Source organism: Lissotriton vulgaris, chromosome 1_1 (assembly GCF_964263255.1).
Source record: "Lissotriton vulgaris chromosome 1_1, aLisVul1.2, whole genome shotgun sequence".
Lineage (NCBI taxonomy): Eukaryota > Metazoa > Chordata > Amphibia > Caudata > Salamandridae > Lissotriton > Lissotriton vulgaris.
The window spans coordinates 564,026,373-564,170,551 of NC_141685.1; positions in this window are offsets into that span (position 1 = coordinate 564,026,373).

Here is a 144,179-nt window from a genome sequence, read left to right on the forward strand (position 1 = left end):
CGTGGAGGCAGTGAGGGACTCATGCTGCATCCTCACATGCAAGCTTGTTCCTTGCAACAGCCTTACACCTGCTCTTCCTAACTGCGGATAATTGTTATTTTCTTACATAACCATAACCAATTACAAAGGTAACAAAAATTGTCCTAAAGTTGTTTTTTAAGCGCTACACCAAATACGATCTTTGACATCCATCTAAACAACTACATAACCAATACAAGCAACTCTTATTGACATACATTTTCCATATTTATGAACGCAATCTTAATTGCAATATATTCAACCTAAACAACACTTCTATAAATTTAAAGCTTAAGAAACACATATTCAAATAAAATAATGTAAAAACACACATCATATATCAACTTCTTATTATTCAGGATCAGAATAAAAGAGGAAGAGTGTTCTATGAGGGGCCAATATTTAAGGATTATGGTGTTCTATTAAATGATTAATGCATAATGGTAGACTCCAGTCTTGAAATTAATTTTGTTTTCTTTTATGTTTCTTGTTTTGACATTCCATGTTTTATTTTGACGTGACGAGATGTTTAACATACAAGTAAACACCTTCGACTAACCAGCTAGAGTGCTTAACTTTGTAAAGAAATAATGTGTTACATTTCACACAAATACTGCACAATGAAAATAAAGCACACAAAAAAGTAGACGTTTCTATCAGTCAATCACTGTTCTTGAGTTATGCCCCATTTCAGACATAGAAAGCCTTCATGCCCTCAGTATCCACACCGCAGTGCCTACTTTGATGCCCCACAGGCCATCCTAACCATAGAACTGTGATCAGTACACCTATCCACAGTGCATGTGGCCACACCCAACCATAATCACCTACCCAATGTACCGTGTTTGACTTCACAGACGAAATTACAGATGACATCATGAAACACATGAGACAACTGTTCTAGTAGGAATTTATTCACCGTAGACCCAAGAGACCAGTGTTGTAAGGTTCACATTTCAAGTCTTTTCCTATATAAAGGCATATTGGGGTGACCTATTAAATGTCCAACCCAATGTTAAAACTGAGCTCATGTACCCTTATCAAATATGCTGGTGAATTTCACCCTGGACTTGTTGCTCACACCACATTTGTTGAGGACTGATTCAAATATATAGCATAGTCATATTCAGAAATAACGTCCCCAATGTTAGCCTTGATGGATTTTTTTGCACATGACATTCCTAAGGAATGGTTACTTTAGAGTGAACTAAATCTCACAGGCACTCATAAGTTACTCTGAGGAGTATGGCATTAGTAACATTTTTAGGAGAAAAAAGTCCAGTTTTTGAAAAACTGTTGGAATTCTTCTATCACATTTACCAATTGTGCATCATTGAAGACAAAATGTCTTTGTAACACCATGCATCAAATACTTGCATTGCAACCAAATATTTTCAGTACAAACCTGTCATTTGGAAAGTAAAAGGCAAGCATATGGGACTAAGTGCTGATAATACTTCCTTTATATAATGGTTGTGATGCGAGGTGATGCGAGGTGAGGTTTGGCCATCCCAGTAGATCTCTAATTGCCACAGTCTCACACAGATAGCCTATGATTATGCGTAGTGTAGAAAACAAGCAGGAGACTCAGGGATCAAACTATGGCTTCTTCACAGAGATGGTCAGTATGGAGACTGCACAGACCTGCTTGATATCCTAGCAGTGTTATGTTAGGTGAGCCCCCAACCTTATTACTGCGAATTCAAGTAAAACAACAATATAGGAGCTATAAATGTTTTGGTTCGCTACTGTGGTGAAAGTGTTAAGCAGTTATTACAATGTTCAAAAGAGAATTAGCACAAGCAAATAATAGCAATGAAATTGGAAAGAAAATACTGAAGATTATATAAAGATAGCCAAACACTTATTTGTGAGCAAAGCTCAAACATTTTTCCCCAAGTTAGGCAGAGGAATCATATCACCACGCAACCCCCTTGGTTGGGCCACCACTGCGTACATTTCCACGTGGACAAACCCACACAATCCAAACCTGCACCGAGCCCTCAATGAAGGACCATCACCTCGACTGACGCCAACCTGGCAGCCAAAGAACTCCACAGGTGGATCTCTAATTGCGCAGAAGAGCTCACACCCCTTAGCAGCCCAGACAGAGAGTGCTCCAGGAAGGCCACCTAGTTCACCGTGGACCTCCAAGAATCCAGACTCACCTGCAGATGTCTCGGGAAGAACTGAGGAAACAGCAAAACATCAGAAGATCGCATCACCTACAACAATGCCATGACAGAATACCAATCCAAAACAAGACCCTCGCCAACTCCAGAAACTCCAAGCAACTCTTCAGATTCATCCAGGAATTCACCAAGCCCCCCAGCGAGACCAGTGAAATCCCCCTTTCCCAGGACCTGTGCCACAAGCTCGGATCTTTCTTCCATTTGAAAATCAAGGGCCTCTATGATAATTTCAGCAACCAGACACCCGACTCCAAAACCACTTGCCTCTCCAGCCACGCCAGCCAGCCCACCATCTCCTCCTGGACCCCAGTCACCACCGAAGACACCACGTCGACCATGAAAGGCACCACTCATGAGCCCCCATGGACCCATGCTCCCTGCACATCTTGCACAGAGCCGCCATCGCTCCCGAACTGCGACACACCATCAATGCCACCTTCAAGACCATAATCTTTCCAGATGACTGGAAACACGTAGAAGTCAAACCCCTGCTCAAGAAGCCCTCAAAAGATCCCACAGACCTCAAGAACTACCAAACCATCTCCCTCCTCCCTTTCGTAGCCAAAGTCAATACACAACTAACTAAATTAACCGAAGTAAATTCCATCCTTGACCCCTCCCAAACCAGTTTTCGCAGCAACCACTGCTCAGAGACCACTCTACTTGCCGCCATAGACAACATCAGCACTACAGGAAAGGAGAGTGAGCCGGTGATCGTGCAGGACGACGCCCGCTTACCGGGAAGGCATCCAAAAAGCGGGGCACAGGGTGACAGCGAGTTTCCCCCTCCACCCACTGGGGAATGAATTTCAATTGACATTTGCATCTGCTTCCTCACCCACTCGGGTGAAGTAATATGGCGCACTACAACATCCAGGATGCACTATGATCCAGCCATGCCCGTGATAGGCAGGCATTACTTCAATTGTGCGCAGGAATATTACGTGCTAGCAGTTGCTTTCATCACACGCCGCAGATGAAGGGAGAAGGTCCCGAAACGCGTCCGGCGTTCACATCTTGGGAGAGGTGCTGCTGTTTCACCGTGTGCTTGCAGGCTGCCAATAAATCCTTGAACGAAGTTCTCCTTGTGGTCTCCCTCAATTAGAGTGCCTGCATTGACTGAATTTTTGCGGCCAGCTTCGGTCGCGAGGAGAGGCCCGCCACAGAAAAATGGATCCTGTCCTGGTGCCGGTTGGTGTCTGGAACTACAGGAAAGGAGAGTGAGCCGGTGATCGTGCAGGACGACGCCCGCTTACCGGGAAGGCATCCAAAAAGCGGGGCACAGGGTGACAGCGAGTTTCCCCCTCCACCCACTGGGGAATGAATTTCAATTGACATTTGCATCTGCTTCCTCACCCACTCGGGTGAAGTAATATGGCGCACTACAACATCCAGGATGCACTATGATCCAGCCATGCCCGTGATAGGCAGGCATTACTTCAATTGTGCGCAGGAATATTACGTGCTAGCAGTTGCTTTCATCACAACCCGCAGATGAAGGGAGAAGGTCCCGAAACGCGTCCGGCGTTCACATCTTGGGAGAGGTGCTGCTGTTTCACCGTGTGCTTGCAGGCTGCCAATAAATCCTTGAACGAAGTTCTCCTTGTGGTCTCCCTCAATTAGAGTGCCTGCATTGACTGAATTTTTGCGGCCAGCTTCGGTCGCGAGGAGAGGCCCGCCACAGAAAAATGGATCCTGTCCTGGTGCCGGTTGGTGTCTGGAACTACAGGAAAGGAGAGTGAGCCGGTGATCGTGCAGGACGACGCCCGCTTACCGGGAAGGCATCCAAAAAGCGGGGCACAGGGTGACAGCGAGTTTCCCCCTCCACCCACTGGGGAATGAATTTCAATTGACATTTGCATCTGCTTTCTCACCCACTCGGGTGAAGTAATATGGCGCACTACAACATCCAGGATGCACTATGATCCAGCCATGCCCGTGATAGGCAGGCATTACTTCAATTGTGCGCAGGAATATTACGTGTTAGCAGTTGCTTTCATCACACGCCGCAGATGAAGGGAGAAGGTCCCGAAACGCGTCCGGCGTTCACATCTTGGGAGAGGTGCTGCTGTTTCACCGTGTGCTTGCAGGCTGCCAATAAATCCTTGAACGAAGTTCTCCTTGTGGTCTCCCTCAATTAGAGTGCCTGCATTGACTGAATTTTTGCGTCCAGCTTCGGTCGCGAGGAGAGGCCCGCCACAGAAAAATGGATCCTGTCCTGGTGCCGGTTGGTGTCTGGAACTACAGGAAAGGAGAGTGAGCCGGTGATCGTGCAGGACGACGCCCGCTTACCGGGAAGGCATCCAAAAAGCGGGGCACAGGGTGACAGCGAGTTTCCCCCTCCACCCACTGGGGAATGAATTTCAATTGACATTTGCATCTGCTTCCTCACCCACTCGGGTGAAGTAATATGGTGCACTACAACATCCAGGATGCACTATGATCCAGCCATGCCCGTGATAGGCAGGCATTACTTCAATTGTGCGCAGGAATATTACGTGCTAGCAGTTGCTTTCATCACACGCCGCAGATGAAGGGAGAAGGTCCCGAAACGCGTCCGGCGTTCACATCTTGGGAGAGGTGCTGCTGTTTCACCGTGTGCTTGCAGGCTGCCAATAAATCCTTGAACGAAGTTCTCCTTGTGGTCTCCCTCAATTAGAGTGCCTGCATTGACTGAATTTTTGCGGCCAGCTTCGGTCGCCAGGAGAGGCCCGCCACAGAAAAATGGATCCTGTCCTGGTGCCGGTTGGTGTCTGGAACTACAGGAAAGGAGAGTGAGCCGGTGATCGTGCAGGACGACGCCCGCTTACCGGGAAGGCATCCAAAAAGCGGGGCACAGGGTGACAGCGAGTTTCCCCCTCCACCCACTGGGGAATGAATTTCAATTGACATTTGCATCTGCTTCCTTACCCACTCGGGTGAAGTAATATGGCGCACTACAACATCCAGGATGCACTATGATCCAGCCATGCCCGTGATAGGCAGGCATTACTTCAATTGTGCGCAGGAATATTACGTGCTAGCAGTTGCTTTCATCACACGCCGCAGATGAAGGGAGAAGGTCCCGAAACGCGTCCGGCGTTCACATCTTGGGAGAGGTGCTGCTGTTTCACCGTGTGCTTGCAGGCTGCCAATAAATCCTTGAACGAAGTTCTCCTTGTGGTCTCCCTCAATTAGAGTGCCTGCATTGACTGAATATATATATATATATCTTCACTATTTATTTAGTTCATGAAATGCACCAAACCAGGTTATCTATGTGTGTTGGCTTACGACTTCAACTGGACTACCTGTGATCTGTTACCACTGTGGTTTAAAAAACAATCCCTCTAAATTGTGTTGTTCCTAGAGAAACATCGTGCAAAATATTACAGTTCCCATTCAACAATTCCTACAATTACCTATCTATTGTAATATCACAATTGTTTACAATACATGACAATATTTCAAGACATCCATTACATAAAATGCTGCCTATATATCATATTCAATATGATCCAAAAATGTCCAGGATTTCCTCACATGGATGTGCAAATAGTCGTCTGAGTTAAATCATACAAACCAACCGTCAAGCGTCTGATTGCAAAAGGAAAGGCTATATATATCTCATGGCGACATTATAACTCAATGGATTCTGCATGGCATAACTATGACCTGCTCCAAGCACCACAATTACAGTGGTAATCTCAATTCTTAAAATTCCCCCGGCACTCTGTAGATAGTAACAATGTTATAGATGTACTGTTCATCTATGTTCATATGCATATTCAACTGATTGTTCTTACCGCGTAGCCGAGTACCCTTGGCCGTTGCCCGGTGGAGCTGTCCTATGGAGCTAAAGAGGAGACTGGTTCTAGTTCACCCCCTCAGCCATCACATACCCAGCCAGACATTGGACATTGTTTTCAACGGTTCTTCACGGTTTTGTCTGTCTTTCTCTTTGACTGCTTTGTTATCCCTGAAGTATTTTCCCCCTTCTGGTCTGCCTGACTCTATCTGCATTTCTGTCCCCCTCAACCTTCCATTCCCCATAAGACGTGTGTCTTGGCTATGCAACACGCTAATAACCTATGTTATTGTATAAGCTCATGCTTTTCTCTTACGCCTATACTTGTAACCGTAACTGGCACCAATGTAGTTTTTGTAACCTGTAACTCACGGATCCTCATGTAAAGCGCTCTGATACCACCGGGTCTAGGCAGTGCTATATAAAACTCTGCAAATGAATAAGAAATAAATAAATAAGAAACTCTCTCGCTAGCCCTAAATTTTGGTCGTTCTTGTCTAAATCCAAGCAATTCAATGGAGTGGTCAGTGCTAAAGTGCTCTCTGCAAAAGTGCAGTTACGATAAGATGTCACTTCATTTCATATGTGAATGGTCACTCTTAATATGTCCTTATGGGCCCGTCTAATTAAAGTGCATATATCATCTGCTCTGAGAGATACTATTTTGAGCACAATACCATAATAAAGTGACCCTGTCTTGGTGTGAAAAATACCAATACGATTTCTGAGATATGGACTTCAGAAGACATGTATCAACATATATTCAATCTTTATCCATATGTCTCATTTCATCAGACAACTATTAAATTGCCCCCAAGTGCTAGCCATTAGTAGCTGGTACTATAATTTGGTTCCCATTACTTGTAAATGTATAGGCATTTATATAGCGCACTACTTACCCGGAGGGTCCCAAGGCGCTTCGACCGCTGCGAAACCCTTCCTGGCTTCCCTGAGAGATGGTCCCTTAATGGGTATCTCCAGGGTGAGACCAGGCATCCCCGGCGGTCTGGTGGGGCCGTTAGTGAAGATGAGGCAAGCTAATGCCCAGAGTTGCCGAGTGTGAACGCTGATCAGAGTGGGCACCGAGGCGAGAGAATTATCGAGTCCGCTGACCCTGGTCCAGAAACCTGCCGCGCCGGGAATCGAACACTGGTCCCGGGCCGTCCTCTGCTCTTGGGTCTGCCGCCTCTAACCAGTGAGCCACACTACTTCACTAAATCCTATCTGTTCAATATGGTGGCAAGTGCTAAAGTGCACAATATAATTGTGATGTAAACAGTCTTCAGTAGAATTAACCTTCAGATTTTTATTATGGTCTTTGCTGTGCTAATGTTTATGGGCCTCTTCAATGTATTGGATCATATTAACAATATTTCCTCTCTTATCTGAGAGCTTGATGACAATTGATTTATTGTCTTTCAGTTAATTAACTTCTAATCAGTCTTTGGATGAGAAGATCTTCCCCTTGTTGCATCTAGTAGATGTACATCATTTATTAATGTCCTCCACAACCAGTTCATGAAAGATATCATTTAAATTACCACTAGATAATTAGGGACTGAACCTGCTTGGAAGTTTCAAATGAATAGCACTGTGTGAATCCGTAGAAAAGCTCATTTGTTGTACATGAGCACCGACCGTTGCATTGGAGTAAGTTTCAGTTTATGTTCCAGCTTTATTACTGTCAAGTTCATTGAAAATCGAAAGCTCAGGAATATATCCAATTGTAAATCTAGAATTCTGTCAGATTTTTTGCATGTTTCATTATGTTGAGGAGAGTTCATGGCATGATCTTTACATAATTTCAGTTTTCCGACTGAGTTACAAAAACTAAGTCCACAATTCAAAAATCCTTTTTGATTCTCAATTAGTATTGTTTTGGAGATGTTTATCACTCTGGCACTGGAGCTAGAACCTTCATCATTTGGTTTACGATCAATTAGAACTTGCCAATTTTCCCTTTTGCAGCTCCTTGTTTTGTGCCCCCATGTCCCCCCCTTTGACTCACTGTGACACGGCCATTCTGAGTAGCCTCATCTCCCCCATGAAAATCCTGTTTTTCTCTCAGGAGCTGAAGATGCTGGATCTGACCTGACATCAGTGTCACTCGGCATGAAGTCTAGCTGCTCCATTATGTTAATATTTTTAAAATCTCTTCATGAGTTAAATTTTATGGCAAATGTGTAGATTCTGCTATATTCATAGTCCAACTAGTCCCGGCTGAACTTATGTGCCTTGCACATTCTGGTATCATCTTCATGTTTCAGAATATGCTCCTCCATCTTAGTTAGTGGTGTCTTTTCTTCCTAGTGATGTTTTATGGGTTTAAGCCCCTTTATTAGTGTCTCAATAATTTTAGTCTGCTATTCCATGTGGTATCTGGCATGTATGATAAGAGTTTCAATGAGTTTTGTCAAACATCCCACTGTGTGTGATCTCCTTTCCTCAAAGAGGTCAGAAGCCATCTCCCCACAGGTTGGCACTATTAAAATACTCAGTCCACGTGGCACTCTACCACATTCTATGTATTTGGTCAAGGATGGCATTTACCACCATTTCTTAGCTCAAAGATATGACTTTTCTCCAGTTCCATAATTATTTAGGTTGCATTTCTGGGACCAGCATTCTCTTTATTTTGTGCCTCATTCTTTTTTGCATTTCCTTCAAGAATATCCTGTGCAGCTTTCACCCAGAAAGCAAGATGTTCTGCAATTGCACTCCTTCAAGTGTAGAAACAAAATTCAGTTTTGTGGTGTAGGTTGAAATAGCTCCAGTAACCTTCAAAAGTTAGAGCACGTGTTAATTACTGTTAATTACTGTACTTAGAGGTGCAAACATTTGTATGTAATAATTATACTTTGATGGTACACCACTACTTTGCTTTAAAAGTATCCGTCTGTGTGCTTGAATTAATCATATACAGTGTGCCTCAAAGCATAGCATAGTCCATAATCCACGGGTCATTCAGTGCCCCTGTCTGTTATATCACTTTAGGGTGTGCTGTGTTTATACTGTTATACAATTGCCAAGTGTTGTGTTTACACTGTAACGCATTCTGTCCCTTTCCTCATCCCGTACCACCCTTTCCCCCGTCATCAGCTGAGCGTTCTGGAATTCACTTAGCAAATGATTGATACTGTCCAGCAAGAAAAAGCAGATGTTCATTTTGTGGAGTCATGGGTCATTTTTAGAAAGTATGCCACAAATCTCACCTAAATCTGTTAAATATGTTGATAATGAGAATGACTCAGATTCTAATTTTTCAAGTGAAGATGACATGAACATGTTTGTACTTAATATTGATGATGATTGTATTTCAGATGTAGATGAAAAGAAGGAGGGAATGGTTATGAAAAAAACAATTTGTGAAATGCGTATTGGGGGTGTGAATATATCAATTGTAGCAGTCTCAGGTTCGCCATACACAATTGCTAGTACAAAAATGTGGAGGGAGAAGTTTTTGCCCAAAATAGGTGAACTGTTAGAACCCCAGTTCTTATCATGAAAACATTTACTAGCGAACCAATTGATTAAGAGGGATTTAGAAGACTTGAGTTCCTGTTCAAAGGAAGAGATGCTTTATGCAAAGTATATGTATCCAAGTCGGGTCCCTCAGTATTAGGATGGTTCGATCAAGGGATGCTGGGGATTGTCCTCAACCCTAACAGTGAAGAACCTGTTATCATTATAGAAAGTGAGGATGAAATTAGCAAGGAAGTCAAACTAAGATTCCCTAATGTATTTGCAGACTCCATTGGACAATAAAAGGGATTTGAAAATTAAATTTGTGTGAAGAAAGATGTCATTCCTGTAATACATAACGTTAAGAATGTTCCGTTCTCCATCAGGAAAGGGGTAAAAGATCATTTGGAAAAATTACTTCAAGAAGACATCATTGAGAGAGTTGATTCCTCAGAATGGGTCGCCCCCATGGTAGTGGTTAAACGCCCCAATGGGCAGTTGAGATTGTGCATTGATGTCCGCGATCTCAATAAGAATAACCTAGTAGATCAATTTCCACTACCATAAATGAATGAAATGCTAGCATGTACTAAAGGAGTCAAGTACTTTTTAACAATTGATCTCAAGGTGGCATACCACCAGATTCCATTGCACTCAGAGAGCAGAATCCTAACCAATTTCATCACCCCTTTCGGATGCTTCTGTTTTAAGAGAGTTCCCTTTGGATTGGCATCTGCTGCTGCCATGTTCCAGAGGTTCATGCAGGATACTTTAAAGGGGGTAGAAGGCATTCTGTTATTCCAAGATGACATATTAGTCATGGGGAAAACTAAAGAAGAACACAGTGATAAATTTGTGCAAATACTAGGAATCCTGGAGAAAAAGGGTCTCACGGCTGAATATAGCAAATGCAAGTTTTCGGGTTCAGAGGTTAGCTACCTTGGACACTCTATATCAGCTGAGGGAATCAAACGCAATTTTAAATGCCCCAGAACCAAAAAATAAAGATGAACTACGCTCTTTCCTAGGCCTCATAGAATTCTATTCTAAATCCATAGAGAAGTTTTCGGCGAAAACATTTGTATTGAGACAATTACTAAAACACAAAAACAAATTTGTATGGTCAGAAGATTGTGGTAAAACATTTTGCATGTTAAAGAAAGACATATGTACTACCCCACCGTTGCAAGGTTTTGACCCATTGTTGAAATGCATAGTAACAACCGATGGCAGTGGTAGAGGATTAGGTGCTGTCCTGACCCAAATTGATTTAAAAGGTACTGAATACACAATAGCATTTCCCTCACTTTCCCTTACTCCAACAGAAGAAAGGTATTCTGTCACTGACTTGCGTGTGGGGGTTAGAACACTTCCGACAATTTATATGGGGAAGCAAAGTTATTTTGAGAAGTGCCACAAAGCCCTAAAAAAGGTTTAAGCACCAAGGGAATGTATTCAGCTGCTACAAGACTTGCAAGGCTGTCCGTTAGACTATTTTATTATGACTATGAAGTACAATATGTACCCGGTGTAAGGTATGTTGTAGCTGATTTCCTGAGCAGGATGGCGGTATTGGTACAAGAATCCAAATGTGAATCTGATGAAAAATTGTGGGTGGCAAGTGTCTATGAGAAGAAGAATGGAATATCAATTGAAGAATGCTTAAGTGAACAACGTAGAGATCAAACATTATGCACAGTGCGTGCCATCCTAATGAATGGGTGGCCAGTAAAGAAGAGTGTGGAAAAAGAATTGTTACCTTATTAGGAAGTGAAGGATGAGCTCTCTATTGAAGAGGGATTGATTTTAAGGAGTGGCAGGGTAGTTCCTCCAGCCAAACTCAGGCAGACCATTCTAGATTTATGCCATGAAGGGCATTTGGGTTTTGGCAAAACCAAAAGCAGGAACAGAAACTCATATTGGTGGCCACTGGTGGATCTTGCCACTGAGAGAATAGTGAGGGGTTGCATACAATGCACCAACTCAGACAAGTCAAAGGTCACATACAGACCTCCACTCCTTGTCCAAATATGCAGTGGGAAAGAATAGGAATATATATCATGGGTCCCATAACAGAACAGGGGGAACAGGTATATACGCATTGTACTGATAGACCACTTCTCTAAATGGCCAGAGGTGGGTTTGTGAACAAAACCGACACCCAGAGTGTTCTACAATTTCTTGACAATGTATTCATAAGGGCTACCCATATGCATTGCCAATGACAATGGGCCCCAGTTTACCTCAGAGTTATTTATTAACTACTTAAAAAGAAACAAGATCATACCCAAAACAACGTCAGTTTACCACCCAGACGGCAATGGAGCAGTGGAAAGGTAATTAAAGGTATTATACAACTAGCCACAAACAACGATCTAGGGCCAGATGTAGATAATTCCATGTTACCGACTCATAAATACCGAATTTTACCGATTCGGTATTTATGAATCGGTAAAATAGAAGGAGGGAGATTTAGGTAAATTCGGTATTTGAATTACCGAATCTGTAATAATCGGTATTTACCGAATCGGTAAATACCGATTCGGTATTGCCCATTGATTCCTATGGGCCTTGAAACCCATAGGAATCAATGGGCAATACGATTCGGTAAATACCGAATCCTGCAAGGGTACAGGGGGTGCCACTTTGACACCCTCTAGCACCCCAAATAGAGGCACGTGTAGCATGTGGCACACATACATGCCCTAAGGGCATGTCTGTGTGTCACATTGCACAGTGTGCATGCACAGATGTGCATGAGCACCTGGATTCGGTATTTTACCACATTTGGATTTTCCGAATCGGTAAAAATATCGATTCAGTATTTTACAGAATCAGTAAATATACTGAATCGGTAAATTTACTGATTCTGTAAAATAATGGCCCCTACATCTGAAAACCCAAATACCGGTCGGTAACGGCCGAATTCAGCCGTTACCGACCGGTATTTGGGCTCCTACATCTGGCCCCTAGTGTTAAGAAATGAAATTGGCAAAATATTGTGGGCATACTGCATAACACCATGCAATTGCACAGGTCATACCCCATTCGAACTTATGAGAGGGAGGACACCCATGTCCAAGGACAATGTTGGTTGGCAAGCTGCAGCAAAAAAAGCTGAGTCCAACTGATTATGATGAATCTGGACGCTTCCAGAAACGATTCGGTCAGATTCCCATTGACTTCAATGAGAGCCTATGTTCTGCCCGACTGCATAAGCTACCTTTGACGAAAGGGGTGGCTAGGGAAAATCGGGCACCCTGTGGCGGGAACCCCTGGTGCCTGCAACACTGTGCATGGCTGGTAAGGGGCGACCCATGGGTACCCCTACAGACCTGATCGGGAAGATTTAGGAAAAGTTCTGGGTGCAGGGGGCCTGATATGGTCCGCCAAAGTCTATTTCAGATACTAACAATATAGATGCCTAAAATGTATAATATAATATGTAATAAATTAATGCAAAAGAATATTTATTACAACTAAATTAAAGTGATACATTATTAATAACAACATTATATTACATACCAAAAAATGATATTCTTAATTTAGTTATTCTGTTCCATGATATTTTGGTAGTCACAATATTTTTGACATGATATTCATGATTTTACATCAATATTTTTGTCACTCACCCATGTTCTGGATTCTTAACCAACAGCACATTACATTGTGACTATGTGGTTTTGCTTTCAACATTGTTAGGTTTGGGCAAAAATATTTTATCATGCAAAGCACTGTTGCCAAAACAGTCTGGTTGAGGAGAGATGCCATTCACTACAAGGGAACACTTTCAGCTGTGCAGATGGTGTTACTTTTCACAACACCAGCAGCTGTGCTTAGGGCTATAGTAGCCTTCATAACGTAGGCATTGGGCTGTGTACTATGATATACTGACATCGTTGCATACTGCGGCAAATCTGTGTCCACTCCCTTAAGAGTCACAATGCAGTGGCTTGCAAGATATCCCTACAGTACAGCATACCAGCACTTATTGTGTGCCGAACCCTTCTCCAAACTTGCATATGTGCATTTTTCTAAGCAGTTACAGTTTGGTGCAGTAATTATTTATTATATGTGACAGTGGGAAATTTGGCATTATATTAAAAACTGAAGGACAGAGCCCACATATTCACCTTGTTTGGAAAACATCTTTTACAATGCAGGGTTAACAACGCAGTGCCTTTACCGTGCTGCTTTTACCAGGCATGCATTTATTATGCATACATTTTTTGGTGCTTTTACCATGCATACTCATGCACCGGCCATGGAGAGTTTTCTGATCAATACTTTTACAGCAAATGTTACAGAGATATTATCAGTGATATCATAAAAAATTGTACTAGTGTTGTCATATGTGGTATCAATATCATTATATATCGAGGGCATGAGTTACAGTTACCTTAGTAGAGTTACCTTAGGGAAAGTGTTATAGGTATGTGAGAAAACTCTAACTCTAACTCTAACTTCTGAATTTCTATGGCTTTGTGTGTGCAAAATGTGAACCTATCTATGCCTTCCCTAGAATCTTTGTTTTTTTTAGCCCCAATGCCCCTGCAGCCCCAGCCAGGTCTTTGCCACCAGAGGGAGGAGGCATTGCTCTCACTCAAATAAAAATACTGCTCCCTGCAGGCTGGAACAATTTTTTCATCTGTTTCCCTTTCTGCTTCACAATGGGCAGGGAAACAGATGAAAAGTCCACTCCCAACGGGTGGGAGCATTTTTCCTGCTCCCACCCGCTGGGTGCAGACTTACTGTTTGCTCTTGCTAGACAGGAGATTAAATGTGCTCCAGCCAAGCGAGAGAAAACAGGGCTTTCCCTGCCTCACTAGTTGAATAGTTGAGCTAGCCTTGGAGGATGGGGTTCCAGGGCGATCAATGGCTCTGAGACGGGGGCCACACAGCCCCCTCCTTTTTGATTGCATGGCCAGGCGCTGGGAGTCTTGGTCCCCTGGGCCAAGACCAGACCCCTCCCTTATTTGCCTATGGCTGGACCCTAGGGGGTGGTGGTCCACAGAGCTGGAATCAGCCCGGAGTGTGGGCTGCAAAGCCCCCCTTCTACTTAATGGCTGGGCCCTAGGGGTGGAGGCCCCCGGGTTCAAGATCAGCCCGGGGTGGCAGCATAAACATCCCCCTCCCCGATCATGATTAAATCCATCCCGTCACTAGGCCCACCCGAGGTAAATATACAGGGCAAGCACAGGAGACTGTGCTTGTTTATTTCCATTTTGCTGTTGATCCTCTGTGATTTTATGGCATTTTGGGCCTCTGGTGGGGTCCCTGTTAGACCCATCACCAGGCCTAAGGAGCAGGGTATTCCTACACTGCCCCCTTATGGATTTTCTGCCTTTTTTTTCTTTGACTTGGATGAGTATGAGTCTCAGAAGGGCTCCCAACACTTCCTGGTTAAGAGTTTTTGGCATCAAAACAAATCTTATTTTGAGATCTGTCAGATCCACAGAGGATATGCATCCCTAGGCATCCATATTTATTTTTTGCTTAATAACTCTAAAACTACTGAACCAAATTACACCAAATTACAAAAAGCACTATGTTTGAACCAAGATCTAGTGCTCTAAAGATTTGGTGTTATTCCATTCAGCGTGTCGGGCTGTAGTTGTGTTCAAAATTTCTATGGGAAATGGCATAGCTGTCAGGACACTCGTGGGGGTGTTGTTGCATTACCTACCTGCTCTTTGCCTTTACTGCTGGTTGCTTTGGTCTCCCTCCCGCCGCCGCAGCACTCCATCCTCGCCGCCGCTGTGTGGAGGGAGACTACATCCCCCTTGCTCCTTTGCGGCGGAAGCCGCCACCACCATTTACGCGCCTGGAGGCGCTTGAAAAGGGAGGACAGCTCCGGTGGAGCGGGCACTGTCAGGACACTCCTGGGGGTGTTGTTGCATTACCTACCTGCTCTTTGCCTTTACTGCAGGCTCCTTTGATCTTCCTCCTGCCGCCGCAGCACTCCATCCTCGCGGCCGCTGTGTGGAGGGAGACTACATCCCCCAGGCTCCTTTGCGGCGGAAGCCGCCACCGCCATTTACGCACCCGGAGGCGCTTGAAAAGGGAGGACAGCCCTGGTGGAGCGGGCACTGTCAGGACACTCGTGGGGATGTTGTTGCATTACCTACCTGCTCTTTGCCTTTACTGCTGGTTCCGTTGGTCTCCCTCCCGCCGCAGCAGCACTCCATCCTCGCGGCCGCTGTGTGGAGGGAGACTATATCCCCCAGGCTCCTTTGCGGTGGAAGCCGCCACCGCCATTTACGCGGCTGGAGGTGCTTGAAAAGGGAGGACAGCCCCCGCGTCGTGGGCCCGCCTGCGGGCCGCGATGGGCTAAGGGCCGTCTGTGGCCGTCCAGGGCAGGCCAAGGCTGGGCTGGGCCATCTCCCTTGGCTGGATGTCAACATTTTAACTACTTGGAGCTACGACCTTATTATAATTAACTTGGCTTTAAAAAGTGTGCCAAAGTGACTTGGATTTTTGCATAGCAATTCATTGGTTGTGGCACTATCTGCACCTTATATATTAGCTATATTTGTGATTTACTTTTGCATCTAGAAATATGGGTAAAAATATCCCTGTACAGCCCCGTCCAAATACCAGGCAGAAAATAGCTACAACTACCCCTCTTCCAAGTCTGACAGCCATAGATAAAAAGCTGCAAAAGACTATTGGGGTAGTTGTTACATGCCATAGAGAACACTGAGAGACGTCTCTCGCTCCCCATAGGTATGCCCCCACCCTTACAATCTGTAAATACATCTACAGTTCTGGCAAATTCTTTTAATTCAATGCTTATGGCTTCATACGTTGGGCTTCCCGGGGCTGAGAATCATGAGATATTCTCCACACAGCAAAATGTGCCTCCCGAACTTTCCCCTTTGGCTAGTAGACTTTCATTAACACCTACTATGCTGGTGCCAGATACAAGTGCAGAGCCTCCTCTCTTAATTAATGATTCAGTAGAGCTTGAGGGTAATGATGCCCCATTAACCACTGATCCCATACACTCGAACAGGGTAAATATTGAAAGTCCACCTGAAAGAACCAGAGGGCAAAAAGCCAAAAGCAAACAAAATCACATCACTAAAGAGCAGCCTGTAAACAAACACAGGGGGAAAGGCAGCCGTATACATCAAAAAACGGTACCAAATTTATTAGGTCGAAAGATGGGGGTAAGTGCGAGGGTCAGTCAAGTGTTGCTGATGCCCAGCCCAGTGAGGGGAAGATTGAGGTTGGTGAAGATGGTTTTTCGGGAAGAATGGTGATCTTGTTATCAACACTATTAGGGCCCATCTGTCAGAAAATCAACAGTATCGAAACAAGGGTAGGTTCCATTGAGGAACATATAACCAAAATCACCCATCTGACTAAGACATCTTACGCTAAAACACTTGCGTCCCCACCCGTATCTTCTTCAAATGGGGTTGTGCCCAAACCTGCGCAACACAAAACTAAGGGGGCAAAGGACAAGTCAGAATCTATACGATCAGGGGTACTGCTGTAAACAACCAAGTAGATAAAATAGCCCTAAATAATCGATCCAACGTTATTGATAACACTAGCAGCCATAGTGATGGTGGAAGACTGGAAAAACGAGATATAATACCAAAGGAGAATAGTGTAACTTTACCGGCAGGAAACGGGAAACCAGGGGAGATTACAACAGAACAGACAAAGGGTCCGCGTATTCCAGAAAATCTTAAGGGCAACAACATACCACCAGTAATAAATATACCACCAGAATGTGGAGCATATGTCACAGTCCTTTGTAATGTAACTAAACTGTGAGAAGGACAATTAGAAACACATGAAACCCTTAAAAATAAAACCCTTTACTGGTTAACAAAAAATTGTGGTTATCCAATACTAGATGCAGAACAGATTATACTTACACAAAGAGTGGGATGGATAGGCCCCACATCTTAAATATTTGATGGGGACTGTGTAATAATTGGTTTTAGGTCACCAAACTGGGGACACAAAACTCTAGTTAGCGCTCCCCCACCCTCATGCTGGGATTTTAACACAACTTTATTGCCACTGGCGTATTTTTATAGACACCTGTTGGCAAATAATTTAGTCTTTGATCATATGACCTACCATCCTAATAATAACCGGTTGCCCATACCATCGGTAGCTCGCCCAATGCAATTCTCCATTCCATTGCACAAGAGATTTCAGTGTTTGACCCAAATGGAGGACAATGATTGACATAAAAATCTAGCTGGGGTATCCCCCAGAGACGAGCTAGGGTGGATGGTAACTCATAGACTACCTAGAAGGGGAAGTGAAACAAGCAACACCCAATCCTAATACACAGACTCCAATATGGCGTGTAAGAGTATTGGAAATAGTGAGACTGGCAACCTAACTATCATAAAATCTACCGAGATTTTAGAGAATGTGGATGTGCCCATAAACTCAATTGATAACCAAGGATTAGAAATTGCAACACAGCAAGGGTATACACTTACAACTTGGAATATTGCAGGTCTAGGTAAAAAATTAGATATGCCATTTTGGCAGGATTTATCACTTATGGTAGTGACATTATCTGTATACAAGAAACCTAGAATACTGACCATGTTGTAGTGGAAGGTTACACATCCCATTGTTTAAATGTTATACCCTCCCCAATAGGAAGAGCTAAGGGTGGATTATTGTTGCTTGTATCCAATAAAATGATTGGGTGTAAAATTATTTGTTATTCATCTATTGGCAATCATAGCCAAGTGTTGAGACTAGCGTTCCCAAATGGTAAGGATTTGGTTTTAATTAATCATTACAACAATAATTTCCATAAGGATAGGGAAGTTCCATTCGACCCATTAGAAAAGGAGATAGACAGGGTATTGAAATGTTATAGCAAACTTGCAGTCATTTTGTGGGCTGGTGATTTTAATATTAGAGTTTGCCCAGCAACACATACCAACTCATGTGGATTTATGAAGGCCCATATTAGTGTAACTGGGACTGATGATGATTTGTTACATTTTCCACATTGTGGATATGGCATGACCCTAAATACACTAATGGCAAAGTTTGATCTCGAGTTGTTAGACTGTTCCATGAAAAAGGGTCATATTAAATGTCCGACTTTTACTGGGAGAAACGGGAGCAGTAACATAGACCATGTTCTAATCTTGAAGAATAGTTTCTATACTGACCTTTGGATATCAGAACAGATGGTCAGTGACCACAATAGCATCTCTATAGTATTACTAGAATGGGGCAACAGATTATCTAATACCGCTGACCGAATCTCAGATATCCTCCCTGTTAGGCCTAACAGGATAAGAATTAAGTGGGACTGTGTAGACCCACCAAAAATTAAAATGGAAGTGGTCAGTAAATGTAGAAAAGGTACTGACTATTGCCTTAGTGAAGAGGTCATCCCTGATATCTTACTAACTACATTTTCTGATATAAACAATGTAATCAAGAGTGTATTAACTAGAAACACTAAAGGGCAGAAACAGGCTGGAACGAGGTGGTTCGATTCTAAATGTACCCAGGCATTACATAAATTGAAATTGGCACTGGGGACTAAGCCCCGTATCCAACTGCTTGTCCATGAGCTGTGAATTGATTATAAGCAAGTTGTGTTGGCACTCAAAAAAGAGTTGCGATAAGACGCCTGGGATAAATTAAGCATGGCAGCCAACACCAATAACTACAAACTGTTTTGGGAAACTGTAAATAGTCCTTTTTTAAAAGATAATTGTATTCCTGAACTAACGTCCTATGTTAATTGTATCGAATGAATTGAACACTTTTCTAACATTTTTAATCCGGATAGAGTGCTTTTAGCTTCTCCTTTAAATGATGATTTTACGTGGCCTACACTACCACTGTTAATTGGTGTCGAAGAGGTGCAGGAAGGGCTGGTAAATAGCAAAGGGGGCAAGGCACTGGGACCGGATGGCGTCCCGATTGATTTATATAAGGATGTAATGGATTTATGGGCTTTGATTCTCACAAGGATTTTTAATACTGCTGCCTTGGGGAATTTCCCAACATCATGGGCCCAATCATAAATTGTTTCATTACATAAAAAGGGTCGCGCTCCAAAGCATGCATTATCGCCCAATATCGCTGCTGGACTCATCTATAAAGGTGATGAGTAAGGTGCTTTTAAAAAGATTGGAAACATGGGCCTCAGATCTTAATGTACTAACCCCAGTCCAATATGGTTTTAGGAAGGGCCTAGGGACTAACCCCAGTCCAATATGGTTTTAGGAAGGGCCTAGGGACCATTGAACAATGTGTATATTTGGACCTACTCATTTATAAATATACAGTAGTGAAAGAGGGAAATTTGTTTTTATGCTTCGCCGATTTGAGCAGCGCATTTGATTTAGTGGACCACTCCCTTCTTTTGACAGTACTGCTCGAATCTGGGGCCCCAAAAGAGATTGTGTTCTTTGTAGCAAGGGTATACGAGAAACTATCCTGCAGTGTACGATATGGGCCAACTGGCGAGCGAACCCCGTTTTTTGCTGTGCGAAGAGGCATTAGGCAAGGGTGCAGTGCGTATTGGCCCCTCTTTTATTCTCCCTTTTTATCAATCAAATAGGTACGGTATTAAATAATATTCTGGGAGATGCTCCAAAAATAGATGACACAGTCACGCCGGTATTGTTATATGCCGATGACCCCGTTTTAATTTCCCGTACCTCTTTAGGCCTTCAACAGATTTACTGGTTTTATCAAGGGTAGGAAACTTTTAATTAACAAATCGAAGACCTATACCATGATTTGCAGAATGAAAAAAGAAGTCACCGAGGTCTTTCTTTTTGGGTGGCTCCAAAATACAAGCTGTTAAAACCTTCTGTTATTTAGGTATCACCTTCGAAGGAAATGGCAAATGGACTGGTGAGCAAGAAAATATTAGATATAACATGATCAGGAACACTAATGCCATTTTTCGTTTTGCTAACAAACTAGGGGATCGTAGAATAAAGGATATGGTGACCATATACAATGCAAGATGTGTTTCTTCAGCTCTGTATGTAGCTGGATTATGGGGCCACTCCTCTACAGTCCAACTTCAAAAAGATTAGAACAGTTTCCTCAAACGGTTGCTGTGTGCCTTGGCTTCAGCATCCACTGATTTAATTCATCAATAAACTGGTCCTAATTATATATCAGATTTGGCTGCTTTACGTCCCTTACTTTTATGGCGTTCCATTTGGCACAAGAGCGAAACTGAGTTCACACAGTCCATAATCAGAAAATGCCTTAAGCTAGAGTATTGTTCTCGCATCCCATGGTTGAGTTATATTATCCGTTGGTATAGTATATTATTTGATTTTAATATCTCCAAGGAGTCTGATTATGTAATACCTTTTTCTAAGAAAGAAATAATAGACTCGTTCCTGTTTTACAAGAGGGAGGAGCGAATTAAATTACTTAGGACCCAAAAGACTTCTGTCTTTTATAGGCAACTCGAACTTTAAAGTGGGCTTCAGGCATATTTGGTAGACGTGTCCAGACCTTCACATCGATTTGTATTAATACGTTTAAGGTTGGGAATTGTCCACCATCTTGTATCCTTCCCCATAACGGGTAAGGCTCCACTGTAAAATGCCCTTGCGATAATATTTCAAAACAGAGTTGTGGTCACTTTTTATTATTTTGCAAATTTTATGCATTTATAAGAACATTTTATCTGAAGCCTATCCTTTTAAAATATAAAATTTGTTTAACAGTAGATGCTTTGAAATTACTATGCTCTCTCGAGAGCCCAGATATTTGTTTTCATGTCACATACTTTATATTGAAATGTAGAGCTGCTAGGAAATCCATAATATTGTGAAATTCTGTTTTTATATGGCCAAATTTGCACTTATGCATATGTCACTTTATACCAGAATGGGAATACTCCTATGTATTAAAAACTACCGTTCACTGTGTTGTAAATAACATAATGAAATGCGACAGAGTTGCTAAGAAGTACATATTACTGTGAACATTCTTTTTTTTATGGCTAAAAATGCACTTATGCACAGGTCACTTCATTTTAGAACAGGAATACCTTTATGAACTGTAAAATCTATCGTTCATTATGCTGTAAAACCGTAATGAAATGCAGAGTTGTTGGATAAACAGATATTACCGTGATTTGTCTAAAAAAATGTTACTTTCAATTTTAAATTGCAATTTTGAACTTATGCATACGTCACTTTAAGGAGAACTAGTTCAGTTCCCCAATTACTGGAAAAGGGAACTATATAATGATTGCGATTTTGCACATCTGGACTCTTGCACATGATACTTTTTAGCACCATGCACTTTAATGTGAAGTATTGGTATATGTTGTATTTAGATTATAATTGACTGCTGTAATATTGTTTATTTTCTTGAAGTATTTATATATAATAGTGTACCTCCATTCTAGCACTAAGTTACTATGAAGGTCGGTTCGTGAAATAATTTCTTATAAATTGTTCAGAAATTGGAGCTTAACACATTTTGTGCTTATGATGATTATCTAGAAAATGAGTAATAATATTTTATTTCTGTATTTTTATTGTTCAGCTTATATGGTTGTGTAATACAAACCGAATAAAGCTTTTTGAACTGAACTGAACTGGCATTGGGAAAATGCATTTTGGGACCCTTTTACCTTGGCCCCTGCTAGAGGAATCACCCCAAAACATTCAAGACAGCAGCTGAAGTGAGTGGAAAACGAGGTTTGAAAATTTAGTGAACATTTGTCCAACTGCACCAAAGTTATTAGCAAACCATTAGCAAAATACTTCTTCTAGGGAAACTTTGTCCTACCTATACTTACCTACTGGTGACTGCCAGTAGGTAATATATATATATATATATATATATATATATATATATATATATATATCTATATATATATATATATATTGGAAGGTCGACATGCTTCAACCAAAAAATGCTCATACAAGTCAGGTGGCCTTCATCAGGTCAGGGTGTGAGTATGAGGTCTTATTTCCAGAGCACCTAAGACGTAGTAAGGGTGAGTAGATTGACTTACCCTTCTTAATCAGTGAACTTAATAGATTGTAGCTGACGTGGTTGTAGGTGCAGACTTTTGTGTATGACTTTGGAAGGAGGCTGTGGTCCTCTGTGGGACACAGGAGAGATTGACGGTCCTCTGTAGATGGTCGTCTCTGCTAGCTCTACTGCCTTGCTCCTTTTCCCGTTCAACATCTGGGATCAGATTCCCATAGAGATTTTAGAGAGAACAACAGCCCAATCCTCTGGACAGAATTACACCAAATTTGTCAGAAAGTTAGCTCTTGGTCTAGAAAGAGCCCATTTTGAGATTTGGAAAAATCCATTCAGTAATTTTGGAGTTATTGAAGAATAAAGATTTATAGATATCTCGGGAGATGAATCCTCCATGGAACTGACAGATCTCATGCTAAGATCTGATTGTAAGCCAACATTTCAACCAGGTAGTATTGGCAGTCATCTTGGGGCTTGGACTGTCCTGAGTCTCAACTAAAAAAGGTGATTAGAATAAATATGAGGGGGCAGGATAGGAATACCCTGACCCAGCAGGCCTGGAATTAGGGTCACATAGGGACCACATCTTGACAACAAATTTTTTGTTTTGTTTGCCACAAACTCGCAATGGATGAAATTGAAAAAAAAAAAACAAGAGCGGTCTCCCGCGCTTGTTTTCAAATTGGCTCTCAGGTGGGCCAAGTCATAATGGGAAATATAATGGGGGGAAAGGCAGTGCACATAGCCTCCCTCTGTCGGTGAATTTTCACCCAAGGGACTCCCACTACCCAGGGCCAGGCAGTGCCCTTTAAAAAGAACAGCATATGTGGTCCCCTTCCTGGAGCCAGTAATGGCCCTGGGGACTGCTACCCCCCAGGATCGGCTCATGCTATGCCCCGAGGTGCCCACTAGTGGGACATAGCGGTTTCGAAAACCTTGTTTGCTCTAGTTTGGCAGGAGCAATTTAAAGTGCCTGCCAAGTAAGACCAAACAGTAAGTCCGCTCGCAGCAAGCGTGAGCAGGAATAATGCTCCGGTGGGGGCGGACTTTTCATCTGTTTCAGGAAACGGATGAAAAAAATACTCCCACACTCAGGGAGCAGCACTTTTTGCTGCTCCATGCATGCAGGAGCAATGCCAGTGCTCGCTGGAGGTGGGAAGTCGGCTGGGATTCAGGGCAGTGGGCCTCCCCCGTGGCCTCTTTGTAGTCTTGTCTTCTTCTCTATGTGAGGATTCATGTTATCACAAATTTTGGGAAGGATACCCTCGAGGAACAATCACATTGCCAAAATTAAACACATGCAAAGGTTCCTGAGTACATGTCCTTGTAGTCCACTTTCGAGCTGTAATGTACAATTTGCACTAGATATTTACCCAATGAGGTAGCACATACTAATTAACCAGTAGAAAAATCTCCAGTTGGTCAGACATTCTGTGCAAAACTGTGGACTCTTGTTGAATAAACTGCCAGGTGAAGTTCAGTTCTTGTCCTGATACCATTTCCCAGATATTTAACCTCAAGGGAAGCAATTACAAATATAAACATAACGAGTGTCCCAGTTGAAGCTACACTTCTGTAAAGGACAAAGAATCCTAACTTCTTGAGCTTGAAGAAGGCAATGCAAGTGTGTGTTCTCAGCAAATCCATCCTAAAAAATTATCTTTATGCAATACTACTATAATATACTATTTTTGAGTGATTGCCAATGAGTGTCTCAATAATTTTAGTCTGCTATTCCATGTGGTATCTGGCATGTATGATAAGAGTTTCAATGAGTTTTGTCAAACATCCCACTGTGTGTGATCTCCTTTCCTCAAAGAGGTCAGAAGCCATCTCCCCACAGGTTGGCACTATTAAAATACTCAGTCCACGTGGCACTCTACCACATTCTATGTATTTGGTCAAGGATGGCATTTACCACCATTTCTTAGCTCAAAGATATGACTTTTCTCCAGTTCCATAATTATTTAGGTTGCATTTCTGGGACCAGCATTCTCTTTATTTTGTGCCTCATTCTTTTTTGCATTTCCTTCAAGAATATCCTGTGCAGCTTTCACCCAGAAAGCAAGATGTTCTGCAATTGCACTCCTTCAAGTGTAGAAACAAAATTCAGTTTTGTGGTGTAGGTTGAAATAGCTCCAGTAACCTTCAAAAGTTAGAGCACGTGTTAATTACTGTTAATTACTGTACTTAGAGGTGCAAACATTTGTATGTAATAATTATACTTTGATGGTACACCACTACTTTGCTTTAAAAGTATCCGTCTGTGTGCTTGAATTAATCATATACAGTGTGCCTCAAAGCATAGCATAGTCCATAATCCACGGGTCATTCAGTGCCCCTGTCTGTTATATCACTTTAGGGTGTGCTGTGTTTATACTGTTATACAATTGCCAAGTGTAGTGTTTACACTGTAACGCATTCTGTCCCTTTCCTCATCCCGTACCACCCTTTCCCCCGTCATCAGCTGAGCGTTCTGGAATTCACTTAGCAAATGATTGATACTGTCCAGCAAGAAAAAGCAGATGTTCATTTTGTGGAGTCATGGGTCATTTTTAGAAAGTATGCCACAAATCTCACCTAAATCTGTTAAATATGTTGATAATGAGAATGACTCAGATTCTAATTTTTCAAGTGAAGATGACATGAACATGTTTGTACTTAATATTGATGATGATTGTATTTCAGATGTAGATGAAAAGAAGGAGGGAATGGTTATGAAAAAAACAATTTGTGAAATGCGTATTGGGGGTGTGAATATATCAATTGTAGCAGTCTCAGGTTCGCCATACACAATTGCTAGTACAAAAATGTGGAGGGAGAAGTTTTTGCCCAAAATAGGTGAACTGTTAGAACCCTAGTTCTTATCATGAAAACATTTACTAGCGAACCAATTGATTAAGAGGGATTTAGAAGACTTGAGTTCCTGTTCAAAGGAAGAGATGCTTTATGCAAAGTATATGTATCCAAGTCGGGTCCCTCAGTATTAGGATGGTTCGATCAAGGGATGCTGGGGATTGTCCTCAACCCTAACAGTGAAGAACCTGTTATCATTATAGAAAGTGAGGATGAAATTAGCAAGGAAGTCAAACTAAGATTCCCTAATGTATTTGCAGACTCCATTGGACAATAAAAGGGATTTGAAAATTAAATTTGTGTGAAGAAAGATGTCATTTCTGTAATACATAACGTTAAGAATGTTCCGTTCTCCATCAGGAAAGGGGTAAAAGATCATTTGGAAAAATTACTTCAAGAAGACATCATTGAGAGAGTTGATTCCTCAGAATGGGTCGCCCCCATGGTAGTGGTTAAACGCCCCAATGGGCAGTTGAGATTGTGCATTGATGTCCGCGATCTCAATAAGAATAACCTAGTAGATCAATTTCCACTACCATAAATGAATGAAATGCTAGCATGTACTAAAGGAGTCAAGTACTTTTTAACAATTGATCTCAAGGTGGCATACCACCAGATTCCATTGCACTCAGAGAGCAGAATCCTAACCAATTTCATCACCCCTTTCGGATGCTTCTGTTTTAAGAGAGTTCCCTTTGGATTGGCATCTGCTGCTGCCATGTTCCAGAGGTTCATGCAGGAGACTTTAAAGGGGGTAGAAGGCATTCTGTTATTCCAAGATGACATATTAGTCATGGGGAAAACTAAAGAAGAACACAGTGATAAATTTGTGCAAATACTAGGAATCCTGGAGAAAAAGGGTCTCACGGCTGAATATAGCAAATGCAAGTTTTCGGGTTCAGAGGTTAGCTACCTTGGACACTCTATATCAGCTGAGGGAATCAAACGCAATTTTAAATGCCCCAGAACCAAAAAATAAAGATGAACTACGCTCTTTCCTAGGCCTCATAGAATTCTATTCTAAATCCATAGAGAAGTTTTCGGCGAAAACATTTGTATTGAGACAATTACTAAAACACAAAAACAAATTTGTATGGTCAGAAGATTGTGGTAAAACATTTTGCATGTTAAAGAAAGACATATGTACTACCCCACCGTTGCAAGGTTTTGACCCATTGTTGAAATGCATAGTAACAACCGATGGCAGTGGTAGAGGATTAGGTGCTGTCCTGACCCAAATTGATTTAAAAGGTACTGAATACACAATAGCATTTCCCTCACTTTCCCTTACTCCAACAGAAGAAAGGTATTCTGTCACTGACTTGCGTGTGGGGGTTAGAACACTTCCGACAATTTATATGGGGAAGCAAAGTTATTTTGAGAAGTGCCACAAAGCCCTAAAAAAGGTTTAAGCACCAAGGGAATGTATTCAGCTGCTACAAGACTTGCAAGGCTGTCCGTTAGACTATTTTATTATGACTATGAAGTACAATATGTACCCGGTGTAAGGTATGTTGTAGCTGATTTCCTGAGCAGGATGGCGGTATTGGTACAAGAATCCAAATGTGAATCTGATGAAAAATTTTGGGTGGCAAGTGTCTATGAGAAGAAGAATGGAATATCAATTGAAGAATGCTTAAGTGAACAACGTAGAGATCAAACATTATGCACAGTGCGTGCCATCCTAATGAATGGGTGGCCAGTAAAGAAGAGTGTGGAAAAAGAATTGTTACCTTATTAGGAAGTGAAGGATGAGCTCTCTATTGAAGAGGGATTGATTTTAAGGAGTGGCAGGGTAGTTCCTCCAGCCAAACTCAGGCAGACCATTCTAGATTTATGCCATGAAGGGCATTTGGGTTTTGGCAAAACCAAAAGCAGGAACAGAAACTCATATTGGTGGCCACTGGTGGATCTTGCCACTGAGAGAATAGTGAGGGGTTGCATACAATGCACCAACTCAGACAAGTCAAAGGTCACATACAGACCTCCACTCCTTGTCCAAATATGCAGTGGGAAAGAATAGGAATATATATCATGGGTCCCATAACAGAACAGGGGGAACAGGTATATACGCATTGTACTGATAGACCACTTCTCTAAATGGCCAGAGGTGGGTTTGTGAACAAAACCGACACCCAGAGTGTTCTACAATTTCTTGACAATGTATTCATAAGGGCTACCCATATGCATTGCCAATGACAATGGGCCCCAGTTTACCTCAGAGTTATTTATTAACTACTTAAAAAGAAACAAGATCATACCCAAAACAACGTCAGTTTACCACCCAGACGGCAATGGAGCAGTGGAAAGGTAATTAAAGGTATTATACAACTAGCCACAAACAACGATCTAGGGCCAGATGTAGATAATTCCATGTTACCGACTCATAAATACCGAATTTTACCGATTCGGTATTTATGAATCGGTAAAATAGAAGGAGGGAGATTTAGGTAAATTCGGTATTTGAATTACCGAATCTGTAATAATCGGTATTTACCGAATCGGTAAATACCGATTCGGTATTGCCCATTGATTCCTATGGGCCTTGAAACCCATAGGAATCAATGGGCAATACGATTCGGTAAATACCGAATCCTGCAAGGGTACAGGGGGTGCCACTTTGACACCCTCTAGCACCCCAAATAGAGGCACGTGTAACATGTGGCACACATACATGCCCTAAGGGCATGTCTGTGTGTCACATTGCACAGTGTGCATGCACAGATGTGCATGAGCACCTGGATTCGGTATTTTACCACATTTGGATTTTCCGAATCGGTAAAAATATCGATTCAGTATTTTACAGAATCAGTAAATATACCGAATCGGTAAATTTACTGATTCTGTAAAATAATGGCCCCTACATCTGAAAACCCAAATACCGGTCGGTAACGGCCGAATTCAGCCGTTACCGACCGGTATTTGGGCTCCTACATCTGGCCCCTAGTGTTAAGAAATGAAATTGGCAAAATATTGTGGGCATACTGCATAACACCATGCAATTGCACAGGTCATACCCCATTCGAACTTATGAGAGGGAGGACACCCATGTCCAAGGACAATGTTGGTTGGCAAGCTGCAGCAAAAAAAGCTGAGTCCAACTGATTATGATGAATCTGGACGCTTCCAGAAACGATTCGGTCAGATTCCCATTGACTTCAATGAGAGCCTATGTTCTGCCCGACTGCATAAGCTACCTTTGACGAAAGGGGTGGCTAGGGAAAATCGGGCACCCTGTGGCGGGAACCCCTGGTGCCTGCAACACTGTGCATGGCTGGTAAGGGGCGACCCATGGGTACCCCTACAGACCTGATCGGGAAGATTTAGGAAAAGTTCTGGGTGCAGGGGGCCTGATATGGTCCGCCAAAGTCTATTTCAGATACTAACAATATAGATGCCTAAAATGTATAATATAATATGTAATAAATGAATGCAAAAGAATATTTATTACAACTAAATTAAAGTGATACATTATTAATAACAACATTATATTACATACCAAAAAATGATATTCTTAATTTAGTTATTCTGTTCCATGATATTTTGGTAGTCACAATATTTTTGACATGATATTCATGATTTTACATCAATATTTTTGTCACTCACCCATGTTCTGGATTCTTAACCAACAGCACATTACATTGTGACTATGTGGTTTTGCTTTCAACATTGTTAGGTTTGGGCAAAAATATTTTATCATGCAAAGCACTGTTGCCAAAACAGTCTGGTTGAGGAGAGATGCCATTCACTACAAGGGAACACTTTCAGCTGTGCAGATGGTGTTACTTTTCACAACACCAGCAGCTGTGCTTAGGGCTATAGTAGCCTTCATAACGTAGGCATTGGGCTGTGTACTATGATATACTGACATCGTTGCATACTGCGGCAAATCTGTGTCCACTCCCTTAAGAGTCACAATGCAGTGGCTTGCAAGATATCCCTACAGTACAGCATACCAGCACTTATTGTGTGCCGAACCCTTCTCCAAAATTGCATATGTGCATTTTTCTAAGCAGTTACAGTTTGGTGCAGTAATTATTTATTATATGTGACAGTGGGAAATTTGGCATTATATTAAAAACTGAAGGACAGAGCCCACATATTCACCTTGTTTGGAAAACATCTTTTACAATGCAGGGTTAACAACGCAGTGCCTTTACCGTGCTGCTTTTACCAGGCATGCATTTATTATGCATACATTTTTTGGTGCTTTTACCATGCATACTCATGCACCGGCCATGGAGAGTTTTCTGATCAATACTTTTACAGCAAATGTTACAGAGACATTATCAGTGATATCATAAAAAATTGTACTAGTGTTGTCATATGTGGTATCAATATCATTATATATCGAGGGCATGAGTTACAGTTACCTTAGTAGAGTTACCTTAGGGAAAGTGTTATAGGTATGTGAGAAAACTCTAACTCTAACTCTAACTTCTGAATTTCTATGGCTTTGTGTGTGCAAAATGTGAACCTATCTATGCCTTCCCTAGAATCTTTGTTTTTTTTAGCCCCAATGCCCCTGCAGCCCCAGCCAGGTCTTTGCCACCAGAGGGAGGAGGCATTGCTCTCACTCAAATAAAAATACTGCTCCCTGCAGGCTGGAACAATTTTTTCATCTGTTTCCCTTTCTGCTTCACAATGGGCAGGGAAACAGATGAAAAGTCCACTCCCAATGGGTGGGAGCATTTTTCCTGCTCCCACCCGCTGGGTGCAGACTTACTGTTTGCTCTTGCTAGACAGGAGATTAAATGTGCTCCAGCCAAGCGAGAGAAAACAGGGCTTTCCCTGCCTCACTAGTTGAATAGTTGAGCTAGCCTTGGAGGATGGGGTTCCAGGGCCATCAATGGCTCTGAGACGGGGGCCACACAGCCCCCTCCTTTTTGATTGCATGGCCAGGCGCTGGGAGTCTTGGTCCCCTGGGCCAAGACCAGACCCCTCCCTTATTTGCCTATGGCTGGACCCTAGGGGGTGGTGGTCCACAGAGCTGGAATCAGCCCGGAGTGTGGGCTGCAAAGCCCCCCTTCTACTTAATGGCTGGGCCCTAGGGGTGGAGGCCCCCGGGTTCAAGATCAGCCCGGGGTGGCAGCATAAACATCCCCCTCCCCGATCATGATTAAATCCATCCCGTCACTAGGCCCACCCGGGGTAAATATACAGGGCAAGCACAGGAGACTGTGCTTGTTTATTTCCATTTTGCTGTTGATCCTCTGTGATTTTATGGCATTTTGGGCCTCTGGTGGGGTCCCTGTTAGACCCATCACCAGGCCTAAGGAGCAGGGTATTCCTACACTGCCCCCTTATGGATTTTCTGCCTTTTTTTTCTTTGACTTGGATGAGTATGAGTCTCAGAAGGGCTCCCAACACTTCCTGGTTAAGAGTTTTTGGCATCAAAACAAATCTTATTTTGAGATCTGTCAGATCCACAGAGGATATGCATCCCTAGGCATCCATATTTATTTTTTGCTTAATAACTCTAGAACTACTGAACCAAATTACACCAAATTACAAAAAGCACTATTTTTGAACCAAGATCTAGTGCTCTAAAGATTTGGTGTTATTCCATTCAGCGTGTCGGGCTGTAGTTGTGTTCAAAATTTCTATGGGAAATGGCATAGCTGTCAGGACACTCGTGGGGGTGTTGTTGCATTACCTACCTGCTCTTTGCCTTTACTGCTGGTTGCTTTGGTCTCCCTCCCGCCGCCGCAGCACTCCATCCTCGCCGCCGCTGTGTGGAGGGAGACTACATCCCCCATGCTCCTTTGCGGCGGAAGCCGCCACCACCATTTACGTGCCCGGAGGCGCTTGAAAAGGGAGGACAGCTCCGGTGGATCGGGCACTGTCAGGTCACTCCTGGGGGTGTTGTTGCATTACCTACCTGCTCTTTGCCTTTACTGCAGGTTCCTTTGATCTTCCTCCCGCCGCCGCAGCACTCCATCCTCGCGGCGGCTGTGTGGAGGGAGACTACATCCCCCAGGCTCCTTTGCGGCGGAAGCCACCACCGCCATTTACGCACCCGGAGGCGCTTGAAAAGGGAGAACAGCCCTGGTGGAGCGGGCACTGTCAGGACACTCGTGGGGATGTTGTTGCATTACCTACCTGCTCTTTGCCTTTACTGCTGGTTCCGTTGGTCTCCCTCCCGCCGCAGCAGCACTCCATCCTCGCGGCCGCTGTGTGGAGGGAGACTACATCCCCCAGGCTCCTTTGCGGTGGAAGCCGCCACCGCCATTTACGCGGCTGGAGGTGCTTGAAAAGGGAGGACAGCCCCCGCGTCGTGGGCCCGCCCGCGGGCCGCGATGGGCTAAGGGCCGTCTGTGGCCGTCCAGGGCAGGCCAAGGCTGGGCTGGGCCATCTCCCTTGGCTGGATGTCAACATTTTAACTACTTGGAGCTACGACCTTATTATAATTAACTTGGCTTTGAAAAGTGTGCCAAAGTGACTTGGATTTTTGCATAGCAATTCATTGGTTGTGGCACCTTATATATTAGCTATATTTGTGATTTACTTTTGCATCTAGAAATATGGGTAAAAATATCCCTGTACAGCCCCGTCCAAATACCAGGCAGAAAATAGCTACAACTACCCCTCTTCCAAGTCTGACAGCCATAGATAAAAAGCTGCAAAAGACTATTGGGGTAGTTGTTACATGCCATAGAGAACACTGAGAGACGTCTCTCGCTCCCCATAGGTATGCCCCCACCCTTACAATCTGTAAATACATCTACAGTTCTGGCAAATTCTTTTAATTCAATGCTTATGGCTTCATACGTTGGGCTTCCCGGGGCTGAGAATCATGAGATATTCTCCACACAGCAAAATTTGCCTCCCGAACTTTCCCCTTTCGCTAGTAGACTTTCATTAACACCTACTATGCTGGTGCCAGATACAAGTGCAGAGCCTCCTCTCTTAATTAATGATTCAGTAGAGCTTGAGGGTAATGATGCCCCATTAACCACTGATCCCATACACTCGAACAGGGTAAATATTGAAAGTCCACCTGAAAGAACCAGAGGGCAAAAAGCCAAAAGCAAACAAAATCACATCACTAAAGAGCAGCCTGTAAACAAACACAGGGGGAAAGGCAGCCGTATACATCAAAAAACGGTACCAAATTTATTAGGTCGAAAGATGGGGGTAAGTGCGAGGGTCAGTCAAGTGTTGCTGATGCCCAGCCCAGTGAGGGGAAGATTGAGGTTGGTGAAGATGGTTTTTCGGGAAGAATGGTGATCTTGTTATCAACACTATTAGGGCCCATCTGTCAGAAAATCAACAGTATCGAAACAAGGGTAGGTTCCATTGAGGAACATATAACCAAAATCACCCATCTGACTAAGACATCTTACGCTAAAACACTTGCGTCCCCACCCGTATCTTCTTCAAATGGGGTTGTGCCCAAACCTGCGCAACACAAAACTAAGGGGGCAAAGGACAAGTCAGAATCTATACGATCAGGGGTACTGCTGTAAACAACCAAGTAGATAAAATAGCCCTAAATAATCGATCCAACGTTATTGATAACACTAGCAGCCATAGTGATGGTGGAAGACTGGAAAAACGAGATATAATACCAAAGGAGAATAGTGTAACTTTACCGGCAGGAAACGGGAAACCAGGGGAGATTACAACAGAACAGACAAAGGGTCCACGTATTCCAGAAAATCTTAAGGGCAACAACATACCACCAGTAATAAATATACCACCAGAATGTGGAGCATATGTCACAGTCCTTTGTAATGTAACTAAACTGTGAGAAGGACAATTAGAAACACATGAAACCCTTAAAAATAAAACCCTTTACTGGTTAACAAAAAATTGTGGTTATCCAATACTAGATGCAGAACAGATTATACTTACACAAAGAGTGGGATGGATAGGCCCCACATCTTAAATATTTGATGGGGACTGTGTAATAATTGGTTTTAGGTCACCAAACTGGGGACACAAAACTCTAGTTAGCGCTCCCCCACCCTCATGCTGGGATTTTAACACAACTTTATTGCCACTGGCGTATTTTTATAGACACCTGTTGGCAAATAATTTAGTCTTTGATCATATGACCTACCATCCTAATAATAACCGGTTGCCCATACCATCGGTAGCTCGCCCAATGCAATTCTCCATTCCATTGCACAAGAGATTACAGTGTTTGACCCAAATGGAGGACAATGATTGACATAAAAATCTAGCTGGGGTATCCCCCAGAGACGAGCTAGGGTGGATGGTAACTCATAGACTACCTAGAAGGGGAAGTGAAACAAGCAACACCCAATCCTAATACACAGACTCCAATATGGCGTGTAAGAGTATTGGAAATAGTGAGACTGGCAACCTAACTATCATAAAATCTACCGAGATTTTAGAGAATGTGGATGTGCCCATAAACTCAATTGATAACCAAGGATTAGAAATTGCAACACAGCAAGGGTATACACTTACAACTTGGAATATTGCAGGTCTAGGTAAAAAATTAGATATGCCATTTTGGCAGGATTTATCACTTATGGTAGTGACATTATCTGTATACAAGAAACCTAGAATACTGACCATGTTGTAGTGGAAGGTTACACATCCCATTGTTTAAATGTTATACCCTCCCCAATAGGAAGAGCTAAGGGTGGATTATTGTTGCTTGTATCCAATAAAATGATTGGGTGTAAAATTATTTGTTATTCATCTATTGGCAATCATAGCCAAGTGTTGAGACTAGCGTTCCCAAATGGTAAGGATTTGGTTTTAATTAATCATTACAACAATAATTTCCATAAGGATAGGGAAGTTCCATTCGACCCATTAGAAAAGGAGATAGACAGGGTATTGAAATGTTATAGCAAACTTGCAGTCATTTTGTGGGCTGGTGATTTTAATATTAGAGTTTGCCCAGCAACACATACCAACTCATGTGGATTTATGAAGGCCCATATTAGTGTAACTGGGACTGATGATGATTTGTTACATTTTCCACATTGTGGATATGGCATGACCCTAAATACACTAATGGCAAAGTTTGATCTCGAGTTGTTAGACTGTTCCATGAAAAAGGGTCATATTAAATGTCCGACTTTTACTGGGAGAAACGGGAGCAGTAACATAGACCATGTTCTAATCTTGAAGAATAGTTTCTATACTGACCTTTGGATATCAGAACAGATGGTCAGTGACCACAATAGCATCTCTATAGTATTACTAGAATGGGGCAACAGATTATCTAATACCGCTGACCGAATCTCAGATATCCTCCCTGTTAGGCCTAACAGGATAAGAATTAAGTGGGACTGTGTAGACCCACCAAAAATTAAAATGGAAGTGGTCAGTAAATGTAGAAAAGGTACTGACTATTGCCTTAGTGAAGAGGTCATCCCTGATATCTTACTAACTACATTTTCTGATATAAACAATGTAATCAAGAGTGTATTAACTAGAAACACTAAAGGGCAGAAACAGGCTGGAACGAGGTGGTTCGATTCTAAATGTACCCAGGCATTACATAAATTGAAATTGGCACTGGGGACTAAGCCCCGTATCCAACTGCTTGTCCATGAGCTGTGAATTGATTATAAGCAAGTTGTGTTGGCACTCAAAAAAGAGTTGCGATAAGACGCCTGGGATAAATTAAGCATGGCAGCCAACACCAATAACTACAAACTGTTTTGGGAAACTGTAAATAGTCCTTTTTTAAAAGATAATTGTATTCCTGAACTAACGTCCTATGTTAATTGTATCGAATGAATTGAACACTTTTCTAACATTTTTAATCCGGATAGAGTGCTTTTAGCTTCTCCTTTAAATGATGATTTTACGTGGCCTACACTACCACTGTTAATTGGTGTCGAAGAGGTGCAGGAAGGGCTGGTAAATAGCAAAGGGGGCAAGGCACTGGGACCGGATGGCGTCCCGATTGATTTATATAAGGATGTAATGGATTTATGGGCTTTGATTCTCACAAGGATTTTTAATACTGCTGCCTTGGGGAATTTCCCAACATCATGAGCCCAATCATAAATTGTTTCATTACATAAAAAGGGTCGCGCTCCAAAGCATGCATTATCGCCCAATATCGCTGCTGGACTCATCTATAAAGGTGATGAGTAAGGTGCTTTTAAAAAGATTGGAAACATGGGCCTCAGATCTTAATGTACTAACCCCAGTCCAATATGGTTTTAGGAAGGGCCTAGGGACCATTGAACAATGTGTATATTTGGACCTACTCATTTATAAATATACAGTAGTGAAAGAGGGAAATTTGTTTTTATGCTTCGCCGATTTGAGCAGCACATTTGATTTAGTGGACCACTCCCTTCTTTGGACAGTACTGCTCGAATCTGGGGCCCCAAAAGAGATTTTGTTCTTTGTAGCAAGGGTATACGAGAAACTATCCTGCAGTGTACGATATGGGCCAACTGGCGAGCGAACCCCGTTTTTTGCTGTGCGAAGAGGCATTAGGCAAGGGTGCAGTGCGTATTGGCCCCTCTTTTATTCTCCCTTTTTATCAATCAAATAGGTACGGTATTAAATAATATTCTGGGAGATGCTCCAAAAATAGATGACACAGTCACGCCGGTATTGTTATATGCCGATGACCCCGTTTTAATTTCCCGTACCTCTTTAGGCCTTCAACAGATTTACTGGTTTTATCAAGGGTAGGAAACTTTTAATTAACAAATCGAAGACCTATACCATGATTTGCAGAATGAAAAAAGAAGTCACCGAGGTCTTTCTTTTTGGGTGGCTCCAAAATACAAGCTGTTAAAACCTTCTGTTATTTAGGTATCACCTTCGAAGGAAATGGCAAATGGACTGGTGAGCAAGAAAATATTAGATATAACATGATCAGGAACACTAATGCCATTTTTCGTTTTGCTAACAAACTAGGGGATCGTAGAATAAAGGATATGGTGACCATATACAATGCAAGATGTGTTTCTTCAGCTCTGTATGTAGCTGGATTATGGGGCCACTCCTCTACAGTCCAACTTCAAAAAGATTAGAACAGTTTCCTCAAACGGTTGCTGTGTGCCTTGGCTTCAGCATCCACTGATTTAATTCATCAATAAACTGGTCCTAATTATATATCAGATTTGGCTGCTTTACGTCCCTTACTTTTATGGCGTTCCATTTGGCACAATAGCGAAACTGAGTTCACACAGCCCATAATCAGAGAATGCCTTAAGCTAGAGTATTGTTCTCGCATCCCATGGTTGAGTTATATTATCCGTTGGTATAGTATATTATTTGATTTTAATATCTCCAAGGAGTCTGATTATGTAATACCTTTTTCTAAGAAAGAAATAATAGACTCGTTCCTGTTTTACAAGAGGGAGGAGCGAATTAAATTACTTAGGACCCAAAAGACTTCTGTCTTTTATAGGCAACTCGAACTTTAAAGTGGGCTTCAGGCATATTTGGTAGACGTGTCCAGACCTTCACATCGATTTGTATTAATACGTTTAAGGTTGGGAATTGTCCACCATCTTGTATCCTTCCCCATAACGGGTAAGGCTCCACTGTAAAATGCCCTTGCGATAATATTTCAAAACAGAGTTGTGGTCACTTTTTATTATTTTGCAAATTTTATGCATTTATAAGAACATTTTATCTGAAGCCTATCCTTTTAAAATATAAAATTTGTTTAACAGTAGATGCTTTGAAATTACTATGCTCTCTCGAGAGCCCAGATATTTGTTTTCATGTCGCATACTTTATATTGAAATGTAGAGCTGCTAGGAAATCCATAATATTGTGAAATTCTGTTTTTATATGGCCAAATTTGCACTTATGCATATGTCACTTTATACCAGAATGGGAATACTCCTATGTATTAAAAACTACCGTTCACTGTGTTGTAAATAACATAATGAAATGCGACAGTGTTGCTAAGAAGTACATATTACTGTGAACATTCTTTTTTTTATGGCTAAAAATGCACTTATGCACAGGTCACTTCATTTTAGAACAGGAATACCTTTATGAACTGTAAAATCTATTGTTCATTATGCTGTAAAACCGTAATGAAATGCAGAGTTGTTGGATAAACAGATATTACCGTGATTTGTCTAAAAAAATGTTACTTTCAATTTTAAATTGCAATTTTGAACTTATGCATACGTCACTTTAAGGAGAACTAGTTCAGTTCCCCAATTACTGGAAAAGGGAACTATATAATGATTGCGATTTTGCACATCTGGACTCTTGCACATGATACTTTTTAGCACCATGCACTTTAATGTGAAGTATTGGTATATGTTGTATTTAGATTATAATTGACTGCTGTAATATTGTTTATTTTCTTGAAGTATTTATATATAATAGTGTACCTCCATTCTAGCACTAAGTTACTATGAAGGTCGGTTCGTGAAATAATTTCTTATAAATTGTTCAGAAATTGGAGCTTAACACATTTTGTGCTTATGATGATTATCTAGAAAATGAGTAATAATATTTTATTTCTGTATTTTTATTGTTCAGCTTATATGGTTGTGTAATACAAACCGAATAAAGCTTTTTGAACTGAACTGAACTGGCATTGAGAAAATGCATTTTGGGACCCTTTTACCTTGGCCCCTGCTAGAGGAATCACCCCAAAACATTCAAGACAGCAGCTGAAGTGAGTGGAAAACGAGGTTTGAAAATGTAGTGAACATTTGTCCAACTGCACCAAAGTTATTAGCAAACCATTAGCAAAATACTTCTTCTAGGGAAACTTTGTCCTACCTATACTTACCTACTGGTGACTGCCAGTAGGTAATATATATATATATATATATATATATATATATATATATATATATATATATATATATATATATATATATATATATATATATATATATATATATATATATATTGGAAGGTCGACATGGTTCAACCAAAAAATGCTCATACAAGTCAGGTGGCCTTCATCAGGTCAGGGTGTGAGTATGAGGTCTTATTTCCAGAGCACCTAAGACGTAGTAAGGGTGAGTAGATTGACTTACCCTTCTTAATCAGTGAACTTAATAGATTGTAGCTGACGTGGTTGTAGGTGCAGACTTTTGTGTATGACTTTGGAAGGAGGCTGTGGTCCTCTGTGGGACACAGGAGAGATTGACGGTCCTCTGTAGATGGTCGTCTCTGCTAGCTCTACTGCCTTGCTCCTTTTCCCGTTCAACATCTGGGATCAGATTCCCATAGAGATTTTAGAGAGAACAACAGCCCAAGCCTCTGGACAGAATTACACCAAATTTGTCAGAAAGTTAGCTCTTGGTCTAGAAAGAGCCCATTTTGAGATTTGGAAAAATCCATTCAGTAATTTTGGAGTTATTGAAGAATAAAGATTTATAGATATCTCGGGAGATGAATCCTCCATGGAACTGACAGATCTCATGCTAAGATCTGATTGTAAGCCAACATTTCAACCAGGTAGTATTGGCAGTCATCTTGGGGCTTGGACTGTCCTGAGTCTCAACTAAAAAAGGTGATTAGAATAAATATGAGGGGGCAGGATAGGAATACCCTGACCCAGCAGGCCTGGAATTAGGGTCACATAGGGACCACATCTTGACAACAAATTTTTTGTTTTGTTTGCCACAAACTCGCAATGGATGAAATTGAAAAAAAAAACCAAGAGCGGTCTCCCGCGCTTGTTTTCAAATTGGCTCTCAGGTGGGCCAAGTCATAATGGCAAATATAATGGGGGGAAAGGCAGTGCACATAGCCTCCCTCTGTCGGTGAATTTTCACCCAAGGGACTCCCACTACCCAGGGCCAGGCAGTGCCCTTTAAAAAGAACAGCATATGTGGTCCCCTTCCTGGAGCCAGTAATGGCCCTGGGGACTGCTACCCCCCAGGATCGGCTCATGCTATGCCCCGAGGTGCCCACTAGTGGGACATAGCGGTTTCGAAAACCTTGTTTGCTCTAGTTTGGCAGGAGCAATTTAAAGTGCCTGCCAAGTAAGACCAAACAGTAAGTCCGCTCGCAGCAAGCGTGAGCAGGAATAATGCTCCAGTGGGGGCGGACTTTTCATCTGTTTCAGGAAACGGATGAAAAAAATACTCCCACACTCAGGGAGCAGCACTTTTTGCTGCTCCATGCATGCAGGAGCAATGCCAGTGCTCGCTGGAGGTGGGAAGTCGGCTGGGATTCAGGGCAGTGGGCCTCCCCCGTGGCCTCTTTGTAGTCTTGTCTTCTTCTCTATGTGAGGATTCATGTTATCACAAATTTTGGGAAGGATACCCTCGAGGAACAATCACATTGCCAAAATTAAACACATGCAAAGGTTCCTGAGTACATGTCCTTGTAGTCCACTTTCGAGCTGTAATGTACAATTTGCACTAGATATTTACCCAATGAGGTAGCACATACTAATTAACCAGTAGAAAAATCTCCAGTTGGTCAGACATTCTGTGCAAAACTGTGGACTCTTGTTGAATAAACTGCCAGGTGAAGTTCAGTTCTTGTCCTGATACCATTTCCCAGAAATTTAACCTCAAGGGAAGCAATTACAAATATAAACATAACGAGTGTCCCAGTTGAAGCTACACTTCTGTAAAGGACAAAGAATCCTAACTTCTTGAGCTTGAAGAAGGCAATGCAAGTGTGTGTTCTCAGCAAATCCATCCTAAAAAATTATCTTTATGCAATACTACTATAATATACTATTTTTGAGTGATTGCCAATGAAGGGAGATAAAGACACGGACTGCACCTCACTGTGAGAGGAGAGCTTATGGGGGATTCCTTGAACCCTTTGTGCCCAGCCCAAACAGCACCCCTGTAATACAGAAAGTGCCCTTTAAAAAAATCTACTCCTGTGTACACAGAATGGTTAGAAGCTTTAGGACAACATGACTTATCAATTCCTCAGTAAGAAACACTGCAGTAGATCATGTGAAAAAATGAGAAGCAATAGATTGTGTCATGTTTTGCATTACATTGATGACACATATACAGACTATAGAATAACAATCAGTAAAGTTACATAGAAGTATATAAATGTTTTTATTTATTTTATTTATTTATTACATTTGTATAGCGCATTATCACCGATTGGTCTCTAAGCGCTTGTACTTGAAAAACTAGTCCTTTCAGAAAGCGGGCAACCGAGTTATATCACACCCCACGCTTCTCGAAAGAGCACTGTTTTTAATGATCGCCTTCCTGAGACTTGATGGTAGCATGTTCCAGGCTGCGGGAAGAGTGGTTGAGAAGGCCCGTCCACCAAGGGTTTTATTGTCCTATGATATACCATTCTTGAGGACAAGCATCTTGCCTCTCCTAAGTAATGTGCCAAATGAACTCTAAATTCTCTGTACACCTGTATGTGTATGTTAGAGCATGTCAACTGAATAAAGGATGTCAACATCAGGGGATTCAAACTCAGTAGAGATTGCTAAAAGCAAGAGAAGATCCAGTTTAATAAATTGATCATAACAGTTCCTCCCATACATCCTTCAGTGGCAATTCCCTGACAAGTTTCATGACAAGACTAGACTGGACATCAGATTGAAAATCATCTAGTGAATTGTGTCTCTCTAGATGGTCTTGTGGAAGAGAAGTGACAAACTTGATAGAATATTGACTGTCTACTTGGATTTAGCTTGCTGGTAGGATGAGATTTATAATAAAGAGATTCTGGATTTTTGGACTGTATTTTGTAGTCATCATTCTGAGATTGAAGTGCTGCATATGAATGCAAATGAGGTAGGGAGAGTAAGCAAAGTGTTTACCAAGTGAAAATGAATAATTGTTGAGTAAGAGTTATAAAAATGTTGGTCCACCTCTAGTATGATGTTGAAATCTAAAAAGTCGGACGTAATTTCTGGTGTTTGACCAACTCTAGCAGGTGCTACTCCACTTTCAGTTATGCCCTAAAGATTTGGCCAGCCCAACACAATATATGTTTTGAGAACAAAAACTACTATTATCAGACAACTCACCATAAATGTGCAGAAGCATGTTGCCTTTCCCTGTGGTGGGTCTGTGTGGAGTGTTTCTCTTATCCCGGCCTAGTTGGTGCTCTGCGTCTGTCTTCTTGTTTATTTCTGCTGTTCAGGGTTAGTGAAGGTTCTTTTGTGCTCGTGCTCTGACAGCAGGTGCAGGGTGGATTCTGTGCTCTGTTACTTTCTCTTTGAATTTTGGGTTTTTCACTCACTTTTTCCAGTATGGAGGTAGGGTGGATGAGGCTACTGAGGCACTAGGTTAATGGGTGTGGTGAGCCAATTGGCCACTGCAATACATTGTATGCACGCAACTCCCTGGGCCGGGCGCGGACCGGGGAGTATTTAATTAAGGGTGACGTCGGTGCACAGGACCGATGGCACGAACGAAGTACAGGAGCGGTTGTGCCTCTATTGCTGTTCTGCTGTTATAACAGTTGACCCAGGGTTGTATGCCCTCAGTGTTGCCCTCTCTTACCCTACTGGGCTCAGAGTATCTCTCAGGGAGCTAGGGTACCACATTGGCGATGAGGGTGGGATCGGACTCCGCGAGCGACCTCGTGGCCTGCGCGTGTGCTGGTCTTGTTGGAGGTCAGACGGCTGAAGCTCGCTGAGAGCGGAAGGAGCTGGGGGCATCTGTGGATCAAAAAAGTCCCTGAATCAAGTGCAATAGCACCCTCAGGAGGTCGACGGTTGCGATTGCTCGAGAAAAGTCGAGTGACCTGGCTGAGCAGGAGTGTTAGTAGATCGGGGCCTAGTAGCTGTTCCAGAGGCGTGGCAAGTGGTAAGCGGAGGCCATGCCTGACTCGCCAGAGAGAACGGCCGCCGCTGGGGCCACAGGAGGAAGGCCGAGTCGTATGGCCCCGAAGAACCTTCCAGAATTCAGCCAGCTAGCAGATCCATCAATGGTGGTGCCGCGCTGGAAGTAGTGGTTGGGGCAGCTGGAAAATTACTTTGTTACCACCCGGGTGATGGACAACGCAGTCAAGAGGTCATTACTGTGGTTGATGGGTGGCAATGAACTCTATGATCTATTCCAAGACCTACCTGACACTGGGGACAGTGGCGACTATGATAAAGCGATACAAGCCCTGAATCGCTATTTTAATCCACAAGTCAACGCAGATTATGCAGAGTTCCAGCTGCGGCATGCGAAACAACGGAATGAAGAGTCGATTGATATGTACTATGCGAGGCTGCGGAAGCTAGCCTGTACCTGTATTGTACCTGATTGGGCATTTGAGACGAGAGCCCAGCTGATTGCGGGCTGTAAATCCTCTGAGCTGCTCAAATTAATCCTTTGCCAGCAGGGAATCACGTTGGTCGCAATCTTAATTTTGGGGAGATAGCATAAGCTGGCGGAAGCACGTGCTGGTGAAATGGACATGGCGCTGGCAAAGAAGGCGAGTGGAAGGAAGCCAGTGTTTCCAACTCCAATCAAGGAAGAGAGGGTTGAGGCGATCAAGAAGTCATGTGACCGAGGAACCGGAGACAGCACCAAGCAGGAACACCGGCGCCGGAGGCATGATTGCATGATTGCTGGAACTGCGGCATGGGGGCACATGCCCTGAGAGTATGTCCAGCACAAGGGAGACAGTGCATGAAATGCAACTAGTACGGACATTTTGCAAAGGTATGCCGGGGGCTGCAAGGTGGAAGCAAGACCCCAGGACAGAGGCTCACAAAAGCAGCCAAAACAGTGCAGGCAGAAGAAGGAGCTGATGACAGGGAACAACAATCATCAGCCACCAACGAAGATGAGGATAACCTTTTTGTAATTTCCCACAACTGGTGGGTGAACACCACGAAAATGCCACCGCCGACCTGTTAAGTATGGATAGGTGAGTCGTGCATATGGGCCTTGATTGACACAGGGGCATCTGTCAACATCCTGGACGCTGATCAGTACCAGAGGCTCAACCCCAGGCCCTGGCTGATGCCGATGGGGGCGAAGATTCTCAACTCCGATTCCACTCCAGGGGGTCATCCATGTGGAGGTGAAGTACAAAGACAGAGTTACCACAACCATGTTCTATGTCACCTGTGGTCAGGTGGGTTCGTTTCTCAGCAGTCACATGGCCAAGGTTCTGGGATTGCTGATGTTTGCGAAACACATACATCAGTCACAGGCGGATCGAATTCTTCAAGAGTTTCCTCAGCTGTTTCAGGGACTGCGGTGCCTGAAAGGAGTGGAAGTCCAGTTGCACATTGATGAGTCCGTCCAGCCCATTGCGCTTTGCCACTGAAGGGTGCCGGTCCATCTGAGGCAGTTGGTGAAAGCGGAGCTGGACCGACTGGAACGAGAGGGAGTGATTGAGAAAGTGTTCGGCCCTACACCGTGGGTATCCCCCATGGTCATTGCACCAAAGCCGAAGAAACCTTGGGCTATTAGTTTGTGCGTGGACATGAGACTCCCAAACAAGGCCATCCAGCGGGAAAAACATATCCCCGACCATCGATGAGATTGTGACAGACTTAAATGGGGCACAGTGGTTCTCGAAAGTAGACTTAACTTGGGGTACCATCAATTGAGGTTGGCAGAAGAAAGTAGGTATATAACCACGTTCTCCACCCATGAGGGGTTAAGGTGTTTCAAAGCTTTGGAGTGTCCTCGGTGGCAGAAGTGTTCCAAGAGGCTGTGTGAGAAGCGCTATCTGGCCTGGTGGGAGTTATCAACGTCAGCGATGACATTCTCATCTTCTCAAAGTCATTGGAGGAACACCATGTGAGATTGAGGATGACTCTTCAATGACTGGTGGAGCAAGGCCTCACCCTGCACCAAACGAAATGTGAGTTCCATACCACCGAGGTCAAGTTCTTTGGATATCGTTTTTCTGCCCGAGGGTTGGAGGTGGCTCCAGCTAAGATGGAGGCGATCAGAAATGTAGCAATCCCTCAAATGCCATCCGAAGTGAGGAGCTTTCTTGGGAATGGCGAATTACTGTGGCCAACACAGTCCATGACTAGCCACCATCTCAGAACCCCTAAGACAACTCACCAAATAGGATACCGGGTGGCAGTGGATGGATAAGGAGGCTCAAGCGTTTGCTGATGTCAAGAGGGCCTTACTAAAAAGGGGCCATGCTTACTTTCAGCCAGGAGCGGCGACGGAACTGATCGTGGATGCCAGCCCGGTGGGGCTAGGGGCAGTACTATTACAGAGGTCTGACCAGGTTGAGTGGGTGCCCATTACCAATGCCAGCAGGGCGCTTACAGCGGTGGAAACTCGGTATGCGCAGATTGAGAGAGAGGCCCTGGCCATCCTCTGGCTATGTCAACACTTTCACATATATTTGTGTGGACACACTTTCACCGTAGTGATGGACCAAAAGCCACTGGTACCCCTCTTTGCGGGAACAGCATGGAATGTAACCCCGCGGATTGGGAGTTGGGCTGTATGGATCCAGCAGTACCGGTTCGAGGTGGTAGACCGTCCAGGGGCGAGTAACCCCGCTGTCTATTTGTCGAGGCACCCGATGGCTCCGAGCGGAGTTCAAGGACCAGAAGTAGATGACGGAGCTGAAAGTTTTGTGAAGCAACTGCTGGAAGAAGTCCGCCCCCATGCTTTGCGGCTGGAGGACATCAGGAAGGCGTCGCAAGAAGATGGATGTTTACAGGCCATTGCCCGCAGCATCCTGCGGGATCACCAGTGGAAGTGGTTTCTCAGCTGGAATAAATGAACGTCTGCCGAAGACAAGGATAACTGGGAGAGTTTATGGAGGTGCCGAGGGGATAGCATTATCTTGCGAGGATTGAGGACAGTGATACCGGCTGCCCTCTGTGACCGCACAATCGACTTGGCACACCAGGTGCACCAAGGAATAGAGAAGACCAAAGCCTGCCTGCGGACTAAGGTATGGTTCCCGAAGGTGGACCTGCTAGTGGAAGACAAATTAAGGAGGTGCCAGGCATTTTTCATAATGGGGTCTGAGCCCCCAGAGGCACCTGTCATCACAGAGGGTCCCTGCATGTCAACGTGGGAGCGAATACGTTTGGATTTTGGAAGCTTCCCGGACAGCAGAAAAATGACGGTGTTGGTGTTGGTGGACAGCCACTCCAAATTCGCAATAGTGGAGCTAGTGGTTTCGACAGCTTTTGAAAACATGCAGCCGGCCCTGGAACTGATTTTTGCCTTGTTAGGACTGCCTGGGAGCTCCGAAAGGACAACGGACCACCTTTCCAGGGGCAAGAGTTTCATGAGTTCAACGAGCAGTACGGTATAAAGCATTGGAAAAGAGCGCTGCAGTGGCTGCAAGTCAATGGCGATGTGGAATGCTTCATGAGGACACTGAATAAAGCCCTACAAATTGGAGTGGCTCAAAAGGTCAATCTGGAATATTGCCAACACCAGTTTCTGAGAGCTTACCGGCAAACGCCTCATTGCACAACCAAGTGTGCGCCCCATGATCTTTTACTGAAACAAGCTGTACGTGACGGCATACCAAACAGTGATGCTTGGACCCGTGCTGTGCTGGATGTGGAGCAGTCTCAAACCCTATGACAAAAGAACAACGATCGGGCCAGTCAGAAAAGAGGGGCCCAGTTGGTGGACATCCAGGTCAGAGACTATGTGGTGGGTAAAAACAGACACCCTGGGTCCAGGTTTCGCACACCGTTTGAGCCTAATCCTTGAAAAGTGGTAAAAATCCAAGGGACTCTCATGGTGGCAGAAAAAGGGAACCAGCACATAGCTCGGAACGTGATCTGGTTTAAAAAGTGTCCCCAGCCTAGCGAGGCCATCACGGAGCCCGAGAGTGGCCTATGGGAAGATGATGCAGCTGAGGTGGTTGAGGAGGGTCACCCATCAGCGGAGGCGACCCCAGATGAGGAAAGACCGAGTGGGGTAGCTGGGCAGAGCGGGTCTACTCCCAGCGGTACCTGCAACCAACTGAGTGCTGGGAATACAGAAGACCGAGGCCGACACCATCGATATGAACTCCTCAACAACCCTACTCCAAGCACTCGGCTGAGGCACTTTGTGCGTTAAAGTCTGCTGGAGGAAGCATGACCAGGGAAGCATCCTACAGCAGGTACATGAGCTGTGTTTGGGGACAATGTGGAGGACCGGAATTATGGTGTTGGTGTGGACAATATTTTTCTTTCTTTGTTGATTCAAACCCTGAGTTTGAATGGGATGTGGTGAGCCACCAGGCCACTGCAATGCAATGTTTGCACGCAACTCCCTGGGCCGGGGGCGGACCGGGGAGTATTTAATAAAAGATGACGTTGGGGCACTGGACCGACAGCACTAACGAAGTACAGGAACGGTTGTGCTGTTCCGCTGTTATAATAGTTGACCCAGGGTGGTATGCCCCAAGTGTTGCCCTCTCCTACCCTACTGGGCTCAGATTATCTATTAGGGAGCCAGGGTACCACAATGGGGTGAATGGGTTGTTATGTGCTCCTGTGAAAGGATGTACTTCTGCAAATGGTGCAGATGCATGGGCACTAAGTGCCCCTAGTCAACAGTAGCAGAGCACTTTCAATTTACGTCTTAGGAGTTAGACTGAGCGCTTGGCTGGATTGCCCTGAGTTGAGTGGTGGCAAATGCTGTTAATGATCCCTTTCCTCTGTATAGGTCCCTCATTAGGGCTTGAGCCACTTGTAAGAGACTAAGGGGTCGATTAGGATCGCGGACGTAAACGTGTTCCGTCCGCCGAGGAAGGTGGCAAGATACTCCGGACCGGTCCGCAGATAAACCGCTATAGCAATTAGGATAAAATATGAACGAAACACCGATCGCGGCGGACGGAGCACACCAAACGCCGTCTGCGGCTGTCAGAGTACACCTGAGACCGCCGCAAGCAGGCAGAACCGAAAAAACACTGACCGCCGCGTACGCACATGACCTCGAGAACATCCACATCTCCCGCTATACCTGCGTAGTGTCCGTGTCCGCAATTAGGATACCTCCCCGGTAGGCACCGCGATCCACGTCCGCTGCGGTACCAATGCAATGAGAAACCGTGCTTCACAGCGGAAGGCCAACACGAACAACATCCCTACCGTCAAACCAATGCCAAACAGTGCGACGGAAGTTCATACCAAACACAGGAAAATGAACTACCACCCACCTGAAACATCAAAACCAATCACAAGACACAATGACCCACCCCCAAGTACCACATAATGCACACCAGTCAACACACCCACCTAGCACCTGACTGCCAATAACCATTCAGACAGGACCAAGACACAGACTATAAAATAACTCCCACCCACTCCCGAAATCCTCTGCATCACAGCTTAGCTGCTAGCAAGAGACACTAGAGAACATACAGCACACACCGATAGAATACACATAACCACCACCCAAACACACCCACAACACAAAGACCTACCACACCATTCCTACACACCACACACCTGCACCTCCCAACTCACTCAAACCCACACCCCGAGCACCACACACCATGGCACCAAAAAAGTACCCCAAATTCACAGACACCGAGTTAAAGGTAATGGTGGATGAAATCATCCGTGTAGAACCCCACTTATTCGGGGCCCTAGTGCAGCAGACCAGCATAGCCAGGAAAAACCACATGTGGGACAGGATAGTCACCAGGGTGAATGCGTCTGGGACCGTGCCGAGGACCAAGCAGGAGATTCAGAGGCGGTGGCATGACCTCAAAACCCGCGTCAAATGCATCCGTGCCAAAAACCATCTCCGGGTGCCAAAAACCATCTCCGGGCAAATCACACTGGCGGTGGAACCCCCCCGGAGCCCTTACCCTACACCGAATGGGAGGACAAGGTGCTGAGCATCCTGAACCCAGAGACCCTTGAAGGAATTGAGGATGGAGAAGAGGCTGGTAAGTACAAACCAAGCACCACGAGCACAATGACATGGTGTGCCTCACACAACTCAGAAGACACATCTCCCAGACCCCAACCCATGCATGCAGTCCACATACTCACCAACATCGAAACCACTCCAACAGGCCCCCATGTCCATAGGGATGGCGGTGGTGGTAGGGTGGGGTGTGTGAGAGGACGGCACTACAACTCCCAACAGGCCCCCATGTCCATAGGGATGGCGGTGGTGGTGGGTAGGGTGTGTGAGAGGTCACTAGTCCAACTCCCAACAGGCCTCCATGTCCATAGGGAGGGCGGTGGTGGTGTGTGGGGTGTGTGAGAGGACGGCACTACAACTCCCAACAGGCCCCCATGTCCATAGGGATGGCGGTGCTGGTGGGTGGGGTGTGTGAGAGGTCACTAGTCCAACTCCCAACATGCCTCCATGTCCATAGGGAGGGCGGTGGTGGTGTGTGGGGTGTGTGAGAGGACGGCACTACAACTCCCAACAGGCCCCCATGTCCATAGGGATGGCGGTGGTGGTGGGTGGGGTGTGTGATAGGACGGCACTACAACTCCCAACAGGCCCCCATGTCCACAGGGATGGCAGTGGTGGTGGGTGGGGTGTGTGAGAGGTTACTAGTCCAACTCCCAACAGGCCCCCATGTCCACAGGGATAACGGTGGTGGTGGGTGGGGTGTGTGAGGGTCACTAGTCCAACTCCCAAGAGGCCCCCATGTCCACTGGGATGGCGGTGGGGGTGGGTGGGGTGTGTGAGAGGACGGCATTACAACTCCCAACAGGCCTCCATGTCCACAGGGATGGCGGTGGTGGTGTGTGGGGTGTGTGAGAGGACGGCACTACAACTCCCAACAGGCCCCCATGTCCACAGGGATGGCGGTGGTGGTGGGTGGGGTGTGTGAGAGGTCACTAGTCCAACTCCCAACAGGTCCTCATGTCCATAGGGATGGCGGTGGTGGTAGGGTGGGGTGTGTGAGAGGACGGCACTACAACTCCCAACAGGCCCCCATGTCCATAGGGATGGCGGTGGTGGTGGGTGGGGTGTGTGAGAGGATGGCACTACAACTCCCAACAGGCCCCCACTCCCAAGGGCAGGGACACTAGAAAGGAAGGAGCCACTCCCAAGGACAGGGACACTAGGAAGGAAGGAGCCACTCCCAGGGACAGGGAGACTAGGAAGGAAGGAGCCACTACCAAGGGCAGGGACAAGGACAGTCAAAAGACAAAGGCACCTAAGAAGAGCACGGACACTCCCAAGGGCAGGGACACACACAGGGAGAAGGTGTGTTCTGAGGATAGGTACACCACAGACGACAAGTCTGCTGCCAGGAACAGGGCACCATCCAGGGAACAGGGAAGGTCCACAGACAACATTCCTCCTACGGAAATGGAACATCCAAGGGACAAGGCATCTCCCATGGACAGTGGCGCTATCAAGGACAGGCATACGTCACCCCTTGATGCTCTGAGGCTGCTGTTGTTGAGGGAACGTAATACAGATGCCTTCGCGGTGGAGTCACCCCTTACCTCCACTCCCATCAGGGCCCATCAGGAGCGAAGGAAGGTGGACCCTGTAGTGGCATCCCCCATGACACGTGTTGCAGAGGCCAGAAGGCAGCCACACAGCAAACGACAAGCAGGCTCCAGCGCGTCCCCAGAGAGCATTCCCCCGGCAGCAGATGCACCACCAATGGTGGGTGATATTTCTTTTCAGTCCGACCCACTTGCCAGTCCTGTCCTGTCCAGGGTGCAGTCACATATCTCCAAGAAACGTAGACACACAGCATTGACACATGCCCACCCCGAAGTCGGTCAAGTGCAACTATCCCCCGCTCCCAGAGCCACCCTGCCTCCTGGCACATACAGCCCTGTGGCTCATCATTTCAGTGGTCCCAGTGGCGCAGCTGCAATTGACTCGCATGTGTCAGATAGTGGCACTGTGTCTGTTGTTTGCTGTCATGCATCATGTAGTAGCACTGTATCAGTTGTGCCCTCTCCTGTTTGTGGTGCTGGCAGTGTGTCTGGGTCTATGGCCCATGTGTCAGTCACTCGAGCTGTGGCAGTGTATCACACTCCTGTTTGTGATGCTAGCAGTGTATCTAGGTCTGTGGCCCATGTGTCAGTCACTCGGACTGTGGCTGTGTCTCACACTCCTGTTTGTGGTGCTGGCAGTGTATCTGGGTCAGTGGCCCATGTGTCAGTCACTCGGGCTGTGGCTGTGTCTCACACTCCTGTTTGTGGTGCTGGCAGTGTATCTGGGTCTGTGGCCCATGTGTCAGTCACTCGGGCTGTGGCTGTGTCTCACACTTCTGTATCAGGTGCTGGCAGTGTGTCTGGGTCTGTGGCTCACGTGTCAGTCACTACATCTGTGGCTGTGTGTCACACTCCTGTTTGTGGTGCTGGCAGTGTGTCTGGGTCTGTGGCGGATGTGTCAGTCACTCGAGACGTGGCTGTGTCTCACACTCCAGTTTCTGGTGCTGGCAGTCTGTCCGATGCAGGTACTTCACGCAATCCACCCGATAGTGTGATGTGAGGTGCTGTTGACTTCACTCACATGTCATTGGACATGGTGTGTACATTGTCCATTGTCAACAGTCTTCCACTGCTGTGGTCCTTGGGACGGGTTCATTGTGAATCGTTCTTGTGGTGCCTCAGATACTGCATTGTGCCCTCTCATGTACTGCCTCTGATGTACCTGCTCTGGTGTCCACAATGCCCTGTTGCTGTTCTGATACTGCTGTCTGCCCTCTCATGTACTGCCTCTGATGGACCTTTTCAGTGCAATGGACTGTTGGTGCACTTAGCCCCTCTCATGTGCTGCCTCTGATGGACCTTTTCAGTGCAATGGACTGTTGGTGCACTTAGCCCCTCTCATGTACTGCCTCTGATGTACCTGCTCTGGTGTCCACAATTCCCTGTTGCTGTTCTGATACTGCTGTCTGCCCTCTCATGTACTGCCTCTGATGTGCCTGCTTTGGTGTCCACAATGCCCTGTTGCTGTTCTGATACTGCTGTCTGCCCTCTGATGTACTGCCTCTGATGTACCTGCTCTGGTGTCCACAATGCCCTGTTGCTGTTCTGATACTGCTGTCTGCCCTCTGATGTACTGCCTCTGATGGACCTGCGCCTTGCCATGGACTGTTGGTGCACTTAGCCCCTCTCATGTACTGCCTCTGATGGACCTTTTCAGTGCAATGGACTGTTGGTGCACTTAGCCCCTCCCATGTGCTGCCTCTGATGGACCTTTTCAGTGCAATGGACTGTTGGTGCACTTAGCCCCTCTCATGTACTGCCTCTGATGTTCCTGCTCTGGTGTCCACAATGCCCTGTTGCTGTTCTGATACTGCTGTCTGCCCTCTCATGTACTGCCTCTGATGTACCTGCTCTGGTGTCCACAATGCCCTGTTGCTGTTCTGATACTGCTGTCTGCCCTCTCATGTACTGCCTCTGATGGACCTGTGCCTTGCCATGGACTGTTGGTGCACTTAGCCCCTCTCATGTACTGCCTCTGATGGACCTTTTCAGTGCAATGGACTGTTGGTGCACTTAGCCCCTCTCATGTACTGCCTCTGATGGTCCTGCTCTGGTGTCCACAATGCCCTGTTGCTGTTCTGATACTGCTGTCTGCCCTCTCATGTACTGCCTCTGATGTACCTGCTCTGGTGTCCACAATGCCCTGTTGCTGTTCTGATACTGCTGTCTGCCCTCTCATGTACTGCCTCTGATGTACCTGCTCTGGTGTCCACAATGCCCTGTTGCTGTTCTGATACTGCTGTCTGCCCTCTCATGTGCTGCCTCTGATGTACCTGCTCTGGTGTCCACTGTGCCCATGCTCAAGCCTACACTGTGATGTTACCCTGATTATGTGTAAATAAACTAGTCAATCATCTTTTGTGGTTTGTCGGAGTCATTCCTGCGTGTGTGATGCAGGTGTGTATTTGTATTTGCTTCAAGTCAGTGGGTTCAGATACATGACACTCTCCCCTCCCTACGTCACGACCCTTGCAGGTGCTCCCCTCCACACGAATCAGTGGGTTCAGTTACATGTCACTCCCCCTCCCTCCGTCACGGCCCTTGCAGGTACTCCTCTCCAGACAGCGAATGGTTTGTAGCCTACCTGCGTCGTCCTCGATGGTGGGCCAAGACTAGGACGTGGTGGATCGCGAAGAGTATCGGGTAAGCGTGTAGTGCTGGGTCCATGTCGGCGAGCGGCTCGTAGTGGGTATGTTCGCTGTGGGGCATCCGCAGTGTTCAGGCAGGTTGTTTTTCCGCAGCGCTTTTATGTGTATTTTCCGCCATCTTGATTTGGAGGACGGTCCTAGACGTCAGTCCGTACGGTGGAGTCTCTGGATTGGTTACGTCCGCCGCGTGGTCGGATGTAGTTGGGCGGCGGAGCGTGATCTTCCGTCGCGGACAGATTTTGGCCCATCTTTCCTATCCTGATCTGGCGGACGAAGTGTCCGCGACAGGCGGACGCAGAATAGGCATGATCCGCATACTCCGGGCTGCGGAGGCACTTCCGTCCGCCATCCTAATGAGCCCCTAAGGCAGCTGCAGAAAATAATGGTTATATCTGCTCATCCCACCCACTTTGTCAGTGATTATGGTGTGCTATTGTTATTCAGCAAGGCTGCGCTGCATAACACCGACCATTACTCAAGTCAAGTCATGGAATTTGTATAGCGCACTACATACCCATAGGGTTTCAAGGCGCTTAGGAAGGGGAGGATGATTACTTGTCAAACATTCCTGAAAAAGAACTGGAAAAACATTGTAGATTAACATGCACAAAAACGAACCCAGTCACTAATAGAAATTAATCTGACATGGTCAACTTGTTAGAATTACAAAACATAACATAACCAAATTTTAAATCTCCAAATGCAGCATTTTTTTATTTCTTGCTGGCCAATCTAAATCTAAGGATTTCCTTGTTATGTATGAAGGACGCTTTAAATATAGTAGCCTTCATTGCAGGCAGCTTTCTGTCAATATGAGACTAGTGGCTGCCGCTGACAACTCTGCCAGATGGAGGGGGTTCGAATCCCCTTTTGGTCAGGTCGCTTAACTTCCCTTTGCTTAAAAAGGAAAATAAATCTGGTAGCCCGGAGTGAAGCGGTCTAATGCCCTTTAAGAAAAGTAGTTGCATTTCTACACCATTTGTGGGTTGAAATAAAATAGTGTATTAATGAGATTTCCTGTGGATCATACAAAAGTTGAATAAAACAGTGCTACCCACGTTTATGTGCCAGAATCACAACTTTCACTGTGGGTCACAAGTTGGAAAATGTGTCAACCACAGTCCCCGAATTAAGTGAGATTTGAATTAGATAGAATGAAATTAAGTAATTAATGAAAGGATGAGTGCAGCTGCTTCAATCGCCGGACCTTCGAGGTGTTTTATGTGTGGAGGTAGAAAGTCAAGATGAAAACAAGTTCATTCATTAAGGAAGAAAAATGGATAAACATCCTGGTCATAAACACTCTACTTCATTTTCATAGAGCAAATATGTGATGCTCATTATTTTCACAAATTGCTATGAAAAATTCAGCAAAATATTCCTTCGGAGGCACATTGTGCTTGTTCAAGCTGGTAGCTATGACTCGATCCTTTATTTATGGAAACATAGATTGAGAGCAACGTCAGCAACTATTTTCCATTTAGATTTAGTTTGTTTAAGATAAGATATTTAGACAATCTAATCACCTGAAAAACAAACCAATGAAGCCACAACCTCGATCAACAAGGTGAGAAAAGGGGAACAACAAGGAATGGCAATGCCGAAGGGACTGGCATGCAGGGGAAAATGTTTGTTCTTTGATTATTTGCTTTTTTGGTTGAGGGGATAGGTGAGTGAGTGAATGTGAGGATGATTCACTGGTCAGATAAATGGATAGATAATTGAGTGATTGGATGGATGGCTAGTTGGCTGGGTGAGTTCATGAATGGATAAAGGAGGCAAGGTAAAAGCGTGGGGGCAGTGGTAGGCTGAAAGGAAGCAGTAGTGTATTGGCAAGGACAGTGTTTTGAAGATGAAGCATTAGTGGGAGCAGTGTGGTTGAATGGGCACTGTATGGGGCTTTTGTGAATGAATGAGTGAGGGAATGAATTCCAGGATGGACGAATGAGTTGAAAAATGAGTGAGTAGATTGACGACTAGCTAAGTGAATATGGAAGGGAGAGTGTGAGAGTACAGTGGGGGTGAGAAACGCAGTGTTAAGGGAATCGGTATATTGGTGTGGCTGAAGCTATGATGGCAGTTTTTGGGGTAGGGGCAATTCACTGCCCCATTAAGGCAGAAGCTGCTGGTGCCAGACAAAACGCACACTGTCCCCACCTGGAAAGACAACTAAATCTCCATGCAACATAAACAAATCAGCAGCATCCTACACTGTCTCTGAGAAAGGCAACAACAAGCATTCCCCCAGCAAAACAGCAGCAGAATACTCAATCGTTCTCCTTGAAGATAGAACACTACCAGGCTAAACAAAAAGTGCCTTTTGCTCCTCCGCTCTTTTTCCTGCCATTTTGCTCCGCTGCTCTTCTTTCACCTTCCTTTTATCTATTACTACTTTTTTCACTTTTTCTAAATTCTACTCTTTTATGTGCCTTTATTCTGTTTCTCTGACCCTGCCACTGCTCGCCCCCCACAGACTGTCCCATCCAGTGACATTTTCCTACTTTCTGCCTCCCATCTGTCCAGCCCTCCCCAAACACTACTTAAGGGCTTAAAGGTGGCAGTTGCACACTGAAGGTGTGCCAAAGGCAAGCCTTCCAGCGCCCATACGTGCCTGGACTGCGCTCTGCACCATGGATCCTGGTCCTGAGACCATCTACCACTATGACTCCAGCCCCTCCACTCACTCAACCCCGGACGGTCCATTGCCTGCCACCTCGTATCACTGAAGAATACGCATGGATCATTCACCTGCCACAACTGCACCTCCTCCTGCCTCCACACAGCAGTTCCACCGACTACATGACCTTCAAGAACCAGACCTGACCACCTCAGACGCATCCTAATCAACACCCACTCCCTCAAAAGACACACCGTGGAGATCTAGGACTTGCTCAACTCCATACTTTACGGAAACCTGGATGAATCCCAACTCAGCCCCAGAAATCGCAACTGCCATCCTCTACGGGCTACAAAATCACCCACAAGGACCGTGTCAACCAACCGGGAGGAGACATAACCATCATGCACAAAAACACCCTCCGCCTCACAACCAGCTCTGACGACCATTAATACGGCATGGACCACCTCCATTTCCAGATCCAGACCAACCTGAACGCCACCCTCCATGACACCCTTGTCTACAGACCTCAAGGACCCTGCCCTCCCTGCAGCGAAGCCATAGCCGACTTCATCACACATCACACTCTCACCTCAATGGACTACATCCTCCTCGGCTACCTCAGTTTCCACGTGGATAACATTTATGACCTCAGCACCACATCCCGACTGGAGAAGCTTGCCACCATTTTTACTCAAGCAACTACAACCCACTCAGCAAGACACACACTCGACCCTATCTTCTCCGCAAGCAATATATCGGTCAGCCACACCGCTGAGCCACACTAGACCGACCACGACTGCGTATATTTCTCCTTCACCAAACCCACTGTATGCTACCACGCCCACCGCAGTCCTCTCAGAAGCTGGAAAAAGGTCACCTAAGACCAGCTCACCACCTCCTTCAGTAAGCCCCACCAATGACATCCACAGATGTCAACACTTCAGCACGCAAACTCCACCATTGGATCGCCAGCAGCACCAACACACTGGCTCCCCTAAGGAAGCCCTCAGGCAAGCAGCCGTCCAAGAAAGCCAGCTGGTTCTCCCCAGCCCTCCAAGAGACTAGGCACATCTGTAGGCAGCTTGAGAAAAGATGGAGGAGCAGCAAGATTGTGGCAGTCTTCTAAATAGCCACCACCTCACACCAACCCCTCATCAGAGCAACAAATAAAGCAGCCTACAGGAATGCATTAATGACAATCCACACAATAGCAAAGAACTCTTCACCATGCTCACAGAATTTGTCAAACCCAGAACAGAGACAGCAGACATTCCTCCCTCTCAAGACTGCTGTGACAACCTCGCCACCTTTTTGCCACTGCAATATAAAGGAGATCTTTGACAGCTTCTCAACCCAGGATCCTCCCACCCCACCCGCAATCTCTACACCCAATGACTCCAGACCCCAGCAGACCATGCCCAACTAGACCACCTTCACCTCTGACACTACCCTCAGGATATTGAAAAACATATACTCTGGAGCCCCCTCGGATCCCTGTCCTCATCACATCTTCAACAGAGCCGACACCTCCAATGCACCCAAACTCTGCTGCACCATCAACTGCTCCATCGAGTCCGCCACATTCCCTGAAGACTGGAAGCACACAGAGATGAAGTCCCATGCTGAAGAAACCCTCTGCCGACCTGATGTACCTCATGAACTACTGACCCATCTCTCTGCTCCCCTTGTAAATGTAAATGTAGTGTTGCTTGTATAGCACACGTATCACCCCAGACGAGGCATCAAGGCGCTGTAAGCGTACCGCTGAGGAACCCTTCCTGGCCTCTCCCTGTGAATTGCCCACTCCTGGGCAACCCCAGGGTAAAAGCCAGGCATCCTAGCGCTGTTGGGGCCGTTGTGGAGATTAAGCAAGCTATTGCCCAGAGTTGCAGCGTGGGACCCATGATTAGATTAGGCACCGAGGCGAGAATTATCAGGTCCGAGGAAATTGAGCCCAATACCCGCCGAGGCGGGTATTGAACCCTGGTCCTGGGCTAGACCTCTGCATCAGGGTCTGCCGCTCTAACCATTGAGCCACACTTCTCCACATTCTCCCCTTCCCAGCCAAAGTCATTGAGAAAGCCATCAAAGCACAAACGGGCTTCAAAAGCAACCACAGTACTTAAACCACTCTCCTTACTGCTAAAGATGGCATCCGAACCCTCCTTGACTGAGGGGAAACTGATGTCCTAATCCTCATGGACCTCAAAGCCGACTTTGAAACTGTCTCCCACCACAATCTCTGCGCAGGACTCCACGACTCCGGGCATCCTGGTCAAAACACTGGAATGGATCTGCACCTTCCTCACCAGCTGAACACAGAGAGTGAGACTTCCACCATTCAACTCAGAACCCACAGAGATCAGCTACGTATTGCCTCGGGCCCCTCCCTAAGCCCCACCCTCTTTAACATCTACATGGTCCCGCTTGCAGCCATCCTCAGAAGCCATGGACTCAACATCCTCTCCTACGTCTAAGACACCCAGCTGATTCTCTCCCTCACAGATGAAACCCACAGATGCCAAGAGCAACTTCCACAATGTGATTAAGGCAGTTGCCACCTGGATGAAGGACAGTTGCCTCAAGTTTAACACAAACAAGACCAAAGTCCTCATCCTCGGCTGCACCCAATCGGCCTGGGATGACTCCTGGTGGACTCCAGTGCTTGTAACTCCCCCCACACCCACAGACCATGCATGCATCCTCAGCATCATCCAGGACCCCCCATTCTTAATGAACTACCAAATCAATACTGTTTCATCCTCCTACTTCCGCAGGCTCTGCCGGATAGATAAGATCTCCAAGTGGATTCCCAACCAGTCCAGGAAAATTGTCACCCATTCCCTTGTCAGCAGCAGACTTGACTGCAGCAAATCACTCTACACCTGCACCGCTCAGAAACTCCTAAAGAAACTTCAGAACTTCCAGAATGCCTCTGCCAGACTTATCTTGAACATCCCATGCCGCAGCCACATCACTGGCCACCTGAGAAACCTTCACTGTCTACCAATTGACAAAAGAATTACCTTCAAGCTCCACGCACATGCTTACAAATCTCTACACATCACCAGACTTGAACCATCTCTCCGTCTACACTCCCACCAGACATCTCGGCTCTGCCTAACTGGCCTTGCCCCCCAGCCCATGGATCCACAAGACCACTGCTGGAGGAAGATCCTTCTCCTACCTCACAGCGAAGACCTGAAACTTCTTGCTTCTGCACCTCAGGCAATCACCATTGCTGCTTCAATTCAGGAGGTACCTCAAGAAATGGCTCTTCTACTGAACTGCAGATTTACCACCCCCCACTCAGCATCTTGAGACCCTTACGGGTGAGTAGTCACGCTTTATATAGAACTGATTGATTGGCAGAATGAAAACCAAAAGAAAAAAGGAAACAGAAAGTTGTCTGGGGGTGTAGTAAAATAAGCTTCAGAGGAAAGCGTTTTAGGGGATCTAAAAAAACATGTAGGTTGTCTTGTTGGGGATCGGGTACAGGGAGGGGGCACCATAATGTCAGTTCCCCTCAACCCAACAGCCTCCAGTCCACCCATTGTACCTCATCCAAGGGGTTCTGCATTATTCTCAACTGGCTTTGTGCTATCTGTAGGAAGGTACATCCTGACTATGGTTGCCCCCAACTTTTTGCCCTGTGTTTTAGCTGGTTTTGGACATAGTCGACCTGGGACCCTGCCAATCAGGACCCCAGGCCTACTGCTCTCTCTTTAAAATGGATTCCATGTACCCTAGGTGCATTTCCAATTGGTACTGGGCCACCCTATCAGACCCTGTAACTCAGGGCATAGGTGTACCCAGGGCCGCCAGGGGCTGCAGCATGTATTATGCCACCCCTGGCTGGCCTCCTAAATTTGACACAACTGGCTGCATGACAGCTGGGGCGAAGTCGTGTAATCACCCTTTGCTTTAGATATAGTAGCCCTATATCTAACCACACAATGGACACCCGAGTTCCTATCAGTCACTCCTATGGCAGGCCTTGACAATCCTGAAGGCAGAGTGCGTGGGCTCGTGTGAACTGTGCTCTGGCCCGAGCCGAGCCTGGTTGCAGCTTGCGGATAAAGGACCCAATGGCTGTTCCATGATAACGCGTGCCACATCGGTAACTTCGGTGTCGCGTTATCAAGACATGTCGAGTAAGGTGTCATACGAATCGGGGTGCTGCCCTCTCACCAATTCTGGCGACGAGGTTAGCATTCCACCCTTCTAGAGGGGCACGACATGTACGTAACTGTGAACCCCGGTTAAAGTTAACTAAAGCCTCAGCTCCACAAAATGGATGCTGCCACCACAGACACGAGTCTGACCTCCTGCTGCTGGGAGTCCTTCCAGCGAGGAGCGCTTGGACAAAGGGTTTCCTGTCGAGGGCGGTGTTCGCACCGTCCCAGACAGGGTTTGTGTATTCTGGGTAGGTAGGGCTTTTGCGAGAAGGTGACTGCGGAGTGGCACCCCGGTGCTCACTACGCATCTGCCGGTTAGAACCAGTTCCAGGGGCGACAGCCCTGGCCTGGGGAAAGTCCGGCAGGGGAGAGGGGTGTAACTACCCCCCTTCCTGGTCCCACCCTTAGGGCAGGACCTAGTCATGTACCCACCCCTTTCTTTAGGATAAAGGCCGGAGCGGGGACCCTTCCAAATTAGATCATCTTTGAATCAAGAACTACTTTCTACGAAAGGACACTCAAGACTCTTCTCAAGATTTCTCCCTTGTGACTAAGGAGTAGTCACCCTGCATCAGCGGGCACCATCTAAGAACTCTGCGGTTTGCTGTAAGTCCTTCCTCAAGGAATCCGACGGCCCAGCTCGACGAGAACCGGCTTCCCTGGCACCTCTGACCTCTACCCACGTCATCAGCTCAGCTGTGATCTGTGGGTGTGACGAGACCTCGAGGGACCGGCCATCATCAGAACCTGCACGCTCTTAACCAGCACGACCATCGAGGTAACTCTCTGGTGAGTGCTCTGGGGTCCGAGAAGCCCCGACCCTGAGCCGCTCCAGCACCGAAGTACAGTCTCCCAGCATCTCCACGATCTGCGTGGGGCCCTTCTGCTCGCTGCTCAGCACGTTGTCTGGTCACTAGCCGCTGGCTTGTGCCCTTCTGTGACGACATCCGACAATCATCACCGCTGGTCTGGTTGCTCCAGACTGGCCCTTGCTTCCATCTTTGCGAGAAGCACCCCGGACCCTCCTGGTCCACTCAAGACGCCATCTTAGGCCCACCACGTGGCCCTGAGACCTGCCAAGGCTTGTTGCCCCATCCTGGGCCCAGCGACGCCGACAGCATCATCCTTCGTGGGACAGCTCGCACCTCCACCGTGGTCGCCGACAACGCCTCCTGGTCCGTGAGACTGCAGAGCCTAGCGTCGCCCACTCACCTGGTCGAGGTGACGGCCAACCGGTGCCTTCCTGGTACCCTCTGACTACTGGCTAGTAGTACGAACTTGGTCCCCTCTGCTTTCAGGTTTCATCAATCTCCGATCCAGGCTTAGGATCTCTACGAACTATTCATCACTGGTCGCCGGCCAGCAACTCCTTTTTCTTCCGGCTCCTGGCTCGTCAGCGAAGACCCCGACGCCTGTAGGACTTGTGCAGCCGCAGCCCTCGTGGCTAGGTAACTCGGCATTTCGGTGCCTGCATAGCCTCCTTACTCTAGGGTCCCGAGTCCCTCGCTTCCGACTTGCCTTATCGGGTCCGCCCGAGACCTTAACCTTTCCGTGTCCTCGGACACTTGTTTTAATTGTGCACTTGAAGTATTTGCTAAAGAGATTTGGTTTGTGCTTAGTACCCTGTCCTCATAAAGAGTACAGGGCTGTTGTGATTCTTAATAAATATACTGTTTATTTTCATAACACTTGTGTGGTGTCCTTTCACTGGGTGTTCAAGGGGTACATGTGTGGTAAACAGCTGGCTTAACGCGCCCTCTCGAGTCTTTAGCCTTAGACTGCTCGTATCCACGCTACTAGGATAGCTGGTCTATAGGTTGACTTACAACCAAACACCATAAGGGTCGTTGGAACGATACATAGCGGTCGCTAGAATAGCGAACGTTGCATATCGGGGCAACCTCTCACATTGGTGGCAGCGGTGGGATTTGAGCTTGCTGTTGTTTTACCACACGTATCCTAAGAATATCTTGTTGAAAGATCGCACAAGTACTGTTAGTACATATAACTAAAAGCTTAGAATACTCTGAGTTCTACTGAACCAGCTGTTGTAGCTCCTCAAGGCTTAGCACACCTTGGCTACAACTCTTAGCAAGGGAACAGTAGGTAAACACATAGTGTAGGTAGGTGCATCACTTACACCACACTAGAAACAGTATGTCGGACAAAGGAGGAAACTCTGGGTCTCCCCTTGTGTCAGTTGACCCTCCACAGGTCATCCCTTCAGGATATACTGTGCTGAGCTTCAAGGAGTTAAGACGGCTGTGTCACTCCAGGAAGATCCAGCAGGGGTCTAACCCCACAACGTCCTTTCTGATTGGTCTCTTGGCGACTTATGATGCCAGAAGAGCTGAGAAACTTCGCAGCTCTTCTAATCCAGAAGGAGACATGCCTCCCCTCGAGGGAACCCGAGACGATCCTGACCTCATCCACCTCGCAACTGAGAACGAAGATGGGGAGGAGGATGAGGATGAGGATCTCTCTGGGGATGAGGCAGATAAGGGACATGTAGAAGTCGTCAGACTAACACGGTCCAACTTAAGCAAACATGATAGTGGTACTGGGGGACCCCCGGCGCTACTGTCAGGTCCGCTTAACATTGGGAATGGACGAGCCAGATCTCTGTCAAGAGGCTCTGGCAGATCCCTTCAAACCAATGGCTCTCACAACTCTTCTCAAAGAGGGATGACGTCCCCTCAGAGGAGAGTGTACGAAGCTAAGGAAAGGGCAGCTAATCTGAGGATCGAAAGGGAAGAACTTGCCCTGGCCAAAGAAAGGCTTGCCTTTGCTAGAGAGCAACAGTTAAGTGGGGTAGTCCCCACTGGTGGCAGCAATGTACCTAGCAATAGGGAAAAGAGTTTCGATACGAAACACCTTGGTAAGATAGTGCCCCCCTTTAAACAAGGGGACGACATCCACAAATGGATAACTGCTTTGGAGAGGGCCTGCACTGTGCAGGGTGTTCCCCAGAGTCAGTGGGCAGCTATCTTGTGGCTCTCCTTTGAAGGTAAAGGAAGAGACAAGCTCCTCACCACAAGGGTGGAGGACGCTAACGATTACCAAGTCTTGAAAAATACACTCGTTGAAGGGTTCGGCCTAACCACTGAGCAGTACAGGGTGCTGTTCAGGGATACCCAGAAAACGCAGTCTCAAGATTGGTCTGACTTTGTCGATTGTGCCACTAAGGCTTTTGAAGGCTGGCTACTGGGTAGTAAGGTTACTGATTTTAAAGGATTGTATAATCTAATTATGAGGGAGCAAATCTTAAATAATTGTCAGAACCAGCTATTACATCAGCACCTGGTAGACTCTGAGTTGACCTCTCCACAGGAATTGGGTAAGAGGGCAGACAAATGGGTCAGAACCAGGGTTAGGCCTAAAAACCAGGGTGGTGACCAGAAAAAGAAATCGACCAAGCCTCATGAGAAGGGTGGGGATAAATCCACAGAGAAGACTTCCCAAGGGCCCCAAAACTCCAACAAGGGTGGTGGGTCCCAGAACACTCCTTCAGAACAGAAGAAACCTTATTGCCATACCTGTAAGCAGGTGGGCCATTACAAAAGTGATGCCAAGTGCCCTAAAAATAGCAATAAGGAAAACATACCCCCAAGTAACACTCCCAGACCTCCTGTTACCACTAGTGGTAATCCCCCAGGTGGTGGGAGTGCCCCCAAGAATATGGTGGGCATTACTTTGGGCAATCAGGAGGACTATGGCTTAGCCAGGTTCCCTGACCACACTCTTGTCTGTGAGACTGGCATGGGGTTTGCCAACTTCACTACTGGACCCCACATTTTGGGCAAGTATAGACAAGAAGTTTTATTGAATGGTCAGAAAGTTGAGGCATTCAGAGACACAGGGGCCAGCCTCACCATGGTGAGTGACCATCTGGTCCCCTCTGCTCAACTGACCCCTGGTTTTACTTACCAGGTGACAGACATTCATGGAGTGAAGAGAAGGCATCCCATGGCAGTAGTCAAGCTCAGTTGGGGTAATGTCACAGGGCCCATGAGAGTGGCAGTGACAGATAACCTACCTGTAGATTGCTTACTGGGGAATGACCTGGAACTCTCAGCATGGGCTGAGGTGGAGCAAGAAGCTCACTCCAGGATGATAGGCCTATCCAGACAGGTTAGTGGGGCAGTAATAGCTACAGCCCCAGTCCAAGCACCATTCCTCCCTGAAAAGGTTGGAAGGGCAGTGGTAGCCACTGCCCAGGCTCAAACAGACTTTCCAGAGCAGGATAGGAGGGCTGTGACAGTCACAGCCCAAACACAAACTGAGTGCCCTCCTGAAAAGGTTGGCAAGGTTGAAATGGTCTCAGCCTCTACTCAGACGGATAGTGAGGTTGTGAAGCCTGAAACAATGGATCACTCCACTCAAACAGAGAGCATTGAGGAGGAAGAAGAGTCGTCCCCCTCCCAGACACTAGGTGAGAGCCAGCCTCCTCAGGGAACTGACTCTACCCCTGTTGAAGGAACTGCCCCAGAGGTAGTCAGGCCTAGCCTGGCAGAGCCCCTGATGGTAGTGGACCCTTCCCAGGTGGGACCCAGTCTGGAGCAGGTAACCTGCACCTCTCTACCCTGCCTCAGTCAGCCCAGGGCTGAAGAGACCAGGGAGGCCAGTGGCGGACCCAAAAGGGCCCCCTGTCCAAAAGAACCCCTTAATCAGCAGATTAGGATCACGGAAGCTGGTAAACCTAGCCAAGTGAAAATAGAACAGACTCCTGAGGGATCCCCCTTAAAAGTAGTTAGGGAACTCCCACAGCTGGACACTGTTGGGCACGGCCAAACATGGGGCCTAAAAACCCCAGACCTGACCTGGCCCTCCAGTAAGCCAAACAGAGGGACTCAGCCTCCAGCTTTAGGTAGCCAGAGGCTGACCCTGAGAGCTCAGTGCATCTCAGCTAAAGAAAGGAAGGCACACATGATGAATGGTGATTGGAGGAAGTTGAGCCCAAAGGTAGAGGAGCCTCACTTCAGTACTCCATCCCAGCATCAGCCTTCTTCTTTCCCAAGACACACCAGAGACAGAGATTCCCTATGGTGGAGACCCTCAGATACCCTTAGGGTGAGGGGTTGCCTAGTGGACCATGACACAGGGGGAAACCAAGCCAGAGCTGGTCCTTCCTTATATGGCCACTTAGGTAATAGAGGCTTACCTGGACAAGGATAGCCTTATCTCCTTTCGTTTGGGGGGGGGGTTGTGTAGGAAGGTACATCCTGACTATGGTTGCCCCCAACTTTTTGCCCTGTGTTTTAGCTGGTTTTGGACATAGTCGACCTGGGACCCTGCCAATCAGGACCCCAGGCCTACTGCTCTCTCTTTAAAATGGATTCCATGTACCCTAGGTGCATTTCCAATTGGTACTGGGCCACCCTATCAGACCCTGTAACTCAGGGCATAGGTGTACCCAGGGCCGCCAGGGGCTGCAGCATGTATTATGCCACCCCTGGCTGGCCTCCTAAATTTGACACAACTGGCTGCATGACAGCTGGGGCGAAGTCGTGTAATCACCCTTTGCTTTAGATATAGTAGCCCTATATCTAACCACACAATGGACACCCGAGTTCCTATCAGTCACTCCTATGGCAGGCCTTGACAATCCTGAAGGCAGAGTGCGTGGGCTCGTGTGAACTGTGCTCTGGCCCGAGCCGAGCCTGGTTGCAGCTTGCGGATAAAGGACCCAATGGCTGTTCCATGATAACGCGTGCCACATCGGTAACTTCGGTGTCGCGTTATCAAGACATGTCGAGTAAGGTGTCATACGAATCGGGGTGCTGCCCTCTCACCAATTCTGGCGACGAGGTTAGCATTCCACCCTTCTAGAGGGGCACGACATGTACGTAACTGTGAACCCCGGTTAAAGTTAACTAAAGCCTCAGCTCTACAAAATGGATGCTGCCACCACAGACACGAGTCTGACCTCCTGCTGCTGGGAGTCCTTCCAGCGAGGAGCGCTTGGACAAAGGGTTTCCTGTCGAGGGCGGTGTTCGCACCGTCCCAGACAGGGTTTGTGTATTCTGGGTAGGTAGGGCTTTTGCGAGAAGGTGACTGCGGAGTGGCACCCCGGTGCTCACTACGCATCTGCCGGTTAGAACCAGTTCCAGGGGCGACAGCCCTGGCCTGGGGAAAGTCCGGCAGGGGAGAGGGGTGTAACTACCCCCCTTCCTGGTCCCACCCTTAGGGCAGGACCTAGTCATGTACCCACCCCTTTCTTTAGGATAAAGGCCGGAGCGGGGACCCTTCCAAATTAGATCATCTTTGAATCAAGAACTACTTTCTACGAAAGGACACTCAAGACTCTTCTCAAGATTTCTCCCTTGTGACTAAGGAGTAGTCACCCTGCATCAGCGGGCACCATCTAAGAACTCTGCGGTTTGCTGTAAGTCCTTCCTCAAGGAATCCGATGGCCCAGCTCGACGAGAACCGGCTTCCCTGGCACCTCTGACCTCTACCCACGTCATCAGCTCAGCTGTGATCTGTGGGTGTGACGAGACCTCGAGGGACCGGCCATCATCAGAACCTGCACGCTCTTAACCAGCACGACCATCGAGGTAACTCTCTGGTGAGTGCTCTGGGGTCCGAGAAGCCCCGACCCTGAGCCGCTCCAGCACCGAAGTACAGTCTCCCAGCATCTCCACGATCTGCGTGGGGCCCTTCTGCTCGCTGCTCAGCACGTTGTCTGGTCACTAGCCGCTGGCTTGTGCCCTTCTGTGACGACATCCGACAATCATCACCGCTGGTCTGGTTGCTCCAGACTGGCCCTTGCTTCCATCTTTGCGAGAAGCACCCTGGACCCTCCTGGTCCACTCAAGACGCCATCTTAGGCCCACCACGTGGCCCTGAGACCTGCCAAGGCTTGTTGCGCCATCCTGGGCCCAGCGACGCCGACAGCATCATCCTTCGTGGGACAGCTCGCACCTCCACCGTGGTCGCCGACAACGCCTCCTGGTCCGTGAGACTGCAGAGCCTAGCGTCGCCCACTCACCTGGTCGAGGTGACGGCCAACCGGTGCCTTCCTGGTACCCTCTGACTACTGGCTAGTAGTACGAACTTGGTCCCCTCTGCTTTCAGGTTTCATCAATCTCCGATCCAGGCTTAGGATCTCTACGAACTATTCATCACTGGTCGCCGGCCAGCAACTCCTTTTTCTTCCGGCTCCTGGCTCGTCAGCGAAGACCCCGACGCCTGTAGGACTTGTGCAGCCGCAGCCCTCGTGGCTAGGTAACTCGGCATTTCGGTGCCTGCATAGCCTCCTTACTCTAGGGTCCCGAGTCCCTCGCTTCCGACTTGCCTTATCGGGTCCGCCCGAGACCTTAACCTTTCCGTGTCCTCGGACACTTGTTTTAATTGTGCACTTGAAGTATTTGCTAAAGAGATTTGGTTTGTGCTTAGTACCCTGTCCTCATAAAGAGTACAGGGCTGTTGTGATTCTTAATAAATATACTGTTTATTTTCATAACACTTGTGTGGTGTCCTTTCACTGGGTGTTCAAGGGGTACATGTGTGGTAAACAGCTGGCTTAACGCGCCCTCTCGAGTCTTTAGCCTTAGACTGCTCGTATCCACGCTACTAGGATAGCTGGTCTATAGGTTGACTTACAACCAAACACCATAAGGGTCGTTGGAACGATACATAGCGGTCGCTAGAATAGCGAACGTTGCATATCGGGGCAACCTCTCACACTATCTATAATGTCAGAGGCTGCAGCAACACTTCTGCTGTTCCAGGCTCCAACCACTTCCACCCAAAGAACAGCTAATGGGCGTTATTGTATTCCATGTACATCTTTCCTAATCAATGCCCTACCCTCAACTCTGGGCCATATGTCAACGTCTCTTTCCCAGGATCAACCGTGGGGCCCACCCCCTCCCGATATCTCATTGCTATTCATCATCTCACTAAAATCAAGGCAACGTCTACAAACCTAGTGCAAGCTTTGTGGGTCTTGGGTCTGGTAAATATCCCCTGGAGACAAACCTCCGCCATTCAAGGAAGCGAGCGGGCTAGCACACCCTTAAGTGTGGCTACCACAGTCCTTCAGAAGTCCAACAACCTTGTGCAGTTCCATGTCATATTTGGAAACTCAGCTTCTTGCACCCCACATCGAGGACATGCCTGAAACTCTCCTCCATACATGGCCTGATGTCTATGGCGGGTCAGGTAGGCCATGTGTAAGTAGTTACATTGAACAAATTTAAAGTTAGAATTCATAGAAATACATTTAGGGCTCACCAAGGTTTCACTCCTTTCCGTATCTGTCACGACCCAGCCCAGCACCGTCCCCCATCTCTCCTGGGTTCCAGTCAGTGGTTTCATTGTCATTTCAAGTTGTGCTCTGGAGAGCAGCTTCATGAGCTGTCACACAGAGCCAAGTGCCACCAGGGCATGAGTGTCCTGCTCCTTTCTGCTCACGGGCCATACGTCTATGAATGTCCTCACCAAGACATCATAATTGAGGAACTGGCCAGCAGGGCAAGCCAAATTAGTCTCTGAGAGCATCCAGTAGGAGAAGCAACAATCAGTTGGAAGCAGTTGCTCCCTGCAAATTGGCCCAGCTGTCATCCAGTCAAGCAGCTGTCGGCCTGTAAATGGAGAAGGAGGATCCCCATGTGGCAGCCCTTCCAATGGCGAGTCTGGAGCATAGCGAGGCATTCTAGATTTTTGCTATAGACATCTCCTACAACAATGTTGTGCCACTTTCAATAAAAACCCGAGAGGGGTGCTCATTGTTTTTGAATGTAGGAGCTTCACCAGGAGGAGTCCCAGGTTATCAGCCAGTCCTATAAGGCCCAGCAGCTCAAGGTCCTTAAAGTCCATCTATTGGGCCAACCACTGCAGTTGGGCGGCCAAATAGTATAATTCAAATTCTGGGGTTCCCAAACTGTCCTCTCCCGGGGCTCTCCACAATATCGTCAGAAAAACTCTATTGCAGCCCCATCATCCCATTTCAATTATTGAAGTAAAGAATCCGGACCATCAAACCAGGATGTGAAAACCTGACAGAAATATAATAGTCTGGGGAGCATAATAATTTTAGAAAAGCAGATGTGCGCCATCACCAACAACTTCAGAGAGCTCCATAATTGTTCACAGAGCTTAAGTGAGCAAACACTGGTCCCAGATTGCCGCCTTAAGATCCTTTAAGGTGTGGAACACCTCGATGCCCAAATAGCAAGGACAGAGGTGACCAGGCAAGTACCGTTGGCATATTGAATGGCCGTGCCATCTCAGCTGTCATGGGGAAAAGGTGAGTGTTGGATCAATTAACGCCAAGGTCTTAAAACAATGAATACTCATCCAATTAAACAAGGGTTTTAGTAACACCTGTATGTTTATCTGCCAGATAGATCAATAGGTTATCTGCATTTAACTATATAATGTGTTTCTTGCCCTCCAAAACCACACAGGACACACCCCGCTGGCGGCAGAGCACTACCATGGGGTCATTGGCCGGAGAAAACAAAAGAAGAATCCATGGGAATCCCTGTCTGTACACCATATGAGGTCGAGATTATACCACCCATCTTGGCCCATGCTGTGGGGTTGGCGTGTAACAGGCACTCCCAACTGTCCCAGCCCTCATCCAGTGCCACCTCTTTCATAACTGCATGAAGGAATCACCATCTCAAATAATCAAAGGACTTCTCTAGATCAATTGGCATAATCAAGGGGTCTGGGTGGAGATTGCTATCTTGATGGTATAGGATATATTATAACTGTCAAAGGTTCCCAGAATTTGACCTATTTGGAATGAATCCATTCTGGTCTTCGTGGATGATCCCTGGCATAGGGGAGGCAATCGCATTGCTAGTATTGTACCGATAATCTAAAAATCTACTTTTAATCTAGAAAGAGGTGATACCCTGATAGGCGTGTGGCAGTTGAATTCAACTTAGGGAGAGGGACCACTAGTGCTTTCCTGGACAAGACCAACAATGACCCCAAGTGCAATGACTCAGCTTATAGAGCCTCCATTCTAGTGACAAGGGTGGATGCAAATGTGGAAAAAAGCTCCACTGGCCATCTGGGCCAGGGGTTTTCCCAGTAGCCATTTCCTGTACCGTCACGGGCCGTCTCATTTTTTTCGACAAGATGAGTCCAAGGTGCGCAGTAACAGTGGTGTCAGGAACTCCTCTAGTGCCTCTGGCGGAATTGTCTCTGGGTGTCTGTAAAGAGCTTCATAGTAGCTACAAAAAGCTGTATTTATGGACTTTGGAGAATAAAGCCTGCCTGATTGACCTCCCTCATCATGCACCCTAACAAAATAATCGTGTAGGTTTAAGCACCGAAAACACTCCAGTGCAGAACTATACCAGCTCCTCTCCTCTGTGAGTTAAGTATGGATTGTGTTGTTGGAACCAAGCTTGTTCCCCAAGTTATGTAGACTATGTCCTAGGGTAGAAAGCTCCTTATAGAGCTCTCTCTTAACCACAACCATCTGTCCTACGTAGTGTCCTCTCACTACAACCTTGAAAGTGCCTCATTCAACAAGGGGATACATAACAGTGGCTTAGTTAAGTCAGAAATCACTTGGAGGGCATCCGAAAACAGGCATCTTCTTCGAAGGATGGCTTAAGACGCCAAGTGGGAATTACTGGGGGTGAGGCAGCAGGAGGAAATGTTATTAGTAATGGGCAGTGTCCAACAGTGTGCACCCTAAGTATTCACTATAGGTCACACATCAAGGTAAGGAAGGTCAAGCAGACAAACATATCAAGTTGTGTATGTAACCTAGAAAGATGGGAGTAACATGAGTAATCATGCTCTAGTTTTTGTTTCAGTCTCCAGATATCTATGAGGCCTCAATGTTCCACCCAGTCACAGTAACCCCTCACAGTCCTGTTTCCCATTGCTCCATGTAGAGGGTGTAGGGGGGTGTGGACCTATCCAGGCGACCATTCGCAACACTGTTAAAATCACTTCCCATGATGAGATCATCTGCCATGAGAGAAGACAAAGGCATGGATAGCACCTGGAGGAAGGGGATCTGATTTTGGTTTTGGGTATATATACTATCCAAAGTAACCTCCCTCCCAAGGAGTCTGCCCTTAACCAAACCATAGCATACCTCTGGGTCAATAATGGATCGGGTAGTCTCGAAGGGGGTCCCTGCCCAGATCCACAGCAATGCCCCTCGAGAACAAGCAGAGTAGGAGGTTGCAAAAAGGTGCCCCTGCCACCTACAGCGCAGGCAAGTGTATTCCTCCGAAGTAAGGTGGGTCTGTTGTAACATCACTATCTGGTCTCCTCAACGACACAGATAGCGATACATGTTGTGCCATTTGGAAGCAGAACCCATTCCTCGAATGTTCCATGATATCATTTTAATAGTACCATGAGGGTCTACCATTGCAAAGAGATATAGCATGCTCACCCTACCCCTGCCCACTCCTTCCATGTTCCCCACTAACAGACTCAAAGCTGTCCTTGACCCCCCGGGCAACAAAATAAAATCCCAACCAAAAATCCTACTCCCAAGGGCAGTCCAGCAACAACTGGCAATCTAAATCTGAAAAGGAAAAACATTGTTAAGGGAAAGTCACCTTCCGATTCCTAGTAGGGCCAAACCGGGAGTCGTAGGCAAGTTAGCACAAAACACCCAACTATATATGCCGGCCCATCACTAATAGCAATACAAAAGAAATCACCACCCAGAGGAAATTGCCAGTGAGCCAACCCCAGCGGGACTCCCCAAGTACCTACCCTACAGGCCAACTCTGACCCAGGCCAATTCAAGAATCCAGGTAGGAGCTCCCGAGTCCAACTCCACAGAGCAATGATCAGAGGAAGTGTCTACATCAGTCTTTGTCTTTTGTGAGAATACTATATCAGTTATGACTTATTGTGCAGCTCTGCATTCTTGTTACATTTGTGAGGAAGAAGGCCCTCACAAGGAGGACCCGCCGGGGGGCCATCAAAACTACTTTTTAGTTCTCTGTGGAGTAGTACCAGATGTTCCAAGAGCACCAAAAAGCAGCACACCCTCTTTGTATGACTCTAGCCAAGTTCATGCTGCATCAGGGGTGCTGCAAAAGTTGGTGGTGCCATCCAGTAGTATATGGAGTTTGGCATGAAACTCAATGAGTATTGGATGCCCTCTGCATGCAAAGCTTACTTGGCTTCCCCAAAGGATGCACATTGTTGTTGCACTCTAGCAGTAAAATCTGGGAACACCAGTACCCTGTTATTTTCGATTTCAAATGGGCTATTTGTGCGGGCCATCTGTAAGATAACATCTTGGTTCCTATTATGCAACAGTTTCACTATGACTGGCCTGAGGGTTCTCCACGGCTCCCGGGGATGTGCCGGTACTGGATTGGCTCTTTCTAGGGCAAAATATTTTGTGTGGTGGCCTGGTGCAACCGTTGTAGCAAGCCATTTTTCTAGAAAGGAGATCTTATCTGGGCCATCAACCCACTCACCAAGTTCAATCACTCGGATGTTGTTGCAGCAATTCCGGCCCACTGCATTCTCAGCTCTACGTCCCTGGCCATTAGGTCTTCTATTTTGGATGTTGTCGATTTTTGCTAGAGGATGAGTTCATCTTCATACCGTTCTATGTCTTTAACTTGGTGCACCGTTTTATGGTTTTCTGCCTGGAGTTGACCCAGTCCCACAAAAACCACGTCAATATCCTGCTGGAGCGTGGCCTTGGTGTCGGAAACAGCAGCTAAGACCTTGTCCAGGTGAGAGTTGATCGAAGCATCATCCACTACTTAATCCTGATCGTCCCTCGACCCTGAGAGCAGAAGCAAGGCATCCCCCGCCCCTGGATGCGAGATCCCCCTGTTTGGGACTAGGCTTGCCCATATTTACAGATGAAAATAGCAAGAGTACCAATACGGACAGAAATCACATAATGCAGCAGTTCATCTCGAGCCGGGTTGTAATTCAGTAACATGCAGCAGTATTTCTTACCACATAGCATCCCTTATGTAGATGTTGTCAGGAGGCCCGAGGCAGCCCCCAAAGTCAAGGGTCTCACCAAGTCAAGTCAAGTCAAGTCAGAGAATTTATATAGCGCACTACATACCCAGAGGGTCTCAAGGCGCTTAGAAAGGGGAGGAGGATTACTTGTCAAATATCCACGTTTTAAGTTGCTTTCTGAATGCTAGGTGGTTCTGGGTAAGGCGAAGGTAAGCGGGGAGTGAGTTCCATGTTTTAGCAGCCAGGTATGAGAAGGATCTGCCTCCCATGGTGGTCTTGTTGATGCGAGGTACAGTGGCGAGGGCTTGGCTGGAAGAACGTAGTTGGCGGGGGGGTGTAGAAGGACAGACGTGAGTTGAGGCATTCTGGTCCGGTGTCGTAGAGTGATTTGTGTGCGTGGGTTAGCAGTCGGAAAGTGATCCTCTTATTGACGGGTAGCCAGTGGAGGTCTTAAGGTGACCAGAGATGTGTTCGTTGCGTGGGATGTCTAATATGATCCTGGCTGAGGCGTTTTGGATTCGTTGGAGTTTCTTCTGGAGTTTAGCGGTAGTGCCTGCGTAGAGGGTGTTTCCGTAGTCCAGTCGGCTCGTGACCAGAGCATGGGTGACTGTTTTCCTTGTTTCGGTGGGGATCCAGCGAAATGTTTTTCTGAGCATGCGAAGAATGTTGAAGCAGGAAGAGGATACGGCGCTGACTTGTCTGTTCATTGAGAGTGAAGAATCCAGGATGACGCCTAGGTTCCGTGCGTGGTCTGTCGGGATGGGTGCTTTTCCGAGGGCTTCCGGCCACCAGGAGTCGTCCCATGCAGAGGGGGATGTACCTAAGATGAGGACTTCTGTTTTGTCTGAGTTCAGTTTCAGACGGCTTTGTTTCATCCATTCGGCAACTTCTTTCATTCCTTCGTGTAGGTTAGTTTTGGCGGTGCTGGGGTCATTGGTGAGAGAAAGGATTAGTTGAGTGTCATCCGCGTAAGAGATGATGTTGAGGTTGTGTTGGCGGGCGATGGCCGCGAGGGGGCTCATGTATACGTTGAAGAGGGTGGGGCTGAGTGAAGATCCTTGTGGTACGCCACAGATGACTTCAGTGGCCTCGGACTTGAATGGTGGGAGGCGGACTCTCTGGGTTCTTCCGGTGAGGAACGAGGTGATCCATTCAAGTGCTTTTCCTTGGATTCCGATGTTATTGAGGCGTTGTAAAAGGGTGCTGTGGCAGACTGTGTCGAATGCTGCAGAGAGGTCGAGGAGGATGAGGGCGACTGTGTCTCCATTGTCCAGTAGAGTTCGAATGTCGTCTGTTGCTGCGATGAGGGCGGTCTCAGTGCTGTGTTTTGCTCGGAAGCCAGATTGTGAGGAGTCGAGGGATTTGTTGGCTTCGAGGAAGGCGGCGAACTGGTTGTTGACAGCTTTCTCGATGACTTTGGCCGGGAATGGAAGGAGCGAGATGGGGCGGTAATTTTTGAGTTCGGTGGGGTCCGCTGTGGGTTTTTTCAGAAGGGCGGTGAGTTCAGCGTGTTTCCAGCTTTCCGGGAAGGTGGCGGAGTTGAAGGAGCAGTTGATGACGTCTCGGAGGTGCGGTGCTATGACGGAGTCTGCTTTGTTGAAGATGTGGTGAGGACATGGGTCTGTGGGGGATCCTGAGTGGATGGAGTTCATCAGGCGGATTGTGTCCTCAGTGGAGATTGGGTTCCAGTCGATAAGGGTGTTCACGGGGGGAGAATGTTCAGCAAATGGTAGGGTGGGTTGGTTTCCGGGTTGGTTGTCGAAGCTGTTGTGGATGTCCGCAATTTTGTTGTGGAAGAATGAGGCTAGGGATTTGCAGAGGGCTTGAGAGGGGGTGATGTCGTTGGAGTTGGCCGAGGGGTTGGAAAATTCCTTGACGATGTTGAAAAGTTCCTTGCTGTTGTGGGCGTTGTTGTCAAGTCGATCCTTGAATGCTGTTTTCTTGGCCTTTCGGATTAGTTGGTGGTGAGTGCGGGTGGCGTTTTTTGAAGGCGTCCTTGGTGCTAGTGGTTGGGTCTTTTTTCCAGGCCTTTTCAAGGGAGCGGCAGAGTTTCTTGGACTTCTTAAGATCATCGTTGAACCATGAGGCCTTTTTGCTGCCAGGTTTGCTTTGACGTTTCTTCAGTGGTGCTAAGGTGTCGGCGGTGTTGGATAGCCATAGGGTGAGGTTGGCGGCGGCTTCGTTTGCGTTAGAAGAGTGGGCTGGGGTGTTTAGAAGGAGCGATGCGGAGATCTGGTCCGTGGTGATTTTGTTCCAGTTTCTTTGCAGAGTTGGTTGGAGGTGGTTGGTGGGTTTTGGTTTGTTGTAGGTGAAGTGAACGCAGCTGTGGTCAGTCCAGAGGAGATCCGTAGTGTGGCTGAAGGAGACATGATTGCTGGAGGTGAAGATGGGGTCGAGTGTGTGACCTGCGATGTGGGTGGGGGAAGTGACCAGTTGTTTAAGTCCGAGGTTGGCGATATTGTCCAAGAGGGTGGTGGTGTTGCGGTCGTTGATCTTTTCAAGGTGAAAGTTGAGGTCTCCCAGAAGGATGTAGTCTTTGGAGGGGAGCGCGTGAGGAGTGATGAAGTCCGTGATGTCTTCACTGAATTTTGCGCGGGGTCCTGGTGGTCTGTAGAGGAGGGTGCCTCTGAGTGTGGTCTTGGGGTCGATGTGGATCTGGAAGTGAAGGTGTTCGGAGTTAGCGAGGTTGGCGTCAGAGCTGGTTGAGATGCGGATTGATTTCTTATGGACGATAGCGATTCCTCCTCCTGTGTGGTCGGTGCGGTCCTTGCGTGTGATCTTATAGTCTTCAGGGATGGCAATGGTGATGTCTGGGGTGGAGGAAGCGTTCATCCAAGTTTCAGTTAGGAAGGCGACGTCCGGAGAGATGGTGTCTAGTAGGTTCCAGAGGTCAATGGCGTGCCTGTGGACCGATCGAGTGTTGAGAAGGATGCACTGTAGGTGGTTGGAGTCAGGAATCTGTGGTGTGGTCGTAGCGGAGATGTTGTCGGTGCCGATGAATTTGCAGGAGTAGCAGGAGAAAGGTCCATGGGTGTGTCCTGGAGCAGCTTGGACGCAGTTGGGGGCGCGACCGGGGTTAAGAGCTAGGAGGGTGGCGGCGTCGTAGGTAATGCGGGGGGGCTGGGAGGGACGGGGGGCAGGGGGTCTGGCGCTGGGCGCGGTCCAGGCGCGGACGGGCGTAGACGGGCTTACCTTTGGCGCACCTTCGGCGCGGATTGGGCGCGGACGCTGCGCGTGAACGCTGCGCGCGGGAACTACTGTCATATGTGGAGAGTGGAGGGGGAGGGGCGAGGGCGGTTCAGCTGGGAGGCGGGGCGGGCTAAGGAGGAGGACAATAACAACAAAATGGAGGCGGAGGGGTCAGACCGGCAAGAGGGCTTGGGGTAAAACGCAATTTCTGCACAGAGTCACGCTAGCAAGTCAAAATGCTAATGAGCAAAGCGGCGAAATGATCAAAAAATCTGCAACAAAGTTACGTTGTCAATTTCACAATGCAGATCGGCAATTAAACTATGTAAATGGGCAGCGCGGTAAATAAAGCACGCAGGCGGCAATCAGAGCACACAGCAGGCAGTAATTAATAGTCAGAATCCAGAATGTATCATATGCGCAGCACAACGATACCGCAACAGCAGGGGAGCGACCACTCGGCTTGGAAGCGAAGAGCGAGTCACGGCGCTTCCAGGTAAGGGAGCGCTGTTTGTTGTTTGTGGGAGGGCGGTTCAGCTGGGAGGCGGGGCGGGCTAAGGAGGAGGACAATAACAACAAAATGGAGGCGGAGGGGTCAGACCGGCAAGAGGGCTTGGGGTAAAACGCAATTTCTGCACAGAGTCACACTAGCAAGTCAAAGTGCTAATGAGCAAAGCGGCGAAATGATCAAAAAATCTGCAACAAAGTTACGTTGTCAATTTCACAATGCAGATCGGCAATTAAACTATGTAAATGGGCAGCGCGGTAAATAAAGCACGCAGGCGGCAATCAGAGCACACAGCAGGCAGTAATTAATAGTCAGAATCCAGAATGTATCATATGCGCAGCACAACGATACCGCAACAGCAGGGGAGCGACCACTCGGCTTGGAAACTTCCGGTTCTAGACCGCCTCCACCAAACACATCTCCTTAGTAATTAATATTAAATGTAGCTCACGCTTGCTAAGCAGACCACAGATACTCTGCAAGTAATGGCAAGCATGTCTAAATCAGTATCTGCCTCCAGCTTCTCCCATCTGGCACAGGTGAAAGGCACAGTTCTAGGGGTCTCGCCTAGGCTCCACAGCCAAGGTCCATCACCAACATGAGCGGTGTGTTGTAGATGTATTTGAGTACAGCCCTGGTTCCTATGGCTACCCCACCACTCGCTGCCAGCCAGAGGCATAAGGGAGAGTGGGTCCTACTTCATACCACCGCTATCAAAGGAGTGAGCCACAGGTCATTTCTGGGTGTATCAGCACTCCCATGTAGGGTCATTGTCTTCTCCAGGCTCAGGAAATGTGATTTTACTAACTGTAATCTGCTTGCATTAAAATGGCTGCTGCTACGCAGGATTTCCTACTGCGCATGCGTATGTCACACTCACGTGCCATGACATAGCACTTCGCTTGGTGGGGGACTTTTGCTTCTGCGCACTAGAACTAAGATGGCTGTTCTGTGTCTTAACGTGCCAGAAGCTTGCATCGCTGCTTTTGCTAAGCTGTTCGTTCTGCCTAATTCTTAATGCAATCGTTTAAATAAAATAATGGGAATAGAATAGAGATAAGTGGTATTCAGTGCATTCATTTATTCTGTGTTTTTACAACTGATTATCTTCTATTTTTGCATGTATCGCAGTTGGGCCTGAAATGTAATACTGAACTCCATCTCTGTAGGAACTGCGCCTGCGCAAAGAAACTCAAGCTAAGGAAGCCATGGCATTGAACCAATGCCAGCATCAGACATGAACTGTGAAAACTATGAGAACATGACCTCCTAACCCTGACAGATAAAGCTGAATTGTACAACATTGGATGTTATTGATACATTCACTGCCGGGTGGAATAAAAGTGCATGGGAAGATAAAGTTATGGGAGGGAATGTAATTTGAATACTGAATGACATTTACCTCATATTAATATGGTGTGATGACCTCTCCTCGTCTTTTGACCAATAAAATTGTGGGATTCATACATTTGCAACATTAGAGGGTGGTACACTGACCTGGAAAATAGTATAACTAGGGTAGGCGTAGCTAGTTAGTTTGTCCGAATTATCCGAATAGCTGACCTGTCACTGATCCAATGCACTCAATAGGTGTTCGAGAGCAGAGGTGCTGGCGGTGCACTCTGACAGGAGATTCGATAACCCAATCGGGGTTCTGGAAAGGAGTTCGATAACCCAATCGGGCAGAGAGGGTTTACAAAGCTGGCATTCTGAACTTTAGCTGTGGTGCCAATCTTAGCCTGTGGTGGTCCAGTCCTGATCCAATTTGGTCCGTAACCTGTCCTGTTTCTGGTCTGCACCTGTTCTTTCGCACTGGCACCCGCACTTTGGGATTCCTATCCTTTATCCCAGCCCGTGGCCAGGGTTGGTATTCACACCATTCTAGGTAACTATAAAGTGTGGATTTGTCATTGTACTGGTTTCCCTTTTCTACCCACCCTGTGTTTTAATGCTTAATGATATTTTCCAAATTATTGCACATTTCGTTTCAATCTTCATCATTGTAATAGAACAAGAAATTATTGATTTAATGTGGTTTCAAACATTTAAGAATTTTACTGTAGATAAAAGAACTTAAAGTTTTCCCGAGTTTGTGGTTATTTATGAAACACTAATGTTATTCTACTACATATTTTCTTGCTAACTCCCTTGATCCTCTAGGACTTTAGGTATTGGTGACTTTGATTGGTAAGTCAAAATGGTATAGGTCTCTAATGGTTAAATTAAAATTGATTGAGCGTAGGTTTACCTGTTCAATGTGTGTATAGTTTTAAGGGCCCAGATGAGTTTGGTAAGCCGAGCAGGTGAGCTTGCACTCTATCATCCGTCAGCGTGCTTGTTCCGAGGCCTGTCGTAGGCCCCGAGTGCCTCAGCATCGCAGTGTACCACTGTCCACTGCAACCTCTCCATCAACCCCACCCAAATGCTGCAAGTCGGCTTACACCACTGGAATGAAGGGGAGGGTCCACCTGACGTTTCCTGCCCATATCCAGGGCACCTCACCCCCTCCAAATGTACAGCTTAACCCCCCCGGGGCAATCGCGGCAAGTCTTGACCACCCACATGGGGCGAGAACCAGCAACGCAAAACAGGCCGGGATGGCGGCACAGTCACATGTTGCCACCCGCTAGAGTGGCGATGTCAGTTAGGCTGGGCAACTGTGCACCCCGGTCAGCACCAGAGGGAGGCCACAGCATTTCCAGAAGACCCTTCCTGGGCTCTGTTATTTCACACAGACCACTGGATCCAGATATGGGCCCGAGGCTACCCACCAGTCCCCAGTGGAGCTACAGCTGGCACCAGCCATGTACCTCTGGTCTGGTGTAATGCCGAGGTATAAAACTAACTCATGAGATTATCACATCCTTTTTCACATTGTGAATGCTCAATCACATTGTCCCAAATACTGCAAAGCTAGGCATCTTAACCAGGGAAGATGCCTGGTTTACACTGTAATGTTGATAGCATGAGCACTAATTAAATGTGAGCGGAAATATCACTCTGTCCAACACATAATACCCCTAGCAATAAAGTGCTAAGCATAAGATAGCTAGAATACTTTATTACTTATGAAATAATACTATAAATACATATGAGAAAAGCCGGGGATTACACAGTGATTAATTCAAGCACGTGAGTATTAACCATGGTTAAAAATTATAGCAATTTATTCAGAGTAATTTTATGTTGGTCCACAGGAAAGAAGACAATAATTCGGCGTCTTTTCGGGAAGTGTGGTTTACTATATTTATTATTTGAACTGTTTCAAATCTTTTAAAATATACTATCTCTATTATATTTTTTCCTGGAATAGGCCTTAACATATGTGATCTAGTGTAGCTTTGAGAATTTTCTTGGCTTAAAAAATTGCATGAAGGTTCACATACTGGCATTTGTAAAGCGATTATTAGGACAGCCAGCAAGAAGCACACCACTTTATAAAGTGTTTTATATGCTTTATTATTTTACATGCTAAATATCTATAGTAGAGTGGAGTGTAGGGGTGCAGAGATCTCCCTATGATAAAGGTGTGTGTGGCTCAGGGGTTAGAGGCGGCAGACCTGGAGCTTGAGTTCGGCCCTGGACCAGGGTTCAATTCCCCGCCTTGGCGGTCTTGGGCTCAAAAATTCCATGGACTCGTTAATTCTCGCTCCGGTGCCTTCTCGACTCACGGGTTCACACTCTGCGACTCTGGGCAATAGCTTGCTTAATCTCCACAACGGCCCCTCGCGGTGGGATGCCTGGCTTTCACCTTGTGGATACCCTGCCAGGGTTATCTCACAGGGGAATACCAGGACGGGTTCCCTAAGCAAGCGCGGAGATGCCCCAGGGTAAGTCGTGCGCTATATAAGTTTCATTCATTTCATTTCATTTCATAAAGTGTAAGGAATTGGGAAAACCTTTAATAAAATTGAAAAAAGTTAGTAAAAATATGTTCTGTTAAATATTAGAACAAAGTAATGTTACCTAGTTATATAAATGTAGAAAACATAAAAAATGTTGCAGCACTATTTATTTTGAATTAGATATTTAATTTGAATACTCAACTTTTTTTAAACAAAATTATTAAAAAACTATTAAAATAAAAGGTTTATGATTATAGATTATGTATTATAAATTACAGAAACATCTAAAGAATTCATTTAAACCCTTTTTTTGTTTTAAAAATAATGGTCTTTATTTGTGAGTTAAAAAACTGTTATTTAAATATTTATTATTATTTAAATCATGGGAATATTGTTTATATTAAATTAATTATGTGTATATATATATATATATATATATATATATATATATATATATATATATATATATATATATATATATATATATATATATATGTATATATATATGTATATATATATATATATTCACTGAAAAAAACATAGGTTTCATTTGAGATGTCATGAGTGATGTCATGAGTGATGTCACTGACCATGTCATGAGTGATGTAATATGTGACGTCATCAGCAGTGGATTGCGGGCGCGCGAGTTATAGTTAGCTAAACTAACTAGAACGGGGACATTTCAATGGTTTTGTATGAGAAAAATGTCCAGCTAACTATAACATGGGTGAAACCTATGGTTTTTTCAGTGAATTTCTAAGGTTTTTTAAATGCTAATTCCCAACTATAACGTGTGTGAAACCTATGGTTTTTTCAGTGAATTTATAAGGTTTTTTAAATGCTTATTCCTAACTATAACGTGGCTGAAAGCTATGGTTTTTTTCAGTGAATTTCTAAAGTTTTTTGAATGCTAATTCCTTACTATAACGTGCCTGATACCTATGTTTTTTTCAGTGAATATATATATGCGCTGGAAAACTAAACACCCACTTAATTTACAAAGAAATGGAAAGTTTGCATCTCTACAACCTCTCTAATTTTTCAAGATTTTCATCTTCCACTCAATGTACTCATCATCCACACATACACAGATCTAATGCTGCATTCCTTAACTGTGATTATCAACTATTCTTCTATTTTATATTCATATTTAAAGTGCAAGCCCTTCATCCAGCCTTTTTGTTGTAACTACTGTTCCAGGAATTCTGTTCATACACAGAACTGTGCAAAAAGACTTAGGACCTCAGTGTATTACGGAGTTCAAAACCCACCTTACTACACAAACAACCTACCAGACTAGCAATCAGTGACTCATTGGTTCTTCGCCATAGAGCAGTGTTTCCCAAACTGTGGTCCGCGGACCCCCATGAGTTCCTCACACATTCCCAGAGCGTCCGCAGGCAGCAGTTTTAAAAGCACTGCAAAGTATCTTGTTTTATTACCAGTTTTCAAAGAACAATAAAAATGTGAAGATAACAACAGTGATTGAGTTCCCTGCTGGAGAGACATGAGAGTTTTGTCCAGTGACAGCTGTGACTGAACTAATGTAACACAGAGGGTTAATCTGCCTACTGTAAATAAGTGTACCATACATTTTAAAAAACAGTATTTTATATGCATCGGTCAGTGGGTTACTGCTTTTGTCACACAGATTATTTTGTTACACTGCAGTTCATGAGTGACAATCGCAATCTAGCACAGTGACCAAAAAACTGTCATCAAACAACTGCTTGCAAACTGCAAGGTACAAGTTAGTGACATGCTTTTTTTCAGTCTGTCAGTATCCTGATGCTTCTAAAAAGGTTTCTTTGGGTGGAAATGCATTTTTATTGTTGAAGTCAATGCTAACCACTGTGTTAAGTTCTGAATCCTGAGTTTGTGCTTCTCCAGACCAGCACTCCTTAAGTTTATGCTTCTCCAGACCAGCCTCCTTGGCTTAACAACACATGCTACTACTTCAAACACGCAAGGCTGCACCATATTTACAAGAATATGGTGCAGCCCTGCATTTCCCCTGCCCTGGCGCTACATTTAATAGGGGAAGATTGTTTATGTGCAGGAAGGTTCCCCTTCCTGCACATAAACAATATTGAAATGTCATTTTCTCACTTCTATGTGTACTGCTTAATGCCTCACACATGAAAGTTACAAAATGTCTTTTTTTTTAAAGATTGTTTATGTGCAGAAAGGGTGGCCTTCTTGAACATAAACAATCCAAGGCGTTTTACATAAACGAGGAGAAATGAAGCATTTCTCATTGTTTCGCCAAGTTAAGACCAGGTTTTCCCTGGCCTTAATTTTGGCTCTGCTTCCCATTTATGCTGCTCTTGTAAATAGGCGGCAGCGTCAAAATCAATGGGTGTCACAGAGGAAACGCCATCACAACACGCACTGCCCACCCCTTTCACGCTAAGCATTGTGTCAAAGGGAGTCTTATTTACAAGTTGCCTTGTAAATAAGACAAAGCCCCTATCGCCACAGAAAACTCTCAGAAAGTGATGTTCTTATGGTGATAGGTGCTTGTAAATATGCCACTAAAATTATTAGTAATTTGATTATTTGTTTTGTGTACACATATGTGTTAATTTTTTTCAGAATTACGGTTTTAATGTTTGAAATTTAAATCCTACAAATTGCTTGGGGGTCCCCAGCTTCCAGTGGTGACTCTATGGGGGGTCCTCACAAGTCAAAAGTTTGGGAACCACTGCCCTACAACAAAAACACCAATGACTAGTCAACCCAGAACATGCCACTTAGATTACATGAAGTAACGTGGATAACAATAGCACTCTTTCATTATACTCTTACACCAGTCCAATACAAGATGTAAATAAAGAACGTGCAACTTTGAAATGTTTATTTCTAACGCCAAAATCTCATGCACAGTACCTTAGATAATACAACCAAACATATTATCACAGACAAGGTTGGCAGCATTGTTACTATTCTATAAGATACAAACGGAAAAAGCATCCTATAATAATAAAGGTAAACAAATTTAAAATATACCTACATTTCACCCTCCCTACCTAGCATATTAGTTTATAACTACAGAAAGTCTCATAGGATTACATGGTCAGACCCATACCTCTGGTACTCAGCAGTAATACATCACAGTCAGTGCTCCACAAACTATCAAGTTATAAATGTTCTCCAACTGTGTGTAGCTTTGCCTCCACAATGCATTATGAAAAGCGCAAGTATCAAAGGTGGACACAACTACATATGTATTATGGCTCGAACTTCCAAGGATCATTCTGAACAGACACAGTATTCAAGATAACTTTGATGTTCCATGCTCTCACTATACACACAAAACTAGCGAGGCCCTTTACAAATCTAGCATACCAAATTAGTCTCATATAAAACAAAATACTCAGCCTTCTCTAAACAAAATCACAAGTATCTGTCACGTGCAAAGCAGAGCAGGAAAGCAAAAATAGCGTGTAAGCTTCTAATAAACCCATGCTAACTTAACAGGGTGTGAGTGAAAGCCTCAGCCCCGCGGCACCCTTTCTTCATCAAAGCACGTGATATCAATGTGTGCCACTTAGAAACGCACACTCCAAGACTGAAAACCAGAGTCAAGTTCACATTTCCCCAAAAAAGTTATTCGCTCTTTGATAGAAAGCAGTAGCTAAAAAATAAAGAATACGCATAAAAATCAAAGAGTCTTAATCCAACAGCATGTAAGCACAGTATGTAGCAACAGCCTCCAACAGGAAGTCATTGTTCTCATCTGAAAAATATCAGCCTTCCAATTTAATAGCAAGAAGGAACATGCATGTTCCTCAACCACCAAAGCATCTATCAGCATCGGAGGAAAACTCGGGTAATCTTCAATGTAACTGCATGCCAAGAACTCAAGCGCCACTGCAAAAACATTCCAATGTCCCATTATTCCATGTGTCGCTGCTAAGGTCATAATCGCGCCGCCAGAACAGAGCACGTCATGAACCACTAAAGGACTCATCAACTGGTCGTAATCCGCGTTGGGAGACACCGTACTGCAGAGGCACAAATCCAAGGCCCAGTCGAAATCACAGCTCAGGCAAAGGAAGACAGGCTGAACGAATGTGAAAAAGGAGAATCGAAACGATAATCCATAAGCTACACTCAACGTTGCAAGAGGCAGCGCGCCATAGTAACTAAGCATTCGGTTGCGGACCAGCAACAACCGAGAAATATTGCCGTCTGCTGCAAGATGTGCATCCATTTTTAAGTAAACAAATTAATACAAGCACATTGGCAACTAATGTGACCATTAAGCACAATTCACCAAAGATGCTGCAAAAAATGCAATGAAAAACACCGACAAGACACCAAATATACTTTCTACAGAAATCACAAGACCAATTCTTATAATTTTAAAAAAGTAAGCTAACCCCCTACTCGAGGACGCATTAAAGACAGTCTAAATTAACTCCCTAAAATTCCACGGCACGTCTGTATTTAACAAAGCATACACTTCGGTGCAGGTGTTTGCTACATGAAGGACAAATGTTTCTCTAGCAGATGTAAGAGCGACCTCTTTTTGAGACAATAGCGCTCTTATACGACTCATTTGGTTGACTCTGCTTTCAAGGTCGAAATCGGCAGCCAGATGGGAACATCCAGCTTCCCATGCAGAGGAGTTAACACAACTTTTTTTTAATCAAACCACACACTCAGTTACGGTAATCATGTAAGCATTGCCTAAAATCACACAATAAGACACACAGCTGAATCAGATCTCCAATAACTGACTACTTCTAACTATTCTCATAGCTCACCCTGTGCTCTCATTTGACAGTGAGAGAGTGACCGCACCATAGTTTCTACTGCTAATCATTCTCAGCATACTCTACGAACACGATAAAACGTCGATAATTTTAACACCAGTCCTTGATAAAATGACCCAAATTTCATAACGCGCCCTGCATCGCAAAATGCCACGCAGGGCACGGAACAAAGCGGCATATTATGAACAACATAAGGCAAAACATTATCGCTGCTTTTATCGATAGAAAACTGCCGATAAAGCTGCAATAATGGGCTTGATAATAGGCCCTTGTAAATTCCCATGGCAGCCCAGGTTCTGGTGTTAACCTGGGCTGCCATGGAAATTGACAAGGGCATATTATCAAGACCATTTAAGAGAATGTATAGCCTTATGTTGTTGATAATGTGGCCCAAAATTTGTTTTATTAATTTAATTGTTTACTTACCTAGAATCATCCAGATTCCGTTCTTTTTCACCCCCCACCCTGCCCCTCCCTTCAGGGGCCGCGTCTAGATTTGATAATACGCCCTTGTTAATTCCCATAGAAGAGAACACCACAACATGGGCTTCTATGAGAATTAACAAGGGCGTATTATCAAGACCATTTTATCGTCAGTTTCCTGCCCATAAAACATTGATAATTTTAACACCGGTCCTTCATAATATGCCCGTCAGTGCCATATTATCAGTAAAGGGCTAAACATTATAGCCACATTTATCGGCAAGAAGCTGCCGATAAAGCGACTATAATTGGCTTGATAATAGGCCCATGTAAATTCCCATAGCAGCCCAGGTTCTAGTATTAACCTGGGCTTCTATGGCAATTCACAAGGATATATTATCAAGCCCAGTTTCCTGCCGATAAAAGTGACGATAATGTATCTCCTTTTGTTGATAATATGGACCATTGCTCTTTTTTTGACCAGTAAACTTAGGTGCATATTATCAAGGACCGGTGCTAAAATTATTGCCGTTTTATTGGCAGGAAACTGCAGATAAAACGGCGATAATGAGCTTCATAATACGGCCTTGTTATTTCCCATAGAAGCCCATGTTAACTCCAGACAATGCAGGTATCCGGAGTTGGAACGTAATTTTACAAATCACAGCCCCAGAAAGGTGCCGTTCCCCGCGACGTGTACGGGGAGAGAGAGAGAGAGAGAGAGAGAGAGAGCTCAAAACATATTATTATTATTTTTTAAACCCGAGGGGTGCCGCTCCCCGAGACTGCGGGGCATAGGACCGTAACCCCCCCCGCATACTTCAAACTAAAACCAGAGAAGCACCTTACAAGCCCCCATTATGCAGAAAAATTGCCCCCGTAATTTGCCTCCGGGACCTAATGAATAAAACGGATTTCTACTTTTTTTCACCTTTTCCACCGTGTACAAGTACTGCACAAGTACCCCGCCATTTTTTTATTAAAAAAAAAAAAATTGAGCCTAAAGATCCATGTACCACCCCCTGACCAAGGCTCAAAATGTTTCTACCCTGCCCCCTTTCCTTATTTCTCAACTTTGTTTTACTGTTTTCTTGTGACTCTGCTTTCCCGACTGCCGACATGACTGCCAACACTTCCTGTTTTTGAGTATTGACAGCCAATCAGCATGCAGCTCCTGCTCGTTCTTGTAGGTATTTACATGTGCGTACGCCGCGATTTTTCTTTAAAAGAAAGAAGATAAAAGAAAATAAAAAATAGAGCCTAAACACCCATGTACGACCCCCTGAGCAAGCCTAGAGGGTCAGAATGTCTCTACCCTACCCCCTTCCCTTATTTCTCAACTTTGTTTTACGGTTTTCTTGTGACTCAGTTCTAGCGAGGCACAAGATGGCCGCCAACACTTCCTGGTTTCGAGTGTTGACAGACAGTTCACAGCCAATCAGCATGCAGCTCACGCTCGTAATTGAACAGATTTCAGTACGAGTACTGAACTCCGACTCTAGACATCGCTATGATTTTACTTGCAATTTTCTCAGAAACTACTGAACGAATTTACACCATTTAACAAAAAGCACAATCTGCGAACAGAACTCTACCTCTCTGCCATATTTTGTGTAATTCCGTTCCGCCGTTCGGGCTGTCGCCCTGGCTAAAGGTCCCTATGGAAAATTGCATGGGGAAAACACATTTTGGAACCCCCCTTTTATCTCGGCCCCCTCCTGACAAATCACCCCCAAACTTTCAGGGAAGGAGCGGAACCGAGAAGACCATTTTCTTGGAGAAATTCACGAAATTCGTCCACCGGCGCCAAAGTTATTCCAAATAGAATGTTGTGGATTTCCTATGGAAAGAAGATCCTAACTATAACTACCTACTGCAACCGCCAGTAGGTAATATATATATATATATATATATATATATATATATATATATATATATATATATATATATATATATATATATATATATATATATATATATATATATATATATATATATATATATATATATCCTACTGGCGGTCGCCAGTAGGTAGTTATAGTTAGGATTATTTTGTATAGGGATTTTGCAACATTCTATTGGGAATAACTTTAGCGCCGGTTGAATGTGCCTCGCGGCGCTCTGCACCTTCCCTGAAAGTTTGGGGGGGATTTGTCAAGCGGGGGCCGATATAAAAGGGGGGGTCCCAGAACGTGTTTTCTTCATGTTAATTTCCATAGGGCGGTTGGACTCACTTTTAGCCCGAACGGCTGAATGGATTTCCACAAAACTTGGCAAAATTGTAGGGACTAGTAGCCCGATGTGCCTTTGCTATGTCTCAAGATATGTGCTCCAGTGGATTTTGAGTAATTTAGGTTAAAAAAATATATATATCTGTAAGCGCGCCCCGGTACGCGCACCGGGGCGCTAACCAGCGCGCTAAGCGAGTTCGCGCGCGGAAAGCTGATTGGCTCCCGGGTGTCTTTCAACATTCCAAACAGTCCGGAGCGGCCGCCATCTTGTGTCTCATTAGGATTGAGACACAAGAGGTGGCAAAAGCAAAGGGGGAAATGACCATAAGGGGGCAGAGTAGACCCCCCCTGGCCCCCTAGGTTTGATGTGGGGGCTATAAAAGGGCCCCGCGGGACAAAAACATTTATTGTTTTTTCGATTTGCGCGGGGGGAGCGCCCGGTACACGCACCGGGGAGCGGACCGGGGAGCGTACTATGGGGAAAAAAGAATGACAGAGTTTTTAAAAAATGTAGCCTTTTTTTATAAATTGGAGGTAGTTCTATATGGCCGGGATGCCCGTCACCCCCTCCCAACACAATCCCCAAGGATGGGTGAAGTCGGACACAGGTTTGAACTTTTGGAAGGCGGTAGGGAGTCACCCTCCCGGCCGTATTTATTAAAATATGAAATAAAATTTTAAACATAAATAAAAGTTTCATTTTCATAGTTATGTACAATTTTACATTTATACATTTCGATGAAGACATGTTCTTTGGCTAACCTTAACAGATCTCTAATACAAAGGTTTCCTAGCCGAGTCTAACATCCTGCAAATGCAGCTTCGGGCATACCAGCTGAGCCACGCCCCCCGCCCAAAATGGCTTCCCGGGGGGATCGGGACACCCAACCATACGTTCGAGGGGACCGAGTGGTCGCCCCTTTCCAAAAAGAACAGTTTTTTCTTCTTTTTGTTGTTTTATATTTTCTTTAATGTTTTTTTGAACATTTTGTATTTTTTTTGGCTTTTATGAACTATTTTATATTTTTTTGGTTATTTTTATGGGGAGAAACAAAAAAACAGGGAATTGTAAATGGCTAAACTGGAGCAAAAAATAATCAGGAAAAAATTATTGTTTTTTGGGGCAATTGTGGTTGTCACCAGCACGGTTGATGAGCTTTGTGCTTTGCTCACCATAGGTGATGGTCTTACCACAAAATATACAAGTGATCTTGAATTCCCCAAACTGTGGTTGTATGTTTGGGACCATCTCCCTTGTCTCTGGTCCCGATGGAGTGGGTTGCTTTCTTTTGGACATGCTGGGTGAAGATTCGGGAGGGTTACTGGCCAGTTCTCGGACCTCTGCCGCAGAATAGTTGTTGGGATGCTTGCGCTGCATGTGCCGAATCATGGTGTTATTGCCAAATGAGTATTTCTTGTTAGGGTTCCCCCTTGAAAGCTCAGTGCCACAGATTTGGCAAGTCACCTTTGGCGCATTCACCTTTTTGAAACCACTTGGGATGGAATAAAACTCCCATACAATGTGCTGCTTTGGCCTATATGGGGTATTGTCTTCTGGCAGGAATGTCCTGCTCCCCTCCTCCTCCTCCTCCTCCTCTTGTTCATCTCCACCACTGTGGTGTTGTGGTGGTCCTCTTGGTGGTGGTGGTGGTGGTGGCTGAGATGCTCCTGCTGCTGCTGGTACTGAAGCCATTTTTCAGTCCAAAAAAGTACAGAGGGTTCCTCACTCAAAGTACAAAGTGAGAATGAGGAAAAAAGGTGGGGCCTTTCATCATTTGGAAAACAAAACTGTCCTGAACCAATGAAAAGTGTTATTTTCAGGTCACATGACTCGAGCCTTCATCATTTGGAAACCAAAACTGTTCTGAACCAATAAAAAATGTTATTTTCAGGTTACATGACCCAACGCGCTTACGCTATGCACCTCCTGGCGCGCCCCGGGGCGCGTCGCGTAAGCGCGTCGGATGCTTACGTTGCGCGATCGTATGCGCGTGAGTGCTTCCGGGTGCGTTTACACCATGCGTATCACGCGGACGCGGCTATGCGATACGTCACAATGATGTTTTCGTTCGCGGCAATAGCGCTAACGGGACGCTCCCCGGTACGCGCCCCGGGGCGCGCCGGAAGACTGCGCTTTCCAGTGCGCTCACCGGGGTTTCCACTGGGGCGCGCCCCGGGGCAAAAAAATCTAAAAATAAAAACTTTGAACAATATACATAAAATAAATAGAATTACATAAATATACATTATAGGATTCATTACAAAAAAAATTACATTTCATAGCTATAGAAATTTGCTATTAAAAAACCTTTGAAATTCACTGAAAAAACCAAAGGTTTCACACCCGTTATAGTTAGGAATTAGCATTTAAAAAACCTATTAAATTCCCTGAAAAAAACATAGGTTTCACACCAGTTATACTTAGCTGCAAATTTTACTGACATAAAACCATTCAAATTCCAACGTTATAGTTACTTGGACTCACTATAACAAGCGCGCCTGCAATGCACTGCTGATGACGTCACATATTACATCACTCATGACATGGTCAGTGACATCACTCATGACATCACTGATGACATCATCCTTGTGACAGAGTGACAGACCTCCTTTCAGTGTAATGTAACGATTGAAACACATATTCAAAAATAGAAATTTACATTTTCAAAAAAATGGAGATACCCATACCAGTTACAACAACCAATTCAGTAATTCCACCATCCATATACACATCCACTCATTCACCAACAGTTCTATATAGTCACTCATACATATACTCACTCATCATATGTAGTGATACACCAATACATCCCGTTACACACCGACAGTCATCCAATAGTTACTCACACACATACTCACACATGCAAATAAACTATTGAACATCCATTTATTTGCATTTACAACTATACACACTTCCACCTTACTTCTAAGGAAACTTACACATACTTACTCTCTTAAACAATCACTTATAGAAACACATACTTATTTAAACAGGAACTCTTACAATCTCTCACTCTCACATATTTTTACTTATATACATCAATACATATACTAGATTAAAACATATATCGTTACTAAAAAGACACTAGTGAGACAGTAATTCACTCACTAACACACACATATACACACTCATCCACCCATATAGTCCTGCACATATGCTGTCTTCAAAACACATACAAACAGTGAGTCAGTCACAAACCCATGCAGCCACTTATACACAAAGTGAAACACTGATACATATATTTAAATATTTAAAAAATACTCGCTAATATATGCATTCACTAAGATACACTTAATAAGCCAGTTAACCAATCAAGTTTTTTTTTTAAAAACATCCATTTACACACTTATTTAACCATTTATTCTTCCATCGACCTTTACAAATACATATATAAAACATATTTATTTTTCAGAAAGACACACATTCACTGGATGGTGTCATCAGTGATGTCATGAGTGATGTCACTGACCATGTCATGAGTGATGTAATATGTGACGTCATCAGCAGTGCATTGCAGGCGCGCTTGTTATAGTGAGTCCAAGTACCTATAACGTTGGAATTTGAATGGTTTTATGTCAGTAAAATTTGCAGCTAACTATAACTGGTGTGAAACCTATGGTTTTTTCAGGGAATATATATATATATATATATATATATATATATATATATATATATATATATATATATATATATATATATATATATATATATATATATATATATATATATATACATACAAATCTCCCTCCACAAAGAAAAGCAGAGGCCACGGTAGGGGAACACATTGGAGTCTCTTTATTGCTTATTGACAAATGGGCATATGCATTTCGGCTGTGTCGCCTCTTCAGCGCCCAGAATGAAACAGGAGGTGAGTATGCTGCCAAAAAGTCCTGCCCCAACAAAGATAGTTTTAATAGGCTCCTCCCTTAAAGGGATGATTAATGTCACCTGCTTCATTTTCCCGATGATCAAAAGAACTGAAATTCTAAACATGCAATGGTTTGCCAGGATTGGACAGTAACATCGTTGCGGGGACTGCAGGTTATTTTGAGTAGCTCTCTCCCTATATCCCGTATTGCCTTCAGGAATATTGTGGCTCCTTGGGTCCCCTGTCTGCACAACCACCACAACCAGGTATGTGTTCCACGGGGGCTGGTGCGACGATGCGCCTCGCCCAATACAGAGATCTGTGACTCCGACACCACTTCCAGTCCTCCTGTGCACAGTGGTGGGCCTGGTCTTTCCGATAGCTCGGAATACGAAGAGTTTCTGCCGGAGCAAAAACAGCGCCAGTGAAGACCAGGCCAGCTTAAGTGCAGGGGCCTCTGTAGCACGCCGCTGGCTAGCAGTGCAAACTATATCTAAATCTCCCTCCACAAAGAAAGGCAGAAGCCACAGTAGGGGAACACATTGGAGTCTCTTTCTTGCTTATTGGCAAATGGTCGTATGCATTTCGGCTGTGTAGCCTCTTCAGCGCCCAGAATGAAACAGGAGGTGAATATGCTGCCAAAAAGTCCTGCCCCAACAAAGATAGTTTTAATAGGCTCCACCCTTAAAGCAATGATTAAGGTCACCTGCTTCATTTTCCCGATGGCCAAATGAACTGCAAGTCCCAGCATGCAATGGTTTGCCAGGATTGGATGGTAACATCGCTGCAGGGACTGCAGGTTATTTCGAGTAGCTTTCTCCCAATATCCCGTATTGCCTTCAGGAATATCGTTGCTCCTTGGGTCCCCTGACTGCACAACCACCGCAACCAGGTTTGTGTTCCACGGGGGCAGGTGCGACAATGCGCCTCGCCCAATGCAGAGTTCCGTGACTCCGACACCGCTTCCAGTCCTCCTGTGCACAGTGGTGGGTTAGGTCTTTCCGATACCTCGGAATACGAAGACTTTGTGCCGGAGCAAAAACAGCGCCAGTTAAGACCAGGCCAGCTTGAGTGAAGGGGCCTCATAAGCACGCCGCTGGCTAGCAGTGCAAACTATATCCAGATCTCCCTCCACAAAGAAAGGCAGAGGCCATGGTAGGGGAACACATTGGAGTCTCTTTATTGCTTATTGGCAAATGGGCATATGCATTTCGGCTGTGTAGCCTCTTCAGCGCCCAGAATGAAACAGGAGGTGAGTATGCTGCCAAAAAGTCCTGCCCTAACAAATATAGTTTTAATAGGCTCTGCGCTGAAAGCGATGATTAATGTCACCTGCTTAATTTTCCCGATGGTCAAAGGAACTGCAACTCCCAGCATGCAATGGTTTGCCAGGATTGGACGGTAACATCATTGCGGGGACTGCAGGTTATTTTGAGTAGCTCTCTCCCAATATCCAGTATTGCCTTCAGGAATATCGTAACTCCCTGGGTCCCCTGACTGCAGAACCACCGCAACCAGGTATGTGTTCCACGGGGGCAGGTGTGACAATGCGCCTCGCCCAATGCAGAGTTCTGTGACTCCAACACCGCTTTCAGTCCTCCTGTGCACAGTGGTGGGCCTGGTCTTTCCGATACCTCGGAATACGAAGAGTTTCTGCCGGAGCGAAAACAGCGCCAGTGAAGACCAGGCCAGCTTAAGTGCAGTGGCCTCTGTAGCACGCCGCTGGCTAGCAGTGCAAACTATATCTAAATCTCCCTCCACAAAGAAAGGCAAAGGCCACAGCAGGGGAACACATATGAGTCTCATTATTGCTTAATGGCAAATGGGCGTATGCATTTCGGCTGTGTAGCCTCTTCAGCGCCCAGAATGAAACAGGAGGTGAGTATGCTGCCAAAAAGTCCTGCCCCAACAAAGATAGTTTTAATAGGCTCCACCCTTAAAGCGATGATTAATGTCACCTGCTTCATTTTCCCGATGGTCAAAGGAACTGCAACTCCCAGCATGCAATGGTTTGCCAGGATTGGACGGTAACATTGTTGCGGGGACTACAGGTTAATTTGAGTAGCTCTCTCCCACTATCCCGTATTGCCTTCAGGAATATTGTGGCACCTTGGGTCCCCTGACTGCACAACCACCGCAACCAGGTATGTGTTCCACGGGGCAGGTGCGACTATGCGCCTCGCCCAATGCAGAGTTCCATAACTCCTACACCGCTTCCAGGCCTCCTGTGCACAGTGGTGGGCCTGGTCTTTCCGATACCTTGGAATATGAAGAGTTTCTGCCAGAGCGAAAACAGCGCCTGAGAAGACCAGGCCAGCTTGAGTGCAGGGGCCTCTGTAGTATGCCGCTTGCTAGCAGTGTAAACTATATCCAAATCTCCCTCCACAAAGAAAGGCAGAGGCCACGGTAGGGGAACACATTGGAGTCTCTCTATATATATATCCTGCTTGCTCGTGCAGCCGCGCTTACAAAAGAGTCCTCACTCCAAGATAATCCTTTGTCAAGTTTCTTTAGTTAGACTGACACATTTTGACCTCACAGGTCTGTTTCAAAGTAGAAATAAAAGTGCAAAATTGTGCCCTACCATAAACATAAACCATAAACATGGTGCATCAACATGGAGAATAGACTTCAGCTAATACTTCCATATATGCCTTTTAACCCAAAAAACTGATTCTAAATTATAAATGTAAAGGAATGAACAAAAAAAAATGTTGGTGTGTGTAAAAATAATAAATATAATAAAAGGGGTAAATAAAGGCATCTGCCACAAAAATATTACAGTAAGTGATCCAAAAAACGTGTGGAGCCCATTTCCAACATTAAAGACATGTGCAATTGGTTAAGTGACCATTGGTTACTAATCAAAGGAGAAGTACAAAAACAGTACAAACATATAAGGGATCAGCCCCCCCTCACCTGTCACCTAAAATAGTGGAACTATCTCCTAAGCAGTAACATTTAGCAAAGCAAAGATATTTGTGCAAGTGCTAGCTAATGTGTTGTAATTAAAACAGCGGTAAAGTTAAGCATTAGCTGAAGTTATGATAATGAGCCATTTGTCGTGTTTTCCGCTCTATCTCTCGCACTGGTCAGACTCCATTTTGTTTTCTTGTCCTCCATCTTGTATGCTACATACTGCCATGTGCCCGCCATGTGACGAGTCCTACCTCTTCGCCGATCACCCTTAGGATCTGCCCAACAACAGTCTGTAAATAGACTCCTTTGTGCGTCTATCGCATGCTAGAAATCACATCTGTCTTTCATCAGCGTAGATAGGAATGTGCTTTTTGCGGGCTTCGAGAACTGTTAACTCCGCCCATGTATTGATCATGTTCAGAAATGTCCATATATGGTCGTAAATCATGCTCTGTGTTGTAACCGCCCATCTATGAACCCCTTCTTTGTGTATAAAAGGGGGCTATGTATTTGAGTTCTTTGTGCTACACTGTACAATGCTGTAGAGCAGAGGTCTTCAAACTGTGGGGCGCGACCCCCTGGGGGGTCCTGGAGCCCTAGGAAGGGGGTCGCAGATTCCCCAGCTTCACTTGTCTCTGTGAAAAGACAGCCATCTGCCCTCCTGGGACGGCTGATTGAGATCGTTATCAGCTGTTTGCCTGAATGAAAGGCAAATACGCTGGTAATCCGCAAGTATAAAGGATGCTTGGGAGCAGTTCTATCTCTTTCTGAAGGCGAAAGATGTGTGGTTTTTTTTGTTGAAGTGGAAAGAGTTAACTACTGGGTTGGGAAGTTCTCTCTTTTAATTTTAACTGCATTTACACAGCCTTTTGTGCCCCTAAGGAGGTGTTGAAGGGGCAGTTATGTAAAAAAAAGAAAACTGCATTACATATGGTCTGGTATTATAAAAACCTACATTTTGAAAGCACCATTGTATTGCAAAACTATTCACACGTTTTACAGCATTGTATCTTACCCTGTGTGTAATGCAAGTATAAAAAATTGACTTGCATATTCACAGTGCTTTCTGTCACAGACTGTGATTTTGTAGCACTAAAAATACACATCACTATTCTCCACTGCACCAATCAAGATTGAATTCTGTGGGTCTCGGTTACACACAGACCTCTGCAGTGCATTAGCTAATAGATGTTTCACAATGTACTACAGTGCATTTCCCACTAAGCAATAACTTATTTTATTTATTTTCATTTACACTTTGTCATTATTTTATATGTAGATACCTGAAGGTGAAATACCTAAAAAACGTAAGAATATTTTGGGCTTATTTATGAGAGGCTTGCATCGCCAGAGCATCACTTTTTTTGATGCTCCGGTGGCACAACCATCTCAACCATACCTATGAGACAGTGCAAAGTCACCCTGCATGGCTTTGCATTGCCTCATATGGAGTAATCAGTAAGACATAACAGCGCAAGTCACTGCATTGCTTTACTTTGCGTCAAGGAGGTATTCCATGGTCTCTGCATGGGGTTCCCACGCAAAGTCCATTGATTTTGATGCTGCCCCATATTTACAAAATCATGTAAACCTGGGGCAGCTCCAAAAACTGACGCCTCTCCATTGGAGGCGTAACGAGGAGAAATGTTCTAATTTCTCCTTGTTATTTCCTCTTTCCATGTGTGCTGCATTCTTAGCTCTCATAGAAATAGGAAAACGCCCCTCAGGATTGTTTTGGTGAAGGAAGGTGCCTCTTCCCGCACAAAAACAATTCTGCCAACGTTGGTGCTAGGCAGCAATTTGTGAAGGGAAAAGAACTGGAATGCACAGTATTTCATAATTACAGTTTATTCCTGCCCTTTCACATGGAGAACAGCCATGACAACGTGGGGATTACCCCGCAATGCCATTACAACGCAGGGATTACAACGAAAGTCGTTACAACGACTTTCGCTGGAGAGTGCTGTTGGATAGGGAATACTTTAATATTCTATCCAACACCTTCCCTACTGTCTACGTGGGCTGGAGTTGGAATAGAAAATTAAACTATCCCACTATCCAGCGCCCTCCAGCGAAAGTCGTTGTAACGACTTTCGTTGTAATCCCCGCGTTGTAATGGCATGCAGGGTAAAAGCCCGCGTTGTAATGCCATACAACCCTTTCACATTGGCATTGGGCAGCGCCGCAAGAAGACTTGCAGCGCTTTCCTTCGCCAATTCCTCACAAATAAGGCCCTTTGTTTTTAGCTACACCTTTGGCTACACCCTATGCTCAATGACCTTTGGTTTGGATATCCCATTCTATCCTGTGGGACAGATAGCCTTTCCATAGTGAAAAATGAAACACGCTGTAATTCACTACCAGAACATGTCACACACACCAGTACATGTCTTACCTATAACATACACAGCACCCTGCCCACAGGGGTACCTTGGGCCTACCTTAGGGATGACTTACAGGTAAGAAAAGTGAAGATTAGAGCTTGGCAAGTGGGTGCACTTGCCAGGTCGACATGGCAGTTACAAACTTCACGCAGACACTGCAGTGGCAGGTCTGATAACCCTTTTATGGGCAGCTTGGGTGAGTGGCACAATCAGCACTGCAGGACCACCAGCACCATTTGAGTTACAGGTTCTGGCACCCTCAGAGTACTTTACTAGGGACTTACCAGTAAGTCAAACATACCAATCATGGAAATATTAATCCATAATGCAATTTATAATAGGAGCACTTGCACTTTAATAATGAACAGCAATGAGGATATGTGCAGAGACACTGAACCAGCAAAAACAGAGGCAAAACTAGGTCAGAAAGGAAAACAACCAGAGAAACATGCCAAAAGATGGCAGGTATAACACGAGCATTTATAGTTATCGATAAATGTTGATGACGAGAAGAGCCAGTTTCTAGAAAATGTTGTTAGTATGGGGTCCTTACGCCTAAAAAGGTTTTACAAGGGGGTCTCGACATCAAAAAGTTTGAAGACCACTGCTGTAGAGTGTGGTGTAGGCTGTAGGACCACCTTTAAAGGTTTATTAAACTATGTTTTGTATTTCCAGTTTCCGTGCCAACTTCTTTCCATAGTCTGAGGACTTCGTGCACAGAAGGGCGAACCCTTTGCACTGACGGGCCTTGCTGAGGCCTGTACACATCAAATGGGCTACAATTAATCATAATATAGGATAAGAAATTACATTTTCAGGGATAGGCTCAATTGGACAAAAACATCCAAAGATGGCTGACATAGCCACTGCATCCATTAATTCACATCCAGATGTCTTGTCTGGAAATTAGCCAATAACATTGTAGACCGTACCACATCTGTGTGTGTCAAATTGAAAAATACCTGTAGGCAAAGAGAAATATATGTACATGCATGTACTGCCAAGAAATGGTGAAAAGAAAGGAGGAGGAAGTCAAAGGGGAAGAAAAAGAAAGAAAAAAGAGCAGGAAAAAAGGGAGGAAAATAGATAGGCAAAAGGGGAGGAAAGAAAATGCAGATAATTAGTTGAAGCCCAAAAAGATGAAGAGATGTCCGGAACGCTGTTCAGCCTAAATGTATATTGACTTCTTCATCTTTATAGAGGCCACCAGGATGTTTGCTGTTCAGTCAAATGATATATTGGGACTCTAATCTCCGAAGAGTGCGCTCTCTGTCCCTACCTCTTACATTGGCCGGAACTCTGTCAATTTCAAAGAAAGATATTTTTAGGGCTTCAGTTCCACTGGAACTATGCATCATATTGCAATGCCTAGCCATAGGATATGTAGTATCATTGTTCCTGATGGCTCTAAGGTGCTCCAAAACCCTTTTCTTGACAGTAAAAAGTGTGGTGCTCACATTTTGCAAGTCACATACATATATCAGAACATACACCACAACATCACTATTACAGTCAATAAACTGTTTGATCTTGTGTTTCTTTCCATCGGGTAACTGCATCATTTTCACAGCAGTAGTGTGTGAACATGCTTTACATTTTCCACACTTATAGAAACCAGGATGTTCTATTAACCATTATTTCTCCTGTGGACGTCTTGCTCATCAAACGTATCTACCAGTATTTCTCTAAGTGAGTTGCATCTTCGATATGTGATTTGTGGATTTGGGTTAACCAGCTTCCCTATAGTATGATCCATTCTCACTAGGTGCCAATGTCTCTTGACAATAGCTATGACTGCTGCTGAATTAGAGTTGTAGGTTGTGATCAACCCTACTGCCTGATTCTTTTGTCCCTGTCTCTTTGTTTTCAAAAGGCTGTTCCTGTCAATTGTGCTCAATTTCGATCTGGCTGTGTCTAATACCTTGTGTGCATAGCCTCTCTTGAGAAACCTCTCCATCATCCTATTTTCCTCCCTTGAGTATGCTTCTGGTGTACTACAGTTTCTTCTCGCTCTACGAAACTCTCCATAAGGGATATTACACTTCAGGTTGGGCCAGTGGTGACTGTCAGCGTGTAAGACGCTATTCCCTGCTGCACTCTTCCTGTATAGCTTAGTCTGTATGTTGTCATCCTGCACCCCTACCATGATGTCTAGGAAATCTATCCTCTCCGTACTGGTTTTACTGGTGAATTTGAGGTTCAAGTCATTATCAGAAATTTTACGAAGGAAACTATCCAGTACCCTTTGTGTGCCATCCCAGATTAAGAAGATATCATCTATGCATCATGTCCACAATACAAAGTGTTTTGTGTATATGTGTGCATGTATACACATATATGCATATATGCATACATATGTGTATATATATATATATATATATATATATATATATATATATATATATATATATATATATATATATATTGCACACAACAATTTCCACGAATAAATTAATTTCAGCAATTCAGCCAGAGTTGGTGTTCCTCTTTGTTTTAACAAGGAGGGTTTGTGGCATATATATGTTCAGGACTCAAGTGACTTTTTAAGAAAACTAAGCACTGTCGATTGGGATCCATCTTACCTGCTGATTACACTCGATGTTACTGCCCTATACACCAGCATCATCCATGTGGATGGACTAAGGGCAGTGGCTCATTATTTGGGGTATCGTCCGATAGCGTTGGTGGAACACAACAAGATGCTGTTGTCAATGATAAATTTCTGTTTAAACAACAACTACTTTATGTTTAACAAACAGTATTTCCAGCAGATCAGAGGGGTAGCCATGGGGGCCTGTTTTTCTCCCAGTTACGCCTGTCTCCACATGGGGTACTGGGAGAGACAGGTCCTCAGTGGCGAGTACTCTGCCATCTGTAGGGACCACATTGTTCGGTGGTTCAGATACATCGATGATGTTTGTATGATTTGGAAGGGGACCACCGAGCAAGCCACAGAATTTATCTCAAGGTTAAATGTCAACAATTATAACCTGTCTTTCATCTCTGACATCAGTAACACACATGCCACCTTCCTAGATGTAGCAATTGACATCAACAATGGAGAAATCCAAACATCTTTGTTCAGAAAACCCACGGCAGGCAATACAGTGCTGCATGCCCAGAGTCATCATCCTCCACATCTGATCCGCAGCATTCCCTACGGGGAAATGCTGAGGATTAGGAGAGCGTGCAGCACTGAAGCTCAAAATCAAATAGCACAGGAAGCTTGCAGACAGAGATTCTTGGCTCGGGGTTATGATGAGAAGGTGGTGTCAGCAGCAATCAGGAAAGCTAATGCCATACCCCGGCCGGAAGCCCTAGCATACAGGGGGTCACACAATCCCACCAACACCCAAACACAACAGCCTGTCAGACTCATTTGGTCTTTTAGCAACCAACATGGTGCCTCACGTAAAATCGTCAATAAGCATTGGGGCCTAGTCAAGTGTGATCCAATCATAGGCAATGATTTGCCCGCAAAACCAGCAATAACTTACAGAAAAGCTTTTTCTTTGCAGGACGCACTGGTTAAATCTAGCCCTGAACTCACCACTAGGCAAGACTGGTTAGCTGGCAGTAGAGGCTTCAGAAAATGCGCTTCGTGTAAGGCCTGCATACAAGGGGTGAATAAGACAGAGTACACTATTCCCTTCTCAGAAGCCCCATGTAAGATCAAGAAGAAACTCACTTGTAAAAGTGAATTCTCGGTATATGTTTTGGAATGCCCATGTGGCCTAAGGTACGTGGGCAGCTCCAAATTACAGGTACATAAAAGGGTCCTACAACACCTACGGGCCATGAAGACCAATGACCCAGTGTACCCAGTGGCTAGGCACTACAGGGAGAAACATAACAGCAACAGTGCGCTACTGAAGTACTATGCGATAGACTCTAATGCACCTATGAGAAGGGGTGGTAACAGAGAAGCAGCGTTGAGGAAATTAGAAACAAGATACATCCTCATGCTAGATAGTAAGTCCCCCAATGGATTGAATGCATCAGAGGACTTTTATACCTGTCTGTAGATTAGCTAGTGTTTTTCCATGTCATGTTCCGTCAGCGCGAGATATTAGGCCAATTTCAAAAGATCTCACATCATGGTTATGTAGTGTATTTCCAGCTTGGCCAGTGGGTTCTTTTTGACCTAAATCTTGTCCGTTTGTCTGTTTAATATGCTCAGTGATCCTATCTTTCTGTTTGACAGATCTGATTATAATTAATTTAACATCATGGTCATATTTATAATCAGTTTGTAGTGTCTGGCTTAAGATTTTAATCACATTCACTTTGTACTTTATGTCCACATTCTGGTAATGCAACCAATGTAGTGCTTTGTTTTGTTTTGTTTGCCGTTTTTACAGATTGAGACAAATTGTTTGACAATGTTCCCTGTGTGTAACAGTGTTCTAGGCACCTGAATTTGTCTTAACGGTTACACTTGTGTAACCAATAGGATTGCCTATAAAATAAAATGGATTTATCCACATACGGCAGTAGGCAACACACGCAGACCACAACGGTTATATTTATGAAAAATGATATGATTTGTTGCTTATTGTTTTGGTTTCTTTACTCTGTTTACACAAACACCTTTAATGGATTTATCCGGACATTGTATAATTCAGGTGTTTTTCGGTACATATACACTTGAACAATGGGTCTGTTTCGGGATTTATCCCAATATTGGCAAACTAACATGTATGATGAAAATGACAAAAATATTATAAGTTTATTTAAAGTCATTACAGGTGACACAGAGTATTTTTACCATGTCTATTGCACTGTAGCACTTTACTCGGTCTGCTGTTTTCTTGAGGTAGCGTGACTGCATAATGCTCCGAGTGCCTTGCTGAAAACCCGTGGTGGATATATATATATATATATATATATATATATGGATGTATGTCGTTACAACGCATACTTTTACTCCGCGTACCATTACAACGCGGTATTTACAACGCATACCTCTACAGCGCATAGCGCTTTGGGGTGCTGGATAGTGGTAAGTATAATTTACTATTCTAACTCCAGTCCCCGTGGACCCTAGGGAAGGTGTTGGATAGTAAATGAAACTTACCTCTTATCCTAGAGCGCCCCCCAGCGCAATGCGTTGTAACAGTATGCGTTGTAATGCCCGCGTTGTAGTGGTAGTGCGGAGTAAAAGATGCGTTGTAACGGGTGAATACCTATATATATATATATATATATATATATATATATATATATATATATATATATATATATATATACAACTCAATCCAACGAGGATCAGAAATGAGGAGATGACCATGATGTGCAGGTGAACAGTAGTATCTTTATTCAGAAGAGCGCCCTGCCAGCACGACGTTTCGGCCTGCTCAGAGGCCTTGTTCACATGACGCCACGTAGGGAGCAGTCTACTTTTAAAGTGCAAGTGCAAGAAATAAAATGCATACATTGGCTGACATTAATCTGAGAACAAACAACAATGAAAAAGGACTGTACAAGCAGGAAATTACTTGTAAGTAAAGGGTGTGGTACTGATTTGGAATATAGTACGCCAATTTGTCACCAATATACGCCATAAATTGCATGATTCAATTCATTAATGAAGGTGAAAGGGTACTGTGCAAATAATGATAAACAGTACAATTGCTGACTCTGCAATGACCTATCACGTGACCAGCTGTAAATGTCATGCGAAATGCAATATAACAGTTTAAAACCCCCCCATTGTTGTAATTCAACACCGTAAATTCCAGGATTAAATTCATTGGCTAATAGGAGGAAAAGTACTGTGCAACTAACAATAAACAGTAAAAATTGCTGAATCTGCATTTGAATCGTCACGTGGTCAGTAACAGAACGAATGACAATATTTTATCATAAAGGCGAGATAATAATAACTGTAAAAACAATATTTTAAAATAATTATATTCTCATATAACTAACCACAATTTTGCTTTGTATGTCACATGACCCCTTGTGATTATTCTGATTGTTCACTACAAGCAAAAACAGTAACACATTAAGCCATGATTGGCCACTAAACAAGTGGACCCAATGTATGTGGTCCTTTGTGTCATATAGCCAGTATGCAAATTAGTGCAGCAAGTAAATAACTGTGATAGTGATGTTAAAAATGCTTTTGATGACTAAACTATATACATGTGGTCAGTGCAGCAAAAACCAGGACAGTGGCCTGTTGACTGCCCAGCATTTTGAAGTGCAAAACATTTAACTAGTCTTGGGACAACTAAAGCTGTAGCCCTGCAAAAACTATTAGACCCTAGCCAGGTTATAAGAGAAGACTGTGGACCAAATATGGAACTGAATATATATGGGACTAGGGGCCATACCCCCTGCTTCCTTGTTGTCATACACGCCTGCTCAACTTCTCTCCTACACCATTGACGCGCCTCTCCCCCACACCCTCATGCAGCATCTTGTTGCTTTAGACATCTATGTTCCCCGCTCAGACCGTGTTGTGTCTCCTCACCCAATTCTTCCCCTCCCTATGCCAGACACTGATCCCCTCCCCATTGGACCCTCACCTCCCCCTCACACTGCTTCTGCTTATCTCCTCAACACTCGTTCGGCAGGCAAACACCAACTTGACCTGTTTAATCTTCTTACTACAGACTCCCCTGATTTTCTGTTCCTAACGGAAACATGGTTTTCGGAGGCTTCCCTCCCCGACATTCTTGCCATCCTTCCCCATTCCTACTATGTCCTTCGGGCTGACCGCCCCACGGACAAGGTCGGGGGGGGTCTTGCTATGATTGTCCGATCCACTATTCAATTCCAGCTTCTCCCCCAAGCACCTATCGCTGGAGTGGACTTCCTGGTCGCTCGCTCTTCCAATCTGCCGGCACCTCTCACCGTTGTCCTTGTCTACCGCCCTCCCCTGAACATGCCCCTGTTCGTGGCTTCCCTGCAGGAACTCCTCGCCACGCTGGTGGTTAATAACTCCTCTGTCCTTTTGCTTGGAGACTTTAACTACTGGCCTGGCGATCCCAGGGAGGACTCAGCATCTAAGGACTTCACGGCCACTCTCCTCTGTCTCAACCTTAAGTCCCACGTCCTGGTTCCCACCCATAAATTCGGACACATCCTGGATCAAGTCTGGTCATCCCAGGACATAGTCCCCCCCCCAGTATCCTCCCATGTACCTGGTCTGACCATTCCCTCATCTCTTTCTCTATCACTACTGGCTCCCCTCACAAGCCCCTTCGCCCCAAGAATGTTTTCTCCCGTAGCTGGAATCGTGTTGACTTGGCCTCCCTCTCTCACTCCCTTGCTTCTTCTTCCCCAGACCTCACTGGTATTCCCCTTGACTCACAGGCCGCTGCAGTTGGTAACTGGCTCTCTTCTGCATGTGATTTAGTAGCCCCCCTCAAGCTAGTCAAATCCATCCGCCCTCATGAGGCTCACCGTTGGTTTAGCCCGGAGCTCAAGACTCTTAAACTGGAGCTTAGACGCTCAGAGCGCCTTTGGCGCCGCAGCTACTGCCCTGACCATAAGGCCAAATACAAAACCCTTCTTAAAGAGTACAAGCAGGCCATTTTGGCCACTAAGACCAAGTACTTCTCTGAACAAGTGGCGCTCTCGGCCAACAAAGCTAAAGAAATTTTTTCTTTGGTAAACAACTTGGCCACCTCTGATCGTGCTTGCCCTCACTTCACTCCCTCCCAGGCCCTCTGCTCTTCTCTTAACAACTTCTTTATCGAGAAGATTGTAAAAATCAAATCTAACATCTTGGTCACTCCTTTTACTCCTCCTCACTCTGCTCCCCCTGCGCCTAAATCCTCCTTCTCCTCTTTTCCCCCCCTCCCTTTGGACTCTTTCCTAGCTCTGCTCACCAAAATCAAGTCTGGTTCCCCCACTGATTGTGCCCCTGCCCGTATTCTTAAAACCCTCTTTTCTTCCTGTCCTGATACCCCTCTCTCCTTTCTTAATGCCTCTCTTTCCACTGGTTTTGTCCCTTCTTCATTCAAATCTGCTATTGTCTCCCCCATTCTTAAAAAGCCTGGTCTCGACTCTTCTCTTCCCTCTAACTTCAGACCTATCTCTCTTCTCCCTTGTCTTGCTAAAATTCTTGAATCTTACGTTACTTCCTGTCTCTCTGTTTATGTTGAACAGAACCAGCTTCTGGCTTCTCACCAAGCTGGCTTCCGTTCGGGTCATTCGACCGAAACCGTGGTGTTAGCCGTCCTCGACGAGCTTAAGGCCAAGGCCGACGTCAACTCCCCTCAAGCTTTGATCCTCCTCGACTTGTCCGCTGCGTTTGACACGGTCGACCATAACATTCTTCTGGACCGTGTCAGCGCAGCGGGCATACGAGGTTCTGCCTTCTCCTGGATCACCTCCTTCCTGACAGGGCGTTCTCAAGCCGTTCACCTTCCCGGCTTCTCTGCTTCTCCCCTCCCGGTGCCCTGTGGGGTCCCCCAAGGTTCCTCTCTCTCTCCCCTTCTCTTCAACCTCTATATTCACCCTCTTATCTCTTCCCTTCTTGAGCTGGGGGTCTCTGTGTATAACTACGCTGACGACCTCCAGCTCGTCTTTGATCTTTCCTCTTCTTCTCACTCTCTATCCTTTTTTCACTCCACCATGGTCTTTATCTCTGGGTGGATGAGCGCCAATCACCTCAAGCTCAACCCAGATAAGACTGAGCTTGTCCTGATTGGCGGCTCATCCAGTCCCTGGTCCCCTGCTTTCTGGCCTCCCATCCTTGGCCCCCCTCCCACCCCCGTTCCCTCTGTTAAAACTTTGGGCATCAAGGTCAGACAGGACCTGTCCATGCATGGCCAGGTCAGTGCCACGGTGTCCTCCTGTTTTCTTTCCCTCCGAATGATCCGGAAAATTTCTCGTTTCTTTTCTCTTGACTCCCTTAAAATCATTATTTCCGCCCTTATCACTTCCCGCCTTGATTATGGCAATAGCTTGTTCGCTGGCATCCCTGCCTATGAAACCCGCCGCCTACAAGCTATCCAGAATCAGGCCGCCCGTCTCATCTTTCATTTGCCCAAAACCCATCACATCACTCCCGTCCTCAAATCCCTTCACTGGTTGCCCATTTTGCAGAGATCTCTGTTTAAACTAGGGTGCCTTGTTTATCGGGCCCTTGATCACTCTGCACCGGCTTTCATCAATTCTTTGATTTCCCGTCACACCCCTGCCCGCACTCTCCGTTCATCACCTTCTGCCCTCCTCACTGTTCCCCGCTTTCACAAATCTCGCACTGGTGGAACCCGTTTTTCTGTTCTTGCTCCCCGGTTCTGGAACTCCCTTCCTCTTTCTATGCGTTCGATCCCTATTTTCTCTCATTTCCGTAAAGCGCGGAAAACTTTTCTGTTTGCCCTGGCCTACCCCTGCTAAACCTCCTGGCCCTGTCTGTTCGGTTCTTCAGAGCTCCCAGCGCCAGGAAGCCGTTTGGCCATCGTGCGCTCTACAAATATTTTTCATTCATTCATTCATTCATATGTATCACTGTCAGTCTCTCTGCAAGGCGAAAGAGTGCGACAGCGGCTCGATAGTTCTCTGTTGTCTGCTGCTCTGTTGTTTAAAAGTGATCACATCACGTGATCACTGGCTCCTCCTATGCCTCACAGCTGCAAGGCACCTCACGCTCCTCCCAATGCTGCACTGCATTCTGGCCTTTGGAGTTCACCTGTGGAGCCCTATGCAGTGACAGGATTCCACAACATCATGTGATGCCACCAAACACGTTTGGATGGTGCTCTCCCGCCGCAGCAGCTTCACAGCAGGTAAAGACCTTCCTTAGTCCCCTTATTCCAGGCAGAATAAATTCTACCTCCTCTCTCTCTAATGTGCAATTCCCTCTAAGTGGAGCACTGAGGGGTAGGGGGGGGTGATGCGTTGCAGTTCTATGCCCATACCGGAAAATTGCAGGAAGACGCATTGCTCCAGACTGAGAGGGCGGTCACTCAGCCAGCACCTGCACGCTGGCAAAAACATCACAACCAGTCTCTCTCCAAGGCAAAAAGAGTGTGACAACAGCTCCGGGGGATCAAAAAAGGACTTTATTGATTTTAAAAGTGCTGGCAATCCAAGGGTCCCTGAAATGCTAGGCAGACTCGTTTCAGCCTTAATTGGCTTTCATCAGTGCCACATTCCAGTGTCCTCAATAGCTCACGGGGTCTGCCACTCTGTTGTTTAAAAGTGATCACATCACATCACATGATCACTGACTCCTCCTATGCCTCACAGCTGCAAGACACCTCACACTCCTACTGCTTCTGCACTGCATTCTGGGCTTTGGAGTTAACCTGTGGAGCCTTATGCAGTGACGGACTTCCACAACATCATGTGATGCCACCAAACAGGTTTGATTGGTGCACTCCCGCCGCGGCAGCTTCACAGCAGGTAAAGACCTTCCTTTGTCCCCCTTATTCCAGGCAGAATAAATTCTGCCTCCTCTCTCCCCAATGTACGATTCCCTCTAAGTGGGGTACTGGGGCGTGGTCGACGCATTGCGGTTCTATGCCCATACCAGAAAGTTGCAGGAAGACGGATTGCTCCAGACCCAGAGGGCGGTCACTCAGCCAGCATCTGCGCTCTGGCTAAAACATCACTATCAGTCTCTCTCCAAGGTGAAAAGAGTGTGACAACAGCTCCGGGGTATCAAAAAAGGGCTTTATTGATTTTAAAAGTGCTGGCAATCCAAGAGTCCCTGAAACCCTAGGCAGACACGTTTCAGTCTTAATTGGCTTTCATCAGTGCTACATTCCAGTGTCCTTGATAGTTAACGGGGTCTGCCGCTCTGTTGTTTAAAAGTGGTCACATCAAGTGATCATTGGCTCCTCCTGTGCCTCACAGCGGCAAGGCACACACATATGTATATATATATATATTTATATATATATATATATATATATATATATATATATATATAATGCCTAGGTAGTTATAATTAGGACCTAATTTCTGTAGGAAATCCGCAACATTCTATATGGAATAACTTTGGCGCCGGTCCACGAATCTTTGCAAAATTCTCCAAGAAGATGGGGCACTCCGCTCCTATCCTGAAAGTGTTGGGTGATTCATCAAGCGGGGGATGAGAAAAAAGGGGGGTCACAAAACTTGTTTTCCCCATGCAATTTTTCATAGGGACCTTTAAGTGAGGCTACAGCCCGAACTGATGAATGGAATTTTCCCCATGCAATTTTTCATAGGGACCTTTAAGTGAGGCTACAGCCCGAACTGATGAATGGAATTACATCAAATTTGGCAAAAAGGTAGAGTTTGTTTCGCAGATTACGCTTTTTGGTTAAATGGTGTAAATCCGTTCAGTAGTTTCTTAGAAAATCAAAAGTAAAATCATAGATATATTTGCGAAGTTGTACCGTATGCGTACCGTCCAAGGACAGTACGCGTACCATTACGAGCATGAGCAGCATGCTAATTCAAATCCAGGAAGTGTTGGCAGCCATCTTGTGCCTCGGCACAAGAAAACCAAAAAAGTAACGTGAAAAACACGAAAAGGGGGCAGGGTAGAAACACCCTGACCCCCTAGGCCTGCTTAGGGGGTCCCACAAGGACCCCCAAGGCCCAAAAAACATTTAGTTCTTTTTAAAAATCGCGGGATACTCATAGGTATGCGTTCCCTGCCGATAAAAAAAATTGCATATCTTTTTTTATTAGCCCCCTGGGGGGGCCAAATCCCGGGGGCAATCGACTCTTTCTAAAGGGGGCCCAGAGGGTCCCCCAGCCCCGTGAAACCACCACCCCTAGGGGCCTATTTTAATTGGGTGGGGGGGCTCTGAGGTCCCCCAGCTCCGGGGACCGCCACCCCGGGGCTTCTTTGTTTTATATTAATAGGGGTCCCAGAGGGGCCCCCCAGCCCTGGGGACCGCCACCCCTGGGGCTTTAATATTATGTATGTGGGGGTCTCACGCCCCCCCGCAGCCCCGAGGACCGCCACCCCCTGGGGTTTAAAAGAACAAACCTGTGTGGTGGGGCTCATTCCCCTACACGCCCCGGGGACCGCCACCTACCTGAGGCACTTCCAGCCCAGAGGACCATCACCCCCGGGGCTTTTACCTGGTGGGAGGGGGGCCGCGCAGCCCCCCTCATGGAGCCCTTGATGGCCCTGGGGACCACCACCCCCCAGGGCCGGCTCCTGCAGTGTCACGGATTGCTTTTCAAAGCGGATTGCTTTTCTGCATGGGGAGCAGCATGCAGAAAAGCAATGCCGCATCCCGCAGGATGCGGGGAGCCAGCAGGGACGGTGTGGGCTTGGGGACCCTCCCACAGTCCCCAACGGAGAGGGCAGGCCCGGGAGGATGGGGTCCTCAGGGTCTTAAGTGGGCATAGGAGGGGGGCTAAGGATAGTCCACTTCAGCAACCACCACCTCTGTGGAGGAAAGTTAGACTATGGAAGAATGTTGAGGCAGTTTCCTTAGTCGCCTTACTCCACTCTATTCCCGTCCCTGTGCTAAGTGAGGATAATCTGGACCATAAATGTGGAGCCTTATTCTCCAGATTAGTACAGGCCTTTGATTCCTTAGCACCTGAACGGAAAGAAAGGGCTAGAGATAAAGGGAAAGGAGCCCCGTGGTACGACGATTCCTTAAGGGAAAAAAAACAAACCCTTTGTCAAGCCGAGAGGAGGTGGAGACTTAGGTATGATCCTTTAGATCTAATAAATTATAAAACCATCCTTGGCGCATATAAATCAGTTATCCTAGAAAAGAGGGCAGTATACTACGAAACTAGAATTAGCTTGGCGGGAAACAAACAAAAAGAGATCTTTGCAATACTGAAAGAACTGAGCTAATCAGGGGACAGAAACGCCACGGGAGACTTGAAACCTGTGATAGCTTCCAGGAGTTTTTCCTTCAGAAGGTTCGGGATATTGTCTCAGAAATCACTGCAAACCCTGTAGATCAGAGTCTCCTGGACCAGTATGCCCCACCACCCCTCCCTGCCTGAGTAGTCAATTAGCCAGCTTTCCAAAACTCGACCAGTTCACCTTAACCACCGTGGCCAAACAGACTAAATCAGGTTCGAGAATGGATCCCTGCCCGCCGGGCCTTTTTCAAATGGCCCTGCCGGGAGTGGAAAAGCAGATCCTGGATCTAATTAATGAGTCCTTAGATCTGGGCTATTTACCAGAAATGCTGAAAGAAGCAAGGGTCACTCCCTTGTTGAAGAAACCAGGGGCGGATGCTTCAGCCTTAAAAAACTTACAGACCCATCTCACAGCTCCCTTTCCTTGCCAAAATATTGGAATAACATGTCCTGAGATGCCTTTCAAAATATCTAGATGACCACCATCTCCTCCACTCTGGACAAGCGGGTTTCAGGACACATCATACTGAGCTGGTGATGGTGTCGGTTCTGGATGAGCTTAGATGTAGGGCCGACAAAAAACATCAGAGTGCCCTCATTTTATTAGATCTGTCAGCTATGACATCTTGCTGTGCCGGTTGTCGAATCTGGGCATAAAAGGACAAGCACTCCAGTGGCTAAGATCCTTCCTGACTAATCGTATCCAGAGAGTCCAAATGGGGGACCAGGTGTCGACTGAGGGCTCCCTGACCTGTGGAGCCCCCAGGGTTCTGCGTTGTCTCCACTCCTCTTTAACATCTATCTGCAGCCCTTGGAGGAGGCGCTCACAGGCAGGGATTGCCAGGTTTTTAAATACACTGACGAGACCCAACTCCTAGTCCGTCTTGACCATACCAGCCAGGCTCAAGAATCTGTGAGAAATCTTCTCAGGTACACTGTTAACTGGATGGCAGCTAACTCGCTAAAAATCAACCCGGCTAACCAAGGTGCTTATCGTCCCAGTTCAAAATAGCCCTTGGTGCGAACTGTTCTGGCCTTCAGAGTTAGGTGAGGCACCAACCCCAGTACCAGTAGTAAAGAGTCTGGGTCTGAAGATCGACTCTGAGCTGTCGATGTCTAGTCAGGTATCGACAGTGATGGGTATATGTATGGGCCTACACAGACAACTACAGAAACTTGTCCCTCTCCTTTCCACCTCTGTCCTACAATCAATTGTTTCAGCTACGGTCATCTCCCGGCTAGACTATGGGAATGCCCTTTATTTAGGCATCCCACAGAAGCTACTAAGGAGGCTGCAGGTTGTTCAAAATGACGCAGCTAGGTTAATCTTTAGCCTCCCTAGACGCACGAGAGCCACCCCCCTGTTGCATAAATTGCACTGGCTGCCTATAGAACAGCGGGTGCACTTTAAGAGCCTGTGTATAGCCCACAAGGCCATACACGGAGATGCGCCAAAATATATAAAAGTACGTGCCGGGACGGACTCCGCGTTCTTCCGAGACCTGCAGATTAGCCTCTTCCAGATACAACCTCAAGACCAAAGGGGTCAAAGCGTTTTAGTTTCTCCTGCCACAGATCTGGAATGACTTACCAGAGTCCTTACGGAGGGAACCAGCCTTGCTCCCCTTTAGAAAGCTGCTAAAAACACATCTGTGCAGAGCAACACTGACATCTGTTTAGCCCGCTGCCCTGCAGTCTTGCAGTACCCTGCTCCTTCTCTTAAGCGCTTAGAGACCAGTGGTAATTTGCGCTATATAAAAATAAAATAACATAACATAACATAACGGCATGAGAGGGGAATTAGTTCCCACTCTGCAAATGCGCCAGGAGGCTGCGTTGCAGAGAGGTGTACAAAGGGGCGTGGCCTCATTACACCACTCTGCAACGCAGCCCCCTGGCGCATACTGGAGGTTCCTGGTGAGCCAATTGGCCCCCAGGGACCCCCAGAATGCAAGGGGACTTACACCCCCAACTTAGAACACACTACGGGGAGCGTTTGAACATTGGTGAAGGTAGGTGGCGGGGCTTAGGGTGATATGAGTGCAAACATGCCCTGTGCCGTGTTTTAAATTGGGGAATTAATTCCTCTTCAATCCAGAGGTCCCCTAGGGGCCAACTAGTCCAACATGTACCTCCGGTAAGCGCCACGGAGCTGCGTTGCAGAGTGTTTTAAAAAGGGGGCGTGCCCTCTGAACACCTCTCTGCAACACAGCTCCCTGGCACATACTGGAGGTACCTGGTGGGCTAGTTGGCTCACAGGGGTTCTCAGGATTGAAGAGGAGTTAATATCCCAATCTAAAATACGCCACAGTGCGTGTTTGTACATATGTCACCTGAGGCCCAATATTCCTCTGAAATCAACCGAACTACGAATTCCGATTCACTCACCTGTTATCAGGAGAGGCCTCAGTGCTGCATCTTTCAGCCCACTACTGATCCTGAAAAGTAATTCTAATCGTAGTTACAGTAACTTGAATTTCTTTCCATAGGCTAACATTGACTGGTTTCTCTTGGAAATTCTTCCAAGTGTGGAGTTTTGGAACTTTAAAAAAATCCTCTAAAATCGGCCGAACTATGAATTCCGATTTACTCACCTGTTATCAGGAGAGACCTCAGTGCTGCATCTTTGAGCCCACTACTGATCGTGTAAAGCAATTCTAATCATAGTTACAGTAACTTGAATTTCCTTTCATAGGATATCATTGCCTGCTATATAAAATATATATAAATTAAAAAAATATGAAATAAAAAAAATATTACAATTTCAATATTTTTTAAAACATTTTTTTTCAATTTATATTAAAAATATGTAAAGTAATTTAAAAAATAAAATATCTAATAATAAATACTTTAAAACAATGTAGTAACTCAGTATAAAAAAATAACAATTAATATATTTAAAAGTTATCAGTTACAAAACCTTTGAAATTCACAGAAAAAACCATAGGTTTCAGCCAAGTTATAGTTAGGAATTAGCATTTAGAAAACCTTCGAAATTCACTGAAAAAACCATAGGTTTCAGCCTCATTATAGTTTGGAATTAGCATTTAAAAAAACCTTAGAAATTCACTGAAAAAACCATAGGTTTCACACATGTTATAGTTAGCTGGACATTTCACTCATACAAAACCATTGAAATTCCCCGTTATAGTTAGTTCAGCTAACTATAACTCGCGCGCCCGCAATGCACTGCTGATGACGCCACATATTACATCACTCCTGACATGGTCAGTGACATCACTCAAGTTTGAACTGGGATAGTGTGGAGTGCAAAAAAACGATGGATTTCGGCCCAGATCTCTGTACTGGGGTGAATGTATGACATTGTTCTGCATTCTGTCCATCAACTGTGGTTTTTGCATTTTTCCCCCCGAGTGGGATGGGTATGCTCAGACGTGAGTCCCATGCTCTCCACACCACTGGATTCAAGCAAGCCGGGCTGAAGACGGCTGGAATGCCAGAAACGGGTCCTCGAAGCTTGTTTCCGGTCCAGGGAAGGCATGGCTTGGCAGTTTGGGCTGGACTGTTCCCATGAGGCACAGGGTCAGACTGATTTGCATATGGCCATGTCTGAACTGGGGTGGTGTGGAGTGCAAAAAAATGATGGATTTAGGCCCAGATCTCTGTACTGGGGTGAATGTATGACATTGTTCTGCATTCTGTCCATCAACTGTGGTTTTTGCACAGGAGGGGGGCAAGGCAGCCCCCCTACAAAATATACATATATTTTTAAAAAGGCCATGTCCCGGGGGATGGGGTGCAGAGTCCGAAAACAGCCCCCAATTTTTTTTTAAATTTAAAAATTTGGGGGCAGGCCCTGGGTGATGGGGTCCCCAGGGCCAAAAAATATATATAAGGAAGGGGGGCTACACAGCCCCCCTTCTTAAAGGTAAATTTAAAAAAACGGGATCGGGCGGAGGCCACGCCCCCACATTGTACCTCTCTGCAAACGTTCCCCATGGCGCGTTTGCAGAGGGGGAACTAATTCCCCTTGAATTCTGGGGGTCCCTGGGGGCCAACTAGCATACCAGGAACCTCCAGTATGTGCAAGGTGGCTGCTTTGCAGAGAGGTGTAATGAGGCCACGCCCCTTTTTACACCTCTGCAACACAGCCCCCAGGCACATACTGGAGGTTCCTGGAGGGCTAGTTGGCCCCCAGGGACCCCCAGTATTCAAGGGTAATTAGTTCCCCCTCTGGAAACTCACCAGGGGGCTGCGTTGCAGAGAGGTGTAATGAGGCCGCGCCCTTTTTTCCATCCCTATGCAACGCAGCCCCCTGGTGCATACTGGAGGTTCCTGGTGGGCTAGGGTTTTGGAATATATATATATATATATATATATATATATATATATATATATATATATATATATATATATATATATATATTCCAAAACAACACAATCCCCAATAAGGATGTAAACAGCGCTCCAATAGGAATTCAAGAGTTATTTATTTAGGAAATATTAACTTCATCAAAGCGTTTCAGCAGCATCTCACAGCCTTGCTCACGATGGCAGGCGCCATGTATCTGTTTCAATACATGTGTTGTACATTCAACGACATGGGAAAAGGAATACTACAAAGTGACAGTGCATATCAAGATAGCAGTTTGACTCAACGCCATCTTTGACCATGTGTACATGGCAGTAATTCATATTTAATAGATAGTCAATTTTTGACATGAAAGTAATTGTAAAACTCTAATTTAAAAGTGAATTTAAATACATTCAACTTTCATTAGTTTATCATGAATACATAAGAAAATAACATTCCTCCATTAAATACATGAAAATTATTCTTTCATTTATATATGTATTCCACTTGGACAGTTCAAAGTGCTCGAAATAAAGTGCTGACATTTGCTATGATATAGCCAGTGTCTATATAATAAAGTGCTTTGTGCTGTTTACAATGTTCATGCTGAGCCTCAAATATATTTTCTTAATAAAAATTATATTCCCTTTGCTTTGAGTCTTCCAGAAATACTCCACATTTTAATTATGTTCCATGGAGTCCTGTAAAATGGGATATCAAACCTAATCAAATATCCAATTAGGCACAGATACACATTAAAAAAAGGTCTGATTTTTTATATCTCAAATACATTATGCTCCTAAGAGTATTTCTAGTAAAAGGTCTCCAATGTTTAAGGCCTAAAGGTTAAACTTCTGTTGAATCCCTTATTTTTAAATGGACAATGTCGTTTTCAAGATTCTCTCAATGTCCAATCAATTCAAGGAGGGTGATGGGAGTCTATATTGCACAGGAATTCTTTTCCCAACAAAGGGAATGTCAGCAAGCTTTCATGTATGTTTTGTGTAAAAAAGTGTCTAAGTGCTACCCAATAATAAAATACCTAAGAGTTAAAATGTGTTTGTCTTCAAATAGGGAGGCTACTCAAGAGTAGATATAGTATAGGCATGTATATAATTCTTCAACAAATGTTGAAGATATTCGGCTCCTTACTGTCCAACTTCAGTATGTAAAATATCACCAGTTTCCTAAGCTCTTTCTCCCTATCCCCTCCTCTCCTTTTTTCTGAGGGCTTTGGCTATACAGCAATATCTCAGAAAAACAGTGTTGCTTTGGTGGCATTTCTTAAAATGTCTAGATATAGGATAACTGTGATCATGATTAGTGATAGCACGGATATGTTGTAGCACTCATTTATTCACTGGCAATGTTGTGCTCCCAACATATCGTTTATCACAGGGGCATTTGAGTATATACACAACAAAACTGCATTTGCATGTTAGGTTTCCCCTTACTCTCATAATTGTATTGAAGGCCGTAGTCACTGATGTCAGGTTTTCACCATGTTTACATGCCTTACATTTCCAACATTTTCCAAAACCGTCCATAGGAGTAATCACGTTCTACCTGCCTTCTGAGAGGTAAAGTCACTCTTGACCAAGTAATCTCTTAATGATTTGGATTTTCTATAGGTAATTTGGGGTTTTTTCGTCACAATAGTACCCATGATGGGATCCGGGATTTACAAGATACCTATGCTTTCATTACATTTTCCGAACTCTGGTGTGTTCTAAATTGTATGTGGTGATGCATCTATGAGGTCCCTTCTTTGTACATACTCTCCTCTTAGATGTATTAGAGGGTTCAACGAGGCTGCTTCTCTATTCATAGCGCTTGATTTTTTGGATGCTGCATCCAATATTGAGCGGAAATATCCTCTCTATATGAAGTGATCTATTAATTCTGTCTCAGTCTTACTGTATTCCTCTACAGTGCTACAAGATCCTCTAGGCCCAATAAAATTCACTGAAAGAAATACTTTTTATTAATGGGGCACGATGTGAGCTGCATGCATGCAAAGTAGCATTCCCTGCTATGGGTTTCCTGAATATAGTTGTTTCAAGCTTCCCATCACCTACCCAGACTTGAATGTCCAAGAACTCTTTAGACTGATTGTGCCTCCGGAGCCTGACACAGTACAAAAATATTGTCTATAAATCCACATTGTGACATTCTCTGACCAATGTTCCATGACCGCCCCCCCCCCACCTGCTCCTCCCACCAGCCCACATGCAGATTAGCATGACTAGGGGCAAAGCAGGTGCCCATGACCATCCCCGGTTGTTGTTGGAATTACTCACTGTCAAATAGAAAAATATTAATTATACACCATTGCAACATTTCCAACAACATTTGATTTTGCAATTCAAAACCTATTGGTCTCATCCTCAAGAAATGTTGCACCACTCTTTGACCATCCTGATGTCTATTACTAGTGTACAAGTTAGACACATCTAGTGTCATCAATAGCATATTGGACTCCCATTAGACGTCATATATGTGTTTTAAAAAATCAGAAGAATCTTTCATATGTGACGGTTAAGTCTGGGAGGAAATCCGCTCTGCCAGTGGAATTTGCTGAGATGTTCCTACTCTGCGCTCCGTTGCGAACGTGGTGGTAGGCAAATCTCTGACTCTGTCTCGGAGTGGAGTTTGCCGCTCCCTCCCCCAGGTGGTCTCTGAAGGTCTTTATCTATTCTTAGTATCATGTAAATAACTGGAATCATGGGATGGTCTTGTTTTGAAAAGCTAAATTCATCCCAACTGATGAGTTCTTGTGCTTTCCAGCTCTCTAATCTGTCGGTGAATTGTTCTTTTACTTTGATATATTCATCCATAAATATACGTTTGTAATATTGCTGGTTGTTCAGCAGTACCAATGCTTCTGTTTTGTATAAAACTATATTCTCCCCTTTGTCCGCGGGATTTACAACCACATCTGTATATATATATATATATATATATATATATATATATATATATATATATATATATATATATATATATATATATATATATTTCCTACTGGCTATCGCCAGTAGGTATATATAGTTAGGATTAATTCCCTATGGGATTTCTGAAAATTCTATGTCTAATAACTTTGGCGTTTGTGGACGGAATCGGCTGAAATTTTCAGGAAAATGGCACATTTTGTTTCTGAGCAGCCCCTGAAAATTTGGTGGGGTTTCGTCAAGGGGGGCTGAGAAAAAAGGGGGGTCCCAAAACGCGTTTTTTACATTGAGTTTTCCATAGGGCGGTTGGACTCACTTTTAGCTCGAACGGCTGAATGGATTTGCACGAAACTTGGCAAAATTGTAGGGACTGTTAGCCCGATGTGCCTTTGCTAGGTCTCAATATATGTGCTTCAGTGGATTTTGAGAAATTAACGTTTAAATCAAGATATATATCTGTAACAGCGCTCCGGGCAGCGATCCGGTCCGCTTACTTTTCGCGTTTCGGAACTTTGCGCGCAGAAAGCTGATTGGCTCTCCGGTGTCTGTCAACATTCTAAACAGTCCGGAGCGGCCGCCATCTTGTCTCTCGGTAGGATCGAGAGAGAAGAAGAGGTGAAAAACGAAAGGGGAATTTAATGAAAGGGGGCAAGGTATCCCCCTCTTGACCCCCTAGGAATGTTGTTGGGGTTATTAAAGGGTCCCGTGGGGAAAAGAAAAAAAAAATGATTTTTCACGGTAGAAGCGCTTCACGGGCCGCGAACTGGGCCGCAAACTGGTAGCGAAACGGGAATTCGCCATTTTGTGCTTCGTTAATTAAATTACTAGGTATAAGGGGGTGCGGGAGACGTATCCTAATCCCCTATGTTTCCTGAGGGTGGCTGAGGAGGCTGATATATGTTGATACATCTCTTCCAGCGGCTGTGCGTGAGCTTTTTTTTTTTTTGCTGCGTGACAGTCCGGAGCGGCCGCCATCTTGTCTCTCGGTAGGATCGAGAGAGAAGAAGAGGTGAAAAACTAAGGGGGAATTTAATGAAAGGGGGCAAGGTATCCCCCTCTTGACCCCCTAGGAATGTTGTTGGGGTTATTAAAGGGTCCCGTGGGGAAAAGAAAAAAAAAATGATTTTTCACGGTAGAAGCGCTTCACGGGCCGCGAACTGGGCCGCAAACTGGTAGCGAAACGGGAATTCGCCATTTTGTGCTTCGTTAATTAAATTACTAGGTATAAGGGGGTGCGGGAGACGTATCCTAATCCCCTATGTTTCCTGAGGGTGGCTGAGGAGGCTGATATATGTTGATACATCTCTTCCAGCGGCTGCGCCATCTTGCCTTTTTTCCAATGCCACAATTTTGTCGTGCACGGCAGCCATTTTAGATGCCAGGCTGGTCCCAGGCTATCACCTACCCCTGCGGATGTAGTTTATGGCCCCAGCTGTAGAGAATTCAGACATGCCAACCCTCCCGATTCAGGCGTGTGACTACTGATTTCAGTGCTAGTCTCCCGCCTCCCGATTTCTGCAAGCAAAAACCCGGGGGCATATTACGAACAACTAGCAATAATTTTTGTCTCTAACTTGTTTAGAGACAAAAATTATCGCCGCACATCGGCGATTTTTATCGCAGATAAACCTTGCTATTATCGCAGAAAAGTCAGCGATATTCATGTATTATCGAGCAAATGCTCTTAGCCATGTTATCCACCTCCCATTGGATAACATGGCTAAGAACTGCTCAGGGCAGGTGTTAGATTTTGGAGATATTCGCGCTTAGCGCGAATATCTCCAAAAGTTGGTAATAGAAGATAGCGATGTTAGGGACTGTTTCCAGTTGCTAACATCTTGGTACGCCACTTTGCATGTCATTAGTGATAAGTATCACTGACATGCAAAGCGGGGCCCAAGATGGTCGCTATCTCCTTTTAGCTGTCACTAACTGGTGTTAGCGACAGCTTGGTAATAGGGAGATAATTTTATCTCCGCTTTCATGGCTTTTAAAGCCAAAAAAGCGGAGATAAACCCCCTTGATAATATGCCCCACGATTCCTTGGGGGTTTCAGCTGACAGGGCTTGGTATTGTGTTACATGGTAATTTTTCCAGGAAACGTCAGAGGGTCGATGCAGGGGTTCTAGAAGAGGTGATAAACCATTTAAGCCTCATGAACAAGCGCATGGTCTTTTAAAGATTTGTGAAGTACTCGGGGCGGCGGTGTGTGTGTGCCCTCTTTCAGGAGCGGGCGGGGGGGCACTGCCAGCAACTTGCCAGGTCAGGTAGTGTTCAACACGTGCATCACCCTTTCTCTGCCTGCTATTGCGCTCCATGCTTCGGAAAGGTAAGAAAAAGAACGTGCATTTGAGTTTGAAATGTCCGATCCTGCAGCAGCACACTTCCAAAGCCCACACATGACAATAACCCGATTCAAGGCCCCATTCACCCGTTTTTAAAAAAATAGATAACACTCCAACAAAGTAAGATTATAAAACTTTATTAACTATTAACTATAACGAACGGAACAAAAACTAAAAACATTTAAACATTTTTCAACACAAAAAGCAACAATGGTTAGAAGCTGTCTTTTGTGCGAATAGTCCCAAGGCAGCACAACGTGCAGAGTTCTGGACGGCACCCAGGTGATGTCGCCTGGGTGCCGCACTGGTTTTGGGATCCTACAATGCAGCACAGAAAAACAGCGTGGGGCGTCCTGGGTGGTGCGGGGGGAGGCCTCGTCAGTAGCGGTCTGTTGTGCGAATAGTCCCAAGGCAGCAGAACGCGTTGAGATGTTGATGGGACTGTGTCCAGTGTCACATGGCTGACACAACATGTACGACAGGCACCCAGGTGATGTCCAGTAAACTGCCGCACTGGTTTTGGTATCCTACAATGCTGCTCCGAAAATTGGCGTGCGGCGGCCCGGGGGTGGGGGAGGCGGCGTGAACGGGCCTCCCCAGGTGGCGGCCATCTAGCTGAGTTGCGCCCGCTCTTGCGGCTACAGCGTCTCGCTCACCATGTTGTTGAGTTCCTCCCACTCTTGCAGTGCAGCGATAGGCGGCTGCCACATGGCTCTTAAAATGGCGGACGGCTCCTCGGTTTTGGGCCTGGTCCACTGAAATGGCCCTGGGACACCTTGGAACTCGGACGCTTGCCTGCTAGGGCTTGGGCTCCATTCTCGAAAAGCGTCCCCTCAGCCGTGAAGATTCTACAAAAGTCTTGGGGGCCCCCGACTCCCGCAGGATTCCGGTGGGGAGCGGCTGCCATGATTGCTCGCGGAATGACCACGACGGAGCCACGAGATGGTGGTGCTCTCATGCTGACGCCAGCTTCAGTCTGAATGATCCAGAAACAAGGTGGGGCTTTCATCGTTTGGGAAAAAAAAATGTTCTAAACCAATGAAAAGTGTTATTTTTAGGTCATATGACCAAGCCTTCCATCTTTAGGAAACCAAAAGTAAAATGAACCAATGAAAAGTTTTATAAACAAGTCACATGACCTGTTATGCGGCATAGGGCTACAAAAAGCGTAGAAAATCCGTTGGCACGTGAGGCGGCGTCAGTAGCGGACCGATGTGCGAATAGGCCGAAGGCAGCACAACGGGCCGAGATCCGGATGGTACCGAGGTGGTGTCCAGCAAATTGCCGCACTGGTGTGGCCATCCTACAATGCTGCGCCGAAAGACGGCGTGTCCAGCTGAATTGCGGTCACTGTTGCGGTACAGTGACTCGAACGCGCCGAGATCCGGATGGCACCGAGGTGGTGTCCAGCAAATTGCCGCACTGGTGTGGCCATCCTACAATGCTGCGCCGAAAGACGGCGTGTCCAGCTGAATTGCGGTCACTGTTGCGGTACAGTGACTCGAACGCGCCGAGATCCGGATGGCACCGAGGTGGTGTCCAGCAAATTGCCGCACTGATGTGGCCATCCTACAATGCTGCGCCGAAAGACGGCGTGTCCAGCTGAGTTGCGGTCACTGTTGCGGTACAGTGAGTCGAACGCGCCGAGATCTGGATGGCCCCGATGTTGTGTCCAGCAAGTTGCCGCACTGGTGTGGCCATCCTACAATGCTGCGCCGAAAGTCGGCGTGGGGTGCCCCGTTGGTTTATGAGGTGATGTCAGTAGTGGACCGATGCGTGAATAGGTCGGAACCAGCACAAGGCGCCAAGATCCGAATGGCAAGTCCTGGATGTTGAGTGCCTCAGTTGAGAGTTCTGAGCAGTGCTTGTAAGACTGTCTGAAGCTTATTTGCACCTGCTGCAGCTTCACTAGGTCCGGCGGAACTTTTTGCCTTTTCCTTTCTGCTTCTTTTCCTACAATGCGTTTCATCTGAAGACACGACCAGGTCCCTGAATGTGTGCAGGGGGACGCTATTGATTGAATGAAAATGGCGGCTTGACACAAAGCTGACTCAAGCGTTACTGTTGATGCTATACAGACAAAAATTGGTTTTCAGTTTGTACATTCTTCAGGTTTTTTTTTTCCATCCAAGTCTGATTGAGAGTTTGTAGAAAAATGGCTTCAGATTTTCCACATACTACTCTTCAACATTCTTCCTAAATGTAACAATGTGAAACTCACTAGGAGAACGGCTGTTTCTGTTTCCTTTCAAAATGCTGCCAACAATATTTTCTGAATGGAAGACACCATCTTGTAGCATAAAGGGCCGAAAGGGGTTCTGGTCTGGACGATGGTTGGTGGAGACATTTTGACTATATCTTGGACCTGCCCGGCCTCGCCCAAAATGGCGCCGGTATAAATGGGACTCGTAACTCCTTGCCCGCAAATGTATATCTAGAAAATGTTATTGTAAGTGGCCCTGTCCTATTTTAATTACAAAATGTATGTCCACCGATTCCGCAACTGTTAGACACCTTAGTTCTTGCAACCTAATGGCCCGCTCGTTACGTTCCTCTACAGTGTAAATGTCTCCTCATCATATACGATTTCAGTTTGCTCCGTGGCCGGCCCACGTGGTTATAGGCCCGTATTTGTATACTGACATTTTCACAATAAAGGTTTTTAAAACAAAACACGGTAGTAGTATTTACATTGGTAAAGTTTTTACTTTTAGTCACTGTTTTCGAATCAGTAAAAGGCAAGTGAAATAAAGCAGTCCAATTACATGACGGATAAAAGGTATAATATGTAGGAACGCAGTAAAGATAAATGGTCAAGGGCAGTTGTGTTTTTCATGTCTGCAACATAAAGTGATCGATAAGAATCTGAATATCAGGCGTATCGGCGACTAAGACAGCAGGCCGAATCTCTTTTACTCAACGGCTCCGTCATGGAAGGAAGAAACGCCCTTTTTCTCGAAAAAGGAATATATTTTACTTGCAAGACAGTTGTAAATTTTCCGGGAAAGTACATTAGCCTGGAATATTATAACATATGTTTGAAAAAAAAATATTGTTCGAAAACAATAAAAAGCGTAATTTTTAGGTCATATGACCAAGCTTTTCATCATTAAATTAACAAAAGTAAAATGAACCAATGAAAAGTTTTATTAACAAGTCACATGACCTGTTATGCTTACGTTACGCGCTGCGCGCCGCGCCTCGGATCACTTCCGGGTGCGCTAACGCGGCGTGTCATATAACGCATTACGCGACAACGTAGGTCAAGAATATAGTCAAAATGTCTCCACCAACCAGCGTTCAGAACACAACCCCTTTCAGCAGTCCAAAAAGTTCTGTTAAATGACAACAGAGGGGACAGGCAACAAGAACCATCAGTCAAAGAGGGGAGGGCAAGTTCTTCTCTTCCGGGTCATGTTGGGGCGCTACCGGAACTGATCGAATTGGTAGTCTACAGTGTTTCTGGATGTTTCAGACTAAAGCTGGCGTCAGCATGAGACCACTACCATCTCGTAGCTCCGTCGTGGCCATTCCACGAGCAATCATGGCAGTCGCTCCCCACCAGAAGCCTGCGGGAGTCGTAGGCCCCCAAGACTTTTGTAGAATCTTCACGGCTGAGGGGACGCTTTTCGAGAATGGGACCCAAGCCCTATCAGGGAAGCGTCCGAGTTCCAAGGTGTCCCAGGGCCATTTTAGTGGACCAGGCCCAAAACCGAAGAGCCGGCCGCCATTTTGAGAGTCCTGTGGCAGCCGCCTATCGCTGCACCACAAGAGCGGGAGCAACTCAACTACATGATGAGCGAGACGCTGTAGTCGCAAGAGCGGGCGGTAAACAGCTGAATGGCGGAAGAGGCACAGTGTAGCAAAAGCGGGCGGAATGGCTACTAAAACGGTAAAGGGGCGCCCCACTACAGCTTGTCTTCAGGTCAAACGGATTGTGGGACAAGGTCCAGAATTGAAGAGTCATCAAAAGGCAAAAAGTTCCGCCGGACCCCGGGAGCCGGCCGCCTATGTCGGGGGCGATCTCAGGCTACACCAGTGCTATAAGACTTGGGGAGGGTGTCAGAGCCAAGCGTCTTCTCCGAGTCCATGGCCATCACACCGCCCCTCAGGGGCCTCCCTCAAGCTGTTTAGGAAGCTAACATATCACATTGTTTTCTAATGCAGTCAGGTCCACAAACGACACTCACTTACTTTGAGAATAGTGAAGCTGCAGTAGGTGGAAATAAGCTTCAGACAGTGTTACAAGCACTGCTCAGAACTCTTAACTATGGCACCCAACATCCAGAACTTATGCTATTTGAGAATGGCAGTGACATCGAAGCATCTCAGGGACCAAAACCATTAACGTACTTTCACGTATGAAAATCTTACTTGGGGAGGGGGCAGGAGCGAAGCGCCCCCTCCCAGTCAGCGCCACCACACCGTATGTTGAAAATTTGAAGCCATCGTTCTACAAAGTCAACCAAACTTGGATTGAAAAATCTAGAAAAATGTACAAACTGAAAACCAGTTTTGGTCTGCATAGCATCAGTAGCAACGCTTGAGTCAGCTTTGTGTCAAGCCGCAAATTTGATTCAACAAAGCACAGACATTGAAAAAGGCTCAAATTCAGAACTCTAAACTATGGCACCCAACATCCAGGAGCTTGCCATCCGGATCTTGGAGCCTTGTGCTGCTTTCGATCTATTCACACATCGGTCCACTACTGACATCATCTTATAAACCAACGTTATGTAAATAGTTTTTTAATAAAATGTTTTACCCTGTTTCTTTGCTGGTGTGTTGTCTATATTTTTAATATTTGCATAGGGTTTGTCGTTATTTTGTGCGGGATGGGTGATGGAGCCGAGCTGTCTTGCAGCCCTCATGGTGTGGAGCTCAGTTCATCTCACTATTTTCGTATTTCTCATGAAGGGTTGTTCCTAATATTTCTATTTTAGCGAGGTCAAAAAGAGATCCAATTAGTGGCCTACTGATTTTGCTCGATTACTTTTATTTTTTTTACACGATTTTTCACTATCTGCAAAGACTAAACAGAGTATTGCGACTTTGTGCTTGTTTGTAAATAGAGAATGATCCAAAGAGAACCAATTCTAAAACAGTAAATGCTTGGACAACAATCAATCAAATGGAGAGACAAGCAGGCACGACGGATTACAACGGGGGCAAAGGCTTGCGTTAACTACCGTTCACTATCTGCAAAGAGAGAGTACTACTAAGACAAAAGAGGGGAGGGGGGGGGTGCAGCGTTCAAAGCACATCAGCGTGCATAAATACGAAAATGTTTTTATTTATCACGTACTTGACATTTTAAAGCTTTTCATATTTGCTATTAAAAAACCAATGAAATTCACAGAAAAAACCATAGGTTATAGTGGATATATAGTTAGGAATTTGCATTTACAAAACCTTGAAAATTCAATGAAAAAACCATTGGTTTTAGGCCATATATAGTTAGGGATTTGCATTTACAAAACCTTATTTTACTCGCATAAAACCATTGAAATTCCATATATAGTTATAAGCGCTAACTATATATCGCGCACCCGCAATCCACTGCTGATGATGTCACATATTACATCATTCATGACATGGTTAGTGACATCACTGATGACATCACTGATGACATCTCAAATGACATCACTGATGACATCACTGATGACATCATCCAGTGACTGTATGTTTCTGTAAAGTTAAAATATCTCTTACATATTAAAGAATGAGTGGATATATAAGTGTCTGGATGAAGGATTTAGTAGGTGCATGACTGACTGTATGAGTGAGTGATTAAATGTGTCTCACTGAGTGCATGGGTTAGTGACTAAACTGTCTTAATTTGTGCATCATTATGTCTGTTGTTCTGTAAACTGTTCCATGTGTTGATAAGTAGCTATATGAGTAACTATATGGGTTATTGATTGGTTGCCCAAGTATTTGTATGGGATACTGAGTGAGTGAGTGTGTGTGTGGGTGGCTGGGAGGTGTGTGACTCTGTGCATAGATGTGTGAGCAGTTGATTCACTAGATGTATGGTTTCAAAAGTGCATGTGGAAACAGCTGTATGGGCGGTTGACTGTGTGCATGAGTGTATTGGTGAGTGAATGGATATCTCAGTGCTACATGTCAAAGTAAGTACATATGTAAAACACAGTACATGTGAGAGTTGACATATATAAATAACTGTGCATAAGAGCCAGTGAATGTGTGAGTGGCTGTATGGATCATTGTGAACTTGTATCAGGGATTGTATAAGAGAGTAAATATGTGTTAGTATATGTTTGAATAAGTAAAGTTTGTATAACTGTATATTTGAGGAAATGGAGGTGTGATTGATTCTTTGCATGACTGACTAGGTGTGTGAGTAACTCCATGGATGAGTGACAGTCTGTGAGTGTCTGTTTACACTGATTGTATCTAAGGTTATATTAGAGTCTGAAGAGGTTCATCGTATTATCACATGAATGATATCATCAGTGATGTTATCAGTCATGTCAAATGAGATGTTTTCAGTGATGTCATCAGTGATGTCATTTGAGATGTCATCAGTGATGTCATCAGTGATGTCACTAACCATGTCATGAATGATGTAATATGTGACATCATCAGCAGTGGATTGCGGGTGCGCGATATATAGTTAGCGCTTATAACTATATATGGAATTTCAATGGTTTTATGCGAGTAAAATAAGGTTTTGTAAATGCAAATCCCTAACTATATATGGCCTAAAACCAATGGTTTTTTCATTGAATATATATATATATATATATCATGAAATCCTGTCAGCACGGCCACCACGTCTTCACTCAAGCTATGCCAGCAAACAGGACATGGACCCAAAATTTGTGCTTCAAATTTTATTCACCCAAGAGTCATATATATCCAAACTTTCAAGTAGCACCCAATTCAAGAGAAGTGACTGCCCCACGGAGTTTAGAGCATTTACCCATTGGGGTTTTATCTTTGCTCTTATTGGGTAGAAAACTGCACGCCCACTGGGGTATCACTGAAACGAGCTACACACACCAGAAGGCAGTGGGAGAGCCGCGCCGACTGGGGCAGGTGTGTACAATAAGAACTGTGAGTTTTGCAACGCGAGTTCTCATTCCTGCATTTGCCACTGACGAAGGGAGTTTGACTCCTGAAACGCGTTTGTCCTTTATCTAGAATGCTTAAACCCGGTGAATGTGACTGCTGGCAAGGTGTTGAATATTGAATAAATGAACTTTATTTCAGCTTCTGTGGCATCTCTTGAATTGGGTGCTACCTGAAAATTTGGATTTGTAACGGCTGGGCACAGTCGTTGAGGGAAGCTCACCGCTGTTTGCTGTTCCGATCTGGGTCTGACAACAGAGCCGGATACTTTCGGAAGAAGCGAGTACAAGCTGCATTAACATTGTTGCATCTATTGTCCATACCACTACAAGCACCAGCAGTATATGTACATATAGAGAGGTTTGTGCTCCTCATAGAGAGGTCTGTCCAGCACATCACTGCTACACTTGGTATTGTGTGCATTATTATTGATGAGTGACTTGTGTCCTTCACACATACTTGGTTGCCACATCTGCCAACATTCAAGTATGGTAAGGCTGAGGGGCAATGCCATTTTTGGAAGGTCCGCTATCCTGTTCTGCACTGCCTCAATGGTACTAGGGAGGGGGGTTATCTACGGGGGGGGACTCCTGATGCTGGTGGCAGTGGGTGTTGTGACCTTCTTGGGTGCCGTAGCTGCATGATCACTAACTTTATGACTTGTTGTTCTTCGGATGTGATTCTGGGCTGGGCTCCCTTTCACACTGTAGGTAGTGGTCATGGTTTACACCAGTAAAAAGCAAATGTTAGATTCCTACTACTAACAAGGTTTATTGCCTGTTTTGGATCGCACCCTCGAGTTGGATGCTTGTTGAAAATATCGGGAAGTGGTGTTTTAGTGTTATTTCTGCACGGGAATGCCTACTCTGCATATTGTAATTAGAAATTGGCATTTAAAAAACCTTTGAGATTAACTCAAAAAACCATAGGTTTCAGGGACATTATAGTTACAAATGATCATTTAAAAAACCTTTGAAATTCACTGAAAAAACCATAGGTTTCAGGGATGTTATAGTTACAAATTAGCATTAAAAAAAACCTTTGATATTCACAAAAAAAAACATAGGTTTCAGGGACGTTATGGCTAGTTGCACATTTCACTCGTACAAAACCATATAAATTCGGCTGTTATAGTTAGTTTAGCTAACTATAGGAAACGCCCCCGCAATGCACTGCAGATGACGTTACATATTACATCATTCATGACATGGTCAGTGACATCACTGATGACATCACTGATGACATCTCAAATGACATCACTGATGACATCATCTAGTGACTGTGTGTTTCTGTAGAGTTTAAATATGTTTTATAAAAATATTGGCATCTGTATGTTGAAGAATGAGGGGTGTATAAGTGTGTGGATGGAGGATTTAGTAGGTGCATGACTGACTGTATAAGTGAGTGATTAAATGTGTCTTACTGATTTCATTTAACCATTAAGCAATTGTATGTCCAGTTTGAGAGGAAGCTAAAGAGAAAAATAACCAAGAGTTGGGAAATATTGACCCTCGAAAAGTACATTGAATGTGAAATGGTGCCCATAGGCCTCCTAATCATCACACTGCCCAACCACCCTGACACCCTTCCGGAGATGCTGGTAGAATGGGGCCAAAATAATATGCAGTGCTCACACAATATGATGTTAATAATAGTAAAATATGCCAAAATTGATGAGGAGGAGTTGCATAAGGAAATAGCGGAATTAGAATCTTGCATCCAAACAGCGAATCAAGAAGAGGAGTCTAAAAAACTAAGGAAAGAAATGGAGCGGAATTTGGAAAAGCATGACAATAAAGTGGCAGAACATTAAGAACGAAAATTCCGCAGAGATGAGCACGACTATGAAGCAGGCACAATACTCACCTTTGCTAAACGGTTTGAAACCCTGAAAAAACAGACAAAAGGGAATAATGGAAAGGGGCGACCACTCGGTCCCCCCGAACGTATGGCAGAGTGCCTCGATCCCCCCGGGAAGCCATTTTGGGCGGGAGGCGCGTCTCGGCTGGTATGCCCGAAGTGGCGTAGCCGGGGCGCGCTTTTTCCCGCCCTAGAGTGGGCTGGCCTAGACACTGACGCGGCCGGCCACGCCCTCGGGGCAGGCAGGGGCGGGTTTACGCCCGCCCTGAAGATGGATAAAAAGGGACGCAAGACCAGAAGACATCCTCTTGTTCCTGTGCTCTGAAGCTGCACCTCCTCGCTGCCCGTGAGCTCGAGACGGAACGAAGAGCCAATTTTGAGCGTTTTAATCGTTCTTGTTTGTTTTACAGTTACTCTGTTGGAGAATGCCGAAGAAGGTGGGAAAACGCATGACTACTGAACAGATGCTGCGTGTTCTCATGAAGGAGATGTCCGAACTAAAGAAGCGGGTGGATAAGAACGAGGAAGGGGGACCAAAACGTCCTTTGGCGGGAGCAGCCCCGGGAGGGAAAAACAAGAGGCCCAGGAGGGGAGCAGCGGGAGAAGACGTCCCGGGTCCCAGTGCCCCGCTCGAGGCCCCAACTCCCGTGCCGGAGGAGGGGAATCCGATTCCCGTTGTGGTCACCCCCGTGTCCGAGGATGATATGCCGCCCGAGCTGGCAGCGCAATTGGCAGCGTGGTTGGGTAAAAGTAACGAGGGCGCCACGGCTGTCGACGCGCAGGCGCTGATAAAGCAATTGCGTGAGAAACGGGAGGCAGCCAAAGTGTCCGTGCCAGCTGCAGTAGTGGACAAGACACCAGGGACGATTGCGACCACAGAGGCAGCGTCCGGTGCAGGTAAGCGGCCATTGCCGATTGCGAGGGATGAGTCAACACCCTCTCGTAGAGAAAAGTTGGGTCAACATGTTCCTTTGGCAATTAAGGAAAAGATTTGGGCAGGGGAGTATGTGAACATTTTCTCATTGCTTGTTGATCATTATGAGGTAGAGCATGTTAAGAGTCAGAAGGATCTCATGCATCCGAGTGTTTGGCGCGCGAAAATGGCCGCCTTTAAAGTGAATGAGAATATTGGCAATTGGGGCAATGCTTGGGGAATTTTTACGTCAATCTTGGGGGAACGTAGGCCTGAGTTGCTTTCCGAGTTTCCAATCTATCAATCACGAATCATGGGGTACTCGACATCGCACCAGGGTAACCATTGGTTCTGTTACGATAATCTTTTCAGAAAGGCAAAGGAGCATAATAAAAGTTTAACCTGGGATTGTTATGATTCTTTGACTTGGGATAAAATGAAGGAGACAGGAATGTTAAAAATGCCGTTGGTAGGAAGTAATGTTGGCGAATCCTCCCGGCAATATGCGGGGACGCCCTTTCGATCAGGTACGGGTACCGACGATTACTCGAAACCTGCCGGCAATACTGGAAAAAGGGGTTTCTGCTTTAATTTCAACAGAGGTAAATGTACTAGACCCCAGGGATCGTGTAAATTCAAACATGAATGTAGTGGTTGCGGGTCGTCCCATCCTGAGTCCACGTGCAGAGCCAGAACGGGTGATAATGGGGGGAGAGGAGGCGCCAAACAGGTCTAACGTAGTCCGAGGGGCGCCTTTACCAACCCCGATTGATACCCTGGCGATGATTCCCTGGCTCAGTGAATACCCGGATCGTACTTCTGCTGGGGTGCTGCGGAACGGTTTTTCGTATGGTTTCCGCATCCCGGTAGGGGACTTTCAGGGTGTGGAGAAGTGCAAAAATCAACTTTCCGTCCTGCAGCATACGCCCGTAGTACAGGATAAGATCCGTAAGGAGGTTGCCCGAGGTCGGGTCGCCGGCCCTTTTAGTGTACCCCCGGTTCAGAATTTTGTTTGTTCTCCCTTAGGGGTAGTCCCCAAGAAAGACCCAGGTGAGTTCCGACTGATTCATAATTTGTCAGCTCCACGAGGTCTTTCTGTAAACGATGCAATCGATCCAGAAGTATGTTCGGTGCGGTACGCATCCTTCGATGAGGCCGTAGCCATTTTGAATCGCCTGGGGCCCGGGGCGCTGATGGCGAAGTCAGATATCGAGTCAGCGTTCCGATTGCTCCCGGTACACCCAGACGACCAGCGTCTCCTGGGGTTCATGTTTCAGGGTTGTTATTACATGGATAGGTGTATGCCGATGGGGTGCTCTATATCCTGTGCCTATTTCGAGAAATTCAGTAGTTTTCTACAATGGGTCTTCACAAAGAAAACGGGTTTCCAATATGTAATGCACTACCTTGATGATTTTCTGTTTCTTGGGGCAGCCGGGGATCTTGAATGTGGCCGGGCCTTGGCCGAATTTTGTGTGTTAATGAACCAGTTTGGTGTGCCACTGGCGCCGGGTAAAACGGTGGGTCCTACGACTTGCCTCGAGTTTCTGGGGATCGAGTTGGACTCCAGGGAGGGTTGTTTCCGTTTGCCAGCTGACAAAGTGTCGAAGTTCAGGGCTGCACTGCAAGTGTGTATAAATGCATCTAAAGTTACGCTGCAACAATTACAGCAGTCGGTGGGACAGTTGAATTTGGCCCTGAGGGTGATACAGGAAGGCATACGAAGGGGCGTTTCGGGCCTATTTAGCCTTTTTGGGGACTGATAGAGAGGGGCTTTGGGGCCACGAGGAATGGGTGGTGCATTTTCTGATGTCCTTGCGTAGGGCTGGGAAGTCGGTGGCTACGGCCCAGAGGCATCGTGCTGCCATTTCCTTTGTTGCCAGGGCTCATAATATCCAGGACCCGACAGCGTCTTTCGTGGTACAGAAAGCGCTGCGAGGGTGGCAACGCCTTGAGGGTCGCAGAGTAGACGAGAGGCGCCCGATAGGTTTGGATAGGTTGGCCCAGTTGTTGGCCACACTCCCTGCCACATGCTCATCTCGGTTTGAGACAGCATTGTTCCGAGCCGCTTTTACGCTTGCATTTCACGGGGCGATGAGGGTGAGCGAACTGGTAGCAAGGAACAAACTGGATGTGGCGGGGGGTTTGTGCCAGGAACACGTTCAGATCAGAGGAGAGACGATGACTGTCTCCTTTGTCAGGTCCAAGACCGATCAAGATGGGATGGGTGACTGCATAATCATACGCAGGATTCCCGGGTCCTCCATGTGTCCGGTAAAGTGTTTAGAAGACTACCTAGCACGAAGGGTGGCATCATGGGGGGGGACGTTGTTGAGACACGCGGACGCCACCCCACTGACGAAATTTCAGTTTCAGCGGGTGCTTGCGATGTCAATTGCCGCTGCGGGCTTGAACCCGGGCGAATTTGGGACCCATTCCTTTCGTATAGGGGCTGCTACAGAAGCTACAGCCAGGGGTTTTAATGTAGAACAAGTGAAACGAGTGGGGCGTTGGTCCTCTAATTGTTATAAGAGATATGTGCGGTTGCACATGTTGTGAAGCTGTCATAATGTACTCACGCTTCTTGTTTTTCTTTGGTTTTCAGTTGCGCAAGCCTACGAGGCGGGGCGGACTATGCAGTCGACCCAACACCGGGCCAGCGGTCAGACATCACCGACTGTGAAAAAGGAGGTGTGGGTCGTGGGCCACTCATACGTGAGGCGCGCCGCAGACGTATTCAAAGCAGGTGACATGATTCACGTAGCTGGGGAATACGGGTACAGGGTGTCCTTCTACGGAAGAGGCGGTCTCTGTATTGACCAGTTTCAAACATTTTTCGAGGGTCTGTTAGGGCGGACGAGGTCACCGCCGTCTATAGTTATAGTACATGTAGGGGGCAATGATTTGGTCACCACCGGTAGACGACTTCTCCTGGAGGCAATGCTTTCCACTGTAAGTTGGTTGGCGAGGAGAGTTCCAGGGTGCACGATTGCGTGGTCCCATTTGATTCCACGAAAGGTGTGGCGGGGGGCTATTTCTATTCCTGCTTTGAATCATTCTGTTAGAAAGCTTAACAACAAAGTGAGTAGGTTGTTCCGTTCCAGGACATTGCATTCTATTTCTCATGGCTGTATTAATGATGACAGTATGTATTTGGGGGATGGTGTGCATTTGTCTCGGGTGGGGAATGAGTTACTCATAGGAGACTTCTTAGCATGGTTGAAAACGTTGAAACATGACCTTTAGGTAGGAGTTTTGTGGGGGGTCCGGATAGCCGGTCAACTATCCGGCCTGTGGCGGTAAGGTCATGATCGGTGAGCACTAATTGGAAGATCCCTATGAGTGGGCGTCACCCAACACGGATGGGAGCGCTCGGGAGAGGTGGCCTTTGGCCCCTCAACGGGGAGGCGGTCCCTTCTAAGGATGGGTCGCCGAAAGAAAAGGAAAGGCGGTCAAGGCCCCTTCCTGTGTAGGAGGGGTTACAGCCCCCTCCTGGGGAATTTCCCGGGGCCAGTGACATCTGCGACGGCAGATGCGGTAAGTTGTGTGGGGTTGGGGGGAGGTCTACGATACCTTCTAGATACCTCACACGAGTCTTCGAACGACCTTTAACTGGCGTCGAGTTTATAGGTGCCCCCGTCAAGTCAAGGGAAATTGGTAGTAGTTGCACTTGAGTACGCCTCAGTGCTGTCGCCCCTCCCAAGTGGGGGGGGTATGTCTGGTTAGGAATCTTGACACCGGTTACGACCTTGCCGTTGGCCCTTAAACGTTAGGATGTACAATTTCAATATTTCAAGAAAATGTTTTGTAGGATGTTAGTTCGGCTAGGAGAACCTCTGTATTAGAGAATCTGTTAAGGTTAGCCAAACATCGCAATGTGGTAATGAAATTGTACATTAATATGAAACTGTCTAATGTTTTTAAATTTTGTTTTAATAAATACGGCCGGGAGGGTCACTCCCTCCCACTTCCAAAAACTTCAAGAACTGTTTCCGGTTTCCCTCCTTTGGGGATTGTGTTGAGAGGGGGTGGCGGGTATCTCAGCCATATGGAAAGGGGCGACCACTCGGTCCCCCCGAACGTATGGCAGAGTGCCTCGATCCCCCCGGGAAGCCATTTTGGGCGGGAGGCGCGTCTCGGCTGGTATGCCCGAAGTGGCGTAGCCGGGGCGCGCTTTTTCCCGCCCTAGAGTGGGCTGGCCTAGACACTGACGCGGCCGGCCACGCCCTCGGGGCAGGCAGGGGCGGGTTTACGCCCGCCCTGAAGATGGATAAAAAGGGACGCAAGACCAGAAGACATCCTCTTGTTCCTGTGCTCTGAAGCTGCACCTCCTCGCTGCCCGTGAGCTCGAGACGGAACGAAGAGCCAATTTTGACCCACCCACCAGCCCCTGAAGACAGCCAGTTGTTTTAATAAAATTGATCGATAATTCTATTTCATTTACAGGTTGTGTTAGTATCGTGTTGATGTTGAATGTGTAATAAAGATTGGTCGAATTTTGTAAGTTTGGTGATTAAAAGAAATTCGGATTTAACGTCCAGTTATAAATGTGCTTTTCGGTCATAGTGGCCAATGTTTGTTTTTTAGTTTAGTTAGCATTTGTCGTATTTATTTTGGTCGGGCGGTAAGGTCATGATCGGTGAGCACTAATTGGAAGATCCCTATGAGTGGGCGTCACCCAACACGGATGGGAGCGCTCGGGAGAGGTGGCCTTTGGCCCCTCAACGGGGAGGCGGTCCCTTCTAAGGATGGGTCGCCGAAAGAAAAGGAAAGGCGGTCAAGGCCCCTTCCTGTGTAGGAGGGGTTACAGCCCCCTCCTGGGGAATTTCCCGGGGCCAGTGACATCTGCGACGGCAGATGCGGTAAGTTGTGTGGGGTTGGGGGGAGGTCTACGATACCTTCTAGATACCTCACACGAGTCTTCGAACGACCTTTAACTGGCGTCGAGTTTATAGGTGCCCCCGTCAAGTCAAGGGAAATTGGTAGTAGTTGCACTTGAGTACGCCTCAGTGCTGTCGCCCCTCCCAAGTGGGGGGGGTATGTCTGGTTAGGGATCTTGACACCGGTTACGACCTTGCCGTTGGCCCTTAAACGTTAGGATGTACAATTTCAATATTTCAAGAAAATGTTTTGTAGGATGTTAGTTCGGCTAGGAGAACCTCTGTATTAGAGAATCTGTTAAGGTTAGCCAAACATCGCAATGTGGTAATGAAATTGTACATTAATATGAAACTGTCTAATGTTTTTAAATTTTGTTTTAATAAATACGGCCGGGAGGGTCACTCCCTCCCACTTCCAAAAACTTCAAGAACTGTTTCCGGTTTCCCTCCTTTGGGGATTGTGTTGAGAGGGGGTGGCGGGTATCTCAGCCATATAAAAAACAACTAGGAGTATCACCAAACACATCTCAAAGTGAGTCAGATACAGATTTTAGCGAAGGAGAGACACAACATGCATCTGAACAACGTACTTCTTTTTTTAGAAGAGATGCAGTTAGTATATCTGGACCAGCAATTACCAAGAGGAAGAGGAAGAGGATGGGGAATGGGTCGGGAAGAGGAAGAGGGCAAACACAAGAAAGGAGAAGAGAAGAAAATCCAGAAGATGTGGCAAAAAAAGAAGCTATCCTCTACGCAATCGTGTGACGAAGAAGTAGAGCCACAGGAAGAACAAGAACTATATTTGATCATAAATCTATCCAAACATGTCCTAACAAGAGTGGAAGAAAGCTTATTAAACAAGGGAATAACATCCGGAGAGACATTTTGATCCAGTAGAAACCAAAATAGAGCTCTACAAATACGTTCATAAATAGAAATTGGCAAAATACTTCAGCAAGCATGAGAGACAAACACAAGGAAATGAGGGAGAAAATACCCAGAGTGAAGGATTACCCGAGATAACCATTGCTGAAATCGAAAGTCGCAGAGTTGCATATGGTTTGGCAAATGAGATTTATGAGGAAAATATCACAGATTCACAAGTATTATAGGAAATGGGATTAAGAACAGATGCACATCCAACTACTTAATTTAGGGACAAATCCAAATTTTGTTCAACGCTATATCCAGGAAATCGACTAGACACTTTTTATGACCTGGTATCAGCCGATCTGGAAAAATTACAAAATGTAAAACAGGGGCAAATGAAGGAAAACCTCAGTAAACAAGAACGACGAGATTCACTCATGAAGAATACAACAATAGAAATAAAACCTGCTGCCAAGGGGGGAAACATAGTTATTTTAGATAAAACAGATTAGACAACCAATAACAAGCGACTTAGGACCATCTCAGGAATGGTGGGAAGTGAGAACACTCTTTTGGTATACTCTCATACCAGTCCACAACAGGAGTAAAAAATAGACACTGTAAGGTTAAAATATGTATTTTAACGACATGATCTCATGCGCAGTATTTTAGTCAACATAAGCAGACATATCATTAAATTAATGGTCAGCATGGTTACAACTCCATAAAATACAAAAGGACGAATCATATTTCAATGATAGTGCAAACAGGTGATATAGCGTCTAGTTTTAACACCCTCCCTATATAGGAACTATGTATTATAAACTAAAGAAGGTCTCTAGAGCTTGTTTTAGGGGAACCCCCATTACATTTCCGCTCATAAGTGTAAATTACATTTGGATCAGGAAGGCTCTCTGCATCCCTGGAATCTTCCAAGTGTATGGCAAGTGTGCTATGATAAAGGTGCCAGAATCTTGCTTGGCTCGCAGCTGCCAAAATGTTGTGTCTAGAATGTGTTACTCGGATATGCCGATAAACAGGCTCACATGTTATGATAAGCTTGATGGCTTAGCAATCACTGTACAGTTTGGGTGCACGTATGTCTAGAGATGTCGAAAAACAAACCTTTTCTCATGTATAGACCTTCGTGAAAGCTAACTTATAAAAACAGCTAAGCAGTGTTGTGTGCAAAAAGCAGCAAAAGGTAAAATGGTGTTTAAACTTACTCGAGCTCGGCGGGAATGGGTAGGTCACTAGGCACAGACACGGAGGACTGGAGCTATTAACCTTTGGGCTCAGCTCTGATGTACTGCCCCGCCGAACCCTCATGTGGCTATTAGTTTATGACCATTAGGCATAGGAGAATCCACTGAGGTAACAAACACAACACATATGATACTAGCATGTCTTTGTTGTCTTTTCACTTCACTTTTTGTATATAGGTCCTGAAGAATCGCGGGTAATCCACCCATAGCGAGAAACATGTCGACCACACTCACTACTAGTCTCCTCTAGGGTCACACAACCTTAACTAGTTGACACCTAGCGAGCTAGCCCCACTTTTTAATTGCAGCCAAGGGACCCCCAGAATAAATTCAATTCCGGTACCCTTTGCTACATTTTAATCATCCCATCACAGGAGTATACCATCTGCCCACACACCCCCACCTCACCATAAGGCTGTTGGAAAAAAGATCTCCGCTAAAGAGCCCCTCTTTGAGGTGAGCCCGTCGGGGATTGCACCGCCTCCCCGACGAGGAGCAACCGCCAATGATGAAGCATGACACCCTTCTGGGTGTGTGAGGCAATTACGTCCAACATAATGGATGCCCCAGGGTATCATTGGACACCCTTGGTCACGCCAGATAAATCCTTCCCCCCTACCTTATCTCTCAATAGGAACAGTGCAGCACCCCCCCTTTTTTGCAACTCCAGTACTGTGTACGGACACCCTGCTGCTACTGGACCTTCCACCATCCTGAGTGGTAAACAGTGTCCGCTAGCCTCCCTTCTTTTGAAATATAAACTTCTAATAAGCCATGCTAACAGAACATGCACGCATAAAGAGTCCCTAAACCATAGTTCAAGGTCCCCTTATTGGATTTTTGTTACTTTGGTGTAATTTTGCCTATTACATTTCTCGCTGTTTTATGAATGCACGTGGGATTTTTTTTATATTACATTTTGACTTTTTAACTGTTTTTTTCTTTTATTGATTTACACATTTTCACTAAGTTAAGCCTGTAGGCTTTTTGCCACAGTTAGCACAGGTTGAGCTCAGGTTTAAATTACTGAAACCTTTGGCTGGACCTGAAAGTAAATGACCAAAATATCAGATTAAAAATGTTGTTTGACATGAATATTGTGTCACAAATATTGTGACAACCAAATGTCATGGAATAGAATATTGTACTTTTTATTTTTAAATTTACATTTGTAATTTATATTTTAGTGGCAAATTGTTGGGTTTGTAGCAGCATGTGGTGGGAAGTAAATTAAATGATTGTTATGTTGTATTTATATTTTACATCATTTTGTTATTGTTCAAATAAAAAATGTACTTGATAAATCTCTTATTTGTTTATTTAATTGTTATTTCATTTATTTAAGATTAATGTGTAAATTAAAATGTATATTTTAGTATTTGTACTGTTGTTAACTTATATATTGTTGGAAGTTCATTGCGTTGGTAGGGGAGAAGGGTAGGAAGGTTTTGAAAATACATTTCGTTTAATTAACTGTTAATCGTGACTACTTTTATTCATAAATAATTTATGTATCATTTTTAATAACTTGTTATTTAATTATCTAATTTAATTTGCTTACTTCAGATAATTTTTCCATTTAAATATTTTTGGTGGGTTTTATGGAGGGAAGTCTATTTAATATTAAATAACGGATTTTTTTAAATATATTATACATTTTGGAAATTATATATTGTCTGTAGTATGTTATATAAAAACATAATTATGAATTTGAATGATATATTTAACTCTTACTAAGGGTGACATTTTAGCTACTGTTGAATACATTGGAGTGGGAATCGTAAATATAACTCCTCTGAAGTCCAACGCTTTCCCCAATCATGCTTAGAATGGAGTGGGCATAGTATATCTAACCCCTCTGAAGTCAAGTTCTTTCCCAATTGTTGTTTAGACTGGAGTGGGAATAGAAATGTAACTCCTCTGAAATTCCAACACTTTGACTGCAGTTTCTGAAAGTGAAATGGGAATAACAAATTAAACCCCTCTGAACTCCAACACATTCCCTGCGTTTGCATCGCAGGAGTGGGAATAGCAAATGTAACCACCTGAAGTCCACACTTTCCCTACAATTGCAAAGACTTAAGTAGTACTTGTATATCCAACCCCTCCAGAGCCCAATGCCTTCCATACTGTTGCATAAATTGAAGTGGGGAAAGTAAATTAAACCCCTCTCAACTTCAACAATTTCCCTAATGTCTGTTAAAGTGGATTGCTTTCTATCACTTTTGTTTTTCATAATTAATTTTGTCAAACAAGTGGTGGGAGGACTCACACTTAGGGTCCGATTCTGATGCGGTTTGGAAAGCTTCCTGACCAAATGGGTTTGAGAATGGCTTCCAACTGACTTGGATCAGGAGAGTCCAATGACCGAGTACAATGCATCCGGATGCTTCCAGATATGATTCTGTCAGGCTCCCATTGACTTCAATTGGAGCCTATGTTCCAACCAAATGCATAGGCTCCTATTGAAGAAAGGCCCCCAAAGTCTGATTCTGACTGCTGATTCTAGTCAGATGGCACGATACGGAAAGACTGTCTAAATCCAGCATCATACCTGGTCGTTCAGAAACGCTGCCCGTAGAGACGTATTGCTCGGTCATTCCAAATGCTGTCTGGTTCTGATTGGGATATTCCTAACGTCTAACTCGCATCATACTCGGTTTGTTGGAAACCTTTCTGAGTCGGTCAGAAAGACACGTTCCCGATCTGATTTGGATGGAACAAATGTCATTAAGAGGCCTTCCTAATTGCATTGGGATCTGGCCCTTACTAGTTGGGTACCCAGCAGGTTGAGTACAGTTGATATGTCTGTGCAATCCCAATAGTACTTCTTAGGAGGTTCTAAACCCTTCCATATCGACAGTTGCACTGTCACTGAAGTCATACTACTTTATGCAATTTGGCACTTTTTACTTATGCCATCACTGTCTGCTCCTAAAAAATATTTTAACAAAGATTTAAAAAGGGGAAGTGGTTCCTTGTGGATGAATGGGTTACCACTAACTTGAAATAGGCAGTAAAATGTGAATGTTTTGCAATCACATTTTGCTCGCAAATACATTCACACACACCACTGCGATCCAGTATTAGGAAAGGTTGCCCTAAACATGCCCCTTCCTAATACTGAAGCGCAAACTACATTTTTAGATCCGGTAATAAGTTACTTAATCACAAATATGGTCTTGTACACTTCAAAAAGCCTTATTGAATTTGAAAACAGGCCGATTCTGTGAATTGAACCATTTGCGAACACAAAAACAATGGGCACATCTGGCCCATAATTTGTGCAACATGTTAAATCATATTTATAGGAAAAATATCTATTTGACTTAAAAACTTCGGAGGTATTTTAGTTAGCCCACTTGTCCATTTTGTGTCCATTTTCATTCTGAACTCCAACAACAATGTTAATATACTTTTTTCTCTGGTTCCCACTAAAAGTAAGCTCGCTTCTGCAGAAAAGCTGTCATTGACCATTACTCAGCATTACAAGAAACCTTAGATATGTTGGCATGTCTGTAAAAAAGGAATTCCCTTTCCTTCTTCTCAGTAATTGAACCAGCACACAAAGGAATCAATATACCCCAAAGATATGCTAGAGGTTCTAGTTGCCATCCAGTTATCTTTGTCACCAAACAAAAATGAAATTCAAAACAATAAATCAAGAACTCTCTGAACTTTCGAGGTGTGCAAAATGTTGTTTCTCATAACTGTAGTAACCAAGAGCTTATTGTCAGTCTTGAACTACTTGAACATCTGTCAAGTTCTTTTTCTGAGGAAAATCCCATCATTAAAAAATAGGATATTAAAAGAAGTGTCAGGGCTTAGTGAAACATGTCAGTCAAGGAGAGAACTGCCTTTAGAATCTTCAAAACTTTAAAGTCGTCTCTTAAGAACTGGTTGGAGATCTTGAGTTAAGTGATGTGCCACATGCTTTGGAAAGACAATGGGATAGGGAAAGTAAAATAAAATAAAAAAAACACTTACCTTGCACACACCGCATCATTTATATTCCTTTTCATGTGCATTCTTACACCTTTATACCTTTGGTACTTGTATGACATATAAATCAAGACATACTGACAAAAATATGACATACAAAAAGATAATTAATAAAAATAAATGTTGTTCACCAAGACTCTTTAGCCAGACAGTAACTCAAAGGGGGCTTCTGCTTGGACAGGATGGGTCATCCTGTCAGAATGACTGGGAAAGGGCTTTACCCAATGCCAATTACACTTCAAAGGGCTTTAACTCCAACACACACAAAACAATATATACCCATACCTACCCTGTCTTTTGTCACCCCCAGACAGTTTGGAGACTTGACAGGGGAAGGGGAAGAACTTTTTTGACTCAAAAGTGGGGATAGGACAGGGAGTCGCCACCTACAAAGGTCAGCACCAGATATAAATATTGGACCTCAGGATCACTCATCAGAACACTTCTGGACCTGTGGAAGTTACAGAAGAAGCACTGCCATGCTATTTGGAAGACTGTCTTGCGGTCTGAGAAGGAAGATTGGACTGGCTTGCCTTCATCCCAGGCTATCCAGAGTGACTCCAAGGGTCAGTTTGCTGACCTCCTGTGTGAGTTTAAGGGAAGCAACAAGCTTCAGAGGTCTCTCTGTAATGGTGCAGCCGATCAGCTGCAACTGGACCTGCCTGGACTTGCAACATGACTTGCCTGAGCCCTGCTTGCCTCTGCTGGAGTATGTCCTGATACCATAGAGGTGACCCCCCCAGGTCCTGGACCCTTGTCTGGCAACAGAGGGAACACCTCCTTGGATAACTGAAGGTCCCATCAAATTTGGCACAAAGGGATGTGAAGCCCCGCAAAACCTTACCTCACAGCTGACAGCTTCATTGGAAAAGACACAGAGTGATGCAAAGCCCCACAAAGCCTCGCTGCCAAGCTGAAAGTTTTACTGGCACTGACGCTGATTGACACAAAGCCCCACAAACCCCACAAAGCTTTGCCTCACCTATGAAAGCTCAAAACATTAAGATCTGGCAATTCAGTGAAGTTACACCACCCTGAGAGGGTAAAGAGATAATTTGTCAAAGGATGGAGGGATACATTCTCCCTATGCGACTATAAATGACCTGAAAAAAGTATCCCCTCTGAATTGTTTGAAACCTGTATCAAACCTACGCGCCATTCAGAAACAGTGGGAAAAGGAAAAAATCCTTATATATATATATATAAACACGATACACAGCTTAATCACTTCTGTTTTTTCCTATAGTGGGAATGATGACAAAATACACTTTAAGATGGCCGCCATTGTAACATACACACTAAAGTGCATTATTTATGTTGATAATACACGTCGATTACGTTGTTGATGTTAAAACTTTATTGAAAAGATCATTGTGTGCCTAACAGCAAGAAGAAGGCGCGAAGTCGAAATGCGTCCTGTTTGAGTTAACGGATCAATAAACCCGTTTCTATTTTCCACGTCACGGAGTACAGTCAGTTCTTTTTGGTTTTCCAAAAGAAATTGGAGCGTGATATATATATATGTATATATATATATATATATATATATATATATATATATATATATATATATATATATATATATATATATATATATATATATATATATGTATATATATATATATATATATATATATATTCAGTTTCACATAAACGCTTCAACGAAGCGTAGAATGCACTCTTCCTCCAGTCTTAAACACCAATTATTCAGACCAAACAATCGTATTCAGTGTTCTTCATACATTCAGACATTTCCTAAATATACCCATTGACGAAAATAAATCCCAATCAATGAACTGTTTCAACAATCACTGCACAGAACCCGGATGGGTATATTTAAGTAATGTCTGTTATTTACTTTTTGTTAACGAGAAACTTTACGAAATGCCATTTATTTCATTTAATGTGATCTTTACACTAAAGATTGTAGAGAACAATGTATAGAACCCGGATGGGTATATTTAGGAAGTGTCCTTATTCCTTTTGTTAACAAATAGTTATAAGAAAAGCCATCAATTTTGCTAAAAATGACACTGCTCCAAGATGGCCGTTCCTTTTTTGACATGAATCACAGTCCTATGTTTATGTTCACTATGGGAAGTGATGCACGTAACTTTATTTAACTATGGTTTTGAGGAACACAATTCACCTGTGTTCGGTGAAACGCGTTGGGTTGGTTCCATGCACTGTTGTTATGCTGGAATAAATTATGAAGAACACTGAATACGATCGTTTGGTCTGAATAATTGGTGTTTAAGACTGGAGGAAGAGTGCATTCTACGCTTCGTTGAAGCGTTTATGTGAAACTGAGTATTATTGGCAGGAAACCCTCTGACCCTGCGGTGCACCACAGTCAATGTGTCCCGGTTTCGTTGGAGGAAGTGAAACGGATATATATATATATATATATATATATATATATTCAATGAAAAAACCATTGGTTTTAGGCCATATATAGTTAGGGATTTGCATTTAGAAAACCTTATTTTACTCGCATAAAACCATTGAAATTCCATATATAGTTATAAGCGCTAACTATATATCGCGCACCCGCAATCCACTGCTGATGATGTCACATATTACATCATTCATGACATGGTTAGTGACATCACTGATGACATCACTGATGACATCTCAAATGACATCACTGATGACATCACTGATAACATCTCATTTGACATGACTGATCACATCACTGATGATATCATTCATGTGATAATACCATGAACCTCTTCAGACTCTAATATAACCTTAGATACAATCAGTGTAAACAGACAGTCACTCATCCATGGAGTTACTCACACACCTAGTCAGTTATGCCAAAAATCAATCACACCTCCATTTTCTCAACTATACAGTTATACACACCTTACTTATTCAAACATATACTAACACATATTTACTTTACTCTCTTATACAATCTCTGATACATGTTCACAATGATCCATACAGCCACTCACACATTCATTAGCTGTTCTGCACAGTTATTTATAGATGTCAACTCTCACATGTACTGTGTTTTACATATGTACTTAATTTGACATGTAGCACTGAGATATCCATTCACTCACTAATACACTCATGCACAGTCAACCGCCCATACAGCTGTTTCCACATGCAGTTTTGAATCTATACATATAGTGAATCAACTACTCACACATCTATGTACAGAGTCACACACCTTCCAGCCACCCATACACACACACTCAGTTTCCCATACAAATACTTGGACAACCAATCAACCCATACAGTTACTCATATAGCTACTGATCAACATATGCAGCAGTTTGTAGAACAACAGATATAATGATGCACAAATTAAAACAGTTTAGTCACTAACCCATGCACTCAGTGAGACACATTTAATCACTCACTCAATCAGTCAGTCATGCACCTAGTAAATCCTTCATCCAGACACTTATATATCCACACATTCATCAATATGTAAAACATATTTTAACTTTACAGAAACATACAGTCACTGGATGTTGTAATCAGTGATGTCATCAGTGATGTCATTTGAGATGTCATCAGTGATGTCATCAGTGATGTCACTAACCATGTCATGAATGATGTAATATGTGACATCATCAGCAGTGGATTGCGGGTGCGCGATATATAGTTAGCGCTTATAACTATATATGGAATTTCAATGGTTTTATGCGAGTAAAATAAGGTTTTCTAAATGCAAATCCCTAACTATATATGGCCTAAAACCAATGGTTTTTTCATTGAATATTCAAGGTTTTGTAAATGCAAATTCCTAACTATATATGGAGTATAACCTATGGTTTTTTCTGTGAATTTCAATGGTTTTTTAATAGCAAACATCAAAAGCTGTCAAATGTCAAGTACATGATAGGTAAAAACGTTTTCGTGTTTATGCACGCTGATGTGCTTTGAACGCTGCCCCCCCCCCACTCCCCTCTTTTCTCTTAGTAGTACTCTCTCTTTGCAGATAGTGAACGGTAGTTAACGCAGACCTTTACCCCTGTTGTAATCCGTCGTACCTGCTTGTCTCTCCATTTGATTGATTATTATCCAAGCATTTACTGTTTTACAATTGGTTCTCTTTGGATCATTCTCTATTTACAAACAAGCACAAAGTCGCAATACTCTGTTTAGTCTTTGCAGATAGTGAAAAATCGTGTAAAAAAATAAAAGTAATCGAGCAAAATCAGTAGACCACTAATTCGATCTCTTTTTAACCTCGGTAAAATACAAACATTAGGAATAACCCTTCATGAGAAATACGAAAATAGTGAAATGAATTGAGCTCCACACCATGAGGGCTGCAAAACAGCTCGACTCTGCCACCCACACCGCCAAAAATAACGGCAAACCCTATGCAAATATTATAAATATACACAACACACCACCAAAGAAACAGAATAAAACATTTTATTAAATAACTATTTACATAACTATTTTATACTTTTTATTGCCCGATCCGGCTAGCTCAATCGATCGAGCATGAAAGTCATGCACTGATAACAAGCGTTGAGAGTTTGTAGAATGATGTCTTCAGATTTTCCACATACAGTGTAGTGGCGCGAACTGGCAGGGGGCGTTTGGATTCTACCCCTTCTCCAAATAAGATTTTCATACGTGAATGTTCGTTCATGCTTTTTGTCCCTGAGTTGCTTCCATGTCACTGCCTTACATAAATGGCATAAGTCCTGGTTATTGAGTGCCATACTTCAGAGTTCTAAGCAGTTCTTGTAACACTGTTTAAACCTTATTTGCACCTGCTGCAGCTTCACTATTCAAAGTAGTGGGGTCCATTTGTGGACCTG